The sequence below is a fragment of the Sciurus carolinensis genome, chromosome 16, assembly GCF_902686445.1.
Source record: "Sciurus carolinensis chromosome 16, mSciCar1.2, whole genome shotgun sequence".
Taxonomy (NCBI): Eukaryota; Metazoa; Chordata; class Mammalia; order Rodentia; family Sciuridae; genus Sciurus; species Sciurus carolinensis.
In genome coordinates, this window is record NC_062228.1 from 58,266,846 (window position 1) to 58,388,741 (window position 121,896).

General features: G+C 49.9%; 8 protein-coding genes and 6 non-coding genes across 27 annotated transcripts; 12 read left to right on the forward strand and 2 right to left on the reverse strand.

The window, feature by feature from the left end:
• Window positions 1-10,317: 10,317 nt before the first annotated feature.
• Flt3lg (fms related receptor tyrosine kinase 3 ligand) lies at window positions 10,318-19,943 on the forward strand. Of its 6 annotated transcripts, none has more exons than XM_047528441.1 (9): window positions 10,318-10,411; window positions 10,730-10,796; window positions 11,210-11,320; window positions 11,490-11,543; window positions 11,713-11,856; window positions 12,234-12,372; window positions 17,187-17,385; window positions 17,482-17,550; window positions 19,744-19,943. In XM_047528441.1, exons 2-9 carry the CDS (start codon window positions 10,764-10,766, stop codon window positions 19,913-19,915), a joined length of 921 nt encoding a protein of 306 aa, XP_047384397.1. In that variant the 5' UTR covers window positions 10,318-10,411; window positions 10,730-10,763; the 3' UTR covers window positions 19,916-19,943. The 6 variants fall into 6 exon arrangements, with proteins under 6 accessions (XP_047384397.1, XP_047384401.1, XP_047384400.1 ...); XM_047528445.1 differs by having other exon boundaries at window positions 12,288-12,372; XM_047528444.1 differs by having other exon boundaries at window positions 10,319-10,411; window positions 17,202-17,385.
• A 963-nt stretch (window positions 19,944-20,906) lies between these two features.
• Rpl13a (ribosomal protein L13a) lies at window positions 20,907-24,147 on the forward strand. Of its 3 annotated transcripts, none has more exons than XM_047530107.1 (8): window positions 20,907-20,989; window positions 22,219-22,291; window positions 22,550-22,615; window positions 22,823-22,924; window positions 23,117-23,202; window positions 23,375-23,434; window positions 23,771-23,893; window positions 24,034-24,147. In XM_047530107.1, exons 1-8 carry the CDS (start codon window positions 20,975-20,977, stop codon window positions 24,118-24,120), a joined length of 612 nt encoding a protein of 203 aa, XP_047386063.1. In that variant the 5' UTR covers window positions 20,907-20,974; the 3' UTR covers window positions 24,121-24,147. The 3 variants fall into 3 exon arrangements, with proteins under 3 accessions (XP_047386063.1, XP_047386064.1, XP_047386062.1); XM_047530108.1 differs by lacking the exon at window positions 20,907-20,989 and adding an exon at window positions 21,156-21,227; XM_047530106.1 differs by lacking the exon at window positions 20,907-20,989 and adding an exon at window positions 21,377-21,457.
• LOC124967688 (small nucleolar RNA Z195/SNORD33/SNORD32 family) lies at window positions 22,333-22,416 on the forward strand. Its single transcript, XR_007105605.1, has one exon. It is a non-coding gene; the product is annotated as a small nucleolar RNA Z195/SNORD33/SNORD32 family (small nucleolar RNA).
• LOC124967687 (small nucleolar RNA Z195/SNORD33/SNORD32 family) lies at window positions 22,960-23,044 on the forward strand. Its single transcript, XR_007105604.1, has one exon. It is a non-coding gene; the product is annotated as a small nucleolar RNA Z195/SNORD33/SNORD32 family (small nucleolar RNA).
• Window positions 23,240-23,309, forward strand: LOC124967689 (small nucleolar RNA SNORD34). The gene has a single exon (XR_007105606.1). It is a non-coding gene; the product is annotated as a small nucleolar RNA SNORD34 (small nucleolar RNA).
• Window positions 23,508-23,593, forward strand: LOC124967691 (small nucleolar RNA SNORD35). The gene has a single exon (XR_007105607.1). It is a non-coding gene; the product is annotated as a small nucleolar RNA SNORD35 (small nucleolar RNA).
• Window positions 24,148-28,289: 4,142 nt separating the features above from the next.
• Rps11 (ribosomal protein S11) lies at window positions 28,290-30,955 on the forward strand. The gene is made up of 5 exons (XM_047529130.1): window positions 28,290-28,447; window positions 29,377-29,508; window positions 29,700-29,775; window positions 30,056-30,185; window positions 30,778-30,955. The coding sequence occupies exons 1-5, from the start codon at window positions 28,433-28,435 to the stop codon at window positions 30,899-30,901; spliced, it is 477 nt and encodes a 158-aa protein (XP_047385086.1). The 5' UTR covers window positions 28,290-28,432; the 3' UTR covers window positions 30,902-30,955.
• On the forward strand, window positions 29,851-29,938 carry LOC124967692 (small nucleolar RNA SNORD35). Its single transcript, XR_007105608.1, has one exon. It is a non-coding gene; the product is annotated as a small nucleolar RNA SNORD35 (small nucleolar RNA).
• A 7,816-nt stretch (window positions 30,956-38,771) lies between the features above and the next one.
• Window positions 38,772-49,258, forward strand: Fcgrt (Fc gamma receptor and transporter). Of its 3 annotated transcripts, none has more exons than XM_047528673.1 (7): window positions 38,772-38,899; window positions 39,237-39,323; window positions 39,767-40,027; window positions 40,243-40,518; window positions 47,382-47,651; window positions 48,371-48,487; window positions 48,760-49,258. In XM_047528673.1, exons 2-7 carry the CDS (start codon window positions 39,251-39,253, stop codon window positions 48,867-48,869), a joined length of 1,107 nt encoding a protein of 368 aa, XP_047384629.1. In that variant the 5' UTR covers window positions 38,772-38,899; window positions 39,237-39,250; the 3' UTR covers window positions 48,870-49,258. The 3 variants fall into 3 exon arrangements, with proteins under 3 accessions (XP_047384629.1, XP_047384631.1, XP_047384630.1); XM_047528675.1 differs by lacking the exon at window positions 38,772-38,899 and adding an exon at window positions 39,115-39,146; XM_047528674.1 differs by lacking the exon at window positions 38,772-38,899 and having other exon boundaries at window positions 39,153-39,323.
• A 181-nt stretch (window positions 49,259-49,439) lies between these two features.
• On the forward strand, window positions 49,440-61,845 carry Rcn3 (reticulocalbin 3). The gene is made up of 7 exons (XM_047530103.1): window positions 49,440-49,735; window positions 50,130-50,377; window positions 53,043-53,245; window positions 54,334-54,506; window positions 58,589-58,649; window positions 60,558-60,757; window positions 61,301-61,845. Exons 2-7 carry the CDS (start codon window positions 50,136-50,138, stop codon window positions 61,406-61,408), a joined length of 987 nt encoding a protein of 328 aa, XP_047386059.1. The 5' UTR covers window positions 49,440-49,735; window positions 50,130-50,135; the 3' UTR covers window positions 61,409-61,845.
• Trnaa-cgc (transfer RNA alanine (anticodon CGC)) lies at window positions 58,929-59,001 on the reverse strand. The gene has a single exon. It is a non-coding gene; the product is annotated as a tRNA-Ala (tRNA).
• A 6,773-nt stretch (window positions 61,846-68,618) lies between the features above and the next one.
• Window positions 68,619-87,139, reverse strand: Nosip (nitric oxide synthase interacting protein). Of its 2 annotated transcripts, none has more exons than XM_047530016.1 (9): window positions 86,998-87,139; window positions 73,950-74,020; window positions 73,307-73,412; window positions 71,976-72,057; window positions 70,614-70,773; window positions 70,407-70,525; window positions 70,110-70,297; window positions 69,906-70,014; window positions 68,619-69,611 (listed from the first exon to the last, which is right to left on the reverse strand). In XM_047530016.1, the coding sequence occupies exons 2-9, from the start codon at window positions 74,017-74,019 to the stop codon at window positions 69,540-69,542; spliced, it is 906 nt and encodes a 301-aa protein (XP_047385972.1). In that variant the 5' UTR covers window position 74,020; window positions 86,998-87,139; the 3' UTR covers window positions 68,619-69,539. The 2 variants fall into 2 exon arrangements, with proteins under 2 accessions (XP_047385972.1, XP_047385973.1); XM_047530017.1 differs by having other exon boundaries at window positions 73,950-74,106; window positions 86,998-87,085.
• Window positions 87,008-93,336, forward strand: Prrg2 (proline rich and Gla domain 2). 3 transcript variants are annotated; one of them, XM_047530020.1, is made up of 7 exons: window positions 87,008-87,150; window positions 88,578-88,685; window positions 89,002-89,183; window positions 89,367-89,406; window positions 91,272-91,419; window positions 92,222-92,356; window positions 92,685-93,336. In XM_047530020.1, the coding sequence occupies exons 2-7, from the start codon at window positions 88,601-88,603 to the stop codon at window positions 92,701-92,703; spliced, it is 609 nt and encodes a 202-aa protein (XP_047385976.1). In that variant the 5' UTR covers window positions 87,008-87,150; window positions 88,578-88,600; the 3' UTR covers window positions 92,704-93,336. The 3 variants fall into 3 exon arrangements, with proteins under 3 accessions (XP_047385976.1, XP_047385975.1, XP_047385974.1); XM_047530019.1 differs by lacking the exon at window positions 87,008-87,150 and adding an exon at window positions 87,816-87,957; XM_047530018.1 differs by lacking the exon at window positions 87,008-87,150 and adding an exon at window positions 87,816-87,957 and having other exon boundaries at window positions 88,588-88,685.
• A 200-nt stretch (window positions 93,337-93,536) lies between these two features.
• Prr12 (proline rich 12) lies at window positions 93,537-118,702 on the forward strand. Of its 2 annotated transcripts, none has more exons than XM_047528589.1 (14): window positions 93,537-94,071; window positions 95,570-95,682; window positions 96,651-96,812; window positions 96,897-100,210; window positions 100,685-101,366; window positions 102,890-103,410; window positions 110,003-110,119; window positions 110,361-110,494; window positions 110,782-111,260; window positions 114,091-114,216; window positions 114,358-114,455; window positions 117,000-117,146; window positions 117,238-117,333; window positions 117,728-118,702. In XM_047528589.1, exons 1-14 carry the CDS (start codon window positions 93,986-93,988, stop codon window positions 117,872-117,874), a joined length of 6,222 nt encoding a protein of 2,073 aa, XP_047384545.1. In that variant the 5' UTR covers window positions 93,537-93,985; the 3' UTR covers window positions 117,875-118,702. The 2 variants fall into 2 exon arrangements, with proteins under 2 accessions (XP_047384545.1, XP_047384546.1); XM_047528590.1 differs by having other exon boundaries at window positions 100,685-101,351.
• The last annotated feature ends 3,194 nt before the right edge of the window (window positions 118,703-121,896 follow it).

A 121,896-nucleotide genomic window follows, 5' to 3' on the forward strand; every position in this document is an offset into this window, starting at 1 on the left:
GCCATATGTCAGCCATAGGTTCTAGAGCTTAGGATGTGGACATCGTTGGGGGACATAGCTCTGCCTGCCACAAAACAAGGCAGAAAACAAGTCAATTATTACAGAAAGACTGCTCACCTGGGCTGAATGAGAAGGGAGATGAAGGGAGCAGGGAAGAGAAACGTTGCTGTGACAAGGTGTGCCAGACTTTGCTGCATTAACAGCCACCATGTCTGCCCTAGGCCACAGAGCTCATTTCTTGCTCCCAATGCCTGTCCATCCAGGGTTGGCAGGGTCCTTCTGCTCTGGGAGTCAGCCAGGGAACAGACTGATAGAGGTTGTCTTACTCCACTCTGTTGCTGTCACTGAATGAACCCAGGGGCATGTAGCCAGGGAGCCACATGCCCAGCCCTTTTTATTTTTTATTTTGAGACAAGGTCTGGCTAAGCTGCTTAGGGCCTCGCTAAGTTGCTGAGGCTGGCTTTGAACTTGCCATCCTCCTGCCTCAGCCTCCAGAATCACTGGGATTGCAGGCATGGGCCACTATGCCCGACCAGACTGGCAGTTTGCAAGGAATAAAGATTCATGGTTCTGGAGGTCAAGAGGAACTGAGCCTATGGAGAACATCTTCGCTGCATCAGCTGAGGCAGAGGGCATGGTGTGGTGAGACGGTGCCAGTCTGCTGGAGAGCTCACTTTCACAGCAAAACCACTTCTGTAACCTGCTCCTCCATTAACTAATGAATGGATTAATGTCCTCATGACCCAGTCACCCCCCCAAAGGTCCCACCTCCAGATACCATTATCAGGAATTTGGGGATTACATTTTCAACGTAAAATTTGGGTGACACAATCAAGTTGTTGCACAGGCGCCCTGCAGTGCTCCTACCTCCATCACCGTCTGTGCCCAGCCTGGGAAGCTTCCACCCAGTGGGCCTGCACTTCCACTCTCATGTAGTCAGCTAAGCAAGCCATACAACCAAGCCTGAACCACGGGGTGGGTAGGCCAAGTCAGTGCAGCTGGAAAGAAAAGAGCAGTGAGAACCAGGCTGCAGAGGCAGCAGCACCAGAGCACCCAGGGAGGAGCTGGGAGCCTTGGAGAGATGAAATGTGGAAGGACCAGGGCCAGCTCACATCAGGGCCTTCTTACTCATTCATTCACTTTAGGGATTGAACCCAGGGGCACTCTACCACGAGCCACATCCCAGCCCTTTTTAGTTTTCATTTTAAGGCAGGGTCTCACTAAGTTGCTGAGGCTAGCCTCGAACTTGCCACCCGCCTGCTTCAGCCGCCTCACTAGGATTACAAATGTAATGCCACCACACCAGCTAGTGCTTTCATTTTAAAGACACACAATACATCTGCAATGAAATCATCATTTCCAGGTAGGTTTATTCAGAGTCTGCTGGCTTCATCAGGGCAAGACACTGCCATGCCCCAGTGCAGAGCTGGCAGCACTGGGCACTCAGCACAGCAGAAGGCATGCACTCTGTCCTCAGAGTGGGCCCCAGGCTCATAGGGTAAGGCTCAGTCTCAGACAAGCCTGTGCCCCCAGGTGTCCTCAGGCCACCTGTACTTCAGCCTAACCTGTCACAAATTCAGGGCTCCCATGAACTCTTCAGGTTTGAGAACTCGGGGAAGTGCTGTACTTTACAATCACAGTGTCGTCATAATGAATACAGACCAGGCTGGGCACCGTGGTGCACACCTGTAATCCCACCGGCTCAGGAGACTGAGGCAGGAGGATCACAAGTTCAAAGCTGTGGGGTTTTCCGGGAACCCCAGCCTCGGGCGTGGTCAAGATGGCGCCTGACGCTGAGCCAGAGGCGGCCAGCTATACAGTAAACAACCAGCGAATTCCAATAATTGGCTAGTTAATGATGTGACTAGAGCATGCCCCCCCCTCGTGCACCCGTCCTGTGCCTGCAGCTGTCCGCGTTTATCTTGTGTACTCTCCCCTGATTGACTGAAGTGTATATAAGCCTGGTGGGTGGGAGAGTAAAGGGAGAAGCTGAGGAAGGGACGGAAGAAGCGGAAGAACCGGCGGCGACGACGGCGGCCGCGGCAGCAGCGGGAGCGGAGCTGGAAGGAGGAAGTACGCGGGAGTGGAAGGAGCTGGGAAAAGGGAAGCTGAAAGTGCGAAGAAGTTAGGGGTAAGAGAAGCGTAGGAAAGAACCTGTGCACAATAAACTTCCAAAGCTTCAGACGTTTGCCGTGTCTCTCTCTGCGGGCAGAGGGGACGCGACAGCTGGTGCCGAAACCCGGGACTATAAAAGGGACAAGGTAAGATATCTTAAAAAATTTTTTTAACAAGCTAAACCGGTTATAAAGAAGTCAAAAAAGGTAAACAGGTAAAGAAGTCAAAAAAGGTAAACAGGTAAAGAAGTCAAAAAAGGTAAACAGGTAAAGAAGTCAAAAAAAAAGTAAACAGGTAAAGGAGAGGCGCCTCGACGTTCGCGGTAAAGCGACTATCCGGATACGCGGAATGCGGTCCAGTTAAAGGGTATCAGGACACGCTATCAGCGGTCCTGGGGGCACGCGGAATGCGGTCCAATTAAAATAAAAATAAGGACACACGGAAGGTGGTCCGGTATCGGGACACGCCATTAGCGGTCCTGGCGCGTGGAACGCGGTCTAATTAAAGTGAAAGTAGAAACACGTTTGAAGCGGTCCTACGTGAAAAGCCGCTATAAAAATTTTAATGCGCACTTGATAGTTTTCCTTTCAGCAATCTCCTTGCTCCTGGCAGCTAGGCCACTGTTATTGTAATTGCCATAACTAAAGCTATTCAGATTAGTAGCAATGGGGTCTGGTTGCGGCAACCCCTCAGGGAACCATTGAAAAACAATGGGACGCCATTGAGGGAAAAAAAAAAAAAAAAAAAAAAAAAAAAAAAAAAAAAAAAAAAAAAACAGCCAAAGTAAAAAAAAAAAAAAAAGCCTCTTAGTGTGCCACAAGGGGTATCTTCATGAACAGGATTTAATAGTAACAGAAAAGAACGCTTAAAGAGAATAAAGTGAGGAAAAATTGAGTAGTGGTGACCTAGAAAATAAATGCTCAAAAAATCTAAGAACAAGGGAAAAAAGGGAATTAAGTTTAACACAAAGAACCCCCAAAAAGAAATAACCAAGTGGTAGTGAAAACTTAAGAACAAGGGAAAAAGGTAGGAGAAACCTAAGCCTAATAAAAAGAGCCTCAAAATCTGTAGAACCTGCCCATATTTGAGGAGCAAATGGAGATACCATCAACCATTGGAAAACTTTAAAGAGGCAGTTAAGACTATTGGAGACAGCTATGCAGAGCAGTGTTATCTGGAGCTAATTGGGGAAGCTCAGTGGCAAGAAATAGCTGTTGAAACTGCTTGCAGAAACATAGTGGCAAGGTTTCCCGATAGAAATGTTAATAGGAGAAGACCAATACGTTTCAATAGATGTACAAAATCAGCAGCAAGGAGATAATGCCCTAACAAAAGATAAGAGATAACTATAGTAAAATCAGTTACACCTTATGCCCCAGGGCTGTGTCCAAGATGCAGAAGAGGAGGTCGTTGGAATGGTGCCTGTCAGCCTATTGGGGATGGGGAGGATAATTTCCTGGGTTTGGATCCTAGGCTTCAAAAAAACGGGAGACAGGGCCCTCCCCGGGGCCCGCAACAAATATACGGGGTAATTCAACAAGTTCCCCGACGGTGGTATCCTCCCACAGAGAGGGGGAGCGCAGGGCCACCTCAGGGAGTGCAGGATTGGACATCTGTGCCACCTCCAGACTCATACTAACCCCAGATATGGGGGTGCAGATGGTTGATACCGACTGGCATGAAAAAATCCCACAGAACAGTGTAGGGCTATTATTAGGTAGAGGTTCCTCAACACTAAAAGGACTTATAGTACACCCAGGGGTTATTGATCCTGATTTCACTGGACAAATAAAAGCCTTAGTCTCTTCACCAAAAGGAATTACGGTCATCTCTCCAGGGTATCGCATTGCACAAATGCTTATATTGCCCAGTCGACATTCCTTGTGGCCCAGTGAAAATACAAATAAAAGACAAGGAGGTTTTGGATCAACAGGAACCACTTTAATAAACCTTACTATGGATATGGGACAGAGGCCCCTCCTAAAATTAAAAGTGGGAAATATGGAATTTACAGGTTTATTAGATACAGGAGCAGACAAAAGTATTATCAGTGCAATGGTCTGGCCAAAGCACTGGCCATTGATCACAGCAGCTCAGAGCTTGAGAGGCTTAGGAGTAGCAGAAAGCCCCAATCAAAGTGCTTCCTCATTATCATGGAAAGATACAGAGGGACACACAGGAATATTTCAACCATATGTCTGTAATGTTCCTATTAGCCTATGGGGACGAGATGTCCTGCAGCAAATGGATATGAAACTCACCACTGACCAGATTTACCAAGGGACTCCTGTAAGAAATATGTTACAAAATATGGATTATGATGATAAAAAAGGATTAGGAAGACATAGCCAAGGATCTACCCAACCACTGCCTTTACCTCCACCAAAAAATGATTCTCATGGATTGGGTTTTTCCTAGGGGCCACTGATAAACCATCAATCCCTATAATATGGAAAGATGATAAGCCTCGCTGGATTCCACAGTGGCCCCTAACAAAAGAAAAGCTAGAGGCAGCTCATAAGTTAGTACAAGAGCAGGTACAAGCAGGTCATTTACAACATTCTACTTCTCCTTGGAATACTCCAATATTCTTAACAAAGAAAAAATCAGGAAAATGGAGGTTATTACATGATTTAAGAGCCATAAACGAACAAATGTACCCTATGGGACCCGTCCAATGTGGACTCCCTCTTGTTACTGCACTACCAAAAAATTGGCCTACTATTGTTCTGGATTTAAAAGATTGCTTTTTCTCTATACCCTTGCACAAAAATGATTGCTGGAGATTTGCCTTTACTTTGCCCTCTCTTAATCACACTCAGCCTGACCAGAGATTCGAATGGACTGTGTTGCCTCAAGGTATGGCTAACAGTCCTACTATATGTCAAATATACATAGATAAAGCGTTAACAACTACTAGACAAAAGTTTGAGAGACTGTTGATTTATCACTATATGGACGATATACTTATTTGCCATCCAGAAAAAGAAGTCTTGTTAGAAGCATTACAATTTATGACTCAAGCATTGGAAAAGAGAGGATTAACGATAGCCCCTGAAAAATTACAATTAGAGGAGATCCAAGAATATCTGGGTACAAGGCTCACTGCTACTACAGTCAGACCAATAAGGTTGACCATCAGGACAGATCAATTGAATACCTTGAACGATTTTCGGAAACTCTTAGGTGACATTAGCTGGATCAGATCCTATTTAAAATTATCCACAGGGGAATTAAAACCTTTATTCGATATATTAAAAGGTAATCCTGACTTGAATTCCCCTAGGAAACTTACTCCTGAAGCACGGATATCCTTACAGCTAGTAGAGAATAGACTTCAGCAGTGTTACGTTGATTGTTGTGATCCTACTCAACCATTAAGTTTAATCATAATCTCGGAGAAACATACCCCTTTTGGCATAGTTTGGCAAGGAGGACCTCTGCAAAGTGTAAATCTCCCTAGCTCTCCAGCTAAAACATTGCAATCATATCCCCAAGCTATTGCTCAGGTAATATTCAAGGGAATAGAATCTTGCATTACTGTTTTTGGAATCCATCCGTCTATTATTATAACTCCTTATTCCACTCAGCAAATTAAATGGTTAATTAATAATGATGATGATTGGTCAGTATTATATTGTACCACTTCAGCTCAGTTCGATAACCATTATCCCCAACATCCCTGGATTCAATTCTGTAAAAATACTCCCATAGTTTTTCCAAAAGTGACTAGTGTCCAGCCTCTTAAAGATTGTGTAACCATTTTTACTGATGGCTCCAAAAATGGAGTAGGTGCAGTACTTATCGGTAAACAACTTCATACCATAATAGTTCCACCCAACTCTGCACAGGTTACTGAACTTGCAGCTGTAATATTAGCCTTTAAATTAGCAGATAATCAGCCATTCAATCTTCTATCTGATAGCTTATATATCGTTAACGCTTTACAGGTTCTTGAAACGGTACCTCATATTTCTTCCATGTCCACGGTAGCTTCTTACTTTACTACACTACAAAACCTTATCCTACAGCGTAAACATCTATTCTATGTAGGACATATTAGAGCTCATTCTAATTTACCAGGACCTTTGGCCAATGCTAATGACTTGGTAGATATGGCCACCAAATCAATTTTTGTTTTTTCCATAGAGGAACAAGCAAAACTCTTTCATGAAAAATTTCATGTAAATTCCACTACTTTGAGCAGAAAATTTCCTATATCCAAATGTATGGCTCGACGAATAGTAAAAAATTGTCAACATTGTGCTCCTTTAATCCCAGTGCAATCCTTTGGAGTTAACCCTAGGGGACTGCTGCCTGGCCATATTTGGCAGATGGATGTAACCCATATTTCTGAATTTGGTACTGTTAAGTATGTACATGTGTCAGTAGACACTGCTTCAGGGGTCATTATGGCTTCTGCTCATTCTGGAGAAAAGGTAAAAGATGTCATTCAACACTGCCTACAAGCATTTGCCGGCTGGGACATACCTAAAGTTATTAAAACAGATAATGGTCCTGCTTATACTTCCAAAAGCTTCCAGTTGTTTTTACAAACATTTAACATCCAATCAGTCACTGGCATCCCCTATAATCCTCAGGGACAGGGCATTGTGGAAAGAGCACATCTTACTTTAAAAAATTGTTTAAATAAACAAAAAGGGGGAATAGGAGCCTCCTACAAGTCTCCTAAAGATAAACTTAATTTAGTTCTTTTCATTCTAAATTTCTTAACTCTGGATAGGGACGGCCATTCTGCAGCTGATCGACATCATAATCCCCATAATACTCCTCAAGTATGGGCAAAATGGAAAGATATCCTGACAGGTTGTTGGAAAGGACCGGATCCAGTCCTTCGCTGGGTCCGAGGGTCTGTTTGTATTTTCCCATAGGATCAACTGACTCCAGTCTGGATTCCAGAAAGGCTGGTCAGAGTTTTACAACATGCAAGTGATGCTGTTCCTCTTCACAATGGCGAGTCTGAGCCTTCCTCCAATAACGAAAACTCAGACGGAAAGGCAAACCCGGAACCTATGGGCCATTGTTAGCCTGGCCATATTTTTCATTTCTGACTAACATATTTTTTATCCTTCCTTTTCTTGTTTTTCACCAATTTCTCTACAAGTCTGTCAATTCTACTGATGATTTTTCAGGTCGTGCTGCTTTTGGTGACAAGGATATTTCTAGCCTTTCTTTGCTTTAACAGGAGAAATTCTGCACTTTGCCGTTGGAATCATGCTACAGATCAGACCCAGAGTGGAGCAGCTCGTTCTGCTGACCCTGGCTGTGATATTGCTTTTCCTCCCACGTCAATTTGTGTATTCTCTCTTTTATGTTTCTACCAACTAACATTTCTAATAATACCTCTTAACTGTTCACTAACTGTATCCTATCTCTCACAATACTGGAATGGTTCTTTTGCCACCTGTGCAATTTGCACATTTCTATCTTCCTACCAGTCCTAGTTTCTGTTGCAGATACAGAATTGTCAGTGCTATTATCAAGAAACAGAAGAGGCTTTGACATTGCAACAGCCATGATCACTGCCACCACAGTCCTTGCAGTAGCAGCATTGACACAACCACAACAACGATCATTCGGCCGAGAATGCAGTTGCAGCCTTGCAGACCATAGAGACTCTATCAGAGAATGGACTCATTATAAGAACAAGTGGATACCTTGCAAGAACTCTTGGGGCTGGGATGCGTTTATTCCCTGAGAGCTGCTTTGTGTTACCCATATTGTAACTCTATTGGGATGTATATTGTTTCTGTATTTGATATGGCTATAAGGTTCCTCTTCTGTTTATAGAATTGTCAAACAGTGGGCAAGCTTAGGAGCTATGGTGGTACCCCTCTGCCTTGGCCTTCTTCTCTTCATTCGTTTTGGCATGCATCTGCAAGCTAGCCAATAGAGAGATCAAATTATTTTTCATCAGGCCATGACCGCCCTAAAGGCCGACAGCCCCCCATTAGTATGGCTCTTGATGCTGGATCGGTAGTCAAGGACGGGTAATGAAGGAGGTGGCTGTGTACCAACCTAAGACAGGAGCTGCAGCATGCTCTGCAGGCTCTGATGACGGGTAAGGACATATGCTGACCACTCAGCCTAAGACAGACACGGTCCCGAGCCTTAGTTTAATATTAAAGAAGGGGGATCTGTGGGGTTTTCCGGGAACCCCAGCCTCGGGCGTGGTCAAGATGGCGCCTGACGCTGAGCCAGAGGCGGCCAGCTATACAGTAAACAACCAGCGAATTCCAATAATTGGCTAGTTAATGATGTGACTAGAGCATGCCCCCCCCTCGTGCACCCGTCCTGTGCCTGCAGCTGTCCGCGTTTATCTTGTGTACTCTCCCCTGATTGACTGAAGTGTATATAAGCCTGGTGGGTGGGAGAGTAAAGGGAGAAGCTGAGGAAGGGACGGAAGAAGCGGAAGAACCGGCGGCGACGACGGCGGCCGCGGCAGCAGCGGGAGCGGAGCTGGAAGGAGGAAGTACGCGGGAGTGGAAGGGGCTGGGAAAAGGGAAGCTGAAAGTGCGAAGAAGTTAGGGGTAAGAGAAGCGTAGGAAAGAACCTGTGCACAATAAACTTCCAAAGCTTCAGACGTTTGCCGTGTCTCTCTCTGCGGGCAGAGGGGACGCGACACAAAGCCAGTCTCAGCAACTTAGAAAGAGCCTGAGCAACTCAGAAAGACCCTGTCTTCAAATAAAAAATGAAAAAGTAACTGGGGATGTGGCTCAGTGGTTAAGCACCCTGGGTTCAATCCCCAGTACCAAAAATGTATATATAAATACACATAAATATATATTTTTTCAATCCTTGGTTGAGTAATCTGAGAATTAAGAACTCGTGAGTGCTGAGGGTTGACTTTCCCAGCCCTTGTCCCCAGCATCTCACCTCCCTGGCATACTGCGCTCACCAATAGAGAAGGCTCCAGCGTCCCAGATGTTTACCTGGACTTCCTTAGGCAGACGTGGTCCCTGCACTTTCCAGAGTTTAACAAGTCTGGCTCAAATTCCCAGCCCTCTAATCACATAATTGGTCTTTCTAGTATGACCAGCCTACCTCAGCATAAACTCAAGGTGGCAACCATGAATAACAGTGACACTCCTAACACCTGGGAAATTCCAAGGCTTTATCTCCCAGGGAAACAGAGGCAAAGCCAGACACTTTCTCTGTAACCCAACCACGGTGAGGAAGGAAGAGGTCAGGATCCATTTGTGCAAATGGATCAGTGGAGCAGCTGCTAGGGCCAGACATAGTTCTGGAAACTCAGAAGGGGTAAAATAGATACCCACTGAGGACCTCCTGAAGCCCATGTCCCCTGGTGGAAATGACAAGATTAGAAAGCTACATGGTGTGTTAGAAGATGATAAGTATGAAGTAGGGGTGAGTAGGAGTGCTGCGGGGGTGGGGGTCCATTTTAAAAAGGGATGTGTGGAGGAGTATAATTTTGAAATGGTGTCAGAAAGCTTCAGCCTGTGTTTAAGCAAACACCTGACTGCAATGCGGGTGAGCCACGCAGGCACCTGGGGAAAGGGCATTTCGGACTGACAGCCAGTGCAAAGGTCCTAAGGCAGGAGTGTGCCCATCTCAGACACAGCAAGGTGGACTGGTGTTGGAGAGGGACGGGGGTGAGGTCAGAGGGGAGACAGAACCAGATCCTGCAGTTCCATGTGGACCACAGGGAAGACTAGGACTATTGTTCTGAATGGGGCAGGAGCCACTGGGAGCTGACAGGTCTGCATGGATTTCTTTGAATTGCCTGGAGAGCATCTGGTGTCCCCTGAGGATTGAAGCAGGGAGCCTAGTGCGTGGTATCCGGGGCAGAGCAGGAGGTCAGAGGAAGGTAGCTGTGGCAAGAATTGGTAGGATTCTGGTTACATTTTGAAGGAGTAGCCAATCCATTCGTTGAAAGACTGTCCTGCCAGTGGGGAGTGGAAGGCAGAGAGGAATTCAAGTGGACACCAAGGCTTTTGCTCCTGAGCGCCTGGAGGGATGGAGCTGCCATCTACCTTGAGGCGGAAGGAGATTTCAGGGCGATTAGAGGCTCAGGATGTCCTGTGCCTTTCTCAGTGTGCCTTGGTCTTAGCAGAGGCAGAGTGAGCTTCGTGCTGAAGCACCGTGCGCGGGGCACGCCGTCCAGGCGAAGGCGCCACCTGTCACCACCAGGGGGCGCCCTCCGCCTTGACCCGATTCCACCCCTGCTCGCGGTCTCCCCCCAAAATTTCCTTTCACTTTCGGTCTCTGGCTGTCACCCAGCTTGGCCCTTCCACACCCAGCTGGGGCAAGCCTGGTGCGTGAGGAGAATGGGACTCCAGGTCCCCGAGGGGAGGGGCTGGGGTCCCCGCTCCTGCGGCTGAGGGAGCATGGGATGGGGAGCCCAGGTCCCGGGTCCCTGACCTGCAGAGGGTTTCGGGGACAGGACGTCGGGGTTCTTGGAAGGGGAGATGAGTTTTCAGTGTAACTGGGGCTCACGCAGGAAGCCTGGGGGAGTAGTGGGCGGAAACTTAGCCACATCAAGGGCACGAGGGAGGGGCGGGGAGGCGAAGGGGCGGGCGAGGAAGGGGCTGAGGGGTGCGTGTCCCAGACCAGCTCTTCTGTCCCTTCCAAGACCCGGCCACAGGCATGAGGGGCTCTCGGCCGAGATGATAGTGCTGGCGCCAGCCTGGAACCCAATTGTGCGTATACCTGGGGGGAGTGGGGCACCAAGTCAAGATGGGCGGGCTGAGGGGGCGACGGGGAGGGGAGGCGGAGGTGGCAGGGATGGGGAGGTGGACAGAGCGTGAGGACATGAACAGAGCTGGGGACATGTGCAGAGGTGGGGAGGTGGACAGAGGTGGGGAGACAGAGGTAGGGAGGGGAGAGATGTGGGGGGAGGTGGAGGGAAGGAGAGACATGAGACAGGATGGGATGAACCTGGACCAGGCTGGACAAGAAGCAGAGGAGTAGGGCATGTTGGGGAGAGATGGGAACACACAAGCCAAGATGCAGGAGAGAGAGGGAACGGGAATATCTGGAATGAGACCTGAGAAGGGAAGAGGCAAGAGAGGATGAGGGACCAGCGGAGCTCACCAGCCCCGCATGCCTGCAGTCCTCACTGCTGCTGCTGCTGCTCCTGAGCCCTGGCCTCCGGGGGACCCCTGACTGCTCCTTCAAGCACAGCCCCATCACCTCCACTTTTGCAGTCACCATCCGCAAGCTGGTGAGCCTCCCTGACTGGCCCTCTCCCCTGGGTCCCTGCTTGAGGTCAAGGTTCTGTGGCTGGGTATCTGTCATCTCTCTCCCTTGGTCTGTGCCCCTGCCCCAGATGTCTGCCCTCCATCTCTGAGTCTCCATAGTTCTGTTTTCTCCAGCTCTCTTTTCTCCTGCAGTCTGACTACCTGCTTCAAGATTACCCAGTCACTGTGGCCTCCAACCTGCAGGACGTGAGTCATACACGGGATGGGCCTGGGATGGAGGTGGGGACCTGACTCAAGATGCACCACCCTTCAGAGACCAGACTAGTGGGCCAGTAGCCTCCCTCTTCCTCAGACCCAGGGCTGCGGGCCCCAGCCCTCCTCCCTCAGATTGAGGGTGTGGTCTCTCCCTCCCCAGGAAGAACTCTGCAGGGCATTGTGGCGGCTGGTACTGGCCCAGCGCTGGATGGAGCAACTCAAAACAGTGGCCGGGTCCCAGATGCAAGGCCTCCTGGAGGCTGTCAACACTGAAATACACTTTGTCACCTTATGTGCCTTCCAGGTGAGCCCTGAACTTGGAGGAGGAATGAGGGGAGGATGGCCCCAAGGCTCACTGGGAGTTCTTTTGCAGTAGCACCCCAAGGGAGAATGAGCTGGAGCTTTGATCCCCAGAGGTTCCCCAGGGACCCCACTGCTGGGTACCAGAAGATGGTGAAGGGCTTCACAATTGAAGCCCAGGTTTCTTAGGTCCGATGAAAGGGACTGCTAAGGGGTCATGTCCCCATGCCACCAGGGAGCACGGGGCAGCGGGGGGTCTCAACTCTGAGACCCAGGCCTTGTTGGGATCACTGCTGGGTGTTGCTGCAGGGAAGGCCCTGGGCTGGCTGGCTGGAGATGCTGGGGTGATGTGGCCGTGACATCTCCCTCCCCTGCTCCCAGCCCCTCCCCAGCTGCCTTCGCTTCGTCCAGACCAACATCTCCCACCTCCTGCAGGACACCTCCGAGCAGCTGGTGGCTCTGAAGCCCTGGATCACCCGCCGGAATTTCTCTCAGTGCCTGGAGCTGCAGTGCCAGCCCGGTAACGGCTCCCAGCCCCTGAAGCCCACTGGTACCCTCCTGTCACCCTCCCGCTCAATGTGTCCAGAGGGCCCCTTCTCCTGGCCACTACGACCTGGAGCAAGTCCACTCCCCTTTCTGCCTTAGTTTACCCATCTTGCAGAAGGGAACAGTAATCCCTGCCTGTGCGTCTAAGAAACCCTGTCCAACAGACGTGGCACAAGTCACGTGTTTCAGTTTTAAATTCCTGGCAGCCATGTGGAGGAAAAAAAAAATGGATTCATTTTTTTTCCCCCAGGATTTTTTATTTATTTATGTATTTATTTTTGGTGCCAGAGATTGAACCCAGGGGCACTTAACCACTGAGCCACATCCCCATCCCCAGCACTTTTTATATTTTATTTAGAGACAGGGTCTCGCTGAGTTGCTTAGGGCCTGGTTAAGTTGCTGAAGCTGACTTTAAAATTGCCATCCTCCTGCCTCAGCCTCCCAAAGCTGCTGGGATCACAGGCATGGACCACTGCATCCGGCAGTGTTTCTTAATTCTTAGCAAGCAAATAGTTGGTTTTATCTATTTTTAAAAATATCTTTATTTTATTTATTTGTTTATTTATCTATTATTTATATGCAGTGCTGAGGACCACACGTGCCTCACACATACTAGGCAAGCACTCTGACACTGAGCCACAAACCCAGGCCCAGTTGTTTTATTTTTAACCTTTTTTTCCTTTGGGAACAATAATAGATTCACAGGAAAACTGCAAAGAAATTAAGGAGATCCCTTGCCCTCTGTGCCCCGCCTCCCCAGTGTTACATTTTGCTTGTTAAATTAACTAAAAGAACAAAATTAAAACCAGGAAATTGACATCGATAGGTCCAATCCACGGTTTATTCAGATTTTACCACTTATTTGTACACACTTGAGTGTGTGTATGAGTTTGTGCTCTGCCATGACAAAGCCCCGCAAGCCAAGTGACTTAATCCACAGATGTCCCAGTGCTGGAGGCCAGAAGTCCAAGATGCAGTGTCGCCAGGGCCAGGCCCTCATGATGTCTGAGAGCAGATCTGCTCCAGGACTCTCTTGGCTGGAAGACGGCTGGCTTCATGGTCAGGATGTTTTCTCAGTGTATATATATATATATTTAAATCTTTAAATATTTTTAGCTGTAGATGGACACAATACCTTTATTTTATTTATTTTTTGTGGTGCTGAGGATGAAACCCATTCCTCACACGTGCCAGGCAAGTGCTCCACCACTGAGCCCCAGCCCAGCCCATCTCAGTGTATAGTCCTCTATCCAAATTCCCTCTTTTAATAAGGACACCCGTCCCGTTGGATCGGAGCCACCCCAGTGAACACACTTGAACTTGATTACCTCTAGAAGGGCAAACCTCCAACTAAAGTCACATTCTGAGGTATTGGGTGTTGGCACCCCCCCCACATATATAATTTGAGGGGACACATTCAAACCAGTACAGTGTGTGTGTGTGTGTGTGTGTGTGTATGTATGTGTGCGCGCGTGTGTGCGCATATAGCTCTCTGCAGTTTTACCACAGGCACTGCTTTGTGTAGCCACCCCATGATTGAGGCACTAAGGGTGCCTTCTAGCAATGGTCACCCTGACCCCTGGCAGCCACTAGCCTGTTCTCTATAATTATGTTCTTTAATTTTATTTTAATGATTTAGTATTTTTTTTTTCAGTACTAGAACTGAACCCAGGAGTGCTTTATCACTGAGCTACATCCCCACCCTTTTAAAAACATTTTTATTGCCCAGTGCAGTGGCATACACCTGCAATTCCAGCAGCTCTGGAGTCTGAGGCAGGAGGATGGCAAGTTCAAAGCCAGCCTCAGCAACTTAGCGAGGTCCTAAAGGACTTTGTGAGACCCTGTCTCAATATTAAACATAAACAAGGGCTGGGGATGTGGCTCCGTGGTTAAGCATCTCTGGGTTCAATCCCTGGTACCAAAACAAAACAAACAAACAAATTTTTTTATTTCCAGCTGGGAATGTAGCTCAGTGGCATAACACTGCCTAGCATGGAAGAGGCCCTGGGTCAAAAAATCCACATGAAACATTTTTATTTTCAGACAGGGTCTGGCTAAGTTGCCCAGGCTGGCCTTGAACTGTGATCTTCCTACCTCAGCCTCCAGAGTAGCTGGGATCATAAGGGGCATAATTTTTTTCCTGGTGGGTGAAACCCAGAGCCTTGCATGTGCTGGGAAAGTGCTCTGCCACTGAGCAACATCCCCAGTCTACGATTCTATTAAGTAGGTAATGATTTAAATAATATTCTATTTAGGGCAATACCCCAACATGACCGTTTCAACATACATTCAATATTTTAAAAGATTATTTAGTGATCTAGGTGCTGCGATCCCAGTTCCTGGGGAAGCTGAGGCAGGAGGATTGCTGGAGGCCAGCCTGGGCAAATCAGCTCAACTCAATCTGAATAAAGAAAGAAAGAAGTAGGGCGGGGCTGTAGCGAGGAGGCACAGCACTTGCCTGGCATGTGCAGGGCCCTGGGTTCCATCCAAGCTACTGCCAAAAAACCCCCAGTAACTGCAGCTCAGGGCTGACACACTAATCCGGGAAACAGTTGATAAACACGCAGCATACAAATAAACAAGAAAGTAGCTAACTGTCATCAAATTAAAACAGGATGATAGGATCCTAAGCCGCAGTGGTGGCTGGAAAGTCACTGAAAGTTGGGAACAAAGGAATAGCCAGTGCCAAAGGCCCTGGGGCAGAAAACTGACATCAGGGAGGCCCATGTGACTGAAGCTGACAGCATAGGAGGGAAGTTGGAGACACAGAGGGAACAAAAAGGGCCAAATTTGCAGAGCCGCAGGGAGCACCATGGCTTATATCATATCTTATGTCACCGGGTTTCTTTCGTTATTTACCTGCGGTGCAGGGGATTGAACCCAGCACTTTGTGCATGCTGGGCAAGCACTGTACCACTGAGTTACACTCCAGCCTCTTTTTTTTTTTTTTTAATTTATTTTTATTGTAAACAAATGAGATACATGTTGTTTTGATTTGTACATGGAGTAACAGCATACCATTTGCGTAATCATACATTTACATGGGGTAATGAGGTTTGATTCATTCTGTTATTCTTTCCTTCCCCCCCACCCCTCTTTTCCCTCCTTCCTCCATTCTTGCCCCCCTCTCACCCCCCATTATGTGTCATCATCCACTTATCAGTGAGATCATTCATCTTTTGGATTTTTTGAGATTGGCTTATCTCACTTAGCATGATATTCTCCAATTTCATCCATTTGCCTGCAAATGCCATAATTTTATTATTCTTTATAGCTGAGTAATATTCCATTGTATATATATATATACACCACAGTTTCTTTATCCATTCATCAATTGAAGGACATCTTGGTTGGTTCCACAGTCTGGCTATTGTGAACTGAGTAACTATGAACATTGATGTGGCTATATCTCTGTAATATGCTGATTTTAAGTCCTTTGGGTATAGGCCAAGGAGTGGGATAGCTGGGTCAAATGGTGGGTCCATTCCAAGTTTTCTGAGGAATCTCCACACTGCTTTCCAGAGTGGCTGCACTAGTTTGCAACCCCACCAGCAATGTATGAGTGTACCTTTTTCCCCACATCCTCTCCAACACCTATTGTTGCTTGTGTTCTTGATAATCACTATTCTAATTGGGTCGAGATGGAATCTTATAGTGGTTTTGATTTGCATTTCTCTTATTACTAAAGATGGTTAACATTTTTTCATATGTTTGTTGATTGCTTGTAGATCTTCTTCTGTGAAGTGTCTCTTCATATCCTTAGCCCATTTGTTGATTGAGTTATTTGTATTCTTGGTGTAGAGTTTTTTGAGCTCTTTGTATATTCTGGAAATTAGTGCTCTATCTGAAGTATGAGTGGCAAAGATATTCTCCCACTCTGTAGGCTCTCTCTTCGTATTGCTGATAGTTTCCTTTACTGAGAGAAAGCTATTTAGTTTGAATCTATCCCAGTTATTGATTCTTGTTTTTATTTCTTGTGCTATGGGAGTCCTGTTAAGGAAGTCTGATCCTAAGCCAACAAGTTGAAGATTTGGACCTACTTTTTCTTCTATAAGATGCAGGGTCTCTGGTCTGATTTCAAGGTCCTTGATCCATTGTGAGTTGATTTTTGTGCAGGGTGAGAGATAGGGGTTTAGTTTCATTCTGTTGCATATGGATTTCTAGTTTTCCCAGCACCATTTGTTGAAGAGACTATCTTTTCTCCATTGCAAATTTTTGGCACCTTTGTCTAGTATGAGAAAATTGTATTTATTTACACTCCAGCCTTTTTAATTTTGTTATTTTGAGACAGAGGCTCCCTAAGTTGCTGAGGCTGGCCTCCAACATGTGATCCTCCTGCTTCGGCCTTCTGAGTCTCTGGGATTACAGGGGTGTGCCACCATGCCCAGCTCTGTTACTGTTTTATTATCTAAATGTCCATTCATTCGCATATTTAAATCATAGGTTCTGGGTGGTGAATAACACAGATTCGGTTCCTGCTGCCCTGGGGGTGGGTTCACAGAGGACTGGGATAAGACAAACAGGTATATAACTGCTGGAAACATTTGAGTTTAAGTGTGGAAGAAAATAGAACCTACGTGCCCGCTTCTCTTCTAAACACTCGGTGTTTATACACGCATAATTTTTGTGACAGCCTTATGAGGTAAGTATGAGACCATTACCTGTCCCTGTTTCCCTAGGGATGAGGCATCTGTGGCACAGGGAGGCCAGGAGCCCACTGAGGTCACACAGCCAGCCCCACCAGGCCTCCTGCCTTCCCTGATGTGGCTCTTCTCCTCCGTCACCCAGTCCTTCTCTCCCCAGACTCCTCAACACTGCCGCCCCCAAACAGTCCCGGGGCCCTGGGGGCAACGGCTTGGCCAGCCCCGCAGTCCCACCTGCTGTTCCTGATGCTGCTGCTGCCCGCAGCCCTCCCGCTGCTGGCCACTTTCTTGTGTCTGCGCTGGCGAAGGGCGAATGGACGCCCTGCCCCTCAGGTGAGGAGCAGGTGAGCCAGCTGGGTGGGCAGAAGGGATGGGAAGGGAAGAAGGAGTGGATGGAGGCTCTGCCCACCCACCTGAGGCTGACCGTGTGGGGGCCACAGGTGCCGCCTGCCTCCAGTCCCCAGGGTGTGCTGCTTGCGGAGTGCTGACCTGGCCCAGGCCTCGTCTTGGTGAGTTCTTCATGCTGTGGGGCCCGGGATGCCGGCCAAGGCCTCTGGACTTAGTCTGGAGGGTGGGGGTATCCTTGGGAGCCATGGGAGGGTTGTGAGCAGAGGAGCGGCAGGGCCTGTGCCAGGTGCTGAAAGACTCCTATGGGCCCCTGAAGACCTGCTGGGAGAAGAGACAGGAGGCCAAGGAGGAGGTCAGGGGAGGGTCCACAGAAAGTGACCAAGACCTGAGTTCAGGGCAGGACCATGGAGGGAGATCGGGGGCAGAGAGTCAGGGGTAGGGGTCAAGAAGCACAAGACTGGGACTGACCAGCTTGGTGGACACAGATAACCTCAGATCTGGCCCGGTGACAGGGTAGCCAGTGGGGAACCTGGGGGAAAAGCAAGATCAGGAGAAGACACTGAGTTCAGGGGACTTGAGGGAATGAGGAGCCTGGCAGATATTTGGGTACAGGAGTTTGCATGCCAGGACTGAGTGTCCTCCTGGGGCAGGAATGGCACTGCGGGGTGGCGGGGGAACTGCCTTTTCTAAGTCCTCCAGGTGTGACAGAGCTCAGGGTGTTCCAGAGCAGCAGGGAACCGTGGGAGACATGTGAGGGAAGACAGAATCTGGAAACAGGTATGGGGAGAGGAGGCAGGGGTACCAGGAGGAAGGCCCAGTGAGTCTCCAGGCCCAGAGGGATTTACCAAGAAAGTCCTCAGTAGTCACTCCAACAGGCCTGGGGCTGGACCTCTCCACAAATTAACGCACTTCATTGAGAAATGCTATTATTATCCCCACTTCACACAGGCTGAAAACAAGGCACAGAGAGTGAAATAATTTTCCAAAAGTCACACAGCTGTGAGTGACAACCAAGGTTTGACTCCAGGCTGCATTCTCCACCCCCACCCCCACTCTTACCAGCACCATGAGCATCTAGACAAGTGTTCCACTGGGAGCTACACCCCAGCCCTCAGGCTGCCTTACATGTGTCCTTCACTTGTCTACCTGGGTTTCCTTATCCTTACAGTCTCTAAAATAGTCCTTCCACCATAGGGTTGTCATGAGACTAAGTGAAGTGACACACGAAAGGCCCTCAGAGAAACACTGCCCAGTGGAAACAGAATGCAAACCACATGTGTGATTTTCAATTTCCTAGTCCTTACATTAAAAAAAAGGGGGCGGGGAAGCAGCAGGTAGCTTTAGACAGCACAGTGGCACATGCCTGTCATCCCAGCAACTCAGGAGGCTGAAGAAGAAGGACTGCACGTTTGAGACCAAACTTGGCCAATTAGCAAGACACTGTCTCAAATATAAAAGGGCTGGGGATGTAGCTCAGAGGCAGCACACCCCTGGGTTCAATCCCCAGTACCACTAAAAACAAACAAACACAAAGAAACAGGTATGTTTTATTTCACTTGGTATATCCAAAATATAATCAATGAGATAGTTTATACTCTTTGCATATTTCAGAATCAGTGTGTGTTGCATACATGACACATCTCAATTCAGATAACACTTTTTTGGTGTGGTGTATGCTAGGGATAGAACCCAGGGCCCTGCAATCCTGAGGCAAGGGCTCCACCATTGAGCTACAGAATGACACATTTTTATCAGAAACGCTTGATCTGCATTTAACATTCAGGAAATCTGCAGTTCAGACATGGAGTCATGAACTCAAATTGTTCAAAGCATAGGTAATTCTCCAATAACTGGACTGGGTCAGTTTTTAAATTTGGTGATTTTTCACCTCAGGATTTGCTTCTAAGCAGGAATTTCTATTATGACTCTTTTTTTTTTTTTTTTTTTTTTTTTTTGGAAAAGGTAGTAAGTACATTGAGAAGTTTCCTTCCCACCTTTGGCTCCAGCCAGCCTGCTTTCTTACTCTTCAATAACCATATTATTAATTTCTTAAATTTAACTAAAATTAGGTGAAATTTTTTAAAACTCCTGAGTCGCAGTAGACACGTTTGAAGTGCTCAGTAGTCACAGGTGGCTGGTGGCTGCCCAAGTGGAGAGCAGAAATGGAGAACATTTCCTACACTGCAGTTTTTCTTGGACAGTAATGTCCTAGCAGATGCCGCTCACTGGGAACAGAGTTGTTTGGGGCAGTCTGTGCCCAGCCCAGAGCGAAGTACTTTCTTCCCCTCTTCTCTGTCCATGGATTCTCAAACAACCCAATAAGGCAGACATATTTATCATCCCATTTTATACAGGACACTGAGGCCCAGCGAGAGGATTCACCTATCAGAGGACACAGACCCAGGACACAGAGGAAGAAGGCTACAAACTGGTCCCTTCCTAGGCTCCATTGCCCCTCTGACTTTCTCCCCAGGATGGAGGGTATGCCAGAACTCGGCCCTCTGTATAAAACCCTTGTCCCTATGAAATTGTATATAAATCGTTCTTTTCTATCTACTCTGGTTGGCCTTGTCTGTGGACGGGACCGGGTGTGAACAGGATGGCATTGGCTTCGGAGTCTTGGTTTCTTCAGTTAATGCAGTGTTTTTGTTCAAACCTCCTGGGGCCCAGAGCCTGTGCTAAGCAATCCTCAGAACCAGATGGGAGGCAGAACCAGCCCAGCCCTCTAGCGCTCCTGGTCTCTGGGGAGGAGTAAGGGCAACCTGAGAGCCTGGGCAGGACGACACACATTCTCGTGGAGGGAGCACAAGACAACGTGGGAGCCCCCAGGAGGCATCTGGCCCAGCCTGGGATAGATGGGGAGGTCTCTGGAGGACAGGACTCTTGAGTCCTGGGATCATGATAAGACACATTTTGCAGTGAGCATGGGCGAAAGAGCAGGGAGGACATGCCAGGCAAGAGACATGGCGGAAGTAAAGGCCAAGAGTCCGGAAAGTGGGAAGTAGCCTTGGTATCGCAGCAGACTGTGCAGCCAGGCATCTGGAAGTCGTTTCTTCATCCTCCATTTCCACCTGTTTCACAAAGGTGGACGCTGCGGCCAAGATAAGGCCAGCGGTTCATCCTGGCCACCATGAGGCCGACCAGGTATCGAAATCCACACCTCCTAACCTAGACTGAGCGCCGAAAGGCGGCCCAGGCAGATCTGCTCGCCCCCTGCAGGCCACCATGCGCCCCGCAGCCCTCAGTAGCTTGACGGAGTAATGGCGACAGGCGGAGTGGAGTATCACCAGCCCCTCAAAAAGATGGTTGCCGAGGCACGACAGCTCCACCCCGGCAGAACGGCCTCACAACCCACGTGATCTCTCGCCCCTCACAGGCATGGCCGCCTAGGTCCGACCGGATTGGGCAGTCAGAAAACTGCCCGCCTTCCAGTAGGGCATCTCTGCGCACGCGCACAAAACTTTGGCCAATGAGAAGACAGAAACCTCTCCGCGCAGTCCGGGTAGCTTTACTGCCTCCGCCCCTGCGGCAAGGGATAAGAAACCCTGCGCCAACACTTCCTTCTTTCCCAGGCGGCTGCTGAAGATGGCGGAGGGGCAGGTTCGGGCTCCGCGCGGGTTGGGATGGTGTGGGGTGGGGTGGGCTACAGAGGGAACGGAGCTGTTTTCTCTATTACTTGCTGCATACGTTGTGAAACCTGAGGTCGGCAGTTAAAGAAAAAGGAGCTGTTTTGGGGCTAGGGATATTCCGTAGGGGCATAGGAGAAACCGCGGCTGTTTTTAGGCCTAGGATTGACTAAAATGCGGCAGCTCACTCCTGCTCGAGGCGAAGGGTGATGGTGAGCGTTTATTTTACAGATACGCCTTCCTTACCTTGCTCTTGGATGGTGGGTGGGAGCCTTCGGTCTTTATGATAAGTCGTACTCTTGCGTGACCCCAGAGGTGGGGAACACGCGGCGGTCTGGCTGACGTCGGGGCAGCGCGAAGCTAAGGATTGGCCAAAATGGAGGCCATTGCCATGTGCCCAAGGCCTGAGCGGCTTAAGCCTGACGTGGGAGTGGCAATCAAGGTTTCTTACAGTTTCTGCTATTTCAGTGCGAAGTTCCCTTATGCAGTGGGTTGAGAAAACTTGGTGGGTGTTCAGCAATTAATCGCTTTATTCTCCCTTGTTTGGGGGAAAATAACAAATAAATTTGTTAACAGAGGGATGTTAACTGATAAAACAATTACTATAAAAATAAGAGAATTGTCCTGGAAAGGATTTCATTGTGCAGTTCTTTCCATGGGTCTGTGGTGGTGGGGTGGCTCGTTCCCAGGTAGGCAACACTAGGTAAGTGGTAGAATCATCAAGCATGTATGTGTATCTGTGAATAGCAATGTGCATTGTTTTTGTTTATTTATTGGCAGTACTCCCAAAGCAGATGGTAGCCTCATAGGTGAGAAAATAAAAACATGGAGCGTTGTGGGGTTTTTTTTGTTTTTGTTTGTTTTTTTTGTAGTGCTAGGGATTAAACCCAGGGCCTTGTGCTTGTCAGGCACACATTCTAAGCTGAGCTATCTCCCCAGCGCTCATTTGTAGATTGCCAGGGTTGGGTCATATCCTAGCTCATCCTTTGACCATCCAAAATAGTCCTGGGAAGGGAGTTCTTTAGTGCCTTGTCCTGCCCATGATGCTGGGTTGACTTCTTGTTTCCTTGATCTATTAGCCCAAGTCTCAGGTCTGAGCTGGATAAGAGGCCTCCTGGAGGCAAGGTTAAGTAGAAAGGAGGGGTTGCTTGGGGTGGGAAAGTAAAGTTGTCAGTTTTCCCATCCCTTCCTTGTCTCCTGCAGGTCCTGGTGCTGGATGGCCGAGGCCATCTCCTGGGCCGACTGGCGGCCATTGTGGCCAAACAGGTATTGCTGGGTAAGTCTGCTCACAGTCCTCCCTGCCTTCAGTTCCACTTGCAGGTCAATGATGAGCAACAATCACCATCTTTCGTTTGAGTCTCACGACAGTGAGATCAACCCCATGCACCGCTCTGAGACCTGCCAGCCAAGCTTACTCCCTCCCTGTCTCAGATTTTAGTGCACAACCTCTGCCAGTTGTGTGCAGAATCCCCTTTTCCCTGTGGTCTGCCCTTCCTAACCTTTTCCCTTCCTGAATGCTTTTTTTCCCCTATAGGCCGCAAGGTGGTGGTTGTGCGCTGTGAGGGCATCAACATTTCTGGAAATTTCTACAGAAACAAGTGTAAGTTGAGCCCATGATCACAGATTAGGGGGGATCTCCCTGGGGTGTGCTGGGGCTGTGGCTCCAAAAACTATCCTGGCAATGGGAGAGATGCTGGTTTGAGTGCCTGCACAGACCCAGGGAATTTTTTTGCTGGAACTTAGGGTTTGGCTGGGGGCTGTTAGGTCTTACAGGCAAGGCAGGCCTCACACTCTTCCCTTCCCTCAGTGAAGTACCTGGCCTTCCTCCGCAAGCGAATGAACACCAACCCATCCCGGGGCCCATACCACTTCCGGGCCCCTAGTCGCATCTTCTGGCGGACTGTGCGAGGTGAGCTGGGCCTGAGGCTATGGGTGGTGGCAGCAGCAGCCAGTGATGAGGATATCTCCCACTCGTGTTCGAGTTCCCCAACCATGAGATGACTCCACATGCACTACCATCTGAGGCCGCCCCATGCCTGCCCTGGTCGGGGAAGGTGGATGTCCTCAAGCCCTACTGAGGCCTGGCATACTTCTGCCACAGGCATGCTGCCCCACAAGACGAAACGAGGCCAGGCTGCCCTGGACCGCCTCAAGGTGTTTGATGGGATTCCTCCGCCCTACGACAAGGTGAGCAACACAGCCCTCAGCACAGCATTGTGCACCCAGCGTCCATGATGTTATGAAATTACCTACATTGTTTGAGCCTTATGAAAACATCACTGGCTGAGACGCCTGCTACAGCCAGTCGTCTTTGCCTGGTGTCCCTGCACCAGGTCTTTAAGCCCCTCTCCTTCAACAGAAAAAGCGGATGGTGGTTCCTGCTGCTCTCAAGGTTGTGCGACTGAAGCCTACAAGAAAGGTGAGTTGCAGGTTGGAGAGATTTAACTTGGGGGCTTAGGGTCTGCTGGGGTGAACCTGAGGTCCCCAAGACTGGCAAATGATGTCTTTTCTCACGATGGTCTGCGGATGCCACTGTGGGCAGTGCCGAGAATGCCAAGGGCTCAGCTGATGCCAGGAGTGGGGAAGCTGTACACAGGACAGGTCTCCTTTTCATGTGGGTTTTCTGAGGATTGGATTATCTGTTTCCCATGATCCTCTAACACATCAGTTACTTCCTGTGCATGGCTTTAATCCAGCTTCTTTAGGGTAAGAGCTCATATATTCCTATGTCCTTAAATATTTTCTCTTCCTCTAGTTTGCCTACCTGGGGCGACTGGCTCATGAGGTTGGCTGGAAGTACCAGGCAGTGACAGCCACCCTGGAGGAGAAAAGGAAGGAGAAGGCCAAGATCCATTACCGGAAGAAAAAACAGCTTATGGTGAGTGTGGGGGGTGATGTTGGGGGGAGGGGCACACTTGTGGGTGGACCAGGCAGGCAAGGTCTTACCCCAGAGGGTCTGCCTACATCCCAGCCTGAGTGGGGAACAGATTCCTAAAACCATTGTGTGTTAACTCACAGAGGCTACGGAAACAGGCAGAAAAGAATGTGGAGAAGAAAATTAACAAGTTCACAGAGGTCCTCAGGACACATGGACTCCTGGTCTGAGCTCAATAAAGACTGTTTTATGCCTCATGTTTGGCCTGGCCTCCCCTTACCTCCATCACCACCTAGGACATGGGGGACCCAGGACAGCTCTCCAGGTACCACAGGCAGCCTGGGACCCAGAAAGCTGAGGCAGAGAAGGGCCCAGCTTTAGTCTCTGCTCCTGTTTCAGAAGGTCTTTCTGTGAGGTTTCTAAGAGTTGAACTTATGACCTGCTCATTCATGAATTTTAGGTAATTGATAGAACCACCAGTTACTTGCAGTATTCAAAAGAAAAAATGAACTGGAACACTAAGGGGCATCCATCCTTCCCATGTGGCCATCCTATACTCTGTAGCTGACAGAATGGGAGAACACAGCTGCTGAAGTGGGCCAAGTTTTAGAGGTGCAAAGACTGGAAGATGTGACCAAGGGGTACAGCATTGCCCCTGCTCTTCCCTCTGTTTTGTGATCAAAAGTAAATAAATTATTTTTGATGAAATGTGTGTCTTTGCATTGTGTGTGCCATGGAGGCAGGCCCAGGAAAGGTCAGCCCTTGGCAAGAAGAGGCTTCACACAGGACATGCTTTTCCACAAAAGCCTGTAATTGGGCCTGTATCAGAGGGAAGGGTTAACCCTTTAGCTTGTCTATATGCCAAGTTTTCTCTTATTGCCTGCAGTGTCCCAATGACCTAAAGCTGTCTCGTTCCAGTTCAGCTGCAAAGTATTTGATCGCCACAGTATCCCCCGTTGCCTGACTCCAGGGGTCTAGCATCACAGCAAGCAAATTGGGTATTGAGTAAACATGTTAGGCCTCATCTGAGAATTAAGACTGCCAGTGTGAACCCCCAAGGGGGTTGGGGTTGGGGAGCATTAGGGACAATATTTTCATAGGTCAGGGCCTGCCTGGGTAGCCCCTTCCTCACTTCACTTTCCCGGTGACCTAGGATTCCAAGCTGAATATTATGGCCTTTTACTGTGTTAGCCTGTCAGTGGCCAGGCAGGTGGCATGCTGGGGACGTTCAGGGTAAAGGTTCTGTACTTTGCCACACAACTTCACCACAAAGGAAACACTGAGTACTGTGGACTGTGCCTTTAGCCACAATGTGCAGGAAATGTGACTTCTCCAGTGTCACAAGTGGTCTCTCAATTTTTTTTTTTTTATTTTTTGCAGTGCTGGGTATTAACTGAGGGCCTTGTGTTTGTGAGGCCAGCACTCTACCAACTGAGCTATGTCCCCAGCTCTCATTAAACTTTTTAAAAAATTTTTGTAATTATAAATAGAATACCTTTGTTTATTTTTATGGTGCTAAGGATTCCAACCCAGTGCCTCACATGTGCTAAGCAAAGTGCCTCTGCTACTGAGCTACACCCCCAGCCCCTGAAAAGACCAGACTGGCTTGGGTTTTCCCTGAAATCACTGCATGGTGCTTCTCTCAGAGATAGGGATCTCAGGGGGGCTGCTTTCAGAAGTGGAGACTTAACATGAGTGTAAATTGAGCTAACTAGCATGTTAACAATACAATATAATCCCACCAAAAGAATGATCCATTTTACTTTTTTGGCTTTTTGAAAACTCAAAACTGCACAAGACCAAAAAATGAAAAGGATCCAGGTGCAGTGGCACATCTGTAATCCCAGTGACTTGGGAGGTTGAGGCAGGAGATCTCAAGTTCCAGGCCAGCCTTAGAAACTTAATGAGACCCTGTCTCACAAAATAGAGGACTAGAGATGTAGCTCAGTGGTAGAATACCCTGCTGGGTTTATTCCTCAGTATCTAAAAAAAAAAAAAAAAAAAAAAAACCATAATGCCTTTTAAAAAAAACAGCCTACAATTATGTAATACGCTATTTTTATTTTGAATTTTTTGGTACTGGGGTTGAACCCAGAGGCTTTTTACCACTGAGCCACATCCCCCAGCCATTTTATTAGTATTAGTATTAGTATTATTTTGAGACAGGAGCTCACTAAATTGCTTAGGGCCTCTTAAAAGTTGCTGAGCTGGTTTTGAACTTGTGATCCTCCTGCCTCAGCCTCCAGAGTTGCTGGGATTACAGGTGTGCATTGCTCACTTAGCTATCATTATTTCTGTGGTGTCACTATGTTGCCAGGCTGTTCTCAATTCCTGAGCTCAAGGCATTCTCCAGCCTCAGCCTCTCCAGTGGCTGGGATTACAGACAGTGCTACTGCACCTTGGGTTTTTGTTTTGTTTCAGTTTTACAACCTGTGAGTATTTCTGGTCCTCTGGCACCTTTTCCACTTGCTCTATGATTTAGGGTTTAGGAGAGAAGTTAGTAAGTCTCAGATCCTCTGGGTTTATTTCCTGACTGGCTTTGGCAGACCCGTTGACCCTGGAAAGTGATTGCTGCTCTCTCAGCCACAGTCTCTTCCTTTTCCGTAAAATGGGATAACACTAACTCCTGCCGGGTGGGAGGAGCCAATTGTACACGGATTTCCTGAGAGGGGGCGACATTTGTTCAGGGACACAACCAGGAAACACCCAAACAGATTAAGCCAAGACTTAAGAGATGGAACACACATATGCTAAGGTATGGGTCATTTCAGTCACCTGTGGAATAGAGGGCACTCGGGATTGACCTGAGATGCAACTAACTTTAACCCAGCACTGGGCCAGGTACACAGTGCGTCCCTATCAGCTGTAAGCCAAACATCAAAAGGACTCTACTGCAAGGCCCAGAGTCTTGAAAGCAATTCACTCCTGCTCTTTCAAGCAGTTTTCAAGACGCAGCTATTCGACTCTTTTTGAGGAGTAAACCAAATGGTCCTTAGGAAGAATGTGAATCTGGTGAGGCCATCCTGGATAATTTAGCAAGGTCCTGTTTCAAAATTTAGAAAACAGACTAAGGACGTATTGTAGTTCAGTGTTAGTGTTTGCCAGTACGTGCAAGGAAGGCCTCAGATTCAACCCCCAGTATTGATTAGAGAAAAAAACAAAAAGCTTCCCTCTTTGTGGGTAGGTGATTAAAAATTGTGGAGCCGGGGCTGGGGAGATAGCTCAGTCGGTAGAGTTCTTGCCTTGCAAGCACAAAGCCCTGGGTTCGATTCCCAGCACCGGGAAAAAAAGAAAAAAAATTGTGGAGCCGGGGCTGAGGATGTAGTTCAGGGTCTTACTAGCATACCCTGGATTTGATCCTAAGAACAAAACCCTAAAAATAAATAAATAAAAATTTGGAGCCAGTGGCACACCTGTGATCCCAGCAACTCCCAAGGCAGGAGCATAGTAAGTTCAAGGCCAGCTTGGCTGGGCAACCTAGTGAGGACTGGGGATATAGCTCGGTGGTAAATCACCCCTGGGTTCAATCCCTGGTATGACGAGGGGGAGATTCTGGAGTCAAGACTTCCCCGGTTAAAATTTGACCTCTGCTTCTTTCTGCCGAAACAACTCGGCTGCCCCATCCATCTAAAAACTGGGAATAGCAGAACAACGGCGGACACGTGGCAATTGCTTAAGAATTTATAACAATAAAATTATTCAGTTATATTCCCATGATGTTCAACACAGTCGCCAGTAGTCACACGTGGCACTTTTGTGTGAGAGAGTGTGGTGCTGGAAAATGAACCCAGAGCCTCACGCACCGTGGGCCAGCGCTTTGCCGCTGGACAACATCCACAGCCCTTAAATTAAACCTAAAAAAATAAAGCTCAAAAATTCCGGTCCTCGGTCGCAAAAGTCACATTTCAAGTGCCAATGTCCAGCGCGGGTATAGCGGCGTTCCATAATCGTGGTAAGTTCTATTAACGCTATTGTACACAGAAAAAGCGCAAAAGAATAACCCCCAATAACCGTCTGGAAATGAAAACCTCCACCAACGAGTAACTTTCATTCAACTTCTGAAAGCTAACCCGCAGCTTCCGCCCCTCACAAAGACGGCGCTGCCGCAATACTTCTGGAACCGCAAGGCGCCTGCCCCACAGAAAGATGGCCGCCTCATCTTTTTTTTGAAGCCTACCCGAACAGAGCCACGCGGTCCCCAAATCCCACGTGAACCTAAGCCTCAGAAACTACGGCCTCTTCACGACTCTCGCGATAACGCAAACGAAACCAACCTGAACGGACGCTCCCAGAGCAATGATAGCCTGAAACTCTCGCGAGATATTGTGCACCACTTCCCGCCCCTGAGTCTTTCGCCGGGCCGCGTACTTGCAGTTTCCGAAGCACATGCTTGGTTAAAACCTGTCGATCAGAGTCGCTTCGAAGCACCGCCCAAAGCTGTGCTACCCTGCCCCTTTTCGTCACTTCCTCTACAGCCCCTGCGCAGTCGATAAGGAAACCTGGACGCTGCCATCGCTCTCTTTTTTTCAGGCAGCCGGGAAGATGGCGGACATTCAGGTACTGGCGCCGGGGCTGCGGGGCTAATTCTTAGCTTCAGGGGCGCGTTCGGGAGGCCAAGACCCTGAGCCCTAGTTGGGGGTTATTCTGGGCGTCTCCGATTTCTTAGGAATGAACTAAGGCGAAGAGAGTATGCGTTTGTTTTAAGCTTAGATAAACGCTTCTTAAATCTTATGGGCTCCTTACGTTAATGCAGGCTGAAGCATCTAGGAGTCATCCTCCAAGAACCCAAGGATTAGGAAATGATGTTTTGCCCGGCGCGGTGGCGCACGCCTGTCATCCCAGCGGCTTAGGAGGCTGAGGCAGGAAGATCACAAGTTCAAAGCCGCCTCAGCAAAAGCGAGGCACTAAGCAACTCAGACCCTGTCTCTAATTAAAATGCAAAATAGGACTTGGGATGTGGCTCAGTGGTCGAGTGCCCCGAGTTCAATCCCTGGTTCGACCCGCGCCCTCTGCCCCCCCCCCCCCCGCAAAAAAAATGATGTTTGGAGATATCTAACCATTGGGGATAATTTGGGACCTGAGACCTAAGGGCGAGTTCAGGGAGCCCGTCGTTTGGCAGCTAAATTTGAACTCCCTTGGATTAAATAAGGAGTGTATTCAGAGTGAGTGGACTTGTATCTTGTAAAATAATTATTGCTGAAAGGTGCCCGGGTTTCTGGCTAAAGAGATTAAATCGTCTGGGAGTGGGAGATGTTCTAGAGCAGGTAAACTGAAGTAATCCTGGGTTCAGAGACGTCTTTGAATTACAGGAAAATTGGGATTGGCTGTATTGTAGAGGATATTTCTAGGACACTGGTCCTCTGGGTCTGGCCTGCAGGTAGTAAAGACTGTAGAGGATGGATCTGGAGGTTTGGGGGAAGTCTTCAGGTCAGGAATTAATCTGCTTCAAGCTTGCAGGTTCACCAGCTTTCTTCTCATTCCTGTAGACAGAGCGTGCCTACCAAAAGCAGCCAACCATCTTTCAAAACAAGAAGAGGGTCCTGCTAGGAGAAACTGGGAAGGAGAAACTCCCTCGATACTACAAAAATATTGGCCTGGGCTTCAAAACACCAAAAGAGGTGGGCAAGAACTCTCAGAAGAAAATGAGACTCTCTTGTCCGTGCACATGTGCCTAGCAGAGTTGCCCCGCCTACATCTCAGTGGCTGCCCCCTGGGCTGCTGGGAATTGTAGTTTGTGTCCATGAGGCCACGCCCCCAGTTCTGTTCACAAACTACTTGTCCAAGGCTCACTCCTTTCTTATCCTTTTAGGCCATTGAGGGTACCTACATTGACAAGAAATGCCCCTTCACTGGTAATGTTTCCATCCGAGGGCGGATCCTGTCTGGTGAGTGAAGAATTCTGGGGGCCTAACTACTGGAAGGAAGGGGCTTGGGACCTAGATTCCTGGGTTCAGGGCACTGGCAGATGATGTCTGTTTTCACGATGGTCTTCAGATGCCCACCGTGGGTACTGTTGAGAAAGCTGGTTGACAAAGCTGATGTCAGAAGCAGGGCTTTGGGGGATCCCCTACTCAGCAATTTCTGATCCCTAATATACCCGGGCAACCCTTGGCTCCCATTCCTATGAGGCCTGACTGACCCACGATTTGTCTGTCTCCTCCCCAGGTGTGGTGACGAAGATGAAGATGCAGAGGACCATTGTGATCCGTCGGGACTATCTCCACTACATCCGCAAGTACAATCGCTTTGAGAAGCGCCACAAGAACATGTCTGTGCACCTGTCCCCCTGCTTCAGGTGAGCATAGTGGTCCCTTAGGGAGCAGCTGGCCGGGGTGACATTTATGTTAGAATGAAGTGCTTTTTCATCAAACATGTTTTAACATGTTTAACATCTTACCCTTGTTAGACACTTGGTGTTCAGGGACGAGCAAGGAGCAAGGTCCTGCTCCTCCTGAGAGACCTTGGAACAGGAAGGACACCAGACCAGTGAAGAGAGTATGGGCAGTGGGGGGTGGTAGCTCATAAGGGAGGATGTCACGAAACAAATATGGGAACAAAGTGGGGGGTTACCTGACAGAAGAGAGCTGGCTGCCACTGATTCTGGGTATTGAACCTGGTTCATTGTCATTAGGATCCTCTGTCTGCTGGGGGAGGCTGCTGACCATTCCTAGGAGCCTCCCTTTGTTCTTTGTGAAATAGAAATTGCAGTTGAAGACACAGTTTGTGCTTGACAAAGATCTAGGAGGCAGTTTGAATGGCAGCAGTAGCTAGGCTGGGGTTACATGAACAAAGTGGAGCACCTTCAGCATGGTGATGGGACAAGGGTTTCCTCTACTGGTCTGCTGCGTTAACCTCTCCTGAGGACTTACTCCTGCCTGTCCCCACAGGGATGTCCAGATCGGCGACATCGTCACAGTGGGTGAATGCAGGCCCTTGAGCAAGACAGTGCGCTTCAATGTACTCAAGGTCACCAAGGCTGCTGGCACCAAGAAGCAGTTCCAGAAGTTCTGAGACTGGATACCTGCCCACCCCGCAAACCAAAATAAACTTATTTTCTAATTCATAGACCAGACTTGAGATTTCTGGGACTGAGCAGGGCTGGTGGAGAGAACCTCTTCATGCCCAATGGGGTTGGGGTTGGGCACACTCCTGTCTGCTCCCCTCATCTCAGGGTGCAGACAGTGCCACCTGAATTAAGATGATGTCCTTCCCTGGTCTCTTGTGTTGGTCCTTGTCACCTCTTGATGTCAGTTACTTAGTCTCCCCCGCCCGCCCCCCGCCAGTCTCTGGGGGAGGAAGTAAGGGAGGATGGAGAATCTGGTCTGGACCCATGGGCCTTGGTTGGGAGGGAAGGGAGAAGCAGCTACCCTCTGCTGTGGGAGGCTTGGTGGGCGCAGCTATCTGACTGAACTGTGAAGATCTAGGCTTCTACCTGGTCCTCCAGTCTCCCCAATAGCCAAGGAGGGACCCAGTGAGCCCTCCCCCCACCACACACACATCTAGGTGAACAGCAGGCCCACTTGCAGATGCGGAAACACCTGGGAGAGGGAGAGTCCTGTGCTCGGAGTCCCAGTGAGTTGCTGATTTCCAGGCTTCAGGTTCTGGTGACTTTTTATACCAGCTGCCTCTAAGGGGATCAGGCTTGAGGGTAAATGGCCTGAGGGAGGTCAAGTGGAGCTGTTCTGAAAGCCAGCTCTGCAGTGCTAGGGCTCAGGTACAGAAATGGGGCTCTGGAAGCCCTAGAGAAGAGACCAACAGGGAGAGACAGCAGAAGATGGAGGCTGGGTCAGGATGGTAGGGTTAGGGAAAGACTTCTGGCAAGGCCACACAGCCACCTATGGGAAGGGGGACTTCAGTCTGTGCTGCAGAGGCTCAGTGGGACAGGGACAGGCTGCTAGAGCTGATGGGGACTGCAGAAGCAGCTGGAGAGATGAACCTTGAGTGTCCCACAGATGGACAGGCAGCAGGTCTGCAAAGCAGCTACTCGGAAATGTTAAAAGACAGGGAGCAGAAAGCAAAGACTCGGAGAACCTGTAAGACCTGCCACAGCCAGAGACTGGAGGGAGATGCTGGAGTTGCCTTACCTTTGCCAACTGGGTCTTGCCGGTGCTGGGGATCCCCAGGTCCCTGACCCCCAGACCTGTACCAGGGTCTGAGGCTCAGCACTGGTACAAGGGTTGGGAGACAGGGCCTTGAGGAAAGGAGCTGTCGCTACCTCCAGGGACACCGCACCCAGTGGGCCCAGCCTCTGCCTTTTACCCAAGCTGGGGAGGGCGGGGGTTCCTGCTAGAGGAAGTGGGCTCGCATCAGAGGGCAGGAAGGGGTAGGGACAGGTCAGGGGGGCACCGCCCGAGCTGCAGAGCTTGGCCTGCTGTGCTAGGTGGGAAGAGAGCAGGAGAGACATACATAGGGGTACAGACATGCAGAGGGGTCCTCAGACCCAGAGGCAGGGGACAGCCCTAGGCAGCCAGAGGTGGGGGCGGGGGTGGGGACAGAGACCCAGAGGGATCTGAGGCCGCTCAGAGGTGCGGCCCCTCTGGCCACAGGTGCTTCCGTTCCGGGCGGGGTGGCTGTGTTTACAACAACAGGCCCGCTCCCCTGTTTCCTCCCAGCGGTCGTTGGGGCGTCTCCTTGGCACCCCATCACATCAGGTTACCTGGCCTGCAGGCACGGGCCATGCCTGCTGTGTGCTGGGCCTGGTGGATTGCAAGACCCAGGAGAAAGACCCTGGGGACCCTGCCACAGTTCTTTCACTTGAGGAATGGCCTTGCTCAACCCAGGGACAGCTGAGACACGCGAGGCCCACAGCCTGAGCACATCCCCTCTGCCTTCTGCTCCCAGCCTCTCTCCCCCGTGACCTCTGAGCCACTGCACCGGCTGTTCCCTCTGCTGGGCACACTCAACCGGCTTCCCAGCAGCTCCCCCTCTGCCCCTGGCTTCAACTTAAATCTTCACCAGCCTGTTTCCACCCCGCAGAACCTGCAGCCCTGCGGTCACGCTGCCCTGCACGGTATTGCATATTTCCCTGTGACACACTGACTGCCTTATCACCCCTGCTGGAATGTGAGCTCCAAGCAGGCAGGGGTCTGTGTCCCCACTATAGGTGCCCCAGAAATGTGTCATCCAGGGGATGGATGGATAGAGTTCACGTTTCCTTCTCATGCTCACTGGGTAGACCTGACCCCTGGGCTTTAGAATGATGGAAACCGAAAGAGCTGAACATGATGAGGAGGAGCCCCCAAATGCAAGCCTGCTGGCCCTGAGCTCACGAGAGGTGTGACCTTGGACAAGTGACCTGCCCCAACCACTGAGCCTTAGTTTCCCATCTGTAAAGTGGGTTCTTGCCTCCCAACCCCAATGGGGAGATGCAACATGCTCTCCTGTGATCACAGACTAGAACCAGTTCTAGTGACACTCAGGGCAGTAACTATGCCAGAGCCCTGAGCCTATTGTCAGAGAAAGGCTCCATGCTATAGCAAGCCCAGGCCCTTTTTTTGGTGCCAGGCATTGAACCCAGGAGTACTTAACCACTAAACCACATCCCCAATTCTTTTTATTTTGTATTTTGAGACAGGGTCTCAATAAGTTACTTATGTCCTTGCTAAGTTGCTGAGACTGGCTTTGAACTTGAGATCCCCCTGCCTCTACTTCCCAAGTCTCTGAGTATAGGTATGTGCCACTGCACCCAGCAAAACCAGGTCCTTTTGAGCAAGCGTAAGGACAAGAGTCTGGCAGATAGCCCTGAAGGTATCATATGGTTGTAGAATCCTGCAACTATTATAGCAAGTCCTGGTGGTGTGTCACAGGATGATGCAACATTCCGTAGCAGGGGGGTTACAGGAGATCCCAGTGGCACTGCCATTTTGCAGAAAGATTACCTCCAGACAAGTTTTTGTTTTGTTGACACTGGGAATTGAACCCAAGCACACTTCACCACTGAGTTACATCCCAGCCCTTTTTTATTTTTTATTCTGAGACAGGGTCTCACTAAGTTGCTAACGCTGGCCTTGGATTTATGATCCTCCTACCTCAGCCTCCCAAGTTGCTGGAATTACAGGAATGTGCCATCATGCCCAGAGTCCAGAGTTTTGAAGCAGAGTCCTGGGTTTGCAATGATAGCAGGATTCAGGCTACTACTGAAAACAGGGCAGGTCTTGCTGTATCATACTGTGTGACGCCCTGCACTCAGGCCACTGGGATAGTATGTTATTATGACAGAAACTTAGAGCCTTATAAAATAGGCCCTGTTGATATTACATGGTTGAAATACCCAGATTACATTATAATTGGCCCATCAAGGCCCTTATATAAGACGGCATAGCCAGGTATAGTGGCACATGCCTGTAATCCCAACTATTCTAGAGGCTGTGGCAGGAGGATGGTAAGTACAAGGCCAGCCTGGGTAACTTAACAAGACTCTGTCTCAAAATAAAATAAAATGGCATATTTTTCACATAGAACTTTTGCACATTCTCCCATGTAGTTCAGACCATCTCTAGATGTCTTATAATACCCAAAACAAAGCAAATGCTATACAACCAGAAGTTATATTGTGTCATTTAGAGAATAATGAGAAGAAAGTCTGTATGACTGGGAATGTAGCTCAGAAGTAGGGGAAGAGAAGAGGAGGGGAGGAGCGGGGAGGGGAGGGGAGGGGGAAGGAAGGAAAGGAATCTGTACAGGTTCAACACAGATGTGGTTTTTTTTTTTTTTTTTTTTTTTTCAAATATTTTTGATTCAAGGGTAGTTGAATCCATGGGTAAAATAGTAAATAATTTGTGTCACCAGGACCTAAGGTCATTTAACTGGCACTGAGATCTTTGAGTTTTGTGCAGGGAGATGGAACTGGGGTGGGTTCTGTGTGTGTAAGCTGCATCCCCAGCCCTCACTAAGTTACTGATGCTGGTCTTGAACTTGTGATTCTCCTGCCTCAGCCTCCCCAGCAGTGGGGATCACAGGTGTGTCTGTGTGTTTGAGCAGACCTGTGGCTGTGTTTTGGCCTTGGTCTCAGTCAGCTGTGGCAAAGTCCTAGAGTAGGTTCTGTCTGTGTGACATAAATGAGATCCACGATTGTTCGGGGGTTACATAGATTCGCCCATCATGGTGTAGCAGGACAGCAAAGGCATTCTGGAGAGGTTGGGGGGGTGCATGTCGAACCAGGCCAGAACCATTCATCACTGCCTTGATTCATTCTACCAATACTTATCATGCAGGGCCCAGGGAATGGCTGCCAGAGTGAGCAAGACGAATCCAGAGCCTGGTCTCCAGTCTAGCAGGACCCCTGGGGACCCTGATAACAGCCTGGCCTGGTGGGGTACTGAGGGCAACAGTTGTTACTACTTATGCCCTACTATGTTCCCCAGGTTCAGACTTTGACTCCCCGAAGCTTCTCTACACACAATGATTATTCCCACTTTACAAAGAAAAAAAAAAAAAACAAGGCTTGGAGAGGCAGATCAGGAAGGGTCCAAATTTGGTTTAGAGTTCCAGTGTAATGGCCTCCTGAGGCCAGTGGGGAGCACTACTGTGCAGGTGAAGGGGAAGAGCAGATGTTCCTATGTCTCTGGGAACAGCTCAGAGCTTCCTGGAACTGTTCTTAACAGACGGCCCGGGGTCGCCTGGCTTCAGGGATAGCTTCCCGCATTCGCTGGGGTCCATCTGAAGGAACCCATGCTTGGTGCAATGCCTTGGTAGAACCACCTTGAAATCAAGACAAGGGGCCACACGTTTTCATTTTGCTCTATGCTCTGCAAATTGTGTAGCTGATGCTGCCACCTTCCTCTGCGTTAGAGTGATTCCTGGGGACAGGATCCCAGAAGGATTCTGGAGAGTTCATTGGAAAGTCTAAGGGTGTCCTACTACAGCCCTGGGGACATGCCCTGGAGGCATCTAGGAAGGGTTCCCAGTGGGCATCAAGGAGTTTGCAGGCCTTTTCTGCTGGTGGCAAGCAGGAGGGAAGGACCTTATGCGGAACATTAGGGCAGACCCTGAGACACTTTATCTAGGAGGCCGTTATAAGGAGCAGAAGAACATCAGGTTTGGCCAGTAGACCATCAGGAAGGATGGCAGATCAGAATGGGGACATTACAACAGGAGCAAAGAGGGCATACTAGATGACTGGGGTGGCTGGATAATGGCTCCAAAGACGTCCCTGCCCTAATCCCCCCAAACCTAGGGATACATGACCGTACATGGTGAAAGGGACTCTGCATTTGTGATCAGGCTAAGGTTCTCCCCCCACCCTCTGAGAGGGGGTCTCCCTATGTGGCCCAGACGACCTCAAGTAATCCTCCTGCCTCAGTCTTCCAACTGGCTGAGAGTATAGGTGTCCCCACACACCCAACTCCAGAGCACTTTCTGTCAGGCCACAGTGACCATTGGAGCAGGATTCTCAGGGGCCTTGAAGTGACAACTGATGGGACATTATCGGGACCTGGAACACCTAGAGCCATATACAAAAATGGGTAAACCAGGACCTCAAGGACAGTGGAGCAAGATGGTCTGCAACCACTGGGAAGCCCCAGGATAGTGAGCATCTCAGGATCATAGGAGGAACTTGGCGGGAGCCCAGGGCTGGTTGTCCAGGCTCCAGCTACATATTCAGGAGCCTAGGCAATAGAGAAGGATCCTAGGGGTGTATTTTTGTTTTGGTTTTCGATGGTGGCGGGGGGATTGAACCCAGTGGTGCTTTACTTGAGCTGCATCCTCAGTCCTTTTTATTTTTTATTCTGAGACAGGGTCTCACTCAGTTGCCCAGTCTGGCCTTGAACTTGGGATCCTCCTGCCCCCACCTCCAGAGTAATTGGGTTATAGGTGTGCACCACTTTGCTCAGCCCTACAGGTGTCCTAACAGGGCTCTGGAACTATAAAAGAAAGAGCCAGTGTGCATGAAGGGACACCAGAGCATATAGGGGCACATCAGGCCCTTTTTAGTGGGATACCACATCTCTTAGAAGGACTGAGGGAACAACAATGTAGCTAGATAAAGGGGCAGGAAAGCAAATGGCCAGGAAGATGAGGGAGACTGCTTGCTGGGTAAGTCATGGTACAGTGGTTCCAATTGTGTCTGCCTGTCTGTTCTATCTACCTATCTGCCTACCAATCAATCATCCATCTGTCTATCCACCTGCACAGCCATCTACCTACCTATTTTTCTATATATTTACGCATCCACCTACCTATGACCTGTCTCTGTCTCTCTATTTCTTCTTCTTTTCTGGTACTTGGAATTGAACCCAGGGGTGCTTTAACACTGAACTACCTCCCCTGCCCTTTTTTTTTAAAAAAAAATATTTTTAGTTATAGATCACAACAACTTTATTTTATTTTATTTATTTATTTATTTCTATGTGGTGCTGAGGATGGAACCTAGTGCCTCACACATGCTAGGCAAGTGCTCTACCACTGAGCCCCAGCCCCCGCCCCAGTCCCAGTCCCTGCCCTTTCTATTTTTTATTTTGAGACACTGTCTCAGTAAGTTGCTTAGGGTCTAAGTTGCTGAGGTTGGCCTCAAACTCACAATCCTCCTGCCTCAGCTACCCAAGTTGCTGGGATTATAGGCATGCACCACTGTGCCTGGCTTTATCTCTGTTTCTGACTGTCTTTTCTAGGGAGGTTCTGGAAGAATCTGGTAATAGTGCAAACCCAAGAGTGAATAGTAAATTTGGGGAGCCCCACTCAGTTTTTGGCAGACATTAGAGGAATTAGAATAAACTCTATAGCAAGAAAAGGGATGGGACCAGGCACCCCAGAGTGGTCCTCGAGAAAGGAGTAGCAGCAGTTCTACTAGGGTTCAGGACTCATTTATTAATACCTGGGGTGAGCCAGGCATGGTGGCACATGCCTGTAATCCCAGCTACTCAGGAAGCTGAGGCAAGTGGATCCCAAGTTTGAGACCAGCCTCAGCAATTTAGTGAGGTCCTAAGCAACTTAGGGAGACCCTGTCTCACATTGAAAAATAAAACGGGTTGGGGATGTGGCTCAGGGGTTAAGCACTCTTGAGTTCCAGTACCAAAACAACAACAACAACAAAGACCCAGGGTGACGTGTCCACGCCACAGAACATTGGTATAAGTCTCTCCTAAAGGCCCTTACTGCCAGGTCTCAGCATGCTAATGCAGGGCAATGAGATTATTAGAAGACCAGGCACAGGTGCTGGCCTGTGAGAGTGGCTTTACAGGAGTTACAGCACAGCAGGTCACCGGGCATGATGGCCTATCCTGAGATCATCCCATGGGCCAGGAAGCATCCTGGGGGGCCACAGGAATGTTCTCTTAGGGTTCACAAAGCATCTAGATGAGTTCTAGGGTGTGCTAAAGCGAGATGTGGAGCTGGGCACGGTGGCCAAGCCTGCAATCCCAGCAACTAGGGAAGCTGAGGCAGGAAGATCAAAGGTTTGAGGCCTGTCTCAGCACCTTAATGAGACCCTAAGCAGCAGAGCAAGACTCTGTCTCAAAATAACAAATAAAAAGGGCTGGAGATGTGGCTCAGTGGTAAGGCACCTCTGGGTTCAATCCCCAGTAGCAAAAACAAAACAAAACAAAAAATGGAATTTGGCGTGTCTGCCACACTAGGGATTTGTTGCAGCACCTCAGAATATGTAAGTGGGGCAACTGGCCCTACAAGCAAGGCCCTCTGAGTGTCATGGGTGGCTCTGAGATCTTTCCAGGACTCTTGGCAATGACATAGCAAGACCCTGGACATAAGTGCCCAGGCTACAAGTGTTGGGCCTCATTCCCAGCTGCCCGAGCTTGCTAAGTGACTGGCACCCTCAAAATAAATCAGCAGGCAGCAAAAGAAAGGAGAGAGAGAGAAAAAAAAAAAAAAAAAAAAAAAAAAAAACTTCCAGAGAGGCTGGGCCTAGGGCCAGGGGTGTGTCCTGCAGCTGGGGGGTGGGGTTGGATGTTCTTGGAGTCAGGGAGCCTCTCCGGACAGGATGTGAGAGAGGAACTGGGGTCTTCAGTCACGGGAGGCGGCCAGAACTGCAGGCAGGAAGAGAACCAGGCCGCAGTGAGCAATTGGGGCCCAGACGGAGGGCAGTGGACGGCTGGGGCCTGGGCTCCGGGATCTGAGGGAGGAGGGTTGGGCCTGGACTCCCGGTCTGAGGGAATCGGGAAACGGCAGATCTCCAAAAAATGAATCTCAGCCTCTCCAGGTTCTGTAATTAATTAACCAAACCAGATCAAATTAGGGGGTGAAAGTTCATTGAGGAGGAGGGCAATGTTGTCATCCTGAACCAGGCCCCCAAACCCTCCAGGTGTCCTGGTCTTGGCCTTGCCTGTGGGTACCGGGGTAGGAAGGGGCGGGGTAGGGGGCCCAAGAAGTCACACGCCCCCTCCCGCCCCAGGTCGCCCTCTCAGCATGGGGGTGCCCTGGCCTCGGCCCTGGGCACTCGGTATCCTGCTCTTCCTCCTTCCTCAGACCCGGGGTGCAGGTGAGGGGCCGCTGGGGCTGGGCAGTGCTGTGGGAGGTAGGGAAGAAGGAGGTCCCTGGCAGGAAGAGAGGCGGAGAAGGGAAATCTGAGTCCTCACTAAAAGCCCCTGCTTCCTCCTTTCCTATTCCACGTTGTTTACCACTTTCACCTTCCTGGGGCTCAGTGTCTGGAAACCACCAGTCCCCTCCTCTCTGGGTCTCTTTCTGTGTCTCTGTCTCCCCCCACCTTGTCGTCTCTGGCCTTCTCCCTCGGTCTGTTTCTCTCTCTCCCTGGGTGTCTGCCCCACTTTCTGATTCTCTGTCCCTCTCTCTGGGTCTCTGTCCCCCACTCTCTGAGTCAGTCCCCTCCCCTCAGACTGAGCCCCTTCTCTCTCAAGGCACCTCTCTGGCTCCAATTTAGTCCCTCATCCCATCAACTCTCTTCACCTTTGTCTCTCTCCACAGAGAACCATCTTTCCCTACTGTACCACCTCACAGCTGTGTCCTCTCCTGCCCCAGGGACTCCTGCCTTCTGGGTATCAGGTTGGCTGGGTCCCCAGCAATACCTGAGCTACAGTAGCCTGAGGGCTGAGGCTGAGCCCTATGGGGCTTGGGTCTGGGAAAACCAGGTGTCTTGGTATTGGGAGAAAGAGACCACAGACCTGAAAAACAAGGAGAAACTCTTTCTGGAAGCTCTCACAGCTCTCACAGTCCTGGGGAGAAAAGGTGGGGTCTGGTCCCCTGGATCTGAGGGGGGAAGCTGGGGCCTGGACCCCTGGGTCTGAGGGAGGAGGCTGGGCCTGGACCCCTGGGTCTGAGGGAGGAGGCTGGGCCTGGACCCCTGGGTCTGAGGGAGGAGGCTGGGCCTGGACCCCTGGGTCTGAGGGAGGAGGGCTGGTCCTTGCTTCTGAGTCCTGCTTGCCTATGTGTGGGCACCCCAGATTCCTACACCCTGCAGGGCCTGCTGGGCTGTGAACTAGGCCCTGACAACGCGTCGGTGCCTACCGCCACATTTGCCCTGAACGGTGAGGAATTCATGAGATTCGATCCCAAGAATGGGAGCTGGACGGGGGACTGGCCAGAGGCCCTGGCCATCAGTGAGAAGTGGAAACAGCAAGCTGAGGCAGTCAGGAAGGAGAGGACTTTCCTGCTCAACTCCTGTCCCCAGCGGCTGCTGGGACACCTGGAGAGGGGCCGTGGAAACCTGGAGTGGAAGGGTGAGCCGCCTCCCAAATCTCTGGTTTATACCATCTTCTCCACCCCACAGACCAGCCTCAGTTCTTGCCCCTTGACCTTCCCCCTACAGAGTCCCCACACATTCCCAGAGGGTCCTTCTCCATCTAGAGCTGCCCTGCCTGTGCCTTTATGGCCCTCCCGGGACTCCCCAGCACCCCAGGACAAAGTCCCAGCTGTGTTGCCTAATGTCCTCAGTAGATCTCTTCAGCTGCCTGTTTCTACCTGCCCATCCACCTGTGCTCCAGCGGCTGGCGGTGCGCCCGGCCACGCCCCTCACAGTACCTGGCCGCGCCCTGCACTCGCTCTGAGCCCATGCTCAGCAACACCTGCCTTCGAACCCCTTACTGCCTCGGTCCACATATCTGACCCTCCCAATTCTTCGAGGCCCACACAGGATGTCAGTCACCTCCTCTGAAAAGCCCTCCCTCAACTCTGTAGGTAGAGTCCGCTGTTTCCTCTCCAGAGGCCCCCAGACCCCCATCTGTTCAGAAAATGTTAGCTAAATGGATTTTCAGAGCTGAGCACTGTTCTGGGCAAACAGAAAAGGGGTGTCTTGTGTATGCTTCCGAGGCCCTGGGCTGTTGAACAAGATAGGTCGATGTCTGCTAGGAAGCTGTAGACAGTTCATTCTAAGTGCCAGAAAGGAAAAGAAAATAAGGACCAACTTCTTCCTCTTGGTTTTTTTTTTTTTTTTTTTTTTTTGGTACTGGGGGTTGAACCCAGGGGTACTTTACCATTTACCACTGAACCACATCCCCAACCCTTTTTGTTTTAAGACAGAGTCTCACCAAGTTGCTTAGGGCCTTGCTAAATTGCTGAGGCTGGCCTTGAACTTGTGAACCTCCTACCTCAGTTTCCAAGTCACTGAGATTATAGATATGCACCACCATACCTTGCACCAAACCTTTTTTATTTTTTATTTTGAGACAGGGTCTTGCCAAATTGCTGGCCTTGAACTTGTAATCCTGCTGCCTAAGCCTCTCAAGTAGGTGGGATTACAGGTATGTGCCACTGTGCCTGGCTGTAAATATTTTTTTAAATTTGAATCAGGATTCACCAGAGGTCCATGAATTGTATTCAGTTCCTTCATCTCTTCAGTGTCTTTTTCTTACTGCTGAGTTTTGAGAATCCTTTGTATACTTTGGATCCAGTCCTTTGTCTGATAGGTGTTTTGCAACTATTTCCTCCAATTTGTGGCTTGTCTTCTCATTCTTGTAATGATATCTTTTTCTTCTCCTTCTCCTTTTTTTTTTTTTTAATTTTTATTTTGTGGAATCGAATCCAGGGCACTTTACTGAGCCACATCCTTTTTAAAACATTTTATTTTATTTTTTTGTTTTTTATACTTTTTTCTTTTTATTGTAATACATTTTTAAATTTTGAGGCAGGGTCTTACTGCATTGCTGAGGGCCTCACAAAATTACTGAGGTTGGCCTCAAACTTTTGATCCTCCTTCCTCAGCTTCCAAAGTCACTAGGATTACAAGTGTTCGCCACAGAGCCCGGCAGAAGTTCTTAATTTTAATGAAGTTCACGTTATCACCTTTTCCTTCCATGGACTGTACTTCTTGGTGATATATCTTGGAAGTCATTGCCAAACCCAATCTTCTATATTACCCCTGGGAGTTTTATAATTTTGCATTTTACATTTACAGTTTACATTTGGACTATAGTTTATGGTCTAACTTTAGTTAATTTTGTGATCCTGAGTGTCTTTGAATTTGTCGGTTTCCCTCTCTTTTTTTCTTTGCTAGCAATATTGCTTTGAAGGAAGTCGGTTATTTGTCCTGTTGGGTTCCACCCAGGCTGGATTTGGCTGTTTGCATTTCTGTAATGTTGCTGAGCGTGGTTCCTTTTCTGTTCTGTGAAGTGATAGTAGTCCCATGTGCAGGCTCATGCTGATTCTGGTTCCATTCTGCAGACGTGCACAGGCTCCAAATGTCTGTTCCCTCTGTTAGTGTTGTTCTGCAGACCTTTGGGCTCAGGTGCTGTGGTGAAGTTCTCTCTTGGTTTTCTTCCAGGGGTTTCAGCAGCCATCATGGCTACCTGTCACCTCAATCCCTTATTTCATTAGGAGGTACAGAGGGGTGGTGTATTTGGTAGAGATAACACAAGAAATACCACAGACACGATGCTTAAATAACAGAAATTCATTTTCTCAAGTTTTGGAGGCTAGAAAAAGATGAAGACTTCTTCCATGGCTTCCAGATGTCCATTTCCCCCCTGTGTCCTCACATGATCTTGCTTTTGTGTGTCTATGTCCTAATCCCTAATCTCTCTTTTTTTTTTTTTTTTTTGGTCCTGGGGACTTAACCCAGGAGTGCTTAACCACTGGGCCTCGTCCCCAACCCCAACCCTTTTTATATTTTTATTTAGAGACAGGGTTTTGCTAAGTTGGTTAGGGCCTTGCTAAATTGCTGAGGCTGGCTTTGAACTTGCCATCTTCCTGCCTCAGCCTCCTGAGCCACTTGGATTACAGGTATGTGCCACCACATCCACCTAAAAAAAAGTTTTTTTAAATAAATAAAAAGTAAATAAAACTTCAGCTGGGCACAGTGGAGCACACACCTGTAGTCCCAGTGACTTGGGAGGCTGAGGTAGGAGGATCACAAGTTCAAAGTCAGCCTCAGCAATTTAGCAAGACCCTAAGCAACTTAGTGAGATCTGGTCTTTAAATTGAAAAAAAAAAAAAAAAAAAAAAATTTTTTTTCTTTTTCAGCCCGGGAATTGAACCCAAGGGTACTGTACCATTGATCCGCATCTCCAGCCCTCTATTTTTTATTTTGATATAGGATCTCACTAAGTTGCCCAGGCTGGCCTTGAATTTGGGATGCTCCTGCCTCAGCCTCCCGAGTCCCTGGGATTACAGGTGTGCACTACTGCACCCAACTAGGAATTCCTTCTTTTTTCAGGTTGAATAAGAATGCATCAAATGTATAGAATGTACCGGCCACACTTTCTTTACCCATTCATCTCTTATTGGACATTTAGGTTGTTTCCACCTCTAGGTGATTGTAAATAATTCTGCCGTGAACATGGGAGTGCAGATACCTCTTTAGGATCCTGCTTTCAACTCCTCTGAACAGACACCAGCAGTGGGAATGCTGGATCATGGGATAGGCTATTTTCAACTTTTTTAGGAAACTCCTTGGTGACTGCACCACTTTACATTCTCACTAACCCTGGGGTTCCAGTTTCCCCAGATCCCAGCCAACACTGGATATTTTGTTTTTTGTTTGTTCGTTCATTTGTTTTTGATTGATGGCCATCCATTATTAGGTGTGAGATGACATCTCACTGTGCATTTCATTTCTATTCTGTTGAATATCTTTTTATATACCCGTTGGTTGTTCATGTTCCATCTTCGGGGGAAATGTTTGTTCAAGTCCTTCGCCCAGTTTATCTTTCTTTTGCGGGATGGGGCGGGGGGTGGGTACTGGGGATTGAACTCAGGGGTACTTGACCACTGAGCCACACCCCTAGCCCTATTTTTTTTTTTTTTAATATTCAAGTTTAAGAATTTTTTAAAATATAGTTTTAGTCATAGATGGACACAATATCTTTATTTATTTATTTTTAATGTGGTGCTGAGAACCGAACCCAATACCTGACATGTTAGGCAAGCACTCCAGCACTGAGCCACATGCCCAGCCCCTATTTTGTATTTTATTTAAAGACAGGATCTCACTGAGTTGCTTAGTGCCTCCCAGTTGCTGAGGCTGGCTTTGAATTCACAATCCTCCTGTCTCAGCCTCCTGAGCCACTGGAATCACAGGTATATGCTGCCGCGCCTGGCTGTTGTTGCTTTTGTGTTTTTAGTTGTCAGTGAACTTTATTTTATTTATTTATATGTGGTGCTGAGGATCAAACCCAGTGCCTTATACGTGTGAGGCAAGTGCTCTATTGAATCACAACCCTAGCCCTTTCGTTGCTTTTTAACCTCAAATGTTAATCTTATTTAGAACTGTGGTGAAAGGTAAGGGGCGGATTACAGAAAATATACATACCCACAAAACTGCCTTGAAGCCACCACTCAGGGTGTTTGTTTGTTGTTTGTTTTGTTTTTGCTAAGCAGAACCAAAGGCCAGACATATTTTCTGTGCTTGAACTTAGCCCAAGCTGTAAATATTTTAGAGGCAAAAGGGGCGTGGCAGGGAGTATAACACCAGGACAATACATATTTGCTGGAAAACAACAGTAAACATAAGATAGGACACAGAACTGCTGACAACCATAGCCTGTCCCTTGCAGTTGACCTTACTGTGCAGCAAATTCTGCCAACTCGCTGGAGAAGCAAGTCTGGGAGAGAAACGCTGCGTGGCTTCCCACTTTGCAAGAAAGTGCTAAGCTTGTTTTCTGCTGAGCACCTACAACCAAGATCCCAACCAAGATCTGAGACTGCTGAGATCCACCCTCGGTGGAGGGAACTCCCAAAGCAACACCCAGCCCTGGCAGGCTGCTCAAGTCCCTTCTGCCCATTTTTTAACTTTTAAAGTCTTTTTTGGCAGTACTGGAGATGGAACCCAGGAGCCTCATGCATGCTCTACTGCCAAGCTACACCTTCAGCCCCATTTTGTCCATTTTTAATTGAATTTGTTGTTGTTAGTGAGATGTAGGAATTCCTTATATATTTTGGAAATTAACCTCCATCAAGTAAATGGTTCACAGATATTTTTCTGCTGTTCCATAGGTTACCTCTTCACTCCATTCTTTCCTTTTTGGTTTGACATAATCCGGTTGTCTAGTTTTGCCTTGCTGCTTGAAGCCAGCATACCTAGGAACTCGCTGTCAATGTAACAAAGCCTTTCGCCTATGTTTTCTTCTAGGAGATTTTTTTTGTTTTTTGTTTTTTGTTTTTTTGTTTTTTTTTCAGTGCTGCAGATGGAGCCCAGGGCCTTGCATATGCTAGGCAAGCATGAACCTCCAGCCCCCGGAAGGGTGTATTACATTTTATCAAATTACCATTTACCTTTTTCCCCTTCATTTTGTTAGTGTGGTCAATCATATTGACTGACGTTTTTCAATGTCAAACCGATCCTACATTCCTGGAATAAATTTTACTTAATCATGGTGTATTATTCTTTATAGAAACCACTGGATTATATCTGCTATTATATTTAAGGATTTTTAGTCTATTTTTGTGGAGACATTAGCCTTAAATTCCCTTTCTTATAGTGTCCTTGTGAAGGTGTTATCAAGTTTATGTTGGCCTTGGGCTGGGGATGTATGTACCTCAGTGGTAGAGTGCATTCCTAACATTTGAGGGCCAGGAGGGAGATCCCCAGTACCTCAAACAAACAAAAAACAAACAAAAAACTAAAGATTGTGCTCTGGCTTCATAAAATCTACTGGGAAAATGTTACTTCTTTTGTTATTCTCTGGAAGAGTTTATGCAAGGGTAGTAGTACTTCAGCCAGGTATGGCAGCAGTGACTCAGGAGGCTGAGGCAGGAGGATCACAGATTTGGTCTTTTTTTTTTTTTTTTTTTTTTTTTTTTTTGCGATGCTGGGGATTGAACCCAGGGCCTTGTGCTTGCGAGGCAGGCACTCTACCAACTGAGCTACATCTCCAGCCCAGGATCACAGATTTGTAGCCAGCCTGGGCAACTTAGTGAGACCCTGTCTCAAAAAATAAAAAAGGCTGGGGATGGGACTCAGTGGTAGAATTCCAGTGGGTTCAATCTCCAGTACCAATGGGGGAAAAAGAGTATTGTGATGTCTTCCTTGATTGCTTTGAAGAATAATTCACTAATTTGTGTCATCCGAACCTAAAGATTTCCTTTCTTCCTTTTTCTTTTGGTATGTATGTGTGTGTGTGTGTGTGTGTGTGTGTGTGTGCGCGCGCACCAGGGATTGAACCACAGATGCACTTAACCACTGAGCCACATCCTCAGCCATTTTTTTCTTCTTTTGAGACAGGGTCTAAGTTGCTGAGTGCCTTGCTAAGTTGCTTAGGCTAACTTTGAATTTGTGATCCTTCTGCCTCAGGCTCCTGAGTTGCTGGGATTACAGGCATTTGCCACTGTGCCTGACTTTTTCTTCCTTCCTTCCTTTCTTTCTTTCTTTTTTTTTCCCCCCCCTGTAGTGCTGGGAATGGAATCCAGAGCCTCTAGGCAGGTACTCTACCACTGAGCTACACCCCAACCCTGGACCTAGAATTTTATTAATTGAAAAATATTAAAATTCAGACTAAACTTTTAAGTAGTTACAGGACTACTTAAATCTTAATTTCTTCTTGTGTCAGTTTTGGAAGGTTGTGTTTCTTAGGAATATGTCCAGTTAATTTGGATTTTCAAATGTGTTGATGGGAAGTTTTTCATATCCCCTTACTCTCTTTAATGGCTGTAGAGTATGTGTTATGTTCCTTTATCTGAACACTTTCATAGCCTGTGTCCCTTTCTTTGATTTTTTTCTTTTTTTTTAATGGTGCTGGGGTTGAGCCCAGGACCTCCCGTATGCCAGGAGAATGCTGTATCACTGAGCCACATCCCCAGCCCTCTCTTTCATTTACACACAAATATTTTGTCTGTTTACCTTCATTCAGTTCCATGAGGATGGTGTCTTTTGTCTGGTTCACTGCTTTGTCCTCAGTGTCTAACACAGTGTTGAGCATGAGATTCACTTTCACCACAGGAAGGAAAGGATTAGAGGTGTAATTTTGAGGCACATGCCCTCATGGGGTGGAAGGGATGGGACTCTGTCCCCTGGGAGGACCCTCCCCTTTCACCCCTCTCCTCCAGGCTGGGCACAGGAACGGAGGGGTCTCTCCACCCTGCCCAGCCCTGCACTGCACCTGGGCCCCAGGGCCCCAGGCTGGGGCTCAGGTGCCCCCCTGTGTTTCTGCAGAGCCACCATCCATGCGCTTGAAGGCCCGGCCCAGCAGCCCTGGCTTTTCCGTGCTCACCTGCAGTGCCTTCTCCTTCTACCCTCCGGAGCTGCAGCTTAGGTTCCTGAGGAATGGGCTAGCAGCTGGTTCTGGAGAGGGCGGCTTTGGTCCCAATGGCGATGGCTCCTTCCACGCCTGGTCGTCACTCATCGTCAAAAGTGGCGATGAGCACCACTACTGCTGCCTCGTGCAGCACGCGGGGCTGGCGCAGCCCCTCACCGTGGAACTGGGTGAGGTCCTGCTGAGTGACAGTCCTCCCTGTTTCTCTTGCCTGTGTCCTTCCAGAGTCTGGCCTTCCTTCCTAGTTTGACTGTCTTGTGCCTGTTGTCCCCAAGTCTGACTGCCTTCTGTCCTGCTGCCCCTGGTCTTATGGACTTTGACCACCTGTTAACCACTGCAGCCAGTCATCCTGAATCTGGCCACCTTCCATCCTGCTGTTGCTGGTCTTCATAGAGTCTAATCACTTGTTTTCTGGATATGTCAATCCTTCCCAAGGCTGACCACCTACTGCCTTGCTGCTGCCACTACTCCATGAGCCTGGCCCACTGCTCTGTGCTTGCCCCTCCTCCCTGAGTTGGTACACCACCCTGCTGCTGACGGGCCCTCATCAGTGTGACAACTCTTTCTTGCTATGGTTCTTTTTTTTTTTTTTTTTTTTTTTTTTGCGGTGCTGGGGATTGAACCCAGGGCCTTGTGCTTGCGAGGCAGGCACTCTACCAACTGAGCTACACCCCCAGCCCCTTGCTATGGTTCTTAATCCAACCTGAGGACATTCTACTCAAACCCAGGACATCACCTGACTGGTCTTTCCTCAGTCCACCCCATCCCCAGACACTTGGTTCTGGGGGAAATTTCTTAGGTTGGGAGGAACAAGGACCCCCAAATTCCCTGCCTGACTACTATGGGCTGGAGGGTCTCTCCGACATCTCACAGCATTCTCTGGTTGCAGAGTCGCCAACCAAGTCCTCGGTGCCGGTGGTCGGAATCATCATTGGCTTCTTGCTGCTCACAGCAGCGGCTACAGGAGGAGCACTGCTGTGGAGGAGGATGAGGAATGGGCTGCCAGGTGTGGGACAGGAGGCAGAAGAGCTTTGGGAAGAGGGACAGAGACCTCAGAAGAGAGGGGGACACTGACCTGGGGGGACAGAGATTAGAGAGGGGTATGGACACAGAATGGAGGGGAAGGAGAGACAGAAGCCCTGGGCAGGGGTTTGGGGTGGGGAGAGAAGAAAGTGACCCAGAGAAAAGACAGAGATAGAGAGATACACATATGAGGGACCCACAGGGTCTTAGAGATTCTAATGATGACACCCAACTCCCCGCTTCCTCTCTCCTTAGCCCCTTGGATCTCTTTCCGTGGGGACGACGTGGGAGCCCTCTTGCCTGCTCCAGGCCTGCCCCAGGATGCAGACTGTCAAGATATAAATGCATTCCCAGCAACTGCTTGACCATCCCCCACTCTGGTTGCTGATAGCCAATGTAGGCATGTCTCTTTTGTGCTGAGACCTCCTGGAATTCTGGCATCTCTGAGCCTCCGGAAGGAGTCCTGGGCCCTCAGTTCTCCCTCTGGACCCCTTCTGTGGTCTGCCTCAGTTTCCCCTCCTAATGTATATGGCTCTTTTCCATCTCCACATACAACACGAATTTGAGCCCTAATCAGCGTGTTCTCAATCACTTTCAGGTTTCAGGTAGGGGAGGACAAGGATTGGGTTGGGGAATGAAGAGGGTGAGCCCAGCTCTTCGGATCTCTCCGGCGGCTGACATTGAATAGTGGAATCTCGCAGTTTCATATAAGGAATCATGTAATTCTCATTAATAAATTTCACAAACATCTGTGGAATGCCTGCACCGTGCCAGGCATTTTAAGAATTTCTTGGTGGAGCAGAAAAGAATTGCTCCCTGTTCGAGAGAAGGGAATGCCTCCTTCAGACCCTCGGCTCTCCTCTTTCTCACACCATCCGGACAAAGGGAACGGGAGAAAAACACATCTCTTTTGAGTCTTTGGGGCGAGGGCCGGTCAACCGGGAGCCCCGACGCCTGCCGGGAGTTGTAGTTCTCCCCAGCGGCGTCGCTCCGGCGTGGCCCAACCAGCCCTCCGGGGTCGCCCCGCTGTCCTTTGTGGACGTGGCGAGGGGCGACGGCGGCGCTCCCGGCGCTCATTGGCCCCGCCCCCGCGACCCTCTCGCGCGCTCATTGGGCGGAAGGCGGGGCCTCCGCGCTGCCGGGGCGGGGCCTGACTGGAGAGCCGCCTAATTAGGCATCTTTCGGAGAACGCACAGCAGAGCGTGGCGACCGAAGGGAAGCTGGAAACCGGGTAAAGGATGGGGGTCGGGGGCTAACCAAGGAGGGCGGCTTGGGTCGAGCGCAAGGGTCCCGGCCGGGATCCTTAGGGAGCCTGCCCGATCCTCCCTGGTCAACACTGTTTCCTGCTCTTCGCGTGGGACGTGCGCCACGTCTCCGCCTGAACCCACCCCTCGACTCTGGAATCCTTCTGGGACTCTTCCAGAAGATTTGGGCCCCACAGATGGCTTTACCTCTGAGTATTCTGCCCTTTTCCCCCATCGCCGACCCTTCGTGAGCCAAAACAATTTGTAGCCAACTTCCATCGCTCTTTCTTGTCCTAGGTACTCCTTTCCCCTCCTCCTGTTCTGTCCCCTTTCTGTTTTCGTTCCTATGGTCCCTGACCCCTGACCTCCATCACTCCCCAGGGACCGATGATGTGGCGACCATCAATTCTGCTGCTTTTGTTGCTGCTGAGGCGCGTCGCACAGGGGAAGCCTTCCCCTGATGCTGGCCCTCATGGCCAGGGGAGGGTGCACCAGGCGGCCCCTCTGAGCGAGGCTCCTCATGATGATGCCCACGGAAACTTCCAGTATGATCATGAGGCTTTCCTGGGACGGGAAGTGGCCAAGGAATTCGACCAGCTCAGCCCAGAGGAGAGCCAAGCTCGTCTGGGGTAGGAGAGATTTGGAGTTGCGGGTATTCAGAGGTGGGGTTTGGGGAGAGAGATGAGATCGTTGATGAGGGGACAGATGCAGGGGACTGGGAAGAGATGGCATGTACTGAATAGGACTGCAGTTCTTGGTGAGAATCAGAGAATGAAGTTCTACCTCCCCTCCTGGGGTAAAACACATGCTAAAATTGAGGCCTTGATGGGGTTCTGGCTCAATGGTAGAGCGCATGCCTCAAATACGTGAGGCACTAGGGTCGAATCTCAGCACCACAAATCAATCAGTCAATCAATAAGATAAAATGAAGGTCCATCAACATCTAAAAATATTTATAAAAGGTATGACCTTTGAGAGTTCAATTCTACCTCCATTCTGTTCCTTTGTTTTAGACATCTGCCCTTCTTGACCCTCAGTTCCCTTTGTAAACAGGTCACCAGTTCATCATGGCAGGGATTGACAGGGAAAATAAAATTTGGTGCAGAAGGACCCCAGCTGGGGCAGGAAAATGGCTGAACCCTGAGTTTCAGGGTGATTAGGTTGAATGGGGTGTTGCTACAAACCAGAGGGGCCTTATCCAATCCTTGTGCTGTGGAGACAGGGTCAGAGTATGTCTGGGGGCAGGGAGACCATGCAACCAATCCCTGCTCCATCTGTGCATTCTAGTGATGCTCATTCCCACAAATGTTTATTGAACACCTACTATGTGCTCAGCACTACTCTAGGTGATGAAGTCAGCGGGGAATGAATCAGACAAAACCCTCTGCCCATGTGAAGTTTACATTGTAGTGAGGGAGACAACAATAAACAATATAACATGCATCAAATAAAGATAAAATACATAAGAGAAAAATAATGCAAGGGAGTGAGGAATGTGAACGGGAAAGTTGGTGAAGGGTTGCAATTTTAAACTGGAAAGTGGAAGGGGGCCTCAATGAGAAGGCAATATTTGACTCGTGTGTCTGGAGGAATAGCATTGCAGGCAGAGGGAATAAGTGCAAGGGCACTGAGGCAGGAATGGGCCTGGTATGTTTGAAGGGCAGCGAGGCCCATGTGACTGGAAACCAGTGAGCAAAGGGGAGAGGGAGAGGACAGAGAGGGAACAGCAGGGTCATATCCTGCTGGGCCATTTGTATCATGTGACAAGCCAAGCTCTTCTATGAGTGAAATGAGAGCCATGGGAGACTCTGAGCAGATGGAAGAGGTGAGCTGACTTAACAGAATTCCTCCAGCTGTTAGTGGGAAGAGACTATAGGAGGCAAGAAGAAGGGATCCCAGCAAGGAAGCAAGTGCAACAGCCCAAGCAGGAGACAGGATGATGGTAGCTAGGTGAGGATGGAGACTACGTGACCTGGGCAGGTGTGCAGGCTGCAAAATTGTGAGTGACAGGGATGGGTGAAGAGCAATGATAGGCTGGGCATGGTGGCGCACGTCTGTAATCCCAGTGACTTGGGAGACTGAGGCAGGAGGATCGCAAGTTCAAAGCCAGCTCAGCAACATAGTGAGGCCCTGTCTCTAAATAAATATAAAAAAGAACTGGGTATGTGGCTCAGTGGTTAAGAACCCTTGGGTTCAATTCCTGGTACCAAAAAAAAAAAAAAAAAAAAAAAATCAGTGATAGGACAACACACTTAGCACAGCACTAACTACAATACCAGGCACTCTTCAGGGCGCTGTACACAACCTCATTCATTTAATCCTCAAACCACTCTGTACAGTTTATTGTTATTTAGCGCCATTTTAGAGAGGGTTAACTGAGGCACAAAGTTGAAGTCAGTTGCCCATGACCACATAGCTGGCAAGAAGAGGAGGCAGGATGTGGACCTAGAATGCCTGATTATGGAACCCAAACTCTTAACCACACACATCTGGACCCCCAGAGCAGGATGTGAGTCCTGAGGACAGGGCCGGCCTCTGGTAGACCCTGGCAGAGACTGCCCGGCTGGCGAGGGGAACCACAACTCCAGGAGGGCTTGGTGGTTGATCGAGGACCAGGACCGTGACAGGGCATCGCCAGGGGACAGGGGAGGGGCTACAGAGTGGTCAGACGAGCCTCAAAGGCGACCTACAGTAGCCTGACGTGCGACCAGGAAGTGCACTGGAGGCTGGCAGAGCATGCGAAAAGGAAGAGGGAGGTCGAGTTGGCGGGTTGCTTGTGCGGGACGCAGGATAGAGCTGAGGGGAGAGGGACCTGAAATTGACCCGCGCAGCCACGGAAGGAAGCGGGACCTGAGGCGGCGAGCGGTGGGGCTTCAGAGCCTGTCCCCCGACGGATGCCCGGTGAGCTATGGGAGAGTGTGATGCCAGGCTCCTGCACCCCAATCCACCTATGTTCGGAGGGAGTTGGAGCTTGTGCAGGGCGTGGGGGTGAGGCCAGAGTGGAGGGCGTGGTTCTGAATTGTGCTAGGTCCTTTCCCCCGACCCCAGTTGGAGAGGGGGAGACTGGCCTCGGGGCGGGGGGGCGGAATCTAGGCGGAGAGGCGGGACCTGTTGCAGGCACGGTCCCAAGATTGACATGTGTTCCTCCCGGATTTGCCTGCTGTTGGTGGACAGCATTTTCAGCTCTGCTGGGGTGGGTGGGTTCTGTCTAGGGCGGGGGCGTGGCTTTGTGCGTGGGGCAGGGCCTGGGGTGGGCGGGCCCGAGGTTGACAGGTGCTCCTCCCCGCCTTGCAGGAGGATCGTGGACCGCATGGACCGCGCTGGGGACGGGGACGGCTGGGTGTCGCTGGCCGAGCTTCGTTCGTGGATCGCGCACACGCAGCAGCGACATATACGGGACTCGGTGAGCGCGGCCTGGGACACGTACGACACGGACCGCGACGGGCGTGTGGGTTGGGAGGAGCTGCGCAACGCCACCTATGGCCACTACGCGCCCGGTACGCGGCGATCCCCCCGACCCCTGTTCCCCACAACAACACACTGTGACCCTGACCTTCTTTACCCTTCTCTTGAGGACCCTTAACCCATATACCAAGAATCCATACCTTTACCCCCTGATCCACTTTTAGGACCTTATCACTCTGAGGCTTCCAATTTCTGAATTGCTTTTCATTCCAGTTTCCACAACCTCGATGACCCTGTGACTGGCGACTTTAGATCTCCTCCCAGGGACACCTATCTTCCATGCTTGGTTGTCTTGATCCCTGACCTCTGATCTCATCTTAAAAATCCCAAAGCCATTTGCCCTGACCCCTCTTGGTCTTTTCCTCTCTGTCCCACTGTTCCTGACCCCGTCTCCCCTTCCAGCTTTCACCGCAGCCCGCTACTACAGAGCGGTCTTTGCTCACTCAGAGCTGACTCTGGCCGTTTCCTGCTCAAGGATCCCCTGGGTCCCCAGGAGACTATCACAGGTCCTGCCTGGCCTTTCTAACCTCCCAGCTTCGTTTTTAATTTAATTTTTTTTTTTTTTTTTTTTTTTTGCATTTTTCTGCCCCAGTGGATTCATGTGTGGCTTCCTCTACCTCACCAATTCCTCAGACCTCTGCACTCTGCACATACTGTTCCCTCTGAAATGCCTTTTCCCTCCTGTCAAGGAACCAAAGTCAGTATAACTTACCGAATCAGAGCAGGACTTTGGGGCCAAACGGCTGAGTGTCAACTCAAAGTCCACTGTTCCCGGCTGCATGTCCTTGGGGCAAGTTATTCCTTTCTTTGGGAGTCACTTTTCTCATTCAGGAAGTGAGAATAAATGGAAGAAACCACCTTATTTGCTTTTTGAAGGATTAAATGCAACACTGTATGTAGAGTTTAGCATATAACAAGTAAACTCTTTGTTAGCTAATATATAATTTAGAGTAAATTATAAACTTATATAACAAATTTCATATACAATATATGTAAAATGTACATAAATTATTGATATATATGAATTCTTCCAAATTCTATGGATGTCTTCTTGCCCCCTGCATTGAGTGTCCTTTGTCTTTTCCTAAGCTGTCTCTCACCAAGATCTGTCCTTGTCCAGGGGAAGAATTTCATGACGTGGAGGACGCAGAGACCTACAAGAAGATGCTGGCTCGGGATGAGCGACGTTTCCGGGTGGCGGACCAGGATGGGGACTCCATGGCCACTCGGGAGGAGTTGACAGCCTTCCTACACCCAGAGGAGTTTCCTCACATGCGGGACATCGTGATCGCTGTGAGTGAGTGGAGGAACCCACTCCCTGCTTCCCAGAACTCAAGCTGCTGATCCCAGGTCCAGTCTCCCAGCACTTTCCTGGGGCAGATAGTCACCTTGGTACCCCTGCATCTTCCCCAGGAAACCTAGGCCACGAACATATCAGGGGAAGGTAATGTTTTCCATGTCTACTTTCCAACCCCCAGCGTCTGATCTCTCCTTGCCAGACCTTCGTGTGCTCACACTTGGGGTACCTGCCCAGCCTGCCCTCAGACAACCACATCCCCAGAGCCTCAGGGAACCTCAGTCCTAGCTGAACCCCAGAAAAACCCCAGTTCCACACATGAAGTGCCCACTCTGCAACAACTCTTGCAACAAGTCCCTGTAATTTTATAATTTCTTTTAAGTTTTTGCCCACACCTGGACTATCGATCCTACAGTGAAAGGACTCCCTCCCCCACCATATGGAGATTGAATCCAAGGGCACTTTAACACTGAGGTACATACATCCCCAGCCTTTTTTATTTCTTATTTACAGAAAGGGTCTTGCTAAGTTGCCCAGGCTGACCTCAGACTTGCAATACTCCTGCCTCAGCCTCCCTAGACTCTGGGATTACAGGAATGCACCACTGTGCCCAGCAAGATTTTTTTTTCTTATTGTTAAAAAGTAGGGCTGGGAATTCCAGTGACTCAGGAGGCTGAGGCAGAAGGATCACACGTTCAAAGCCAGCCTCAACAACTTAGCGAGACCCTGCCTCAAAATAAAAATTAAAAGGGCTGGGGATGTGACTCAGTGGTTAATGACCACTGGGTTCAATCTCTGGTACCCCTCGACCCCCACAAAAAAAAGGGGCTGGGAGCACAGCTCAGTGGTAGAGTGTTTGCCTAGCGGGCAAAAAAAAAAAAGACTTCACATTCCAGAGCAGTTTTAGGTTCAAGGTATATCTGAGTGATACAGGGTTTCCCATGTGTCACCGCCCAGCCCCACACAGCCTTCCTGACTATCAACATTCCCCACCAGATGACTCCTGCCCTACAATTGATGAAACTATATGGACATATATATCACTGTCACCCAGAATCCGTAGTTTAACTAGGACTTTCTGTAAGTGGAAGAGGTTTTACTGATGTTCACCATACTTTTCACAATTTCCAGGTATTTTTAAAATATAATTATATATATTTCTCAAATAAGTAATATATGTATATGGTTGAATGCCCAAAAGATACAAAAAAGATGAGTAATCTCCTCCCCTCACCTGTTCTCCCATCCCTTCCCTCCTAGTCCCATCCCCACCAACAACCCCTTTCTTGTGTCTTCATTCTCTTGTGTCTCAAAGTCCAAGGGACTATGGAAAGGTGATTATTACAGGGACTCTGGAGCCAGATGGCCTGGGTTCAAATCCTGACCCTGTAAGCTGCATAACTGTGTGATCTTAGGCAAGTTACTTGACTTCTTTGGACCTTAATGTCCTCATTTGTAAAATGGTAGTGCTGATAATGGACCCAAAACCAAAGGTTGCTATAGGGACTAGATGAGTCAATAGAGGTAAAATGATAAAATTGGGCTGTGGTAAGTACACCTGGTGCTTCTACTAATATGATCACTGTGTGTGATCTGAGGGCCTGGCACACGCTAGGCAAGTGCTCTCACTGAGCCACAGCTCCAGGTCGCTATTATTTATCATGATGATTAATTTTTATAGCAAAAGCATGCATATCTTCTCTTTTCTCCCTTTTTATACTGGTAGTACACACTCTATTATGTTTCCTCCATGTTGTTTTTTCACTTAATACATCTTTGAGATTGTTCTATATATATTCATGAGAACATCCTAATCCTATTTATTTATTTATTTATTTATTTTTGTGTGTGATGCAGGGATTGAACCCAGGGCCTTGTGCATTCGAGGCAGAAACTCTACCAACTGAGCTGTATCCCCAGTCCCCTAGTCCTTTTTATAGCTACATAGTATTCCTCTGCTGTTGTGCTGTAGTTTGCTTTAGTGGATCTGTTGCAAGGCAACTGGGCTTGTTTCTGCTTGCTGCTGTTACACAGAATGCAGAATAACCTTGAACAGACAGGTCATTGTTACACACATTTATCAGTAGAGGTATTAAGATGGCTGGAATGAAATGCTGGGTCAATGGAGATGGGAATATGTAGCCATATTTATTGAACATTATTTGCTCAACTTCACACCAGCCCTTAGAGGTGGGGCTTCAGGCTCAGAGATATATACAGAGGTCTGGAGAGAAGAGGTGTCATCTTGTTGCCCAGGGGCACTGGCCAGCCTAGCCTGACCCACTGACTCCCCATCCCATAAAGCCCAACCTCCCTCTCGTACAGCAGATAATATTGCAACATTCCTTTATTCTCCCGAGTTCACATCATTCAAGAAACCCTGCCTGAGCATGGCATCTGGCCACACCCTTCTAACACCTGTCACCTTGATTTAACCAACCATGGCAGTACATGCAGCTGGGCTGCCATCTTTGTTTTATAGCTAAGGATAGCTAGGCACAGAGAAGTAAGGCAGCTTGGCTGATATCACCTGGATAAGGAAAGATATAACTTGAATTCAAATACAGACAGAGTCCATGGTCTAAAGCAGGATTCAGCAAACGATAACTCTCAGTTGAAATCTGGCCCACAGTTTGTTTTTGCAAATAAAGTTTTATAATAACACAGCAATAGGCATTTACTTCCGTATTGTGTCACTGATTTCAGAGTGAAAATGCAGAGTTGAATCATCACCACAGAAACCGTATAATGTGAAAAAACTAGAAATATTGACTATCTGGCCCTTTACATAAAAAGTATGCTTCAGGTTGGGGATATAGCTCAATTGGTAGAGCACTGACCTAACATGCACAAGGCTCTGAGTTCAATCCCCAGCACCACCAGGAAAGGAAAAAAAAAAAAAAAGGTGTGCTGAGCTCTGGACTAAACTGACTTCTGTCTGCTTCTATGTTTATGGACAGTGTTACTTACTATACACTGGATTTCAAAACATGAGCATCAGCTGTAACTGTACCATAGAATAGAAACTGAAACAATATCATTTGCAACAAATAACAGGAATTTCAGTATGCTAGTGTTGTAGATTTATCAGATTTAGAAACCATATAGGATGTGCAATTACACTTGAATTTATACAACGCATAACATAAACGACCAGGAATTCTTTAGTAGAAGTATTTTCCATATAATATTTTACCTTAGTATAAGTATATCCCTTACAACATTTGGGACATACTTATACTGAGTGATGATTTGCTTATTTGAAATGCAAATAGAATTCATCCTGTAATATAAGTATGTCCTAAATATTGATTGGAAGTTATATTAAAGACTTATTTGTGGTTCATCTGAAATTCAGATGTAATTGGTATACTGTATTTTATCTATCCATTCTAAATTTTTAGTTGAGGGCTGGAGTTGTAGCTAGGTGGTAGAGCGCTTGCCTAGCATGTTCGAGGCACTGGGTTTGATTCTCACCACCACATATAAATAAATAAAATAAAGGTCCATTGACAAGTATAAATTTTTTTTAAACAATCAAATAAATTTTTAGTTGAAACCTAACTTCTCAGAGATGTGGGGTGTCAGATGTCTGCACCATCTTATACTAAATTAATTTGAATGTAAATGTGGGAAACAGAAGCTGTCTTGTTCAAGAATCCAGAAGAGGCAAAGAGTAGAGATGCCAAGGGTGCGTTAGAATAGCCCTGGAGTGCTTGAGCTCCTAGGGAAGGCAGCGTGAGGGGCTGCCTTCTGCGAAAGGTAAAGCGGCCTCTGCCCTACCTACGTGTTGGTTGGGGTGAGAGCTGGAGGGTTGCAAACATGAACCTGTGCAGCGCTGGACACTGGGGTCCCCTGGCTCTTGCCCACTAAGTGTAGGTCATGGCTGCACCATCATGAACCCCAGAAAGTTCCAAATTCCCGACATGTCCCCACTATTCCAACTGCTCCATCACTTGCCCCCACAGCCATCCCAGAGCCAGTTTCCCTGAGAGAACCTCACACCCTGACCCCAGGGTCCTGCCGCCCTTGGGAGCCAGGTGCCCTGAACTCCTGCCCGATGCCTCTTTCTTCCTAGGAAACCTTGGAAGACCTGGACAAGAACAAAGATGGCTACGTCCAAGTGGAGGAGTACATTGGTGAGTGGAGCCCCACCTCCCGGCACGCCCGTCCTCTCCTGGCGTGGGTGGCACCGGTACATATATTGTCCAGAAGAGAGCAGCTGCCCTCTGAAGCGGCGGTGGGGACACTGCTTCAGTTCATGCTTCACCTGGCACTTACCCAGCACCTACTGGGCTCCAAATGCAGAAAACACCTTTTTGTTTGGGGGGGGGGTCCTGGGGGTTTAAATCCAGGGGTGCTCAATCACTTAGCCACATCCCTAGCCCTTTTTATGTTTTTTTTTTTTTTTTTTTTTTTGGTGGTGCTGGGGATTGAACCCAGGGCCTTGTGCTTGCGAGGCAGACACTCTACCAACTGAGCTATATCCCCAGTCCCCTTTTTATGTTTTGAGAAGCAGGGTTTCACTGAGTCGCTGAGGCTGGCCTGGAACTTTCAATCCTCCTGCCTCAGCCTTCCAAGTCCCAGGATCACAGGTGTGTGCCGTGTGCCTGGCTGGTGTATTGCTCTTGCTCCACTGTAAAGTGGAACCATTACAATTTGGGCATCATCTCCCCGACTGAGGTCACCTGCTCATCAGAGGTGGGCAGGACATCACTCAGTCAAACAGCCCCAAGGTCCCATCCCAATGCCCAGGCTGGGCTACTTCCCTTCCCTGAGGGCTCCAGGGACACATGGGTGGGCAGGACCCCAAGATTCCCCAAAGAAAGGTGCAGCGAAGCAAATGAGGGGAGAGAACTGAGCCCACACCTGACCTGCTTGGGCACAGAGTCAGGAAAGAGGGAGCAGCGGGATCTCAGCTTTGAGTTGCCTGCAGTTCCCCACCTGCCACCTTCCAGTCCCGCAACTGTCCATGGGCCCCAAACTGCTCTGTGCCTCAGTTTCCTCATCTACAAATAGGGGTGATACAGCACCCCCATGTGTGACCACGTGAGAGTTAACACACATCCAACTTGGCCACAGACAGACACATGGGTTTAGGAAACGCTGGCTTCCGTTAGGATGATTGGCCCTGGGTTCCTTTTTGGGCAACAAAAACATTCTGCAATTGGATAGAGGTGCTGGTTTCACAGCATTGTGAATGCACTAAATACCATAATGGGAAATTTTATGTTTTTTAATATATTTTTAACCACAATTAAGAGCTATACACAACTCCCACCACTGTGATCATTTCCTATGAGAAAAAAAAAAAAAAAATCAAAGCCAGGCACGGTGGCACACTCTAATCCAGCAACTTGGGAGGCTGGAGCAGGAGATTGCAAGCGTAAGGCCAGCCTCAGCAAGTTAGCAACATCCTGTCTCAAAACAACAAATAAAAAGGGCTGGGGTGTAGCTCAAGTGGTTAAGTGCCCCTGGGTTCCATCCCCAATACCACAAAAAAAAAAAAAAGAAGAAGAAGAAGAAGAAAGAATTGAAGCCAGTGAGAGGCTCCTGAGAGATCTGGAGAATTTAGAGCCAGCTGATTGTGCTGAGGGAAGGCTTTAGTATTTCCTCTTTTCTGGCCTCTTTTCTCCTCCTCAGAGGCCTGCTCTGTGCTGGGTTCTGGGCCACCCAACACACGTGTGCTCTTTTTTTTTTTTTTTTTTTTTTAAACATTCACACCTTTATTTTATTTACTTATTTTTATGTGGTGCTGAGGATGGAACCCAGTGCCTCACACGTGCTAGGCAAGAGCTCCACCACTGAGCCGCAACCCCAGCCCCACACCTGTGTCTTAATCAACCAGATGGATCATTCGGTCAATTAAGCAAATCAAATTCACTTGCACCATAATGATCACCTGGAAGTCCACTTAAGCAGAAGGAAAACTAAGACGAGAGTGACCTGCGGTGCCCCAGGTCCTGGGTCAGAAAGTGTCAGAGCCAGGATTGGATCCCGGCCAGAGCTGCCCCTGACCTCGCCTGTTCCCTCTGCCCTGGTCCCAGCTGATCTGTACTCTGAGGAGCCCGGGGAGGAGGAGCCGGCCTGGGTGCAGACAGAGCGGCAACAGTTCCGGGACTTCCGGGACCTGAACAAGGACGGGCGGCTGGATGGCAAGGAGGTCGGCCACTGGGTGCTGCCCCCGTCCCAGGACCAGCCGCTGGTGGAGGCCAACCACCTGCTGCATGAGAGTGACACAGACAAGGTGCGCTGTGGGGTTCAGGCAGGTGCTTGGGAGGACGCGGGCGGGGTGTGGAGATGAGCCCGGCCTGGCAGCTGTGGGATAAGGGAGGAGGGACAGAGGCTGCAGTACCGTGGCCCATGCTATGGTCCCAGCCTCTCAGGAGGCTGAGGCAGGAAGATTGCAAGTTGGAGGCCAGCCTTGGCGATTTAGCAAGACCCTGTCTCATTAAAAAAAAAAAAAAAAAGAAAAAAGAAAGACTGGGGATATGACTCAGTGACAGAGCAGCCCTCAGTTCAATCCTCAGAACTGCAAAAGGAAAAATAAAAGTAGGAAAAGAAGGACAAAAAGAAAGGAGGAAAGGAAGGCAAAGTGCTGGGGATGTCGTTCAGTGGGAGAAGCCTGGGCTTAATCCCAGTACCAAAAAAATAAAAAGGTCTGAAGACCCAGAGGGAGGGAATAGAGATAGGGGAAGGGACGCAGACCTGGGGACATACTTAGATACAGGCCGGGGTCTCACAAGTAGAGCCCTGTGTTGTCCCTACTGACCTCTGACCCTCCCTCCAGGATGGGCGTCTGAGCAAAGCTGAGATCCTGGGCAACTGGAACATGTTTGTGGGCAGCCAGGCCACCAACTACGGGGAGGACCTGACCCGGCATCATGATGAGCTCTGAGGCCCAGCATGCCCACTCCAGCCTTGTGGTCCCACCAGGGGACCTGAGGGGCCACAGCAGCCAGCCCCCTCCTGATGCAGCCCTGCAGGATGCAGACTTAGCCCCCAGTGTCCCCTGACCCCTGGGCTCTCAGGGATCCACCTGGGTCAGCTCCTCGCCCCAAGGTATGGGCCCACCCATCCTACCCAAGGGCTCTCAGAGACCTCGAGGGTGAGGAGCAACTATTTCTCACTGGCAGAATCTTCCAGCCCAGATCCAGGGACCCTCCCCTCCAGTTCGGTTTCCAAGAACCTCCTTTAACTGCCCCAGCCCCAAATCTGAGCCTCAACCACAAGATGGAAACTGCCCAGGGCCTCGCTGGGCCCTGCACTGCCCAGAGATGCCTCCCTCTGCCAGGGAGGCAATAAAATCCAGCCCTGGGACCTTGCCTGCGTGTCTCTCTGAGTGGGAACTGGGGCCCTGGGGAAGAATGGGGCCATGATTAGGAGAGGAGCACACTGGATCTGGGGGTGTGGAGGCCAGCAGGAGGGGACAGAGCACTTGAAGGAAGGGTGCTGGTGTGTGGGGGGGCTCGAGGGCGTTTGTGAGATGAATAATAAAATGAGCAGCCTGGACACTGCTGTGCACAAGCCAGACAGGAAGCCCTGCCCTCTCGGAGCTCCAGTTCTGTGGGGGAAAGAGAGAGACAGCAGTTTTAAGTATTATTCAGAGTGAAAGATGCTGTCAAGCAGGATGAGTGGCTAGCAAGTGTGACTGGGAAGGGCCTCAGAAGGAAGCAGAGTGAGGAAGGGAGCCATGCAGAGATACAGACAGAGGGTATTCAGGCAGAGGGAAAGGCAAGTTCAAAGGCCCTGAGGCAGGAGTGGGCCTGGTGTGTCTGAGCATCAGCAAGCGGGCAGTGCAGCTGGAAATGAATGAGCAAGAAAGTAAGGGCAGGAGGTGATGGCAGAAAGGGAACAAGAGGGGCAGATTTTGTGGGGCTTGTGGTCAGGTCATGGTGGTACCTGCTTGGTAGAATGTGACAAAAAGAGACCAGAGAGGGCAGGGACAGAATTCACTGTAACATGGGAGTCACTGGAGGTACCTGAACTGAGAAGGGTTATAAACTGACTTGGGTTAAACAGGAACTCTTGCTGGGCGTGGTGGCACATGCCTGTAATCGGGATGCAGAAGCAGGATACAGAAAAGAACATGCTGTGTGATTCCATTTATAGGACATTCGAGAACAGGAAAAAAGAAGCGTCTAGGGGTTAGAGGTCAGGATGGGGCTCCCCCTGGGTGTGGAGGGGTCAGAATGGGCCTGAAGCTCATCTCTCTGCAGCTGGGAAACAGCCAATTCTTGATCTAAAAACTGCTTTCCAGCGTTGCTCAGCCTAAATGGATGTTAGTTAATAAGAAATAATATTAGGGTATCAATTTTAACAATGTATCACAGTAATGCAAGATGTTAATAAATACCAAGTAGTCTAGAATGAAGCTCAGTGGTAGAATGCTCACCTATCACACATGATGTCCCCAATTTATCCCCAGCACTACAAAAAAAAAAAAAAAAGATTAATGATGATGATGGTGATGGCGACCAGGGGGAGTGAGGGGATAAATGTGACCACTGGACTTTCCAGTTTTTTTTTTTTTTTTTTTTTCAGTGCTGGGAATCAAACCCAGGCAAGGGCTCTGCCACTGAGTTACAGCCCCAGCCCCACCACTAATCTATTAACCTAAGACAGGTCTAAAAAAATCAGGCTTATTAATTTAAAAATTCTAAACTAAGAAAAACATCCCCTTTAAGGGATTCTAGACCCCCTAGATCCATCCCCCTGCATTTAATGAGAAAATTTCTCCCTTGGGAAAGTGAAGGAAATAACCAGAGTTATTCTATAATAGAGACCAAAAGAGAAAACTGGTATCTTAATGTGAAACAGGTTGCAGTGGTGATGCCTGTAATCCCAGTGACTCAGGAGGCTGAGGCAGGAGGATCCCAAGTTTGAGGTCAGCAACTTAGTGAGACCCTGTCTCAAAATAAAAAAAAAAAAATTTCTGGAGGGCTGGGATATAGCTCACTTGGTAGACTTGTGCCTCGAATGCACAAGTCCCTGGGTTCAATCCCCAGTGCCCCAAACAAGAACAAATCAATAAATAAAAGTAAAAATGGACCTGGGGATGAAGTGCAGTGGTAGAAACTGGCTAGCATGTGCATAGCAGGGTTTCAGCCCAGCACTGAAAACATAGAATATTCCAGGTACCCACTTTCTAGTACTTTTCTGGATTTAGATGCTCAGTGTCCTGTCGCTTGGTTCTTCCAGTTAGGACTGTGGATTTCCCCTGGTGTTTCAGCCACCACTCAAGACACAGACCAGAACCTGTCCCGGGTTAAATCAGCATGCACGAAGCGGGGCCACACCTGTAATCCCAGCAGATCAGGAGGCTGAGGCAGGAGGATCCCACGTTCAAGGGCAGCCTCAGCACTTTGCAAGGCCCTGCTCAATTTAGCGCTGACTTGTCTCTAAGAAAACAAAAAGGGCTGGGGATGTGCTTAGTGGTGAAGCACCCTTAGCTCAATCCCCAGTGCCAAAAATAAATAAACACTATACCAATGCGAAACTCACTCTGAGCCTTTTTCTGAGGGTCAAGTCCCCTTCAGTTCCTGCCTGATCCACTTTCCAGTAATTTTAGGGAAATGTTTTCTGTTTTATTCAGTTTTTCATAGTTACTTGGGTCAGTTTGGGAATTTGAATCCAAATATTGGTTGACTTCTGGCTTTTAATTACGATGACATTCTGCCCCCTAGTGGCTGGAGGTGGCGTACTGGTTTATGGGCATTAAGGGCAGATTTATAAATCTCTGGGGCGTGGGTGCGCGGTGCTACAAGTTTGAAAACTTTTTTTTTTTTTAATTTAAAAATCACAATAACTGGGCGCGGTGGCGTCCGCACGTAATCCCAGCGGTTCGGGGGGCTGAGGTAGGAGGATCGCTAGTTCAAAGCCAGCCTCAGCAAGAGCGAGGTGCTAAGCACCTCGGGGAGACCCTGTCTCTAAATAAAATGCAAAATAGGGCTGGGGATGTGGCTCAGTGGTCGAGTGCCTCTGAGTTCAGTCCCTGGTACTTCAGCCCAAATCACAATAATACTCTCACACAGCAGAAATATTAGTTATACCGAACAGTTTGTGACGGAATTCCGCCCAGCAACTTATCACCTTAGTGTCTCCCTGTAGAAGTTTCTTTGCTTAAAAAAAACAAAACTTGCCAGGCTTCATGGTATACGCTTGTAATTCCAGATATTTGGGAGGATGAGGCAGGAAGATGATAAATTCGAGACCAGCTTCCGCAATTTACCAAGCCCAGTCTCAAAATAAAAATTAGCGGAGCGCCGTGGCGCACGCCTGAGTTTCCCGGCTCAGGAGCCTGAGTCAGGAGGGTTGCTAGTTCACAGCCAGTCTCAGCAACTCAGTGAGACCCTGTCTCTAAATAAAATACAAAAATAGGGCTGGGGATGTGGCTCAGTGGTTAAGGACTCCTGGGGTCAATCCTCAGTACCAAAAAATAATAATAAATAAATAAATAGGATTGGGGATGTAGTTTAGTGGTAGCGCACCCCTGGGTTCAATCCCCAGTACCAAAACCCAAACAAAAACACTTTTGCATTTATGTAGTGAGGATCAAACCCAGACTTATGCATGCTAGGCAAGCACTCTACTGCTGGGCTATATCCCCCAGACCTGCAAGTTTTGAAATATTGGCTATAATATACCACAGAATATGAAATTCTAAATATAGTAAATATCTACATTAAAAACATCTTACTTCCACCAAGTTCATCTCCTCACAGACTGACCGTGGTTTTATAGTTCTGAAGATTGAATCTAGGGCCTGGCACATGCTAGGCAACTGCTGAACCACAGAGATTGAACTCAGTGGCACTCGACCACTGATTCACATCCACAGTCCTATTTTGTATTTTATTTAGAGACAGGGTATCACTGAGTTGCTTAGTGCCTCACTAAGTTGCTGAGGCTGACTGAATTCTCAATCCTCCTGCCTCAGCCTCCCAATTCACTGGGATTACTGGCATGCACTGCCCTACCAGGTTCCCAGCCCTTTTTATTTCATTTTGAGACAGGACCTCACAAAGGTGCCAAGGCTGGCCTCAAATTTTTGATCCTCCTACTTCAGCCTCCTGAGTTACTGGAATTATAGGCATGCTCCACAGTGCCTGAATTCTCATGAGTTTCTACAACATAGTTTTGCCTATGGTTTCTTCTTTTTCATTGTTGAATGCTGCTGTGAAACCCATTCTACTATTGATAAACTTTTGGGTCATTTCCAGCTTGGGGATATTACAAATGAAGCCACTAGAAACATTCAGGTTCCTGCTGTGTCTGGCATGTGTGCGAGGATATGTGTGTAGGAGCCAGGTTGCTGACCCAGAGACTGGACGTAACTTTAGCTTCCATAGATATTGCCAATTGTAAGTTGGAGAGATGGCTCCTTTTGGAGAGCGCTCACCATGGTTCGAGTCCCTCTCTGGTCCGACAGACGGAAAGATATTGCCAATTGTTACCCCAGTTTACACACCCACCAGTGTGGTAGAAGGTTCCAGTTCCTCCACATTCTTACCAACACTTATGGGAAGGAAATTTCGAACAGTTTCTTCTGCTTTTAGTTCTACTGCAGGTGACCTCTACACCTCCAGAGCAGCAGATCCAGTGATCCAGTCCCCAGCCAGTTCAGTGACACTGGGAGACAAGGAGCCACCTGGAGATTATAAAGATCTGATGTAGTTGGTTTTTTTTTTTTTTTTTTTTTTTTTTTTTGTAGTTATAGAAGGACAGCATGCCTTTGTTCTATTCGTTTATTTTTTGTGGTGCTAGGGATTGAACCCTAGGCAAGGCAAGTGCTCTGCCACAGAGCTATAGCCCTGGCCACTGATTTGTTTTTTAAAGCTGAGATAAAATTCATGCACCATAAAGCAAACTCTTGGAAGTGTGTAATTCAGTTGCTTTTAGTAAATTGACAAGGTTGTGTGGCCATCATCACTAACTCTTGGACGTTTTTCAGTAATTTCTCCCATTTTTTTAAAATATCTTTTTAGATGTTGGTAGACCTTTATTTTATTCATTTATTTATATGCGGTGCTGAGACTTGAAACCAGTGTCACACATGCTAGGCAAGCGCTCTACCGCTGAGCCACAGCCACAGTCCTCTTTGTTTCTTTTGTTTCCTTTTTTTTTTTTTCTGGTACTGGGGATTGAACCCAGAGATGCTCTACCACCAAGCTACACCCCAGCCCTAGTTTTTAAAATGTCTCGAGATAGAGTGTTGCTGGGATTTCAGGTGTGCACTGCCACCCATTTAAAATATCTGTACAGGCCTGGGACTGTAGCTTGGCAGTAGAGCACTTGCCTGGCATGTGTGAGGCACTGGGTTCGATCTGCAGCACCACATAAAAATAAATAAATAAAATTAAGGTATTGTGTTCATGTCCACCTAAAAAAAAACAAAAAAACAAAATATCTTTACAAATAATTGCTTCTTTTTAAAATTTTTTTTGTAGCTGTAGATGGCCAGCATGTCTTTATTTTGTTTATTTTCACGTGGTGCTGAGGATCAAACCCAGTGCCTCACACTCGAGGGGCAAGCGCTCTGCCCCTGAGCCCCAGCCCCAGCCCAATCTCAGTGAAGCCATCAGTGGGCACACTGAGTGCCACCAGCGTATCTGGTTCTTGCTCTGAACTTGAGACCGCAATCTGCCCAGGAAAGGGTTTGTCACATTTCCCCTCTCCCCCTGCAGCTGAATCTGCGGCCCCACTCCCGCTTCCTCTCCTGGTTACCTTCGAAACCTCACACCAGAGACAGAAGCCCCTTCAGAGACAGAAGCCCCATTTTTGGAATGAGGACCTTGACTCTCCCTCTCCTTCACTAAAGGCCTGGATGGGACTGTGGGGGAAAAGGACACATGACAGAAACTCGAAGTTTCAATGTGGAGCAGGGGTGGTGGTGGCGGCCTGCACCACACTTCAACGGGATTGGGGGACTTTTTTTTTAAACCGAGGCTTGAACCCAGGGATGCTGAACCACTGAGTCATACCCCAGCCCTTTTTATTTTTTATTTTGAGACAGGGTCTCCCTGAGTTGCTTAGGGCCTTGTTGATTTGCTAAGGCTGGCTTCAAACCTGTGATTCTCCTGCCTTAGCCTCCTGAGCTGCTGGGATCACAGGCAAGTGCCACCACGTCCAGTTAGGACTGGGGTTCTTGAGGGATCTGAGAGAAAACTGACAGGACCCGCTGGTTGAGGGGTCTTGGGAAAGATAAGGGTTGTTGATGTTCAGGGAAAGGGGGGATGGATGCACTCTGGGCTTAAAAGGTTGGACTTGGAGCTTGCTGGGACCCTGGAGCAGGAACTGAGGGGGATATCTGGGGTGCTGGGGATATGAAGGATGGGGGAAAGGTCATAACTGAGCCAGGGCTGGGAGGCCTCTGCTGTACTTGACTTGTCACTCCCTTGAGCAGGGTGGCTCTGGGCATGTGTCTTCTCAGCTCCGGCTGCTTGTTCTCCCCCCACCCCTGGTACTGGGAATCGAACTCAGGACCTTGTGCTTACAAGGCAAGCACTCTACCAGCTGAGCTCTTCCCCCAGCCCCTGGCTGCTTGTTCTGATGGGCAGAAGCATCCCTCTCTTTGGGCTACATAAATCAGGGTTTCATCCGGACTAGACTGACACGCCCAGTTCCCAGGCAGGAACTGAACCAGTTTCCAGGGGCTGGGACCCAAGAGTGGGTGAGGGCCCTCAGGCCCACAGAAGTGTCTGTGGGAGCAGGCTTTGGTAGCTGCCCAGGGAGCAAGGATAATGCCACCACCCTCCTGCTAAAACCTTTTCCTGCAATCAGATGCACTGCCCCTGTCCTACACGGGCCAAGGCTTGACCAAACAGCAGTCAAGGACACTTCCTTGGTTTCTAGATGGCATCCTCTGAATCGTGTAAGGACACTGGACTGATAAGAACATTTGCTGAAGTGGAAAGGAGGCTGTTCACCAAACAGACTGTGCACTCTGCCCTCTTGCCTGGTTGACAACCCAGGTAGACCCACACAGGGAGACTGGAAGCACAAGACCCAGGTATTGCTCTGAGGCAGGAAAGTTCTTTAATTTTTAAAAATTTTCATTTGACTGCATGTCCTAGTTTTCCATAGTACCCAGGGACTGCTTTTTTTTCTTTTTTCTTTTTGGTAGTTGTAGGTGGACAAGCGCTCTGCCACTGAGCTATAGTCCCAGCCCCCTGGGTTTGTTAATATTAAAAACAAAGCTTTAAGGGACACCCCCTCCTGGGTCAAGCCTGAACTCAGCAGGCGGGTCCCATGCTCTGCTCACCTCCGCCCTCTCTCCTTCCATCCCCCAGCTCCAACCTGCACAGTACTTCGCTGCCTCTGGGCCTTTGCACTTGTGGTTTCCTCTTCCTTTCCCGCCTTCAGCAGCCAAATGTAGGGGAGGGCACGGCCCGACCACATTTTCTAGATGGGAGCCCTTTGCACGCGGGTTCTCGCTCCCTCTTACAGGGCTTTGTCTCCTTTCAACATCAACACCCTTCACTCAGGAAGACTCTTCCTGCACATTGCCTGTGCTCCAAACCTGGCAGAAGCTGGGGTGGGGGTGGGATCCTGACAAAGGGATTTCTATGTGGCTTACTAAAGTGGCGCCCTCACTTGGTCCCAGTTCAGATTCCAACTTCTGGCCACCACTACCAATTTTAATGTTATGCATTTGCATCCAATTCGGAATTTGCTCTTTTTGTTTGTGGTAATGGAGATTGAACCCAGGGTGCTCTAGCACTGAGCTACATCCCCAGCCCTTTTTATTTTTTGAGACAGGGCCTGAGCTGCCTGCTGGCCTTGAACTTGCAATCCTCCTGCCTCAGCCTCCTGAGTAGCTGGGATTATAAACTGCGCAACCCCCGGGGCTTGGGAAGTCGTTGCGACAAAACATGCAATACTCTTAGCCGGCAGGTTTCAAACTCTAGTCATTCCAGGGGCAGGCGGTGGGAGTGCTGCCCACCAGGCCTGCTTCCCCGGGTCCCCCTGATGCAAACGAAGACCGCGTGTCATGTGCACCCAGCGCTTTATTAGGTTTCCCACCCGTGCTAGGCCTGCATCACAGGCCGGGACTTCTCCGCCTGCAGCTTCACTCCGGAGCCCGCGAAGCCTGTACCACCCTAAAAAAAGGTGGGGAGAAGCGTCAGGTGGAAGTAGCCCGGATTAACCACAGGGCTCCAGGTGGCACTGGAGTTCCTAAATCGATGAAGGTGAAGTGCAGCCGGCTAGGAGACTGGGCGTGGGGGGGCCAGGGACCAAGGAGCCTGGACTGCAGAAGGCAGGTGGGGCGGGGCCTAAGAGGAATGGGTGGAGTTCCAAGGCAGGGAGGGGTGTGTGGGAAGGTGGGGGCGGGACCTTGGAAAGCGGGCCCAGAGGAGGTGGGAAGGGAGGGGAAGCAGGGGTAGTTTGCTCACCCGCTGGAGCACGATGATGTCGCGCTCTGTGAGCTTGTCTCCATTCACCGGGTCCACCATGTCCTTCCGAATCAGCTTCTCCACACACTCAAGGGTGACCACTGCCCCACTGCAGGGAGGGTGCATAGGTCAGCCCCAGAGAGCCACGCCACCTAAGCCTGCTCTACCCCGTTCCGTCCCGCCCCTCCCAGCCAGGAGACTCACGAGGGCCTCAGCACAGCACACGGTGTGGCATTACTCAGGCTGTCACGGGTCACTGCGCACACATAGCGCTCACTGCGCGTGATGAGCCCCACGCGGTCCACCGTGTCATCGAGTGGTGTGAAGCGCACAGGCGTCAGGTCCGACATGCGCAGAGGCTTCCCTGACATGGGGCAGGTCACGATGCGTGACTGCAGGACGGAGGTAGGCAGGGTTAGCGGGGGAGGGGCTGGTGCAGGTGGAGAGATGGCAGGGAACCTGTGATGGGGTGGGGCCCTCCGCCACACTGAGGGAGCTCACTGGCTTCTCCAGTTTGGTGGCCTTGGCCTCGGGAGTCAGCGACGGGATCCAGAAGCTGGGTAAGGCTTTGTCCTTATCCTTGCTCGGGGGACACACGCTGGGCCCAGGTTGGGTATCATCTGTGGGGTCAGGCAGAAGCTCGAATGGGCACCCTGGGAAGCACTTGGCCTGTAGGGCCCCTCACCACTTGCAAGCCCACTCCGTCACCTGGGCCAGTCCCTGCCACGGCCTTGGACGTGAAGGGGTTGAGGGGCCGGCTCACAATGGCTGCCTCCTTCTCCAGGAAGCCCCGCACTTGGTCCTGTGCTGCTGCTCGCTGCAGCTTTTTCTGCTCCTCTCGCTTGGCACCCCTCTGCTTCTCATAGGCCTAATGACAAGAGGGGAGGGCACCAAGCATCAGGTATTCGAAGGTCACCCTGGGGAGTGGCTGTCCCATTTCACAGGTGGGTAAACTGAGACCTGCACAGTGGCCACGCTGGCAGAGGCCATTCCCTAGAGGTTAGCCACTGCCGGAGGGCACTTTAGAGTGGGCTGTCCTGTATTGCACCATAGCCCTATCTTTGTCACCTCAGTGGCCTGCTGCGACTGCTCCAGGCCTCAAGCCTGTTTCTTTCTTTGTTTTGTTTTTGGTACTATGGATTGAACCCAAAGGTGCTCTACCATTGAGCTACATCCCCAGTCCTTTTTATTTTCCTATTTTAAGACAAGGTCTCACTAAGTTTTCCAGGCTGGTCTTGAACTCATGGTCCTCTACCTCAGTCTCCAGAATCACTGCAATTAAAACGATGGTGCCTGGTACCAGCAGGGCTTCCAGTGTGGTCACCATAAGGGAACTCCTGGTCATACACTGGGCTGTGTGGGGACATGGGTGTGGAGGGAGCCATTTGAGACAGAAAGTTCCACAAGGGAACTGGGAACACAGCTCAGTGGTACTGTGTGTTCAGCATGGACAGCATGAATCTGACTCTCAGTATTTCTTGAGCCCCAGAAAAAAAGGCAGCGGGAGGAAGGGGGCAGGCTCACTGTGCCTCAAACATGGGGATCAAAGTGGCTGTGTCCATGGAAGCTGGCCCTGGCTCTCTGCTTTGAAAATTCCATCTGTGTGTATCCCCAGGCCCTCTGCGGGCTCCTCTGATTTGGCCCTGTCCACCTGTTTTACAGATGACAAAACCCTGGCCCAGAGAGAAAGGGTAACATGCACCCATTCAGCAAGTCTACACCAAGAGCCGCAGTGGGGACAAACCTGCTCCTTGCCCCTGGGGCCTGAGTCTAGTGAGGGGCATCAGCACACACAAGAAAGCACATGTAAACCTATAGCTGTGACGGGAGAAGAGGTGACCAGGTCAGACCCAGGAGGCCATGACTAGGGGAAGGTTAGAGTTGGCAATGCCTGGGCTGAAATCCGGAGAGTGGGGAGGTTAACCAAGAAAGAAGCAGCGTACTGGGCAGAAGGGCAGCACAGGCAACGGCCCTGGGGCAGGAACTGAGACCAGAGGGCCGAGTGGCTCTGCCATGAGCCCTGGGTCAATAGCACCTGCACCCGTGTCCCCTGCTCCCCATCCCCATCACCTTCATCTGCCGGGCGATCTCCTTCTTCTGGTGCAGAATGTACTCCAAGATGGCCTCCCGCTCATACAGGTAGCCATCTGGGCTGCAGAGAGAGGGTGGGTGAGACACAGGGCCTGGCCCAGCCATACTGCCAAGGCCTAATAAGCACACGTCCAACTCAACTCCCTGCCACGGGTACACGGACGGCTACAGGAAGCATCTCTCTCAGTGCTTGGCTCAGTTCAGCTCTCTGAGGTAAATTCTTTTTTTATGGTCCTGGGGAGTGAACTCAGGGCCCCTAGCACTGAGCAATATCCCCAGTCCTTTTTTTTTTTTTATTTTGAGATGGGGTCTTGTTAGGTTTCCCAGGCTGGCCTTGAACTTGTGATCCTCTTGCCTCAGTCCCACTGCGCCCAGCTTCTGAGGTAAATTCTCATGCTAGGCCCATGCTGCTCTCATTCTTGTGACTTTGGAGCATGCTGTAGCATAGAGGGAAAAGTCTAGCGCCATCAAGGGTGAACCCAGCAGGTTTGGGCTGTCTAAACCCTGTGTATTCCAAAGAGGACTAGTCTTTGTCAGCTCTGGGAGCTTCTCTAAGCTCCTACCACATTCTACCTAATAAGGGTATCTTTATTCATCTGGGGACTGTGGACCGTGGGGTGTCAGCTTGACCCTTCAGAGGGCTGGAGACCAAGGTCTGCCACCTGGCAATCAGTCATGTCTGTGTGACCGTGACCAACTGCCAATAAAAACTCTGGACACCGGCTCAGGTGAGCTTCCCCGGCTGGTGGTGCTCTGTGTTGTCACACAGTGCTCACTGGAGGCCTAGCACTGTCCTCCTAACTCGCACAGGAGGCCTGGAAGTTGTCCGGTCACCCCAGGTCTATTCCTGTTGGTTGTGGCAGCCCACCACCTGATGGATGTGATCAACTGTCACTGAGTCTAAGTTTTGTGAGTTCTGTTAGTTCCTTTAGGGAATAACTGAACCTAAAGGTGGCCTTGGGAACCCTGAGCAGCAATTGGCTCCCGCTGCTCTCTGTAAGAACTCACTGGACTCATACCTGATACCTGTGGCTTGCTGAAGCCACTGCCTTGCTGTCAGAGGCAGGTATAAGGACTGCACCACGAGCGCTCTGCTCGTGGGCCAGGCAACGTTCCAAGGTCATACACTTACATCCCATCATAAATCCATGACAGAGGGACGAGGGTCACACCCATGCCTCAGATGAACACTGGGGCACTGAGCAGTGATGTGGCTTGCCCAGGGCACCCTGGCTGTCAGGCAGCCAGACTCACGTGTGCAGCCCCCTCTGCCTGGTTCCCTTACCCTCCCACCCTTGTCCCCAGCTCACGTCACCACGGGATCATGGCAGGGCTGCAAAGAGAGGCAGCAGCAGTCAAAGTCCTTCACAGCATCCCGACTCAGTCGAATGTTCTGAGTCCCATAGCCTGACGCCGCTGGGGATAGATTTGGGCAGTGAGGGAGAGGCAGAGACAAGAGACATGCCCCTCCCCGAAGCCAGAGGGAGAGAGTGCCACCAGAGAGTGGAGGCAGGAGGAAAGAGCAAAACAGGCTGGGCACCCTCATCTTTGCAAAGATTGTCAAGAGCTGTTCATCAGCGTCAGGCTGGGGTTGCACAAGTCATGGGAAAGTGCTGGTTCCCAGAGTGTGAGCTGGGCCCATCACTGACAGCGGCTTGGGGGGCTCGTGCCGACTCCTGTGCTGTGCTGTGACACAGTGCCTACACTGCTGTGTCTGTATCCTGTTTTGGAACATGGCCGTAACAGGTGACACCTCCCACAACTGACGATTGGGAGGAACCCATAAATCTCCGTGAGGTGCATGATGTGAGGTGCCACAGGGGGCACTGGACCAGGGGGGCTGTCACTCATGTGGTCAGGTGCCTGGGGGTGGGGTGCAGGATGCACAGAGACAAAACGAGGGGTGCAGACTGAGAGGGTGACCGAGACACACGCACGCTCTCGGCTCAGCACCTGTGTCCTTCTTCTTCTCGTGGTAGGTGTAGACAGCCCCTGCTGTGCAGTTCTTGCCATGCCGAGTCATCCTGGGGACGAAAGGACAGTTGCAGGGCTGTGCTGACCAGATGCTGCTCTCACACAGGCCTTTGTGGTGCTCAGGGCTGATTTTCCCCTAGGATGGGAAAGTTGGGGCAGCAGGGGGGAGGAGCCAGGAAGCCCCCCAAAACTACCTGAACTTGCCCTATAACCTTTAATGACAAAAGAATCATTTGTTTGGAAGTGGGAAGAAGTGCATACCAGATGGCCTGCTATGCCATTCACAGTTTTAAAAAAGATATCAGGGGCTGGGGTTGTGGCTCAGGGGTAGAGCATCCACCTCCATGTGTGAGGCAGTGGGTTCAATTCTCAGCACCGCATATAAACAAATGAATAAAATAAATAAGGGTCTATCGATAACTAAAAATAAATAAACAAATAAATAAAAATAAAAAAGACATCAGCCAGGTGCAGTGGCACACACCTGTAATACCAGCTAGTTGGGAGGTTGAGGCAAGAGGATCGCAAGTTCAAGGCCAGCCTCAGCAACTTAAGGACACCCTGTCTCAAAATAGAAACTTGAAAAAAAAAAAAAAGCGGGGGGGGGGGGGGTAGACCTAGCTTTGATCTAAGTAGGTAAGGGTCCACCGCTGGTAAGCCCCCATAGAGCCACAAACCCACTCCACCTGCCTTCCACTCCCATCTGTGTGGTCCCAATTGTAGCCAAGGCATTTGTCCCAGTGCTTGACCCCAACAGTGTCCACCAGTCCACCAGCCAGTGGTGAATGGGTGGAGGTCGGCTGGTCTGAGAGCAGCCGGGACTGGGGCTCTGCCTCAGGAAGAGGGTGCTGAGCACCTCTTCATGTGCTTAGTAGTGATGGCTGGCTATATTTGGAGAGAAGTCTATTAAGATCCTTTGTCCATTTTTATATTAGGCTATTTGCCTTTTTTATTTATTTATTTTTAGTTGTCGATGGACGTTTATTTTATTTATTTTTATGTGGTGCTGAGGATCGAACCCACTGCCTCCTGCTTGTGAGGCAAGTGCTCTTCCACTGAGCCACAACCAGCTGGGCTATTTACCTTTTTATTGCTGAAATATAAGATTTCTTGACATACATGATGAATAATACAAGTCCTTTGTTAGCTCTGATTTACAAATATTTTCTCTATTCTGTTGTCTTTTCAGCTTCTTGATGGTGTCAGACAAAAACAAGTTGTTGTTTTTTTCTCCCCATACTGGAGATAGAACCTAGAGAGATGCTCTACCTTTGAGCTACATCCCAGCCATGTTTTATTTTTTATTTTGAGACAAGGTCTAACTAAGTTGCTCAGTTCGACCTCAAATTTGCAGTCTTCCTGCTTCAGTTTATAGAGTCACTGGGATTATAAGCATGTGCCTCTCTGTGCCTGGCAAATTTTTAATTTTTAAAAATATATTTATTTTATTTATTTATTTTTATGTGGTGCTAAGGATCCAACCCAGTGCCTCACCCATGCTAAGCAGGTGCTCTACCATGGAACCACAACCCCAGCCCCCAATTTTTATTTTTGATAAAGAACAACTTATCTAATTTTTTCTTTTGTTGCTTATGTTTTTGGTGGTGTATCTAAGAAGATGTTGCATGAACCAAGATTATGCAGATTTATTCCTATATTTTCTTCCAGGAGTTTTGTAGATTTAGCTTTTACATTAGGTTTCTGTTCTATTTTGAGTTAATTCCGTACATGGTGTGAGGTAGGGAGCCCATTTTTAAGATGAGCTTCCCTGAGGCCCACAGAGGCTGAGCAGGCTTTAGCAAGACTCCCTGCTTAGTAAATTGATCAACAAGCCAGCTCTGCAGCCTGAATGTTCTTTTAACCCTTAAAAGGATTTCATAAAATTATATTCATATCTAACCCATCTTTAATTTACCATCTAAAAATTCTCCTGCTGGGCACAGTGGTGAATGCCTATAATCCCAGCATCTCGGGAAACTGAGGTAGGAGGATCCCAAGTTCAAAGCCAGGCTCAGCAACTTAGCAAGACCCTGTCTCAAAATAAAAAATAAAAAGGGCTGGGGATGTGGCTCAGTGGTTAAGTGCCTTTTGGTTCAATCCTTAGTAACCCCCCATAAAATAAATAAATAAAAATAAAAATTCTCCTAGCTTAGTTACAAAGAATGCAATTTTCAATACAATGTAAATTTTGACACTTTAAGGCTGGAGATGTAGCTGGATGGCAGAGTGCTTGCCTAGCATGCACCCAGCCCTCGGTTAAACCCTCAATGCTGGGCTGGGGAGATAGCTCAGCTGGTAGAGTGCTTACCTTGCAAGCCAAGGCCCTGAGTTCGATCCCCAGTACCGCAAAAAAAAAAAAAAAAAAAAAAAAAAAAAAAAAAAAAACCTCAATGCCCCCAAAATGCTAAAATAAAATAAAACAAGCCAAACTAAAAAGACTATCTACTCTGCCTTTTATAAAAAAAAAAAAAATAAATAAATCAACATGTCGACATTTTAAAACAACACTGTTGTATTGCCTTTTAAATGTAGCTGATGGAATCTAAATACCTTAAAGATCTGATACATACTATCATTCATTTGAAAAATACAAGAAAAAGCTGCTTTAGCAGAAGGAAATTTTTACTGGTCCTCTTCTTCTCTTTCAACTTGTATTTCTAACCCACTTTTTTCTCTTTCACCTGCTTTAACCCAAAGTCATATCTATGTGCTCAAAAATATTTTAGTGATCACCCTGATACTTTTCTGCCATAAAAAATATGAGTAGGTGGGGCTGGGGAGTTAGCTCAGCTGGCAGAGTGCTTGCCTCGTAAGCACAAGACCCTGAGTTTGATCCCCAGTACTGCAAAAGAAAAAAAAAAAAAAAAAAAAAAATGAGTAGGAGCTGAGTACAGAAGCACACACCTGTAATCTCAGCAGCTCAGGAGGCTGAGGCAGGAGGATCGTATGTTCAAAGCCAGCCTCAGCAATTTAGTGAGGCTCTAAGCAAATTAGCGGAGACCCTGTCTCAAAATAGAACAAAAACAAAGGGGAGGCTGGGCTGGGGCTATAGCTCAGTTGCATAGTGCTTGCCTAGGCACTAGGTTTGATCCTTAGCCCCACATAAAAATAAACAAAGGCATGTTGTCCGCCCACAACTACAAAAATAAGAAAACAAGGGGGCGGGGATGTAGCTCAGTGGTAAATTACCCCTGGATTCCATTCCTAGTACAAAGAAAAAGGAAAAGAAAAGAATTACTTCTAGATCAGTAGTTCTCCAAGTGTGGTCCTAAGACCCCTGTGGTTCCTCAAGATATTTCTAGGGAGTCTGAGAGGCAAAACTCATCATAATAGGAATGAGACATTATTTGCCTTTTTCACTCTCATTCTCTTGAGTGTAGTATGGTGGAATTTTCCAGAAGCTATGTGAGGTGTGATCTTGCAATACTTGCTGCTGCAGGGAGAGTAGACTGGTACCACCACTTTGAAATTGAAATGTCAATACCTATTAACGTCAAGCACATGCCAGCCCTACGAGCTAGCAAGTCCTCTCCTATCTCCCTCCAGAAGGGCATCTGTTTACCACAAGACACATCCTAGAGTACACTATTTGAAACTGTCATAAACTAGAAAATACCCAAATGCCCGAGCACATGGGATAAAGGAACTGGGGCACAATCACAGAATGGGAACACCCAGCAAAGACAGCAAACAACCTAGTGTCACGGCTGAATCTCACAAATACCATGTGGGTGAGAGAAGTCAGACACAAAAGAAAATTTACTGTATGATTCTACAAATACGCAGTTCAAGAACTCACAAAAACAATTATGAACTGGTTGTGGTGGTACATGCCTGTAATCCCAGTGAGTTGGGAAGTTGAGGCAGGAGGACCGTGAGTGCAAGGTCAGCCTCAGCAACTTGGAGAGGCCCTAAGAACTTAGTGATACCCTGTCTCAAAATAAAAAATAAGAAGGGCTGGGGGTGTGACTCAGTGGTAAGCGCCCCTGGGTGCAATCCCTAATGCAAAAAAAAAAAAAAAAAAAAAAAAAAAGTAATTTTGGCTTTAGAAACTGGGTTCCTTTGGGAAGCAGCAGTGGCTGGGAAGGGCCTCCAGGCAGCCCCATAAGGTCAGAATGCTCTTTCTAGATCTGGCTGCAGGTGGCATGGGTGTGTTCACTTTGAAAAGCCACTGGACTGTATGGCTGTCTTCTGTACTTCCTTGTAAATGTTCTAGAAAGACATTAACTGGGGGGAACCCTGCTCCTTTTTGGTGATCATTCCCAAGGGGCCCATCAAGCATGTTCTCATTCTGCATTATGTCTGCAATGCTGTCTTAACATGATTTAACACCTGTGGATGGACATAAGTGTCTTCAACAAATAGTTTTGTATTCAATGTCATCTAGAACACATGAAAGGTTGCATTTAGGGTAAATTCTATCTATCCAGCTACCTACCTACCTTTGTGGTACCCAGGAATGCTTTACCTCTCAGTGACATCCCCAGATCTTTTTATTTTTTTAATTTTGAGACAGGTTTTCATTAAACTGCTGAGGCTGGGCTGGAATTTGTGATCTTCCTGCCTTAGCCTCCTGAGTATTTGAGATCACAGGCATGAGCCACCATGCCTAGCTCATTTAGGATAAGTTCTTAAAAGTGGAATCACAGGCTCAAAAGGCATGTGCATTTAAAATTTGACAAAATTTTGTTGCTGGTGTGCCTCAGCAGTAGAGGACTTACATATCATGTGTGATGCCCCAAGTTCCATCCCCAGAACCATAAATAAATAAATAAAATAGAAAATGGTAAGAATTTGCCCATCACTTTCCATGCAGACTGTCAGGCTAACACACCTCCCCGACCGACCGTGACCTCACACCTCCACCACCAGGCCTCCTGTGAACGCCCCCAAGCTGGGCCCTGTCAGTGCTATGGAAAATGTGGTACCCAGGACAGCCTAGAAGACATCTGTAATGCCTCTAATCAACAAGGGACTCATATCTGGAATAATCAGTCCTACTATAAGGCACGTGTTCTTAGAAATCACAATATGCAAAACTTGCAGTGGGAACCACAGAGATTGTGGGGTGTGGCACGGCACTTGGAAACTGTCTGTGATGCTGAAACACACAGGGGCCTAGAAAGACGGAGGTGAGAGGTTTTACAGGTGTGATATGGTGAAGAAATCCATATAACCGTATATACAAAATCTGTATATAAATACATATTTATACAAAAATATATATATCGCACTTGACCTTGACAAAGGCCAAGTGGTTTGCTCTGGAAACACGCCCTGGAAGGGGGCGTCCTGTGAGCTGCTGTGAGGTGGTGAAAGAGGGTTATCTGAAATCTGCTGGAAAGTGCTAGTATAGCCGTGGATGGATGTGGTTCCTAACCTATGTAGGGAACTGAGGTGGTGGGAGATGTTTCTGGAAAATGTGCACATGTGCTTTCTGTATTCCTATACACTCATTTCATCTGTGTGCAGTGTTCTGGATCCATGTAAGCAAACAGGGAAACTTGTTTTAGGTTCAAACTGCTCCTAATAGATCAATTGCAATTAAATAAATTCATGTTTTCAAAATATTTTTATAGAAAAACTGACTATATATGGAACTTCAGCAAATTGATAGGAAAAAATCGGCTACCTCAACAGAAAAAATAAGCAAAGATATGAAGAGGCAGAAGGAACTCAAAGCCCAAGGAGCAGATGAGGAGATGCTCAGGTACACTAGTACACTACGAGGAGCTCTTACTGCACACCTATCAGCAGGGCAGAACTCTGAAAGCTGGGTAAGGCAGGCTTGGTGGGGTTGTGGGAGGGGTCACAGGACTGCTGGGTGTGAGGGAGCATGGACAGGACAGCCATACCCAAACACAGGCTGCTAGTGCTTTAGCAAAGGGCATGTGCTTCAGTTCTCAGGCACAAATGTCCCAAAGACATTCTCAGGTTATCCACAGGGGAGCGGAAATGAGGCTGTTCACAGCACTGCTGTTTACCCTGGAGGGGAGGGGAGTTGAAAGTCACTGCATGTCCTTCCCCGGGAGAATGGAGAGTGAAATGGAGACTGACCATCACAGGGGACTGGCGGGCCATGAACTGCAACTGGCAAGCACCAAGGGTGGGCCTGAGAACACCAACCCAAAAGAGCTCCACATTAGCTGGGTGCAGTGGCCCACACCTGTAATCCCAGCAGCTCCGGAGACTGACGCAGGAGGATCGCGAGTTCAAAGCCAGTCTCAGCAAAAGCAAGGCGCTAAGCAACTCTGAGACTCTGTCTCTAAATAAAATACAAAATAGGGCTGGGATGTGGCTCAGTGGTTGACGCCCCTGAGTTCTAGTCCCAGTACCAAAACCAAACAAAACCAAAAACAAAAAACAAAGGTTCCATATTACCTAGCCTTTCACATTCAAACCTGAAACTCGAAGCTCTACCAGCTACAGAGCTCTCTCTCCCCCTATCGGCAAGTTTTGGTTTTAGGAAAATTTACATAGATACAGATCCTCACAGTTTGTGTTTATGACAAACATGTGCGGTGTCTTCTAATCCCCACTCCAATCGTGAGTGATCCACGGAACAACTCTCTTGACCCAAAGGCCCCTTCTCGGTGACTGTGTCCTCAAGGCGGCCATGGTGTTGTTTGCAGAACTGACCTTGATAGAACCCCAACCTGACCCCAGCCCTTCCACCTGCCAGGCCTCTCTTCTGACTTCCCTAGCCCTAAGCCTCCCAGTAAGTGGTCACACATGCCATCTTCCCTTGCTTACATGCCACCCACTCCCCAGGCCCAGTCCCCTGGCTTCCACCCTAGCCTCCCCAACTGCCACTCATGAAGGTCGTGTTGACCTCATGGACAAATTCCCCGCTCTATTCTTAGTTGTCAACTGCCTTGACCCTCTGCGGTATTTGGCACTGGGCACCCTGCTTTCCCAGAGATGAGCTGGCAGGGTGTCATGTGGCCAGGAACAGAGGTTTCTGTGTGGATGGGGAAATGTTCCCTCCATGAGGGGGAAGACACAAGAGAGGAGCCTTTTTAAATTTCACTGGTTGGGAATGAGAACGAGCACCAGGAACATGCTTGACCCCTGAACATGTGTCAACTCTTCAAGCTCCTGATGTCATCAATTATCTAACCTCAACCACCCAAAACAGGTCCCAACAGCATCTCTACTTTGCCAATAGCCACTTGAGGCTTAAAAGGGAAACCATTTGCCTAGGTCAGTGGTTCTCAAAGTAAAGCCCAGGAACCACGGGGTCCCTAAGACATTTTCAGGGAGTCCACAAAACTTCTTTTTCATAATACTAAAAATTACTTATCTTTATTCTCCTCATTCTCTCACATACATACAATGGAGTTTTCCAGAGGTTGTGAGCTGTGTAAGAACATCATTGCTCTAGGGGCTAACTGAATGTGCTGTGTGCCTTCTGTCTTGGGTTTTAAAAGGTCTTTTTCCTTCTTTCCCCCCAGGACTGAGGATTGAACCCAGGGGCACTCTATCACTGAGCTACCTCCCCAGTCCTTTTTATTTTTTATTTACAGATGAGGCGTTGCTAAGTTGCCCAGGATGGCCTCAAACTTAGGATCTTCCTGCCTTAGTCTCCAGAGTAAAAAAAGTTCCCTTTTCTTATGCTAACGAAAAGAAGACGGGCACAAAAGGCCGTATATCACACAATTTCATTAACAAAAAATGTCTAGAATAGGCCAAGTCAGAGACAGAAGGTAGATTAGTGGTGCCACAGGCTGGGGGGCAGGGAGAGGAATGCAGAGGACTGCTGGTAGGCACAGGGTTTATTTTGGGGGTGATGTAAACAGCAAGTGGCACTGGGTATACAATACAGCCAATACACTAAACCCACTGAAGAGGACATTTTAAGTGGGTAAATTCCGTGGTGTGTGCATTCTTTTCTTTCTGATACCAGGTATTTAACCCAGAGATACTGAACCACTGAGCTGTATCTCTATGTTTGAGACAGGGTCTTGCTAAATTGCTTAGGGCCTCACTAACTTGCTGAGGCTGGCTTCAAACTTGTGATCTTCCTGCCTCAGCCTCCTGACTGGCTGGGATTACAGGTGTGTGCAACTGTGCCTAGTATGGTGTGTGCACTCTTGCACCAGTAACTTTTTAAAATATCTATTTTAATTTCTGATGTGGCAAATATTGGTTGACACAACACACATAACCTGAAGCTCTCAGGAATCCTCCATGGCCATGGGTGGATGGGGCTGCCAGGCGGCAGGGCAGGATTCTGAAATACCAGAGTTTCCACACCTACATTATATGGTCTTCTCAGTCAGGACAATTTCAAAATAGAAAACAGAACTACTGTCATCTGCTGTCACCAACATTTCAGAGGAAACACCCAAAGAACAGGACACACATAACATCAGCTATTGTGTAGCATCACCCCCACTTTACAGGGAGACTGCAGGCACACAGAAGCCTCCAGCTGGAAGTGGCAGGGCTGGGATTCGAACCCAGACAACCAGGCTCTGGGGCTGCCCTCTTAAACAGGTATGGTCCTCCAGGAAGGTCCCATTCTAGAAAAAGGCTAACCTATTCCTTCCCTCACTCAGTCTTCAATATCCAGATTATATTCTACTCTTTCAGTACATCTCACTAATTAAGATGCTAAATTTTCACTGGAGTTACTACTTTTTTTTTCTTTTTTCATTTTGGTACTGCGGGTTGAACCCAGGAGCGCTTAACCACTTAGCCACATCCCCAGCCCTTTTTATTTTTTATTTTGAGACAGGGTCTTGCTAAGTTGCTTTGGGCTTGCTAACTTGCTGGGGCTGGCTTTGAACTTGTGATCCTCCAGTCTCATACTCCAAGCTGCTGGGATCATAGGCGTGTGCAACCGCACCCAGTTTCACTGAAAATACTTGGCCTATATTTAGATTTCAGGAAATTTAGATGTAAACATTGATTTCCACACCCTGGTTGTTCCAGAATTAAAAGTTTTTCAATAATTGAATCAAATAGGATGTTTAGATTTTAAATTAATTACAATCAAATAAAATTTAAAATTCAGCTCTTTGGTCAAATAGCCACATATCAAAGTGCTCCTCAGCCTCACAGGACTGAGCGGATACTGTACTGCCACTGGGAGCAGCACTGTCGTAAGACAGAACCTCTTAAAAGATATGCACACAACACATACACACAGTAATAATTCCTTAACATCATCGCTTGTCCAGCTGGGGCTTGAATTGCTCTGATTATCTCCCAACAGTCTTTTCCTCCAGTTAGTTTGTCTGAATACCAAACCAGTGGCTCTTTAATTTTTCTGGTGGGGTCAGAAGTCCTTCCAGAACCTAAAGAACACCATCAACTTTCTTTCAAGAATGCTGTGGACTAGATGGGTGCCCCAGTGAATGTCTATTAATCCCAGCTACTCTGGAGGCTGACGCAGGAGGATCACAAGTTTGAGGCCGGCCTGGGGAACTTAACAAGACTCTGTCTCAAAATAAAAAACACAAATGGCTGGGGATGTAGCTCAGTGGTACAGCACCCCTGGATTGAATTCTCAATGCCCGCCCCCAAAAAGTTTACAATTAAGTAATATAAAGACAATCCAACTATCTCTCACCCTGTAAAAAACTCAACTCAAAATGGGTCAAGGATCTAGGAATTAGACCTGAGACCCTTCACCAAATAGAAGAAAAAGTAGGCCCGAATCTCCATCACGTTGGCTTAGGACCAGACGTCCTTAACAAGATCCCCATAGCGCAAGAAATAAAAGCAAAAATCAATAAATGGGATAGAGTCAAACTAAAAAGTTTTTTCTCAGCACAGGAAACAATTAACAATGTGAAAGAGAGCCTACAGAGTGGGAGAAAATCTTTTCCACACACACTTCAGATAAAGCACTCATCTCCAAAGTTTATAAAGAACTTAAAAAACTTTACACCAAAAATACAAAGAACCCAATTAATAAATGGACTAAGGAAATGGGCAGATACTTCACATAAGAAGATATACAGGTGATCAACAAATATATGAAAAAGTGCTCATCATCCCTAGTAATTAGAGAAATGCAAATTAAAACCACCCTAAGATTTCATCTAACTCAATTAGAATGGCTATTATCAAGAACACAAGCAATAATAAGTGTTGACGTGGATGTGGGGAAAAGGCACACTCATACATTGCTGGTGGAGTTGCAAATTGGTACAGCCACTCTGGAAAGCAGTATGGAGATTCCTCAGAAAGCTTGGAATGGACCCACCATTTGACCTAGCTATACCACTCCTCAGTTTATACCCAAAGGACTTAAAATCAGCATACTACAGAGATACAGCCACGTCAATGTTCATAGCAACTCAATTCACAATAGATAGATTGTGGAGCCAACCTAGATGCCCTTCAGTTGACGAATGGATAAAGAAACTGTGGTATATATACACAATGGAATACTACTCATCCATAAAGAAGAATACAATTATGGCATTTGCTGGTAAACGGATGAAACTGGAAAATATCATGCTAAGTAAAATAGGCCAAGCCCAAAAAACCAAAGGCTGAATATTTTCTCTGATAAGTGCATGACAATATATAATGATGGAGGGTGGTGGAGGAAGAGAAGAATGAAGGAACTTTGGATGGTGCAGAGGAAAGAGGGGTGGGAGGGGGTGGGGATGGAAAAACAGTAGAATGAAACAGACAGTATTACCCTATGTATATGTATGATTACATGAATGGCATGAATATACATTGTGTACAACCACAGAAATGAAAAGTCATACCCCATTTGTGTACAATGAATCAAAATGTGTCTGTAAAATTAAAAAAATTCAATAATTAAAAAAATACAGGGGAAGGGAAAAAAATAACAGAATGAATCAAACAACATTACCCTATGTAAATTTATGATTACATAAATGGTATGCCTTTATGCCATGTACAGAGAAACAACATGTATCCCATTTGTTTACAATAAAAAAAAATTTTTTTAAAATACAAAAAAAGACAATCCAATTATAAAATGGGGAAAGGATTAGAACAGATATTTCTCCAAAGAAAAGATACACAATGGCCAATATACACATGAAAAGTTGCTTAATATCATTAGTCATGAAGCAATTACAATAAAAATCACACTGAGATACCAATTTATACCCCACTAGGATGAGTACAGCATAACCAAAATCATAGATAGTAGTAAGTGTGGATGAAAATGTGGAGAAACTGGAACCCTCACACATCTTGAAGGGAATGAAAAGGGGGTGCAGCCACTTTGAAAGTCTGGTAGTTCCTCAAACCCTTAAACGGTCAGTGGTTAGCCCAGCAATTCCATTTCTAACAGAAGGGAAAACATATATCCACATAGAAACTTGCACAAAAAATGTTGACAGTATCATTATTTATCATAGTCCCAAAGTGGAAACTCTATCAACTGATGGAGAAAATGTGGTCTATCCTTTATAGTGAAATACTATTCAACTATAAAAAGACCGAAGTGCTGATACAACACTGATAAGCCTTGCAATAGTATGACAGGTAAAAGAAGCCAGTCACAAAAGAACACATATTGTATGCATTTAAGTGAATATGCAGATTAGGCAAATCCATAGAGATGGAATGGAGATTAGTGGCTGCCTAAGGTGGGGTGGGGGTGGGATGGAAAGAACTGGGAGAGAATGCAGAATGACTGCGAAAGGTGTCAGGGTTCTTTTTGGGATGACAAAATGTTCTAAAAATTGATATGGTGATGGTTGCACAACTCTGAACATGCTAAAAACCACTGAATTGTACACATTAAGTGGGTGAACTGTGTGTGCTACATGAATGATATTCCAGTAAAGCTGATTAAAACAAAACAAAACAAAAACAGATGGCTAGCAGGATTTGAGTTGGACCTGCAGACTGTAGTTAGCTGACTGCTGGATGGTGGAACAAGTGAAACGAAACTATAAAGAAGCAAAAACAGCCAGGTGTGTCAGACGATGTGGTGCATCCCTGTCATCCCAGCGACTGGGGAGACTGGAGCAGAAGAATGGCAAGTTGGAAGCCAGCCTCAGCAACTTCGTAAGACTGTCTCACAATGAAATATGATGTAGTTCAGTGGTAGAGCACCCCTGGGTTCAGTCCTCAGTACAAAATAATAATAATGATAAAATTAATTATAAAAAAAATACAAATTCTGTTGGTGGGATGACCGACAGAATAACTGACTCAGTTTCTTCAGTGAATTCTTTACACCAAGGGGGAAAAACCCAAAACGATGGAGTGGAGAGGGAGCTGGCTGTTCTACATTAAGAGAGATTTACGTCTGTCAAGGGGACCCACACTTGTAATCCCAGTTACAGGGGAGGTTGACCGCGGAGAATCGCCAAGTCAAAGGGCCACCTTCCACAACTTAGGAGATCCTGTCTCAAAATAAACACTAAAAGGGCTAGGGATGTAGCTCAGTGGTAGAGCACCCCTGGGTTGAATCGCTAGTAGTGCAAAAACAAACAAAATGATCTGAGAACGTAGTTCAGCGGTAGAGCGCCCCTGGATTCAGTACTGGGATGGGTCGGGGGGAACTTGAACATTTTCATTTTAAAACATTAAAACCGGACCCTTCGAGGCCCAATTCACACTGAATCGACAGCACAATCAGGATGCAAACCAAGGACTGTCAGATCCCAAAACTCCACAAAAGAAAACGTTAACCTCTATACCAACCCCGAGAGGGAAGGGGCTGTCAACCCCAGGGGGACTGCACAATTCACTACTGCACGTTCGCCCTCCTCATCCCAGTATGGGAAACTGGGGCCTCCTCCCTCGACTCCCACTCCTCAGAGGCCCAGGAATCCCGTGAGGACCTCCGACCCATCGCCATCTACGACCGAACGGCCCGAAAGAGGGCTGGCTACTTCCCGGGGATGCTGGGAGATGTAGTTCAGCCTCAAACTTGGGTCGTCCGGAGAGCTGTAGTTATGACTGACAGCGAATCGAGGATCCGAAATATTGCCCCTGTGTCCCTCAGGAACCCAGGACTCTAGCCCGCGGCAATAACCGTAACAACACTATCCCTCCACCTACTGGAACTTACCTCGCAAACGACGCCTCCTCGCTGGGTCGCTTCAACTGTGTCCCTACACTGGAAAGAAATGCTGTTTTCTTACTCGGTCCCACCTACTTCCGCCAGGCACTAGATACCGGAAGTACAGGTGCCCCTAGTCGCGGAGGTGCCTCGCTTGGCTGGGTAAGTCCTTTCTTTTCTTCCTCCCTCCGGAAACGTCAGAGGCAACTCGAAGGTTCCGGTTGGTGAAACTGGCTTGAATACGGGGAACGCGTAGTATACACTAGGCATTTCCCCGGGAGGACGATTTCTTATTTTAATTCCAAGGCTTTTGAGACTCTTCCAGCCTAGAGTTCAAGGTCTAACCACCCTGCGATTGGGATGCCCACATCCCCAAAATATTGTCCATTTTTCATGCTACAGCTTAAGAGGCAATTGAGAAGTGAGAATTCCTCTGTTCCCATTTTATAGATATAGCAATAAAGAAATCGTAAGTCAAAGTCGTTCAAGAAAATAGGGATTTATTGCGGTACCGCCCGACTGTCCCATGGACCAAGGCATACCGTTTCGGACAACTTCTAGGTATCTGAAGACCAGACATTTATTTCCTTAGGTCGGCCTGGCAGGTTTCCACCAGGTAGACCGACCTAAGAGGCCGGGAAGGGGAGGGAGGAGAGGGTGCAAATCCACTCACTTAAGTGCCCAAGGGTATTGGAGACCCTGGCTTCTCAATGCAGCTAAGGCCCCTAGGCCCTTTGTCCTAAGGTCCCTTTAAATACTTTGTCCCTTACCTGAGTCCCGCCCAGGGCAGGTAATCTCAAGCCCCGCCTCTCTGCTAGAAACAGGGTTTGGTTACCCAGAGCCGGGCACCCCTCCTCCCTCTCCCCTTCCCTCTCCCCCACCTCTCCCTTACCTCCCTTCACCGCTGGCTACAGCTGGCAGAGGAGGTCCTGATTAAAGAGGAGGGGCAGTGCTCACAGGTCTGAGCAGGTAAGTGAATGTTCCTGGAGGCAGAACCTGGCTTGGGGACCCTGGTGTTCTGGCTCCCCACCCCTCTGAGACTCAGACGTTTGGGACTCCCAGACCTAAGAGTCCAGAGCCCCTGTTTTCTCATGCCCTCTAAACCCCAAATGTAGAACCCTTCCACTCCTGTAATCTTTGATCTATATAAGTGGATGTGGCAATGGTCAGAGGGAGGTGTAGGTGGAAATTACCAGGAAGGAAGGAACCTGATCATCACTGAACCTGTTCTTGAGCACCTACTACGTGCCAAAATCAGTATTAGGTGCCACAGACAGTGGAGGAAAAGATAAGCTCCCCACTCTTGTACTTGTCTCTAGAGGAACACTGCGGTCCCTCAAATGCTAGCTCTTACATTTGCAAACCATAAGACTATGGGTGTTATTTTACCTCTCTGTGCCTCAGTTTGCTCATCTATAAAATGGAGATAATAATAGGACATCTTTGAAAATTAAAATGAGTTGATACAGGTCCATAGAATGCAGGCTACCAAAGTGCCAGCTCTTACTTTCATCTATGGCCACAGAGTCCAGAAAGGTAAACCCTGCCTCATTCCCCAGGGGCTGAGGTACCTGTTATCTATACTGTAGTTTATTCCAGGTGTCCACAAAATATGAAGGGCCACCCTTCCCTGCTGCTGCTCTATATAGGATTGACAACCTGCCTGGATAACGCACCCAGTAGAGAGCAAGACCAAGGTAAGTACTGGGGGAAGAAACTGTGTGCAGAGGCTTGACCCCTAACTCACCCTGACCCAGGACCTCTTGTGGCTAGTCCCCTCTTTCTTGCCCCAGAATGCAAAACCAGCCTCTCTTGCTTCAGACCCAGGAGTCTGAACACCCTCCTCCCAGAAGATTCTGTAGCTCTCCATCTTATGTCCCCAGCCCTAGGGACCCTCTGTTTTTCTTTCTTTCTTTTTTTTAATGGTGCTGGGGCTCAAGCTCAAAGCCTCACTCATACAAGGCCAGCACTCTACCACGGAACCCTCTGTTTTTCTGACCCTCATGTCTTTAGGAACAAACATCTTCTTGGGTCCCATAGAGGCCCAGAGTTTCCTGGTCAGCCACAGGCGGATTCCAAGAGCCAATCACTGGGACTTAGAGTTGTTCACACCAGGGAACTTGGAGCGGGAGTGCATCGAGGAGAAGTGTTCTTGGGAAGAGGCCAGAGAGTACTTTGAGGACAACACTCTGACGGTGAGGGCTGGGGCGGGGGGCTGGAGTTTGGGATCCTCTGTCTTCTCCATGCCCAGGGGGTGGGGGTCCTGGCCCTCAATTCCCTCCTCCTACGGGTCTCATCAGGGTGTACTGGTGTTGGCGCACTGTGGCTCTCCCACTTGAATTGCTGTCTTCTCTTCTCCTCCACCCCTATCCCTCAAGGAGCGCTTCTGGGAGAATTACATCCACAATGGCAAAGGAGGTGAGTACCAGCCGAAGCCTCTTGTTCCAGGCAGCCCCTTCCTGTAGAGGCCAAAGCAATGGCTCCCACCCCAAATTAGGCAAAAGAAGCAGCTGCCCCTCCACCCCATTCCTCGAGTCCTGAAAGTGATAATTAGAGACCCCTCCTTGACACTATAACCCCTATCTAAGAGACTCACCACATCCTATTAGCTTTCAGAGAAGACCCCAAGGGGAACGTACCAGAGGAGGGAAGAGCTATAGCCCTGGAGCTCACCAGATAGGCAAGCGCACTGAGCCCCAGCCCCTTTGGGGCTTGTTGGTTGTTAGGGGGGCTGCCCCTTAGCAACAAGGGCAGGGCAGGATGCTCGGCCATCCTCACCTGTCCAGTTTACCCACCCCAGCCCCTTTTCTGAGTTCTGAGGCCCCATCTTGGCTGCAGCATTGTTGCTAAGGGGGGCTGCTCCTTAGCAACGGGGCTTGGTCAGGCCAGACTGAGGAAGCCTGAAGCACTACCTGGCTGGCTTCCCCTCCCCCACAATCCCATCCCAGCTTCAGTGGCCTGGTTGCTAAGGAGGCCTTCTCCCTAGCAACTGCACCTAGCTGGAGGACCCAAGGCCTCCTGCCCACTGGAGGATCCCCTTCTGGGTACCAAATGCCCCACCCCCTGGTGGCCTGGTTGCTAGGGGTGGACGCACCTTAGCAACAGGCCCTAGGTCTGGGCTGGAGTCCTCACATTGGAGCCTGGTTGCTAGGGGAGGTAACTCTTTGCTACCAGCCTAGGGAGGCCTAGTGGCTCCTTGAATCTACCTGAAACCTGCTGAATTGAGAAGACCTGCCTTCTCAATGCAGGGTTTTCCTAAGGAAGCCCAAAAGTCAGTGATTTAATTTGAGGGAAGCCCCTCCTGACCCCACTGCCAAGGGAAGGGCTCCCAGCAGTAAGTTCTAGCAAGGCCTTACAAAAGAGGTCTCCCTGTGCTCTCTTGAATTGCTAAAGGAGGCTGCACCTTAGCAACAGGTCCATGTGAGTTCTCAACACATAATTATTTGGGCTGTTCCCTAAATTTCTCCATGAAGTGAACATTTCCTAGCTGTCTGGTAAACTCAGAAACCTTCCTATAGATTTTGTTCCTCCTTTAGATTTGAGGCCTTTCCTCTCAGTGACCTGGTTTGTAGAAGGGATTGCATTCCAGAGCAGGCAGAATTGCCAGAAAAAAATGTAGGAACCTCATCTCCCTCTGTGCTCCCCATAATAGTAAAATTTAAACTTCAGATACACAATGAAGTTTTAAAAGTTTAAATATATCCCAAATACTGCATGGGATATACTAATACTGAAATTTATTTGTTTTGATCTGAACTTCACATTTAACTGGGTGATCTATATTATTATTGACTAAATCTGGCAATCTCTTAAAGTCACCTGAGCTCTTTAGTGTCAACTGCTCACTTAACAGATGAATCACATAGGAGGTTGTGCCCTGGCTCTTGAGGACCAGGACACTCCATGTCCAAGCAGGGTCTATGTTGTCATAGGTATTTAGCTCCCCTATTTTCTAGCTCCAGATGAAGTTATCACAGGCCTTTATACATTTGAGCTCACTGAGTGTTCACAAACTGTGGAGTAGGGGTTTTGATTCCCATTTGTCAGAGCAGGAAACAGAAGCCCAGAGAAAGGGATGAAGTGAATTGCCTGAGGTCACAGAGTATGAAGTGACTGCAGCTCTGCCTTTTTTTTTTTTTTTTTTTCAGTGCTGGTGATTGACATCCCCAGCCCTCTGCCTTCTTGTTTTATAGCCCACTTTTTCCTTCCTGACTGGAGGGTGGGGGGATTTGAATATTGGAGTGGGTGGCAGCCTCTGAAGCAGTGGTTCCCTCTACCCACAGGTCATGGACGAGTGGATGTAGCAGGACTGGCAGTGGGGCTGACCTCGGGCATCCTGATCATTGTCTTGGCTGGCCTGGGAGCCTTTTGGTATCTACATTATCGACGGGGCCCGGGCAGGGGCCGAAGCCAGCAACTTTCTTCCCAAGAGTAAGGGGGGTTCAGGAAGAAGGGGTTGGGGAAAGAGAACAGGGCATGGAGGGAGGTTTGAACTAAGAAGTTGGGCTCAGGATTGGGGGCAGGATGGCACTGATAAAAGATGTGTAGACAGGCACATGGAGAATGAATCTGTCAGCTGGCTTGGGTCTAGTTGTGGTGGCTGTCAGGCTAGTAGTAGGAATTCTGTCAACATTTGCTGCCTGCCTGCCTTTGGGGTACCAGGTTTCTGTGAGATTATCACTCTGATATTGTACATGGTGAGGCTGTTTTTGTGCAGCTTGTGAGCCATGGTTGTCCGTTTCCATGGTGACAGCATGTGTTGTGTGAGCTGCAAGTTGTCTAGGTGTGTCTTTCTCACTGGCAGGGTCTCAGAGGACGTCTAAGTGCCCTAAGTTGTGGAAGTATACTGAATTGGGGGGGGGGGTGCATTTAGGATGAGTTATCTGAGAGAGAATCTGGAAAATCTGTGATCTAGTATCTGCTGAGTTCTGTTTCTGTGAGTGTCTGCCTGCCCACCTCTCTGCATGCTGTTTCTGCATTACTCTGCCCATATCTGGTGTATGTTTCTGTGTCTGAATGACAGCCTTGCATCTGCGGTTGTTGATTTCTTTATCTGCTTGTCCATGTACATCTGCCTGTCATTTCAGGTGCTTTTCTGCATGTAAGGATAGGCTGAAGGTGACCCTCCTTCCCTCTGGTCCATCTGTCTTCCACCTCTGTCCCCCTGTGTCTCCTAGTGTTTCCTCTCCATCCTGTAGGTTCCTCCTGCTAACTGCACCTTTTCTGTTCGCAGGGCCGGGCTCATCAGCCCTCTAAGCACTCCAACGCCCCTACCTCCACCTCCACCCCTACCCCCAGGACTCCCCACCTATGAGCAGGCACTAGCGGCCTCTGGGGTGCACGACGCACCTCCACCCCCCTACTCAAGGTACCCGGCAGGGTTTCTACCAGTGGGCGGGGCGACGAGGGGGAGGGCACTCTTGGAGGAGGGGCGTGGGGTTAGGGGCGGGATTTGGAATTTAGGGCTTGTTACCAGGGGCAGGTCTTGGAGTGCGGGGGTGGGGCTGCATGCAATTGTCTATAGAGGCGTGGCCCAGCGTTGTGAGAGTGGAGTATTATAGAGAGGTGGGGCTTGTGCCCAGAGGGTCGGGGATTGGCTGAGAAACCAAGGGCGGGTCGGAGTGGTCTTGGTTGCTGGGGGTGTGGGGTGGGGACAACCGGATCCTTGACTCTCCTGTTTGCCCCTCCCCTTGTAGCCTCCGGAGGCCTCTCTGAAGATCTGTTACGGAGTCCCGGCTGCCCGAGCTGTGCCCCTGATTCACACCGGATTCCGGAAGTCCCCAGGCCTCTTAGATTCTAGAGTTGAGCTTGGGGGTTGGGGGGATTAGGGGTCGTTCGACCCGAGGCCTAGCCTGGCACACGTGTTTCCGCCGCTTACGGATACACACACGTCCCCGGCTAATGTGTTGCGAAGTCCGGGACCTTGCCCCTTGCGCGTCTCCAGACTCTCCTGACTTGGGGCAGTCGACCAGTCCCACTCTCGGTGTAGACGTGCGCGCGTGGAAACTCAGATCCAGTCCGGCAGGCAGGGTGTGCATCTTACGTGTGTAGCCAGACGTGAATCGACCATCACCCTCGGATGCCACAGGGCACGCACACGCAGGGAGCCCCGTTCGTGCACACTGGAGTCTTAGGGTAGTGTCGGTGTGTGCACAGGGACGCTTCGTAACCCAGGGAAAGGGTGGGGGGACATATTTGCAAGTGTGATCGGCGTGGGTAGGCTCGTGTTGTACCGGGAAACCGGACTTGAACTGTTCCCCTAGATAAAAATCCTTTGGAAAGGAAATCAAAGAAGGCTGAAACAATGAAAAATAAAAACCTCATGAACTGAACCGCGTTCCCGGGCGCATCTGCGCGCGGTGGAGCTGATTTTCTGTACAAACGCTGTGCCCTACACCCCCAGGCTCTGCTAGCGCTCAGTCTCTCAGTCTCTCCCTCTCTCTCTCTCTCTTTTTTTTTTGCATTTGCACGGGATTGTGGGAGGAAGCGGAGCGCAGCCAGACACCCCGCCGCCCGCCCCCCTTCCCCTCCCCCCTCCCCCAGCCGCCTTGTGCAAAGATGGCTGCACCGTGAGCGCAGAGGAGGAGGAGGCGGCGGCGGCGGCGGCGAGAGAGCGAGCACCCAGCGCCTGCACCCACCCCGGGGCCGCCCGGGACGCCCCCTCCCGAGCGCGCTCCCCCTCTTCTCTCTTGCAAGCGCGGGGGCAAAGGCGGAGACAGCGGGGTCCCTCCCCCCCTTTCCCTCCTCCAGGGGGAACCCCCCTTCCCCCCTTCTTGGCTCAGCGGCTGCACCCTCTCCCTTGCCCGCCCCTCGGTCCCTGCCCCCTCCCTCCCCCGCCCGGGGCCTTCCCGGGCCTTCGGCGGCTGCAAAGAAAAAGAGCGAGAGAAAAGGGGGAAAAAAAAAAGCAGCGGAGGGAGCGGCGGCGGAGGAGAGCGCGCGCGCGCCCCCTCCTTTCCCCCTCCCTCCCCCTCCCCCCAATTTCCACCGCGGCCAATTCATGGACAGGAACTACCCCAGCGCCGGCTTCGGGGACCCGCTCGGCGCCGGGGCGGGATGGAGTTACGAGAGGTCAGCGAAAGCTAGGTAAGGAGCTGAGGGTGGCCTGGAGAAAGGGGCCAAGGGGTGGGGGCCGGCCCGGCCGGGCCCGCCCGGCGACGCGTGCATTGCAAACTCCCCTCCGGCTTGCAAGGGAGCGGCCTTCTTAGGTTTGTAACAACGCCGCCGCCCCAGTTTGCAAATTGCAAACTCCGCTAAAGCCAGCTCCAGCTTGCAAAGGGAGAAATGCAGCGGGAAAATAGGGGTGCAAAACAATTTCAGACGTAAAGGCCTTGAGAAGGTGGGAGGGACTGGTGAAGCAAGGCCTGGGCTTCCCCCCATCCTTGGATTCCCAGCTTGTTGACCCCTCCCCCCGGCGCCCCTAGGTTCTGCTCTTGCAAAGGTGGAAGGAGAGGAGAATTAAAACGCAGACCTGGGGGTCACGCACCCCCTCCTAGGTCCTATTGTTCCGGGATTGCGCGAGGCTGAGCCACTCGGGCCCTCCCCCCCCAAGAAATTCCGCGCGCAGAGTGGGCACGGGGCCCCGCCCCCTTCTTAAGCTAGGGTTCTATGTGTGTAGGGGGGGTCTGGCACTTGGGACACGCCCCCTTTAACTCCCCACCCGCAAAGGCAGAGAATCCTAGTTGATGGCCACGAGTGTGTTTGCCCTCTTGAGTCTCGGCCGCAGATTGGGGCCGTTGCATGCACAGTCGAATGTTTGCCGTGTGCGTTTGTGTGTGGGAGCATGGGTCCTGTAAGTGCGTGGCTGGCAGTGTGTTCACCTGTGAATTTCTCCCTTTCCTGCTGCTTATCAGTGTCGCGCCCTCACTCTTCACCTGTCCCCGAACCCCCCCTTCCCACACCTGGGTTTCCCAGTATGTCAGGATTTCTCATGTGGGACTCCTCCCTCTGTGCCTTTTCTTCTCTGTGGGTGAGTTTACCCATTTGTCCACATACTTGACTTTGCATGGGCCCATGCATTTGAACCTCAACCCCTGGGGATGGACGGTATTCATGTTCGCACTTGTACCTGGTACTTTCCCCGGTTCCTATCCCCTCCCCACCCTCTATTCCTTATTGAGAACAACCTACCTACTGCTCCCGACGTGGTTTGCAAAACCCCATGAAGTTCAGGGCCTACGCCATTCCAGTGAAGTTGCCCACGTGCACTCTGAAGTTGACCCCACTGTGTCACGGCCACATGGGTGTGTGTTGGGTGGTCCGGTAGGAGGTGTGTACCTTTTATGTTTTCAACTCAGGAAGCTTCCTCCGTCTTGCACCCTTTCCCCTGTTTGCCTGTGTGCCTGCCTGCGTAAATGTAAGACTATCCGAGCTCTATTTACTGAGGATCTGGAGTGAGGGCCATTTTTGTGACTCTTGAATTGGACAACCCAGTTCCCCTGTCTTCTTCCTTTAGAGTCCAGGTTTCCTTGGGATAACCCCCTCATCAGCTGGAAGGTTCCCCCAAACTCCCCGGGGATTTCCTGAGCTTCCTTCTCAGAAGGCAGCTTGGGAGGACGTTCTGACATCTCCCCCTTCTCCCCAGCTTGGTCTATGGCAGCTCCAGGACCTCGCACCCCGAGACGGACATCTTACACCGCCAGGCCTATGCGGCCCCCCACCCACTGCAAAGCTATGCCACCAACCACCACCCGGCAGGTACGGCCCCATCCCGCCCGGCTTATCCTGGCCCTCCCTCGGAGAGAGCTGGTTGGCTGCTGAAAGTTCCGCCCATCCTAATTGGCCGTGCCCTGTGTCATGGCCCTCCCCTTGCTGGCTGTCCTCTGATTGGTTGGCTGTGAGGCTGCTGGTTGCTGCTTAATTTCACGCCGGATTCGTCCTCCCCGTCTCTGGTCCCGCCCCTTTTGCTCTATTGGCCGGGTCTCTTCAGCCCCCAAATCCCACCTTCTCTTCCAGGCTTTTCCGCCTCTTTCCAGCCTACCCCAACCCTTTCCCTCGGGGTTCATCCCATTAGCTCCCTTGCCCTCCGAATTCTTCCTGAGTCCCTTCCCTGATTGGCTCCGATCCTTTGGCTCTCTCTCTCGGTTTTCTTAGATTTGCCCACTACCTTATACTGCCCCTTTGGTCTTACCTCCCATGGTTCTGATTGGCTTCCTTGCTTTGATCCTGACGTATTCCCCCGCTCCTCCCCAGACGTACGAAGAGACTATGCTATCCACTTGACCTCTGACCTTCCTGGTCGACTCCTTCCTTCACTTCCTCCCTATCTATTTTCCCGGGATCCTGCCACCTTGGCTTAACCCCTTCTGACTTGTTTTTAGATCCTTCTGTGACTCCCATTGTCCATAATTTCTCCTTACTAGAATTGCCCATATTTCCGCCCGCCACCCGCTTACTGGGGATTCTACCCATTCACGCTGGTCTCCTTTACGTCGACCTGGCTCTCTGCTGCCACTTGGATTGCACCTATCCCACTCTACTGTGTCCCTTTCTTTTTTCTCTCCCTTTGGCCATTTTAGCTTCATTCCATCCCTTTTCTCCTCTTTGGAACTGCCCCTCTCTGTCTTCCAGCCCATTTCCCTGACTCCATTTGATTTGGCTACTTCCCTTCCTCAACCCCGCCTGGCCTCTCACCCACCTGACTCTGCTCTCCTGTTCCTGGCCAGGCCTCTCTGGACTCTTCGACACTGGCCTCCACCACGCAGGCTCAGCAGGGCCCGACGCCTCCGTCATGAACCTCATTTCTGCCCTGGAGTCCCGGGGCCCCCAGCCAGGCCCCTCTGCCTCCTCTCTCCTCTCCCAGTTCCGTAGTCCTTCCTGGCAAACAGGTAAGCCCAGTGCCACTCCTGGAGGGTTAGGGTGGGGCTGGCTTGTGGTCTGCTCTGACCTCCAGTCTTCTCCATCATCCCTAGCCATGCACACACCAGGCCCCACGGAGCTCTTCATCTCGGGTGCCCTACCGGCTTCCAGCACCTTTCCGTCCTCCTCTGCCCTGTCTGCCTACCAGCACCCAGCTTCCTTCGGCAGCCGTCCCTTTCCAGTACCTTCATCCCTCAGCCTCCAGGACCCCCCATTCAGTCCTCCTGCTAATGGGCTCCTGTCCCCTCATGATGTGCTGCACCTGAAGCCCTCGCAGGCACCCACGGTACCCTCCTCGTTGGGCTTTGAGCGCCTGGCAGGGGGTGGTGTGCTGGGGCCTGCTGGCCTTGGCCCGGCCCAGACTCCCCCTTACCGCCCTGGCCCCCCAGATCCACCCCCACCTCCCCGCCACCTCCCCACTCAGTTCAATCTGCTGGCTTCCTCTTCCGCTGCCGCCGCTGCTGCCGCTGAACAGTCCTCCCCACAGCTCTACAACTTCTCGGGTGCTGCCCCAGGCCCACCGCCCCCTGAGCGGGCTCTGCCCCGCCAGGACACCGTCATCAAGCACTACCAGCGACCAGCCAGTGCCCAGCCCCCACCACCTCCGCCACCAGCCCATGCCCTGCAGCACTACCTGAGTTGTGGAGGCAGCTACCCCTCCATGGGCCACCGGGCCAACTTGGCCTGCAGTCCCCTGGGGGGTGGGGAGCCTTCCCCGGGCGCTGGTGAACCTAGCAAGGCAGGTCCCAGTGGAGCCACGGCTGGAACGTCAGGTCGGGCCACGGGCCCTGAGGCAGCTGGGGGAGGTGGGGCTGGGGGTGGTGGTGGAGGTTACCGCCCCATCATTCAGTCGCCCGGTTATAAGACAGGCAAAGGTGGTTATGGAGCAGCTGCTGGGGGTGCCACCAGGCCCCCACCACCTCGCTCAACTGCCACACCTAAATGCCAGAGCCTGGGTGGGCCAGCAGCAGCCTATGCCACTGGGAAGACCTCTGGGGCGGGTGGGGCTGGGGGCCAGGCCTATTCTCCTGGTCAGCCCCAAGGGCTCCTGGGACCACAGGCCTATGGGCAGGGGTTTGGAGGGGGTCAAGCACAGGACTTGAGCAAAGGGCCCAGTTACTCAGGGGGTCCTCCACAGCCCCCTAGTGGCCCACCACCTCCTGGCCTAGCCACATGTCAGAGTTACTCTCCAGATCAGCTGCAGGGGCAACTCTACGGGGTGCAGGGAGAGCCTTACCCAGGCCCAGCTGCCCACTCCCAAGGGTTGCCCACAGCCAGCCCCTCGCTCAGCTATAGTACCGGTCATTCCCCAGCACTCTCAGGCCATGGAGGTGGCTGGGGACCCAGCTCCTTGGGAGGTGGTGGGGAGGCCAGCCCTTCTCACATCATCCGTCCTCTCCAGTCGCCTCCTGCTACCGGCCGCCCGCCTGGAGTCGGCTCTCCAGGAGCCCCTGGCAAATACCTGAGCTCAGTTTTGGCCTCAGCCCCGTTCCTGGCTCCCCCAGGAGCTGGTAGCTATGCAACTGGAGCAGGTGGCTACAAGGGCAAGGGCGATGGCTCTGAGCTGCTGGCCGGCCCTGGTGGGCCTCCTGCTGAGCGCACTGAGGATGAGGAGTTCCTTATCCAGCACCTCCTGCAGGCCCCCAGCCCACCTCGGACCTCAGGGGCAGATGGCTTGGTGGGCGAGGATGGGGCAGCAGATGCCTCCAAGGGACTTGGGGGCAGTGGCGGAGCTGGGGGACCGCCAGGCACACCCTACGAGTTGGCCAAGGAAGACCCTCAGAGGTACCACTTGCAGAGTGTTATCCGAACCAGCGCCAGCCTGGACGAAGGTGCCACTGCAGCCCTGGAGTTGGGCCTGGGGAGGCTGAAGGAGAAGAAGAAAGGGCCAGAACGGGCTGGCGAGACCCCTGAGGGACTGGCCACCTCAGTTGTCCACTATGGGGCAGGAGCCAAGGAGCTGGGGGCCTTCTTGCAGAAGAGTCCACCACCCCCACCTCCTACTGCCCAGCCAGCCCAGCCCACCCCCCATGGCCTCCTCCTGGAGGCTGGAGGCCCTGACCTCCCACTGGTGCTGCCTCCACCTCCCCCCCAGCTGCTCCCCTCAGTCCTCAGCCATGCCCCTAGCCCCTCTCCCAGTGCCCCCAAAGTTGGTGTCCACCTCCTTGAACCAACCACCCGTGATGGGGCACCCCAGCCACCCCCACCCCCACCTCCACCACCCATACCCCTCCAGCTTGAGGCCCACCTGCGCAGCCATGGCCTGGAGCCTGCAGCCCCCAGCCCTCGTCTCCGACCGGAGGAGAGCCTGGAGCCTCCAGGTGCCATGCAAGAATTGCTCGGGGCTCTGGAGCCACTGCCCCCAGGGCCTGGGGACACCGGTGTGGGCCCACCTAACTCGGAGGGCAAGGATCCTGCGGGTGCCTATCGAAGCCCCAGCCCACAAGGCCCCAAGGCCCCTCGCTTTGTGCCGCTCACCTCCATCTGCTTCCCTGACTCTTTGCTCCAGGATGAGGAGCGCAGCTTCTTCCCCACCATGGAGGAGATGTTTGGTGGCGGGGCAGCAGATGACTATGGCAAGACTGGGCAGCCAGAGGACGAGGGTGATCCCAAGGCTGGTGCTGGCCCACCTCCAGGCCCCCCCACCTATGACCCTTATGGGCCCTACTGCCCGGCTCGGGCATCTGGAGCTGGGCCTGAGACACCAGGCCTGGGTCTGGACCACAACAAGCCCCCAGAGCTGCCCTCCACGGTCAACGCTGAGCCACTGGGCCTGATCCAGAGTGGGCCGCACCAGGCGGCGCCCCCACCCCCACCTCCTCCCCCACCGCCTCCACCACCTGCCTCGGAGCCCAAGGGTGGCCTCACCTCGCCCATTTTCTGCTCAACCAAGCCAAAGAAGCTGCTCAAGACGTCCTCTTTCCACCTGCTGCGACGCCGCGACCCACCCTTCCAGACTCCCAAGAAGCTGTATGCCCAGGAGTATGAGTTTGAGGCCGATGAGGACAAGGCTGATGTGCCCGCAGACATTCGCCTCAATCCCCGGCGCCTGCCTGACCTGGTTTCCAGCTGCCGCTCCCGGCCGGCCCTGTCACCCCTGGGTGACATCGACTTCTGCCCACCTAACCCAGGCCCTGATGGCCCTCGGCGCCGAGGCCGCAAGCCCACCAAGGCGAAGCGAGATGGTCCTCCCCGGCCCCGTGGTCGGCCCCGGATCCGCCCACTGGAGGTCCCCACCACTGCTGGGCCAGCCTCAGCCTCCACAACCAGTGATGGGGCCAAGAAACCACGGGGCAGAGGCCGGGGTAGGGGAAGAAAGGCTGAGGAGGCTGGGGGCACCCGGCTGGAGCCCCTGAAGCCACTTAAGGTGAGGGGGACTTGGTCTTGTAGGGGTCTTGAGGTTTAGAGAAAGGAAGGGACTGAGGTCACATTGTTGATTCTAGGCACTGGAGATACAGGTTTATATTAAACCTGAGGTCAGGCTGAGGTGTAGAATTCCAGGATGGCAGTAATCCTGAAATCCAAGAATTGAAATGTGCAGTCTAACCAAAATGGGTGACTAGAGCTTGGGTTCTTAGGTCCTTCACTTTGAAGGCTAAGCAATCCAGGATCCTATATTCCTGTTCTTAGGGGAAGAGGATCTGGGCCCCTGGACTGGCCAGTAGCAGAGATCAGAGTGTTTTGAGGGGAGAATTGCAGCCCTTGAGAAAGGTCTGCGGAACTCAGTTCTAGCACGCCACAGGCTGAGGGTCGGGCTTTGGACTTCTGGTTCTTAAGTGTGGGGGCTGGGGCTGGGGACTGGACTCCTGGGCTCCTGACTTCCCACTCTCCCTGTGTCTAGATCAAGTTGTCTGTGCCCAAGGCTGGTGAGGGGCTGGGAGCCTCGTCAGGTGATGCCATGTCAGGTGCTGACCACAACAGCCTGGACTCAAGCCTGACCCGGGAGAAGATCGAGGCCAAGATCAAAGAGGTGGAGGAGAAGCAACCAGAGATGAAGTCAGGCTTCATGGCCTCCTTCCTGGACTTCCTCAAGTCAGGCAAGCGTCACCCACCACTGTACCAAGCAGGCCTGACGCCCCCACTCAGTCCCCCCAAGAGCGTGCCACCTTCTGTGCCAGCCCGAGGCCTGCAGCCCCAGCCGCCTGCTGCACCCACCGTGCCACACCCACCACCTGCTGGCGCCTTTGGGCTGGGGGGTGCTCTGGAGGCCGCGGAGAGTGAGGGGCTGGGGCTGGGCTGCCCTTCTCCCTGCAAGCGACTGGATGAGGAGCTGAAGCGGAACCTTGAGACACTGCCCTCTTTCTCCTCGGATGAGGAAGACTCTGTGGCCAAGAACCGGGACCTACAGGAGAGCATCTCGTCAGCCATTTCTGCCCTTGATGACCCACCCCTCGCTGGGCCTAAGGACACTTCCACCCCAGAGGGGCCGCCCTTGACCACTGCATCTGCAGTCCCGGGGCCACCCCCTCTCCCTGGGCTCCCCAGTACCAACAGCAATGGCACACCTGGTGAGCTCCAAGAAGGTAGTCTGGGAGTGGAGCAGGCAATTTAGTTTGTTATGGTTACCAGATAGAGTTGTTCAGGTTACACACTGATTAGGGGTTTTCTTGTAGGTGATGTAACACGTAGTGAAGGTCTGGTGTTTAGAGGTGCTAAGCACACTAACAGGTTCCAAGCTGGGCCTTGGAGAATGCGGAGGTCAGGGCAGGTTATAAATTATGGGGACAGGTTTTAAGGCTAGTGGGGCTTGAGAGGGTATCAAAGAGAGCCAGTGACGTATGGTGAGGACAGCAGGGGGTCTGGAGCAGGGAGACTTGGAGAGGGGTAGGTCTGATGGTGGGCAGGAGGGACGGGGTCTGTGTGGAGTTCTGTCTTGGCACAGGCTTTAAACGGAAACTAGGATTTTAATGGGAACAAACATGGGAGGGGGGCATTAAAGGGACTTGAGGTCTCAGGAGTGTCAGGAATGGAGAGATCTTTGCCGGGGGGTTGTAGGAAGGCAGGGAGTAGAATGAGGGGGTGAGGTACAACAGGTGTCTGGAGAAAGATGGGAAGTGCCAGAGCGTTCTGAGCAGAGTGTCAAGGTCAGGAGAGCCTTGGAAGGGCTGAGGGCACAGGTTGGAGAAGTACCAGTTGAGGGGTTGGGAGCTCCTTGGAGAGTTAGGGGAACTTTAAAATACCTGTGGGGCTCAAAGAAAGTACATCAGGAAGGAAGTTGGTAGATTGGAATATATAGTGACCGTCCCCCAATTGGAGAGCACCCTGGGGGAAGGACAGGGAAGGGCTCAGGGAAGGACAAGACCCCCAAGGAGGAAACAGAGGCAAAGAGAGGTTGGCTTCAAGGAAGGGCGAGGCACAGTGGCACATGCCTGTAATCCTGTGAATTGGAGGCTGAGGCAGGAGGAGGGAGGAGTTCAGGGCCAACCTCAGCAACTAAATGAGACCCTGTCTCAAATAAAAAGGACTGGGAATGTGTCTCAGGGGTTGAGCACTCCCCAGGCTCAATCCCCAGTACTAGGGAAAAAAGAAAAAAAAAAAAAAAAAAAAAAAAAACAACTGGGTGCCATGATGTAAGTCCATAATCCCAGTGGCTTGGGAGGCTGAGGCAGGGGGGTCAAAGTGAAAGTCGGCCCCAGAAACTTAAGAGAGGCCCTGAGCAACTCAGCAAGACCCTGTCTCCAAATAAAATATAAACAAAAAGGGCTGGGAATGTGGAATGGTTAAGCACCCCTGGGTTCAATCCCTGGTACAAAAAGAAAAAAAAAAAAAAAAAGAAAGAAAGAAAGAAAAAAGAGCCAGACAAGGGCTTTGAGAAACTCAAGAGAGGTGATTCAAGACTGAAAAGAGCATTGGGGATGGGAGCCTGGTTTCATGGGCTCCATGTAGTGTCTGGACCTGGGAAGGGACCCTGAGACTGTGGCGGAAGACTGCTGGGAGACTGAGTGGTGATTAGTGACAGGCTGTTAGCACAGGAAGGGGTGTCTGAGGACGAGGAGCATCAGCGACAGTGAATAGCATGTGGAACTGATGTCCCTCTCTCCCCCAGAGCCCCCGTTGCTGGAGGAGAAACCCCCACCCTCCCCGCCTCCTGCCCCGGCGCCTCAGCCTCAGCCTCAGCCTCAGCCTCAGCCTCAGCCTCAACCTCAACCTCAGCCTCAACCTCAACCTCAACCTCAACCTCAACCTCCACCTCCACCACCCCCGCCTCCACCAGCGCCAGCGCCAGCCCCAGCCCCAGCCCTGCCCTCACCACCCCCACTGGTGGCCCCTGTGGCCAGCTCACCGCCTCCACCACAGCCACCACCGCAGCCAGCCCTGCCCTCGCCGCCGCCACCCCCACCCCCACCAGTTGCTGCCCTACCAGTTGCCCCTCCTGAGGAACCCGCTGCCCCGTCTCCTGAGGACCCTGAGCCGCCAGATGCCCGGCCCCTGCACCTGGCCAAGAAGCAGGAGACAGCAGCTGTGTGTGGGGAGACCGATGAGGAGGCTGGCGAGAGCGGCGGAGAGGGCATCTTCAGGGAGCGGGACGAGTTTGTCATCCGTGCTGAAGATATCCCTTCGCTCAAGGTGAGTCCCGGCCCCCAAAAAACTGAGCCTGATGGATTTGCAGGTGTAGTGATGACTGAGATGGACTTGCCAAGTTCCCCTCGAATTCATGGTCTCCCTAGAGGTGGCCAGTTGGAACAGCATGGTCTGAGGGGACCCATGGCGCCTCTGAGAGAGTACTAGTGTGCACTACATATTACCAAAAAACAGAATTTAAAAAGATCTTTCGTTAATGCTTATCGCAGTCTGTGGTGGGTGCTGGGGTTCCAGAGAGGAGCCTAGGCTCCAGTCTTGGGGCCTTGGAATATGACAGGAGTAGCAGAGAGAGGCTTCTTTGTGATTTGGGCTGTGGTGGAAATGGGAGGCAGGCAGAGCAACCTGGCACAGGACCTCTCATGAAAGTGAGCTATTGGTTTGGGAGCACACTCATCAGGCTGGACCTAAGGTGCTTGTGGAGACCCGTCCTTCGCCAGTTCAGCTACTCTACAGCAGGGGTTGGCAACCTCTGGTACCCCTGGGCCTAATCCAGCCCACTGCCTGTTTTTGCAAATAAAGTTTTATTGGCACATGCACACATTGACTCACTGACATGTCATCTCTGGCTGTTTTCCCCATACAGTGGCAGTATAGACCTGGTCCATAAAGCCAGAAATATTTCCTGCCTGAACTGTTACTGAAAAAGGTTGCTGACTTGGCTGTGCGTGGTTCACTAGGCACATGGAGTTGGATCAGAGGATTAATGTGATAGGTGCCAGATGAGGGTGGTGACGTCCAGGCCAGCATAGTGCTTGCTTTGCGCAGGTCATGAGTCAGAGCCTGCACTCAGTAGGTCAGCGGGCTGCTGTCACCCTTATGGTGGCACCAAAGAATAAGGCCATTCTCCGCATCAGTCACTGTCATTGAGTGTGTCTCCTCAGTGGTGGAGGATCAGTGTTTGGCCCTTGATGTATTACTTTGTTGAATTGAATTTGGTTGTTGGTTCTTCCAAAACACAGATGAAAAGATTATAAGAAATGTGACTGCATGTTCTTTGTAAACGTGTTCTGTGAGGTGAACTGGGCCTATTTTTTTCTGTATCATTGTTGGTCATTGTGGGAATAATAGGAAGAGTGAAATGTGTGTACCCATTACTCAGGTTTCAGCGTCACCTTCTGGCCTGTCCCATTTCCACTCTGCTGTCTGCCCCCAACTCCCACCCTGTCGGTCCCAGGTGGCTTGCCCTTTCATCTGTATTATATCTCCAGCATGATTTTGACACATGCAAAATAGCATTTGTAAGAGATACACAAGTCGTAAAGGAAAATGCTAGAACGAGTGCCCATGATCCCCCTACCAGAACATTCTCAACACCTCCAGTCTCAGGTGTCCCTCCCTGGCCCATCTTCCTGTGTCCCCAGGCTTATCCTTAGTGCTCTGTGTGTATTATCTCAATTTTTTATCACAGTTCTGAGGCTGATGAACAGATGAGGAAGACACGAAACTGACAGCAGTGACAGAAATGCCACCAACTCCCCCCACGACCCCCACACTAGGGATGGAGCCCAGGGCTGCTTAACCACTGAGCCCTTTTTTGTATTTTATTTAGAGACAAGGTCTCACTGAGTTGCTGAGGCTGGCTATTTTTTGTTTTATAAATTTTTTTTTGTTGTCAGTGGACTTTTATTTTATTTATTTATATGTGGTGCTGAGAATTGAACCCAGTGCCTGACACATGCTAGGCAAGCGCTCCACCACTGAGCAACAGCTACAGCCCCAGCCCCTGAGGCTGACTTTGAACTCAAGGTGATCCTGCCCTAGCCTGCCGAGTGGCTGAGATTACAGGTGTGTGCACTGTACCCTGCCATGTTTTTCCTTATAAGAGACCGCTATCCTCGTTTTTTCAAAGGGTGAAATAGGCTCAGATAGGTCAAGGTCAAGTCATTCCTACTAAGGGTTACTCTCCCCATTTTATAGGAAAGGCACCCGAGGTTTGAGAGACAAAATAGCTTCCCAGGTGGATTTTGCAGGTGGAGATCCACACCCTGCCCTGCCAACCCCAGGAGCACATGTACTCAGCCCCAGTCCCAGCTGTGCACTGGGTCTGTTTTGACCAAAAGGCAGTAACAATGGCCAGGGGTGTCATAGCTGGCACTAGGCCAAGTAAGTGTGACCCTGTGGTGAGGATCACACCATCCCCATTTCACAGATGAGGAAGTTCACCAACACACAGGGAGTCTCTCCGCTGGCAGGTGCCTACATGGGATTGGGGCCAGGGCCATCTGACACCACTTCCCAGCTGGTGTGGAGCAGGGGAAGGGGCCAGGCAAGGACTCGGATGCTTAAAATACAACTGGGGTGTGCATTGTGGTGGGGGATGCAGAGCCACAAGCCTGGGCTCTGTGGCAAGCACCCGGGCTCATGCCTGGCCCTGGAGGCCGGGCCAGCTGGCAGCAGGGTTAGGAGCCCAGCTTTGCTATTGCCCTGACTGAAAAATCTTAGCTACTTCCCAGCTGGACTGCTGTCCGTCTTCCTGAGCCTGTTTCCTCACTGCGGCCATCATGTCAGCACCTCTCTCATATAGTGTCATGGGGACATGAGTGTCAGGGCTTGAAGCCATTCTCCGACAGTGGGTGACACGCAAAGGTGTATGAATGTTTGCTGTTGCTCCCCTTGGGGACCCTGGGCGGGTCTGAGTGTGGGGCTTGGCAAATGTTTCCTGTGAAGGGCCAGATGACGTTCCAGGCTTCGCAGGACACACATAGCCTCTGCGGCATTCTTCTTTGTGACTCTGCTGTGACTGGTGGTGGTGGTGGTTTTTACAATCCTTTAAGACAGTACAAACCATTCTTAGTAGCTCTGTGGTAAGAGCGCTTTCTTGGACTCTGGGTTCAATTCCCCAGTACTACATAAAAATGAAAACAAAGTTGGGCTTTCTCTTCACTGAAAGATCCTACGAAATTATCCCTGGGTCATTGTTTGTTCCAGAACAACCATCCAAAAGAAAAATCTTGTGGACCACGTATGTGATTTTAAACTTTTCTATCCCCACATTTATAAAAGATAACTATAAAAAGTATCTTTTATAAAGGATAAAAACAGTCAAAATTAGCCATAGGAGTATATTTCACTTAATCTAAATATCTAAAATATTTCAACCTATAATTTGATACAGAAACTTTATTGGGGGTGGGGGTGCTGGGTATGGAACCCAGGATCTTGTGCATGCTCGGCAAGTGCTCTACCCCTGAACTACATCCTCAGCCCCCAGCAACATGATGAATGACATTTTAATATGATTAACTGAGGTATTAAGACGAAAATAGACTGGGCGTGGTGGCACATGCCTGTGATCCCAGCAGCTGGGAGGCTGAGGCAGGAGAATTGCAAGTTCAAAGCCAGCCTCAGCAACTCAGCAAGACTGTGTCACTAAATAAAATACAAAAAAGGGCTGGGGATGTGGGTCAGTGGTTAAGCACTTCTAGATTCAGTCTCTAGTACCAAAAAAAAAAAAAAAAAAAAGAAAAGAAAAGAAAAAGAAAAGTTGATTTGCATTCTTTTTTATGTACTGAGTCTTCAGATCCCCTGAACATTTCACGCTGTGGCAAGTTATCGCTTGGACTGGCTGCATTTCCAGTGCCAAAGAGCTGTATGGGGGTGGGCTGTTGAATTGGACAGTAGGGCTAGTCTGTTCTACTTCAGTGTCTCATCTGTAGAATGGGAAAGATATGAACTCCTAGTTCCTGGGGATGTGTTGAAGATGAAGCAGAATGTATTACTCCAAGGATGTAAAGTGGAGAAGGTTGTGAGCCATCCTAGCAGAGGGAGTGACTTGTGCAAAGGCCCTGTTATGGAGAAGCGTGGCATGTTTGTGGTGTGCAGGCATCAAGTGGCTGGACCATGCATGCTGAATCTGGGAAGGGGCCAGATCCTGTAGGACTGTGTTTAGATTGATGGCTGTTGTTGAAGACCTTAGCCTCTGTTGCTAGTGCCCCTGGACAGCTGCGAGATAGGGAGGTGACTGGAGAGGTGTCCAGGCCAAGAAGGCCATCTGTCCATAGCTGTGTCCTGTGATTCCTGTGATTGACTTGACTTCCCTATTAATGGGACATTGTAGCTTTTTTTTTTTTTTTTTTTTTTTTTTCCCTTTTTCATAAAGATGGGTCTGGCCGTGTTGCCGAGGGCTCAAGCAGTCTTCCTGCTTCAGCTCCAGAGCAGCTGGGACTATAGGCACACCAACAAACGAGCCAGACTTTCTTGTTAATACTGCGTCTGGGTTCTTTTAGCTCAGTTGCTTACAACCCTGGCTGAACTTCTCACAACTCAAATTCTCAGGAAAGAATCTGGTTGGTCCTGTTCAGTATTTGGGGCCAAGATAAGGTTAGTGATTTTGCCTATCTACTGGCTGCCCCAGATCAGATCTCCAGTGGGCTGCGACTTCTGTTGTTTAGGGTTGTGGACAGGGCAACTTCCCTAGTGACTGGAAGTGGACCTGGTGGGTGTTAGGATTGACATGATGAGAGACTGGAAGGGAGGGGCTTGGGACTGACTGGCCCTGATTGGGGAATGGGCAAAGATGATGCCAGGGGTTGGCCTGATGATGGGGTGGCATCTTAGGAGGAAGACTGATTTGGGGAAAGATAACCTCAGGTGAGCCTGAGGGGACTGACCTCAGTCCCCTAGAGTCAGCAGATTTCTCAGAGGATACAGATGGGGAGAGGTTGGAGTCTGAACAGGAGGTGTCCCCTCGTTCTGATGACTTCCTAGAAAGTTCTTGAGAACTGGAACAGGAAGTATCATATTCATAAGTCTGGAATTATCTGCTGATCTCTGAAGGGTCGGGATGGCCTGTTGGGCAGGGTGCAGGAGAAGGGAGAATACATTGAGGTAAATAAACTCTTGTGCCAGGCTAAGGGATCTGCATTTGGGACCCTGGAAGGTTTTGTAGCAGGACAGCATGTGGCCTGAAATGGGTTCTTCATCTTTGAATCTCTGACCTGGTCCCTGAGGTCACTGAAAGGGAGGAATGGGGACCATGTGTACCTTGGAAGAAAGGATTTGGTCAGGGTTTCTGAATTCCTGACTCATTGGGCCTCAGCCCTGTATGCCACTCCAGCCTTTCTGAACCTCCTTTTCAGCAAGTTATCGTACCCCTTCTTTTTTGTGTGTGATTTTATTTTGAATCACCAGTTGTATTCTTTCTTCCTTCCTTCCTTCCTTCCTTCAGAAGCCCTTCTTTGCACTCCTGGCTAATGATCTGAGAGTCAAAAATTGAGGGTGTGAAAGCAAATAGCCCCAAACTAAGCATAGACAAGCCATTACCTAGCATTCAGGACCCTGTGTTGGAGCTGGTACCCATGGCAGGCATCACTAATAAATTCTAGCACTTGCTACGGCCAAGTGCAAAGCTCAAGGCAGCCATGACTAATCAACTGTATCATCATCTGAGTTTTGACTTGGATTCTTTTCATATAGAGATTGCCCTTCATTCATTACTGCATTGTCACAATGCCCAGGGTACAGTTCCTACTCTGTTCTCATTCTTACTTATATTGTCAGTTGCTTTTTTCTACACCAAACCTTTGCAGAAGGTTCCTTCCAGGGACTCATTAAGGCATCACTTCTTCCAGGGAGCATTCTTGGATTCAGATTGAATTTGAAGTCCCTCCTCCAGGGTCCGCTGTGTTGGGGGAATCAGCATTAGCATGTTCATTACTGTGCGTGCCTCCTCTGCTGTTCCCTTGGCTCCTCAAGGTCAGATGCTGAGTCTGACCCCCGTTCTTTGGCTCTGGCAGGTAGGGAGCAGGCAGGACAGAGGGAAGCCTTTACAATCCTGTCTTGTGGATAGGCGGATGAAGTGGGCTCAGTAACCTGTCACCTGTTTCTTCTTGGTGTAAGCCACAGACCACCCTGTTTTGTTTATTTACTTGTCTCTCTTGTTACCTGTTTCAGTGAAGGCCCCATAAAGGCTTTGTTGGTATCTTAGTCCCTTAAGGCTGCTGTACCAAAATGCCCTAGACTGGATGGCTTATAAACAACTAGATGGCTTAGAATCTCGCAGTTCTGGAGGCTGGAAATTCAAGATCAAGGTGCCAGCATATTTGGTGTGGCGGCTTCCTGGTTCCTTGCTGTGTCCTCACATAGCAGACGGGGGCAAGGCTGCTTCCAGAGGCCACCACAGTGGTGATTAGGTATCAGTGTGTGAATCTGGGGGGGCCATGAGGATTCAGATCACAGCAGTGGATCTCATTCACTGCGGCAACCCTGTGTCCAGCAGGGGTTTGTGTCTGTCAAATGGTGGGTGGATGCTCAGGGTTTGTCAGTGCTTTTAAGTCACACAGGAAGCTTTGTACTCTCATACCGGAAAGCTGGAATAACTCAAATCCTTTGGCAAAAGAATAAACAGCCTGATCAGGAATTATCAGCTGGGCATGGGGAAATCAGGGCTAGGTTCAAGCTGCAGCACAGGGCTGGGGGCCGCATGGGGCCAAGGACTGCTTGTCAGTAGGTGGTTGGTGCTTGAGGACTCTGCTTTTCCATAAGGGGATGGTGAGGGAGGCCAGGGGGCAGGGATGGGGACAATAGGTGCCAGAGCAGGGGCTGACCCTGCCCATCTCTCTGCACCCCTCCTTTTCAGCTGGCACTGCAGACAGGGCGCGAGCCCCCACCCATCTGGCGAGTTCAGAAGGCGCTTCTGCAGAAATTCACTCCAGAGATCAAGGATGGCCAGAGGCAGTTTTGTGCCACCAGTAACGTAAGCCTACAGAGAGGAATGAGGACTTGGGGGCCCCAGGGGAATGCCTGTTACCAAAATCCCCCTCATGTTCCACTCTGACCCATCCTGGCTCCAAGGTGCATCTGGAAGGACGTGTTCAGCTCCCAGCAGGCTGGCGACGGCTGGCTGCCGTGGTGTCCCTGGGCAGGGTGGGAGACCTGGGTGGCAGCCACCTGACTGGGTTGAATGGACTTTCTCATATGCTTCTTGCCCTCCATAGTATTTGGGGTATTTTGGTGATGCGAAAAACCGGTACCAGCGCCTCTACGTAAAGTTTCTGGAAAACGTCAACAAGAAGGATTACGTGAGGGTCTGTGCTCGGAAACCGTGGCACCGGCCCCCAGTGCCAGTCAGGTACTTAAGTGGGGGACACAGGCAGGTGGCAGGCAGCTCCCACACGCCTGGAGGTGGAGCATTTGAGAGAGGGAAATAGGGGCAGTGGGTGGAGACAGAGGTAGGAGACGGAGATCCAGAGAGCGAGTGGGGTATGGAGATCCAGATAAGGAAACAGAGGCCAGAGAGGGATCAGAGAGCCAGCATGAGGGCAGGTGTTTGGAGAACAGTGGTTCAGGAGGGGATTCCAAGGAGAATTTGGGATTCTCGGGGGCTGCTGACTGCAGTCCTTTTCTGTTCTCTTGCAGGCGCTCGGGGCAGGCGAAGGGCCCTCCATCTGCAGGGGGCAGTGCTGCGCCTCTACCCAAGACCCCAGCACCACCTCCCAAGCCTGAGACCCCCGAGAAGGCAACATCTGAGAAGCCCCCAGAGCAGATGCCAGAGACAGCAGTCCCTGAGTCCCCTGCCCCTGAGAAGCCGTCCCCACCACGACCTGTGGAGAAGGAGAAGGAGAAGGAGAAGGAGAGGGTGACGCGGGGGGAGCGGCCATCACGAGGCGAGCGGGCCACAGGCGGGCGGCAGGCACGGCCCGAGCGGAGCCTCACCACAGGACAGCCTGCCACCTCCCGGCTGCCCAAGGCGCGGCCCACCAAAGTCAAGGCTGAGCCCCCGCCTAAGAAGAGGAAGAAGTGGCTGAAGGAGGCTGCGGGCAATGCCTTGGCTGGTGGGGGCCCACCAGGCAGCTCCTCCGACTCAGAGTCGTCCCCTGGCGCCCCCAGCGAGGATGGTAAGGCCCCCAGCAGCTGCAGGCCAAGTGGGAGGCACGGGGAAGGCCTCAGGCCTTCAGGAGGAGGCAGGGGTGAGCGCCGACCAGCGGCCTCCAGGTAGCCTCAGCAGGGACAGGAAGGGTGATAAACTACAGAAAACGCAAAAGCCAACCGTTAAGTGGACCCTGACTGCATGACAGCTGTTTTCTGAGTCCATGCCACATATTAACTTGCTTACCTTTCACAGCCATCCCAAGGGGTAGGTACTGCGAGTCCCAAATGCAGGTGAGGAAACTGAGGGACCAAAAGAGTGTGCGTAGCCCGTACTGGATCCTACCAGAGTTGCGTGCAGATGACAGTGCCCCAGGCTCAGTTCCTTGACACTGTGCTCCTTTGGCTCAGTATAGGCAGGTCCCCAGGACTGAGAAGGATGTGGGACCAGCCTCTATCCTGGGGCCCAGAGTTGGTGGTGATTCCTATAACTCACTGGGTGACCCTGAGGAAAGTGCATAACTTCTTTGTGCCTCGGTGACCTTGCCTGTAAAATGGGCTAATAGATAAAACTCACAGAAGAATGCTTGTCCAGAGTAGGCACCTGACGGGCGCCCCATGTCTGCCTGGTACAGCACTGTGTTTCCAGGGCTTGAAAGGTCTGGTTCACGATGGCAGTAGCAACGACTCTATTTATGTATGAGCGTGTGTGTGTACATGTGGGTATGTGTGTAAAATAAAGGTAATAGCTAACGTTATTGTGAGCATAATGCTCACTATGCGCCCAGGCTTCTTCTGAAGCATTTACATGTTGGCTTTCTTTTTAATCTTTACATCAAACCTGTTGAGGTAGGTGCTTTTGAATTATCCTCATTTTACTGCTCATGAGGCTGAAACAGAAGGATTACAAGTTCCAGGTCAGCCTCAACAACTTAGTGAGACCTAATCTCAAAAAATAAAAAGGGCCAGGGATGTAGTTCGGTGGTAGAGTGCCCCTGTGTTCAGTCCCCAGTACTGGGGGAAAAAAATTCATTTTAAAGATGAGGATATTGAAACACCAAAAGGTTACATGAGTTACCCAAGGGCACACACTTTTTTAGATGTACTGCAGGGGTAGTTGTTATCAACAAAGATTAGAAATACAGCAGGTCGAGTAAAGAGTGGTAGAATTCTCTTTCCACAAGAGCCCTGATATAGCAGGTTCATGGAAAATAAAATACTCCTCCTCAAGATTGTCTGGGGTCCCAGCTTCCTTCTCTCTGTGCTTGCCTCAACCACATGATCAGAGGTGGCCCAGAAGTCCTGCAACTGCAGTCCTGCCAGTAGGAAGGTGCACTAGGGCATGATGGCTTGGCCTTTTAAACAGAACTGCCAGGTCTGGGTGTAGCTAGCACTGTCTTTTCACATCCTGTTGGCAAGAGCTGGGTCACGTGACCACACGAAGCTGCCAGAGGGAGCCTGGGAGATGTAGTTTCTTAACTTGACAGACTGTTCCATTAAGAACTCAGTAGTCTTTCCTTTTCTGGCCCTAAATTTTCTTTTCTGTTTTTTAATTTGTGAGCGGGATATGCTGGGAATTGAACCCAGGGATGTTTTACCACCGCGCTGCATCCCCAGTCCTTTTTTTTTTTTTTTTTAATATGTTGAGGCAAGTTCTTACTAAATTGCCAAGGGTCTCACCAAGTTGCTAATGATGGCCTCAAACTTGGGATCTTCCTGCCTCAGCCTCCCAGGTTGCTGGCATTGTAGGTGTGTACCACTGTGCCCTACTTCTCTTGTCTTTTCTTTAAAAAGCAGGTCTATTGACCCGATTCACACACTGTACCAGACCCTTTGTTGCTTATTGAACACCTCTGACTTAGCCTGCTCCCACAACTTACAGTAAGCTCAAGCCCTATTTTTTCCCCTTGGTAACCCCACAGACCTCCCCTAAGCCCCTAGGTCTTCAGAGTTCCTTGTCCTGGTTTCCCTGTGGTAGGAACAACCCCACCAACTACCTAGTCACAATACTAGATCATTCTGGAAGCCGTCGTCACCTCTTAATCACTGCTCACCCCCACAGCTGGACAGTCTGCAGCTCTGGACAGTCTGCTGTGACTGACCCTAACGATTCATTCTTGCAGCCCCAACCCAGTTCAGCAGTTGCAGTCCTCCAAGTTGTCCATCCAGGGCCTCAGGGGATTTTCTATATGTATATCTACCACTCCTTTGCTCACAGCTTTCTATGGCTCCTAGTACCTACCAGAAAAGCCCTGCCCTTTCCGCCTCCGTTGGAGGGCTGTGGTCTGGCCTGCACTCGGCTGTGTAGACCCAGCACCTGGTACCCCCTTAGTCTTGGGCCTTTCTTAGGATGTGATCTCTCTGAATTGACTCACTGTTGTAGAAACCAGTTTTGCTATTTATTTAGGCTTGATTGAAGCCACACTGAACTAGGCAAAATTAAATGTTTATTGCCCTCAAATGTTTTTTTCTCACCACTCAACACTCAGCTCTTAGCTGGGCACGGCGACTTACGCCTGTAATCTCAGCAACTCAAGAGGCGGAGGCAGGAGGATTGCACAGTCAAGGCCAACCTCCGCAATTTAGCAAGGACTGGGGATGTAGTGCAGTGGTAAAGCACCCCTGGGTTCATTCCCCAGTACCAAAAAATCACCCTCATGGGACCTCGAAGCTTCGCTGCCTACCCAGGTGGGGTCTGTACCTCCTTTGAGCTCACTGTGCCTGTGATTCTGCCAGTAGACTTTAACCTCCCTGAGAGCAGGGATTTCTCTCCTGGTCCTCAGTGTTGAGAGTAGTATTTGCCACACAGGTGGCCTCAAGCAAAGATGAACTAGTGAGCCATGTCCCATTTCCCCCCAGAGCGGGCTGTACCAGGGCGTCTGTTAAAGACCCGGGCAATGCGTGAGATGTACCGGAGCTACGTGGAGATGTTGGTGAGCACAGCCCTCGACCCAGACATGATCCAGGCCCTGGAAGACACACATGGTGAGCTGGCCTCTGAGGGAGGAGTGCTGGGACTTGGACTCCTATCTGAGGGAGGAGGGAATTTAGAGACCCTAGCCCCTGGCCCCACCTTGGCCCTGTGCACTGTGGGCTCTGGCTCTCTGACACTACCTCATCTTACAGATGAGCTGTACCTGCCACCCATGCGGAAGATCGATGGCCTCCTGAACGAGCACAAGAAAAAAGTCCTGAAGCGGCTGTCACTGAGCCCGGCCCTGCAGGTGCTTGGGGGCCTGGGTAGGGGCTGTTTGTGACCCAGGGGGGCAGGCATGAAGGAGACCTGTGGGGATGGTTAGAAGGGAATCACTTTCCTGGGCTTAGTTGGGAGAAAAGCTGGAGGCAGGAGTATCAGGAAGGGTTCCTAGATTCTCAGTGGCCCTAGAGGCCTTGGGATGGTGTGGGGCTGGGGGCTAGGCTGTTGGGAATCTCAGCAGAGCACAGTTATGGAGGACAAGTTTAGAAACACAGGCTGCACCCAAGGCTGGCACAGGAGCAGCTGATCTCCTGAGCTTCTCTGTCACCATAATGCAGGCTCTCAGAATTCTAGGATTCAGTGTGCGGTCATCTGTGTGATTTCCCTTCCCGAGTGGCCTCGGGTGCATTGGGGCAGCTCTGAGAACTCTGGGATCCAGGGTTAGTCCCTCTCTGAGGATTCCGGCTAGGGTGTCAGTTTGGCACTGAGAATGCTAGGTTGACTCAGAAATCTGGGATAGAATGTTAATCTGGCTTTGAAAATACTGGGACAGTATATGTGTGACTCTGAGAATTCTCAGATGGAATATCATCCGACTTGGAGATGCATGGTGGGAAGTCAGTCTGACTCAGGATACGGGATAGAGTTGGTCTGGTGCTGAGATTTGTGGGTAGAATGTTCATTTTGCTCAGAATTCTGGATAGAGGGGGGACTGCGGGATCTTGAATTAAGAATTTTATATGGGACAGGTGCAGTGGCGCACACCTGTAATCCCAGTGGCTCAGGAGGCTAAAGCAGGAGGATCTGAAGTTCAAAGCCAGCCTCAGCAATGGCAAGGCATTAAGCAACTTAGTGTGACTCTGTCTCTAAATAAAAATAGAAAATAGGGTTGGAGGTGTGGGGGTGTGGTTCAGTGGTTGAGTGCCCCTGGGTTCGATACCCAGTAGCAAAAATAAAAATTTATATGGTAAATCCCAGTGACTCACGAGGCCGAAGCAGGAGGATTGAAAGTTCAAAGCCAGCCTTAGCAACTTGGTGAGGCCCTGAGTAATTCAGTGAGACCCTGTCTCTAAATAACATAAAAAAGGGCTGGGGATGTGGCTCAGTGGGTACACACCCCTAGGTTCAATCCCCAGTACCAAAAATTTTTTTTTAAATTAAAGAAGAAAAATAATTTTATATGGTAAATGATCAATGCTGGGTTTGAAAATTCTGGGATGAGTGTTAGGTAGCTTGGAGAATTAGATTCTGACAACTTTTAGAGGATGTTAGTCTAGACTATGAATTTTAAGATTCACTGTTACTCTGGCACTGAGGATTTTGGGTAGGGTGTTATACTCGGCTTATGCTATGGTTGCATCCTGATAAACCTATCTTAAATTGGAAGTATCAGAAGTCAAAAATGAATTTAATGCACCTCACCATCCAGACTCATAGCTGAGCAACACAGCAAGCTGTGTAGTTCCAGTTTTTTCATCTCATGGCTGCGGAGACTGACTGAGAGCTGTGGCTCACCATCCCTGCCCAGCACCTCCAGAGAGGATCAGACCACATAATGCTGGCCCGGGAAAAGATGCAAATGCAGATCCAAAGTTGAATTTCTACTGAGTGTGTATTGCTTTCACACCATTGTAACATGAAAAAAATCATTAAGTCCAAACCTCACAAGTTGGGGGTCTGTCTATATAGAGTATTAGGGTAGGTCTGAGAATGATGGGGTGGAACATTTGCCTGGTTTTAGAATTCTGGAATTCAGCCAGGTGCAGTGGTGCATGCCTATAATCGCAGCAACTTAGAGGCTGAGGCAGGAAGATTGAGAGTTCAAAACCAGCCTCAGCAACTTGGCGAGGCCCTAAGCAACTTAGCAAGACTCTGTCTCAAAATAAAAATTAATTAAAAAAGAGCTGGGGGCTGGGGATATAGCTCAGTTTGTAGAGTGCTTGCAAGGCCTTGAGTTCAATCCCCAGCACCACAAAAAAATAAATAAATTTAAAAAAAATAAAGAGCTGGGAATGTAGCTCAGTGGTTGAGTGCCCCTGGGTTCAATTATTAGTAACAAAAAAAAAAAAAAAAAAATTGAGGCAGGTCTTGCTGCTACGTTGCCCAGGCTGACCTCAAATTTAGCCACCATACCTGGCTCCTACCCTGAATTCTCAGTCAGTTTAAAACTCCAAGAACTCAGGGATAGTTAAAGGCTATGATAAGAAATTGGGGTGAAACATTAGGTAGCCTTTGAGAATCCTTGGATTTGATCTTAGGTTGCTTCTGATGCTTCTGGGTAGGACATTGGTCTGGTTCTGAGAATCCTGGGATAGATGGTGAAGCTGTTGCTAAGAATTGTAGGTGGAACTTGTTACCTCTGAGCTTCTGGGCTGGGCCAGAAATCACAGTGTAAGGGTCATTGGACAGACCCATGCTTTTCTGTCCTTTGAGGAGACCCAGACCCCTGAGTGTCTCTCCCACTCTGCAGCCTGGAGGAAACTGAGACACCAGATGACTGGGGATCTGAGACCTGGGTGTTGGGTGTGTGGGTCCAGGGAGGTAGACGACTGACCCCTGGGGCTTCCCACAGGACGCCCTGCACACATTCCCACAGCTGCAAGTAGAGCAGAGTGGGGAAGGCTCCCCCGAGGAGGGGGCGGTGCGGCTGCGGCCGGCTGGGGAACCCTACAACCGCAAGACGCTCAGCAAGCTCAAGAGGAGTGTGGTCCGAGCCCAGGTGGGGAGTCAGGCCTGAAGAGGGCTGGGTGGGTGGGGAGCCTGTGCAGAGCAGGTCAGAGGGTCTGAGGCTTCTCCTCCCTTCCACCCAGGAGTTCAAGGTTGAGCTGGAGAAATCGGGATACTACACACTCTACCATTCACTCCACCACTATAAATACCACACCTTCCTGCGCTGCCGGGACCAGGTGAGCCTCCCCATAGCACCTGTCACCCTGGGCTTTCAACCTTCATGACCTCCTCTCTGGACCCAGGGGTTCAGGCCCAGCCCTCTTCCCTGAGACCCAGGGGTCCAGGCCCAGCCCTCCTCCCTGAGACCCAGGGGTCTAGGCTCAGCCCTCCTCCCTGAGACCCAGGGGTCCAGGCCTGACTTCCTCCCTGAGACCCAGGGGTCTAGGCCCAGCCCTCCTCCCTCAGACCCAGGGGTCCAGACCCAGCCCTCCTCCCTCAGCCCTGAGAGACCTAGGTCCCCAAGTCCCATTTGGCTTGGGTCTAAGAATCCAGCTGCCAGCCCTTCCTCCCTAGCACACTGATACTGAGGCCCCAGTCCCTCCCTCCCAGCTTCCTGTTTAACCCCTGCAGACCCTGGCCATCGAGGGCGGTGCGGAGGACCTGGGCCAGGAGGAGGTGGTCCAGCAGTGTATGCGGAACCAGCCATGGCTGGAGCAGCTCTTTGACTCCTTCAGCGACCTGCTGGCCCAAGCACAGGCCCACAGCCGCTGCGGGTGACCCCACCCCACTTGGGGAGGGCACCTCCTCCCTGAACCGAAAATTGTTACAGAACTGTGTCCTCAGGAGCTAACCCCTGGGCTCCGTTGCTGCCGGGATACGGGGGGACACTGGTCAGGGTGTGTCCATGCTGCACCCCCAGGGCAGGGTTCAGAGTTTGACTACCCCCTCTCCCGAGCCCTCTCTACTCCCTCCCCATTCCTCCCACTGTTCGGTGTACAGAGAAATTATTTATATATATGTATAAATGTCTATTTAGTAACGGTTTCCCTCTCCCCTTGTCCCAATCCTCCACCTCCATGGCCATAGCCCCGCCCCCTCCACCTTGTACATAATGTATAGGAAAAGTCTATGTATGGTTGAGGGGGGTGGGGTGGCTTCAGAGTGCTGGGGGAACCCCTCCCTCCCAAGCCCCTCATACAGGCCAAGATCTTTGCTAAAGGCCATTCCCTCCCCAGGGCATTCAGCGATGGGTGGGATGGGGAAAACGCATCTTGTTAATTATTTTTAATCTTATTTATTGTACATACCTGGGGCAGGGTGGGGCTGGGGAGGTGGAGGGGGGAGAAGGTCCCTACCCTCTACCCCTCCCACTCCTTTTCTACAGCAGTTTGTCTGTGTCTGTCCCTCACCCACAGCCCCCTCCCATTGTCATCTGAATGTGGTTCTATTTTTTAATCAGTCCCTCTTCCCTTCCTCCGCCCTCTGTCCTGGTCCCCACCCTTCCCCCACCACCCCTAGTCTCTTGCTCTTTCTTGGGCTTCTGTACAACTCACCTTGTATACACTGTGTACACACAACCAGCCAAACAAAACCCAACGGCAAACACTTTACTGTAGGCTGGAGTGCCTCTATCCTGCGACGTTTGGGTGGGCACAGGGTCTGGAAAAGGACTTTTTGATAACTCTGGGAGGTAAAAGGCCTGAGGTTGGTATATGGGGTGTGGGCTGTGTAACAAGCCATCCCACCTTGAAATCTAATGACTTCAAACAGCAAACACTGATTGTCTTCAGTTCCTGAAGATCAGGAGTTTGGGGCCTAGTCACCACTGGCCTAGGGTCTGTCATGAGGACACAGTCAAGGTGTTGGCCAGGGAAACAGCCATCTGAAGTCTCTGAGCTGCAGGATCCACCTGTAGCATGACTGTGGCTGCAGTTCTCAGTTCCTTGCCACTAAGCCCTCATTGTGGGCTGCTGGAGCATCCTCACAACACGGCGGCTGACATCCCCCCAGAAGGAGTGATCCCAGAGCAGGCCTGGAGGGGCCATGAGCTTCTAACTCCTAATCCCAGATATCATAGCCCACCACTTTGGCTGCACCCTAGAACAGACTTTAGATTCAGCATATGCACCCTCAATGAGAGGGGAATTAAAGTCTACTTTTTCTTTCTTTTTATTTTTTTACTTTTTGGTACTGGGGATTGAACCCAGGGGTGCTTTACTACTGAGCTATGACCCTTCTGCCTCATCCTTCTTTGCTGAGAAAACGCCACTTTTTGAAGGAAAAAGTACATGACTTTTTCTTCTTCTTTTTTTTTTTTTTTTTTAAACTGGGAATTTATCCCAGGGACACACTGCCAGTTAGCTACACCCCACTACCCTTTTTATTGTTATTTTGAGACAGGGTCTTGCTAAGTTGCTTAGGGCCTCACTAAGTTGCTGAGGCTTGCCTGGAATTTGTGATTCCCCGGTCTCAGCCTCCCCAGTTGCTGGGATTACAGGTGTGCACCACCATGCCCAGCTGTCCAGCTGTAAATTTTTAAAATGTATTTTTAAATTACTACAAATAGTGACCGTGTCAGAAACTAGCAAACTTTTTCTCACTCTAATATAGTGAGACCTTAAACTCTAAGGTCCCAGGTGGGCTGGCAGTATTTCTAGAGACTGACCTGAAGTCCTGTGTTCCTGAAACTGGCTATTCAAAGTATAGCCATTAGCTTGGAATCCCCAAAAAGCTTATGGAGATATAGGCTCAGATCTACTGTTATCAGGACCAGCTTTTTTTTCTTTTCTTTTCTTTTTTTTTTTTTTTGAGTACTGGGGATTGAACCCAGGGGCACTCAACCACTGAGCCACATCCCCAGCTCTATTTTATATTTTATTTAGGGATAGGGTCTCACTGAGTTGCTTAGTGCCTCAGTGTTGCTGAAGCTGGCTTTGAACTCCAGATCCTCCTGCCTCAGCCTGCTGAATCAGTGGGATTACAGTCGTGCAACACTGCATGCTGCTAGAACCAGCTCTTCATTTTGTTTTTAATGGTGCTGTTGCTGGAGATCAAACCTGGGTCTCACAATGGCTAATCAAGTACTCTTCCATTAGCCATATCCCATACCCAGGGATATGAACCAGGGGTGTTTCACCACCGAGCCATATCCTCAGCCCTATTTTATTTTTTGTTTTGAGACAGCCTCACCAAATAGCTGAGACTGACCTCAGATTTACAATCCTGCCTCAGTCTCCTGAGTTGCTGGGGTTATAGGCATTTGCTACCACATCTGGCTCCACTTTTTTCTTTTTTGCCTCCCGGTACTGCAGATTGAACCTTGGGTGCTCTATGGTGGAGTCCCAGTCCTTTGGGTTTTTAAAATTTTTTTCCCCAATATTTTGAGACCAGGTCTCAGTAAATTGCCCAGGCTTACCTCAAAAATTTGTGATCCTCTTGCCTCAGCCTCCCTCATCACTGAGATTAAAGCATGTGCCATCATGCCCAGCCAGAATCCACTTTTAAATAAAATCCTAGCTGGATGCAGTGACACATTACTGTAATCCCTGCTACTTGGGAGACTGAGGCAGGAGGATGGCAAGTCCCAGGCTAACCTGGGCAACATAGTGAGACTTGTCTCAAAAAAATTTAATTTTTTAAAATAAATAAAAATAAAATCCTGAGAGTATTCTAAAGTGTATTAAAGTTCAAAAAGCAAGATTTTAGGGTAAGAATGTCAGAATTCCAAGATCGACTGGCAGTAGTCTAGAACCTAGTCTACAAAGTAGTGAACAGGCTGTCATTCTAGAACCTCATTTTCAATTCAGATCACAGGTGTTCCAGACACATTCTGAGGCAGGGTGGAAACATCAGTGCCCCAAGTTCCCTTCCAGGTGAACTGAGAAAGAACTCTTGCAGTTCTAGAACCTTGGTGTTGTCTCGGTGATCGCATTGCAGATTTCAGAACCTGGGTCTTCAGAATGCAGAATCAACAGCAGCATTCAAGAACTACAATGGGAGAGTTAGTAATGGACCATGAACTTACTAGAGAATCACTGAAGGCTGAGAATGGACCAAATGTCCTTGAACTGTCACTTTTAGCATGTGAAGCTGCAGCCACTGATGTTGAGTGGCACATTCCAGTTTCTGGATTGAGCTCTAAAATGGGCCAAAGGCACGAGGATTGGCATTGTTCCAGAGACCAGACAAAGTGTACTGAGTGTCCTGAAGGTAGATGGGGCAGGGATCATCCATCCCTCTAGGAGTAGCAAAACATTGTGGTGGCCTTTGGAACCCAACTGCCCAAATCTGAATATTGGCTGCTGCACTAACCAAGTAAGTTGGCTAACAGTTCCCATCCTCAACTTTGTTATCTGTAAAATGGGCTTTTGTCACCGGGAAGATGAAGTACTTTGAAACCTGGTACACAACTCCTACTCTCCATGGCAGGAGAAACCAAGAGGCTTGGCAGAAGTCTAAGACATGACAAGATAAAAAGGCAGGAAAAGATAAATAAGGACAAGGACATCAAAATGGGAGAGACTGGTCTGGGGATATAGCTCAGCTGGTAGAGTGCTTGCCTCCAAATCCCTAGCACCACCAGAAAAAAAAAAGGCGGCGGGGGGGCGGGGGAAACTTAACTCATTGTCAGGGCTCACCAGAACCCATGGGAAGGCAGGAACCTTACAGAGGAACTCTGCACAAACACATGCCTAGGGCCATGACAGCCCATTCAGTGTTGTCACAAGTTTTTGGAATGGCTTTGACCATAAACCTTCCAAAAATGGCCTGCCAGTTGTCATGATTTTTTTTTTTTTTTA

What these genes read in the sequence shown, in the direction of transcription:
- Flt3lg (XM_047528441.1), top strand. Translation starts at nt 10,764, where the DNA reads ATGATAGTGCTGGCGCCAGCCTGGAACCCAATT. An exon ending in TGGCCTCCAACCTGCAGGAC is followed by an intron (nt 11,544 to 11,712) that starts GTGAGTCATACA and finishes CTCCCTCCCCAG; the next exon opens with GAAGAACTCTGCAGGGCATT. An exon ending in CTGGCCCAGGCCTCGTCTTG is followed by an intron (nt 17,551 to 19,743) that starts GTGAGTTCTTCA and finishes CATTTTATACAG; the next exon opens with GACACTGAGGCCCAGCGAGA.
- Rpl13a (XM_047530106.1), top strand. Translation starts at nt 21,392, where the DNA reads ATGGAGGCCATTGCCATGTGCCCAAGGCCTGAGCGGCTTAAGCCTGAC. An exon ending in AAATTTCTACAGAAACAAGT is followed by an intron (nt 22,616 to 22,822) that starts GTAAGTTGAGCC and finishes CCCTTCCCTCAG; the next exon opens with TGAAGTACCTGGCCTTCCTC. An exon ending in TTCCTCCGCCCTACGACAAG is followed by an intron (nt 23,203 to 23,374) that starts GTGAGCAACACA and finishes CTCCTTCAACAG; the next exon opens with AAAAAGCGGATGGTGGTTCC.
- Rps11 (XM_047529130.1), top strand. An exon ending in GCTTCAAAACACCAAAAGAG is followed by an intron (nt 29,509 to 29,699) that starts GTGGGCAAGAAC and finishes TTATCCTTTTAG; the next exon opens with GCCATTGAGGGTACCTACAT. An exon ending in CACCTGTCCCCCTGCTTCAG is followed by an intron (nt 30,186 to 30,777) that starts GTGAGCATAGTG and finishes CTGTCCCCACAG; the next exon opens with GGATGTCCAGATCGGCGACA.
- Fcgrt (XM_047528673.1), top strand. Translation starts at nt 39,251, where the DNA reads ATGGGGGTGCCCTGGCCTCGGCCCTGGGCACTCGGTATCCTGCTCTTC. An exon ending in TGGAAACCTGGAGTGGAAGG is followed by an intron (nt 40,519 to 47,381) that starts GTGAGCCGCCTC and finishes GTGTTTCTGCAG; the next exon opens with AGCCACCATCCATGCGCTTG. An exon ending in GATGAGGAATGGGCTGCCAG is followed by an intron (nt 48,488 to 48,759) that starts GTGTGGGACAGG and finishes CTCTCTCCTTAG; the next exon opens with CCCCTTGGATCTCTTTCCGT.
- Rcn3 (XM_047530103.1), top strand. Translation starts at nt 50,136, where the DNA reads ATGATGTGGCGACCATCAATTCTGCTGCTTTTGTTGCTGCTGAGGCGC. An exon ending in GAGAGCCAAGCTCGTCTGGG is followed by an intron (nt 50,378 to 53,042) that starts GTAGGAGAGATT and finishes CCCGCCTTGCAG; the next exon opens with GAGGATCGTGGACCGCATGG. An exon ending in CTATGGCCACTACGCGCCCG is followed by an intron (nt 53,246 to 54,333) that starts GTACGCGGCGAT and finishes GTCCTTGTCCAG; the next exon opens with GGGAAGAATTTCATGACGTG.
- Nosip (XM_047530016.1), bottom strand. Translation starts at nt 74,019, where the DNA reads ATGACTCGGCATGGCAAGAACTGCACAGCAGGGGCTGTCTACACCTAC. An exon ending in AGATCGCCCGGCAGATGAAG is followed by an intron (nt 70,774 to 71,975) that starts GTGATGGGGATG and finishes TCTTGTCATTAG; the next exon opens with GCCTATGAGAAGCAGAGGGG. An exon ending in ACATCATCGTGCTCCAGCGG is followed by an intron (nt 69,612 to 69,905) that starts GTGAGCAAACTA and finishes ACCTTTTTTTAG; the next exon opens with GGTGGTACAGGCTTCGCGGG.
- Prrg2 (XM_047530020.1), top strand. Translation starts at nt 88,601, where the DNA reads ATGAAGGGCCACCCTTCCCTGCTGCTGCTCTATATAGGATTGACAACC. An exon ending in TTGAGGACAACACTCTGACG is followed by an intron (nt 89,184 to 89,366) that starts GTGAGGGCTGGG and finishes CTATCCCTCAAG; the next exon opens with GAGCGCTTCTGGGAGAATTA. An exon ending in CAGCAACTTTCTTCCCAAGA is followed by an intron (nt 91,420 to 92,221) that starts GTAAGGGGGGTT and finishes TTCTGTTCGCAG; the next exon opens with GGCCGGGCTCATCAGCCCTC.
- Prr12 (XM_047528589.1), top strand. Translation starts at nt 93,986, where the DNA reads ATGGACAGGAACTACCCCAGCGCCGGCTTCGGGGACCCGCTCGGCGCC. An exon ending in TGGCGCCCCCAGCGAGGATG is followed by an intron (nt 111,261 to 114,090) that starts GTAAGGCCCCCA and finishes ATTTCCCCCCAG; the next exon opens with AGCGGGCTGTACCAGGGCGT. An exon ending in CACTGAGCCCGGCCCTGCAG is followed by an intron (nt 114,456 to 116,999) that starts GTGCTTGGGGGC and finishes GGCTTCCCACAG; the next exon opens with GACGCCCTGCACACATTCCC.